The sequence below is a fragment of the Gossypium hirsutum genome, chromosome D13 (assembly GCF_007990345.1).
Source record: "Gossypium hirsutum isolate 1008001.06 chromosome D13, Gossypium_hirsutum_v2.1, whole genome shotgun sequence".
Classification (NCBI taxonomy): Eukaryota; Viridiplantae; Streptophyta; class Magnoliopsida; order Malvales; family Malvaceae; genus Gossypium; species Gossypium hirsutum.
In genome coordinates, this window is record NC_053449.1 from 56,808,526 (window position 1) to 56,952,704 (window position 144,179).

Genomic DNA, 144,179 nt, shown 5'->3' on the forward strand with positions numbered 1-144,179 from the left:
ACAGTTTAAAAAAATAAATGATGTATATAAAAATAATGCAAAATAAATAATATATATAGCAGTTTAAAAATAAATAATATATATAAATGGATAATAGTTTGAAATAGTTTAAAATACATGACATGTGGATTCTTGAAATAAATAATATATAAGAAAAAGGTTTAAAATAAATAAATGAATAACAAATTCAAAAATAAATTGAAATCAAACAGATTTGGGACTAAACCAAGACAAAAATGAAATCAAAGGTAAAAACTATAATAAAATAAACAAAGAAGGACCAAAATGAAAGGGAGCGAAAGGGCGAAGGGCCAAATGAGAAATTATTCCCAGTCCTTTGGAACACTCCGTTTCCGTCTAGACCGAAATGAAACAAAAATGAAATTACACTGCAAAATGTAAGAGAAAAAAAGAATTTCAGGACTAAATTATAAAGCCTCGCAAAAGCGGAAGGGCCACATGCACAAATAGCCCATTCACCGCAGAAACACGTGGATTCTGAGGACCAACGAGTCGGTTTTTGGGTCAGAGGCCAAAACGGCGTCGTTTTGGCATTTGAACCTAAAAATCAAACCGACGTCGTTTTATTTAGGCTATTTAAGCTAATTTTTTTAAAAAAAATTCCTTTCAACCTTTTTAAAAAAAAAAAAAAAGAACTCTGCTATCCCCTTTTATCTGAAATTTCCCAAAGTCTGGCCATGGTCACCGGCCATCGGTCACTGCGCCGACCGCCGGTCATCGGCGATGGCTCCGCAGTCCGCGATGGCCAAAAAATGCCAAAACTGTCCATTTCATTCTTCTTTTCGAGTAGAGCCTGGATTTGGGGCTAAAATAACCCAAAAGACCCTCAAAGTTCGAAAAAACAAAGAGAAAAATGAAAAAAAATCTAAGGGACCTTTCGGTTCTTCGTCGTCGTCGGCGAGGTTTTCAGCAAGCCGTTGGCTCAACCACCCCCAAGACCGAAGAAACCTTCGTCCACGGTGCTAAAGGTAAAAAAAAAAAGACCTCCCTTCTTATTTATTAATATTTCGAAAATGAAATAAAACAAAAAAATAACAAAATAAAATAGAATAAAGTATCACCTTGAAGTGTTGTTTTTTTTTTCGAATGTTCGTTGTTATTTTTTTTGAATCAGTTTCTATATTCCAAAAAAAAAAAGAACCCCATTTTACATTGGTTTGATCTGGCTTTTATGGCCGAAAATAAAATATTTGCTACTGTTCATTACTGTCTTCTTCCTCTTTTTGCGCTGATTCTGTTTCTTTTTCGTGTTGTTTGCAGGTCTTGGTAAGGTCAATCAGAGGAGGCTTGATGTTTTGGTGAAAGGCAGCAGACCTCGAGCGGTGGGCGTGCTGCGGAGGCACGTGGAGGCAACGGCGCAAGGGCTAGGGCTAGGGTTTTGTTTTACTGAAAATGTGTAAAGTTTTGGGCCATTTGGGCCTTGTTATTTTGGGTTTGTAATTAATGATGATTTTTGTTTGTAAATCAGACCCAGGCTAAATTGGGCCTCTACAGTACATATTTCATATATTATTATTAATTAGTTCCAAAGTAACATTTCATTATTTATTCTATGTTATTTCTAAACATAAAAGTATGTTCTAAATATGTGATTTTTGTACACATACACATGTGATAAAATTTCTAGTGTTATTTATATAAAAAGGTTTAAATATGTCGAAAGTCCATGTGCCCTTTCAATTTTAAAATTTAATCCCTATACTTGAATTTTTAGACATTGAGTCCCTATATTTTAAAAATAACATTTTTTCCCTAAACATTAATAGTTTTTTGCCAATTTGGTCATTACCCTTTAAAAACACAATTTTTAATTTTTTTCATATTTTCATTAAAAACATAAAAATTTTAAAAAATGAAAATTTATGAAAAATAAAAATCTTTAAAATTCAAAAAAATTAAAATTATTTTAGAAATATAAACATAAATTTCAAATTTCAATGTTATCTAAATTGGACCAGATTGGTCAATCACGCTAGGAACCGGTTGGGGTATCGGTTCAAAAATAAAAAACAAAAGATTTTCCACCATGAATTTTTTTTATTGTTATTTATAAATTCCAACTTAGCAAATTTGACGAAAAAATAAACAAAGTTAGTGATTGAACCAACATTTTTAAATATAAAAAAGTACAAGAACTTAATGTCTCAAAATTAAAATATAATGACTAAACTTTATGGTTTATTTGTTGGAAAATTAAACTGCGGCTGAAGAGATGAATAGATTTGTTAATGGATTGGGCTATTTGTTTAAGGATGAGTTTGGATGGGCGGTTGGGTACAATGCGGTGCTTTTTAGCATACTTTTTGTCTCATGCTACAATATTTAATCTCACTGTCATCGCTATTTTTACACTAATCACAAGTAAACACACTGCCCATCCAAACCCACCTTAAGTTCGAAAGTTCATCCAAAATATTAGGTTCAAAATATGAGTTGGGTAAAAAATTTAGATCCATTTAAAATACGGGATTTAACATTCAATACTCAAGCCCGACCCATTTTTTAAGTTTGTAATGTTTTATATTATGTAATTTATAACACATAAAAATTAAACCTATAATAATATATAATACTACTATAATGTAAACACTAAACAACTTAAGATGACTACATATAAAACTATAATACAATAAAAATTTAGAAATTTATTAAATATTAAAATAAATATAAATATATTTTTTAAAATTTTAAAAAATAAAGCAGGTTTTTTTAAAAATTTTAGGCCCATATTTCAAATTTAACCTAATTTAAATAAGCATAAAGTGTATATCATACTTAAGCCCAATTCAAATCCGATTCAACTCGACCCATTAGTCCTCTATTAGGTGGTGGCTCATGTGCAAAGACTTCTTGATATTGTAGTGTACACCACTAGGTTTTTCCAAGCCTAAAAAAATATGATCACAATCATTGTTTTAACAAATGGAAAATATAGAAAAACTATGTTAGAAGAAATGAAGAAGAGAGGAAAACAGATGGAGAAGCAAAAGAGAATGGAAAATAAAAAAAAATAAAGGAAAGTTAAAATAATATAAAAGAAAAAATTAAATTGCTCAACATAAAAAATATTGGGATTAATTGTAGAATTTAACCTAAAATTTTCATTTGAAATGATGATTTAATGTGGCACGTTAGCTTATTGTCACACTGTTAATGACAAGTAACGGCTTAGTGACTAAAATGTTACAACGCGATAACGTAAGTGACAAAAACGTAACATTTCAAACATAAGTGACTAAAATGTAACCTCAGGTAAACAAAAGTGACTATTTTTGTATCCTATTTTAACCTTTATACTACAAAAACATTTATTATTAATATATTTATTATTAAAATATTAATATTGAATATTTACAATTATATGTGAATAATGTTATTTAAAATTTATTATTAATATAAAATTATTAAATAAATTGTTAAAATAATAAATTATATTAATTATATCAATAATTTATTATATGATTAAATATAAATAATTAAATATAATGTTTAATAATATTAAAAATTATAATATTTTAATACTTTTAAAAATAAAAATTATTATCAATATAATAGATGAGCTTTTTTTCGAAAAATAACTTACGCTTTTCGAAATAGTAAGTCATTTTACAGGAAAAATAACTTATTTTTCATTGATCTATAAGTTATATTTTTTATTAACCAAGTTGTTTTTTTATTATGCAAACAGGAAAATGCAAAAAATATTTTTCGGGAGTTATTTTCCGTGAAATAAACGAATCCTAAGCTTTTAAGGAGAAGTATTAGTCGAAGAGTGATTTGAATTATGTATAGAAGTAATGTTATAACTTAATGAATAAATTGAACTTAAATCATGTCTCATACTTGTATTTATATCTTATTTTTACACCGTTAATAAATCCATTCGCAATTGAGACGTGTATTTAGATGAATTCTCAAATTTCAATTCCATTTTCCTTTTCTTGGAGTAAAATGGGCCATCAAAAGGGGCTTGTACGCCCATTATTTTCAACCAAGAAAATCAGGATCTACTTCATTTTCAGATACTGTTTGAGTCACTTTCAATCCAGAAAATGCCAGCATGACCCAATCCTGCCGGAGCCAAATTTAAAGAAAGAAAAAGATAAACATCTAATATCTGAAAAAAGAAAATAGAAGCCTCTTTCGTTTCAATATGTCCTAATTTGAGAAAAAGAAGATGAATTCATGCAGGCCTGCTGAAGAATGATACAAACAGTAACTAAAAAATGATTCTTTTGTTTCAATATGCATGTACTGTTGGATGTGGTACAAATTAAAGAAATGAAATAAAATAAGCCAAAATCATAGACTAATTCAATGACTTCAACCTATAAATGGCCATTCATTCATGCAGAGCCTCTCAAATAAATAGAATTAAGAATCTCAGTTATAACTCTACCACATACAAAAAATGGAAGCCCTTCAGATTTTCGTAGCCATTTTCATCTTGGCTCTTGCATCGCCTTTGACCTTTGCCTCTGATCCTAGCCCTCTTCAGGACTTTTGTGTAGCCATTAATGATCCCAAGGGCTCTGGTATGTCTTTTCTTCAAATACTTTTATTTTTCTTGAGCTACTTGTGTCTGTGTCTAATGTATATCCGGACATGAACGGGATATGAATCTCCTCTTACACTCGACACTTAAATTCAAGTTTTAGTAACATGAACTCATCGTTTCATCTTCTTCTGGTATTGACTAACATATCTTGCTTTCATGCAGTGTTTGTCAACGGAAAGTTCTGCAAAGACGCAAAGCTTGCCAAAGCAGATGACTTCTACTTTTCAGGTCTCCATATCCGCAAAAACACATCCAACACATTTGGATCTACTGTCACACCTCTTAATGTTGCACAAATGCCAGGACTTCACACTTTGGGGATATCTATGGTTCGAATTGACTATGCACCTAACGGTGGCCTGAACCCTCCTCACACTCACCCTCGTGCCTCAGAGATTCTATTTGTTCTGGAAGGCACACTCCATGTCGGTTTCGTTACATCGAATCCAGATAATCGTTTAATTTCTAAAGTCCTATATCCCGGAGATGTCTTTGTTTTTCCTGTGGGTCTCATTCACTTTCAGTACAACATAGGGAACACCTATGCTGTCGCCTTTGCTGGTCTTAGCAGTGAAAACCCAGGGGTGATCACTATTGCAAATGCAGTATTTGGCTCAAACCCTTCCATTAATGCTGATATTCTTGCCAAGGCTTTTAGTCTGGATAGGAAAATGGTGAAGAATCTTCAATCCAAATTCTGATGGGATAACATTCGAAGGAATGTTCGAATGCTGTTTGAATTTGTCATTTGTTATTTATAGTAAAATTAAATTTTATTTTATTTCTGAAATATAGAATAAAAGAGGTTGTTTATGGGCCTCATCTTATGTTTGTTTGAATTTTAGCATATTATAAAATTGAAAAGTGGTCTTTATTTGAATCCATAAGAAATATTTAAGTAACAAATTGCGAATTGAGTTTTAACTCGATTGATATGTGTATTGTTGTTAATGTACAAATTACAAATTGAGTTTTAACTCGATTAATATGTGTATTGTTGTTAATGTAAGAAGTTCTAGGTTCGAGTATGCTGCAACGAATTATCCTCATATTCATGGGTTGGGGAGAACTATGAGTAATTTTAGGCATTATCTCAAAAAGAACAAATATTATTAGGACTTATAATAAGATTATTAAAAAAATAACAAAATAGATCTTCAACTTTACTGGCCATTTTATTTTAGTTTTTCTTTTGCTACTTTTTTTTTATATATCCTTGAATTATTATTTTCATCTCAAGAAAAATAAGGATGTGGATGTCAATAGTTTCCGAGGTAAAATAAAACAAAAATAATAGTTAAGTAAAAAAATTAAATACTAAAATGAGAAAATTTTTATACTTTAAATTTCAAACTGTGATATCAATTCATATCTAAATTTGAGCCAAAAATATTAAACAAAACATGAAAACATGTTTTTATTTCAATTCAAGTTTAAATTTTATTCGCTTACGGCACGTTTGGTTCACTATATTAGAATAGGACTGTAATGGAATAGTCATTCTGTGAGAATAGAATAAGGTTGTAATGGAATTGAATAGGCATAATAGTGGTTTGGTTGGATGGAATTGAATGAGTGTTGTAGTATTCATGTATTTGGTTGAAAAGAATAAATATGTAATAGCAAAAAAGATACTCGAATGACTAAAATGCCCTTTAATAAATTAAATTAAATTTTTATTTTTGTAAAAATATTAAAAAACCAAAAATGTTAAATGCTAAAATGAAAAATATACACCTTAATTAAATTTATTGATCATTTTCTAATTTTTTTTAAATTGAATGCTCAAAATATAAACTTACTAATAGTTTAATGACATTGGGTGTAGTTTACCCACAAAAATCCACCAAATACCCAAGCCCACTTGCCCACCAAAATTCCAAAACCCACCAACCATCATCACTTTCTTCCCCATTTTTAGTTTACGATAACTCTTTTCCTTTCAACCAAATTTTCCACCAACAATTGTTCTTAAAATTGCTTCATTTCAACATTTTCATTTTATCTAAAATGATAAAATCTTTATCCTTCAATTCTTTCTTTTTTTGACATAAAATTTAAGATTTTTATTAATATTAACTCAAGCTTAGTAATCTCACACATCCTAAAAAATAAAATTAAAAAGAAACATAAATAGTCCAGATGGAAATCAACCAAATCCTAAAAACAAAAAATAAAGTTCCTAAAAAAAGCCTAATGGGAACTGGCCCAATCCTAAAAAACTGAAATTAAAACTTTCCTAAACTCTAAGGGTGAGTTCTTCATTGCTTTTGAAAAGTGTTTTTGAAAAGTGCTGTGGAAAAGTACTTTTGAAAAATTTGGTTTAAAATTTGAGTGTTTAGCATTATTGTCAAAAAGTACTTTTGAGAAATAAAATGTCTATTTTAGACATGTTATTATCAAGTAACAAATATGCATTTAAATAATATTTAAATTAGTTAATATTATTATATTTTAGTAAGAATATAAAAAAATTTATTATAACTTATTGTTAATATTTTAATATATGAAATATAAATTTTAAATATTTTTAAGCAATAAATATTAATTATTTATAAAATTTAATTAGAATATATAAACTATATTTTAAATATTTAAATATAACCATTAAATATTTGTAATTAGTATTTTAAAAAATATTTTTTTTTATTTTTAATTAATGATTTTAACACAATTGTAATTAAGCACCAAGAAAAAAAAATAAAAATATCATGTTATTGGAGGGTTGAAAAAGTAATTAAGCACCAAAAGTGATTTTGGGAGAGGAAAAGCTAAAATTTTTAGCTAAAAATAGCTTGTTCTTCACAGCTTTTCTTTCAAAAGTGCTTTTAGAGTCAGAAGTGCTTTTTTTAAGCAATGAAGAACTGGCCCTACCTTGACCTTTAACTCTGAAAACTTCTCCCAACCTTAGCAAAGACCAGTCGGCTCCTCCTTCTTCAGGCATTTCTTATTCTTGTTGACATTTCTTAGACTGCGTCTTTCCAACTCTCCTACCTACATTTCTAATCTATCTTAACCCTTTTTCTTTCTTAAGGTCCATTAAACATGCTTCTTTATTATATTTGTTCTGTATTTCCTGCATTAGTTTTTGTCTCTTTTAGCACTGATCTAGGTAGTCGGCTTTCCAGGTATGTGTTCTCGTTTATTTTTAAAGCTTCTTGTGCCACTACATGTGTGATTTTGTTCTTGTTTTTGCAAATCTGTCTAAACCAGCATCTGTGATAATTTTTGCATAATACTTTTATATCAGAGATATATTAACTTAAGACTGATTTGTCTTTATCGTTGCTTTTCACTTTCTTGATTATGTTGAGAGCTTCTTCTTCTACTACCACTCATCTGAACCTTAGGTTAAGGCCCGCTTTCACTGCTTGTAAGCACGCTAATGCCTCTACTGCAAATGGTATGGAGACTCTGTTATTTACCATTACTCTGTAATTTAAGATCTTTCCACTATAATCCCGGCATACTATTCATGTTCCCGATCTAGAATTTTGTTTTTCAAAAGCCTTGTCAAAATTTATTTTTATTTCTATTGAGTCTGGTGGTTTCCACCGTTCATCTTCCACTCTCTGTCTAAGTAGCCTTTTGTTCACCTATTCCCATTCATTTAAGTATTTTCTTATTAACATTACATTGTCTTCTACGGATTAGGCTTTTTTCTCATGCAGGATAATATTCATCCACATCCATATTGCCCAAATGTTACAAAATATAACTTTCCTTTGAGCACTGGTTGTTCTGGTGAGTATTTCACTTAGCCACTATTGAAGTCCTTCTCTTTCATCTCTTTGGTAATCAAGAATCCCTAACTCCTGCCATATGTTTTTAACTACTTGGCAATCTCTGAAGGCATGTTCCATGGATTCTGCCATTTCTTTATAGCATGGGCATATAGCATTGTTGCACATTCATTTGTAACTTTATCCTTCAATTCTTATCTACTTGTTATGCTTAGAAATTTTAGAATCTAAAACTCACAAAGAGCAACCAACCATGGTTTTCTTTTCTGCTTTAAAGACCAAACAATAACAAAGATGAAGAAGGATGTAAGGTACTTACTTCAAAATTTAAGTAGATTCGGTTCTTTTAAGTGTTCTTGTAGATGGATTCTTGTTTCTTTTCTTTGTATTTTGTTTGAGTGTTTGAGATGATCGAGTCTCTTTTTTAAAGATAAATGTTATAAAATTTTGTTATTTTTTTCTACCATGGTTTACAGAGAGCAACACCATATGGCGGTATCTAACAGAATTACCCTTTGTTCCCATCCTATCTTCATCTAGTCCCCCTGATAATTTCCCTTTTAGTATTCAATATGCAATGCACGTATTTTATAAATTAAACATCATGGGATCATGCCAACTGAACTAGAATGGCGGATACTAATATACCATACAAAAATCAGCAGAGATCATTGATCATTTCAGAAATGGAGTACGGGAACTCACATGATGCTTCTTCACCTTATCAGCTTAGCTTTTCCAAATGGCAAAGCTTCTATTTTCCTAGCAGTAGCTCCCCAGATTTCCTACTTTTTTCTCTAATGCCTCACCATCATCGCTCCATGCAAAGATTTTCACAACCATTGCCTACTCGGAGTAATCATAGAATAAGATGAAAAAGGGAAAAAACTGAAACAGAATCGAGAGGAATCCTCTCCTGAAAGTCATTTCCTCGGCTATTTATAACCCTTCTAGTACGGTTTTCAATCGTGTAATAACGATCCATTAACAATCATTTTGTCCCCCACTAAGGGATAGTCTGGTTCAAATCGAACCAAACCATAATTTGATTTCAACCATGTCCAATTTCGTTCCTAACTTATTTTGATTTTTTAGTGGAGACCACCAGCTTACATATTATTAAATTAAATCTCCAAAATTTTCCCACTTTTTGGGTTTAAAGGAAACGAGGTATGATAATTACAACGAAGTTAAGCAAAATTGATTTATCATATTTACAGACTAATTATTTTTCAATTGGTATTAGAGAAAATTTTAAGAATTGTTTGAAGAAGATCCTAAGCTACAGTTTGCAATAATGAAATCCAAGAAGAAAAGTTGTTCTATCCTTCGTCTATCTTTGGTGATTAAATGATCAAATTCAAATCATAACAATAATGTTCCTTTCAACAACAAGAGAAAATGTTTAGCCAAATGATAAGCTATAAAAGTAACATATTTTAATCATATTTTAATGCGTTTTTAGATGAATAATTATGCAAATTAGTGAATTTGATGCTCCTAATCCTTTAAATTCATGTTTTTATACTTAGGAGAGCATTTGGGAGCGAAAGGAACAGAAAACTAGCCAAAATCAGACAAATAGAGTTGTTTTCAAGAGCCACATGGCCTAGGCATTTCCACACGGACTTCGCACACACCTGTGTGAGCTACACAGCGTGGACACACGCCCATGTACCAGCCCGTGTCGATTTCGCATCCTATTTTCCAAATACGCAGAAAAACCCAATTTTTAGGCTTTCTGAGCATTCTAAAGTCTATAAATACCCATTAGAAGAAGACATAAGGAAGCAATCAGAGAGGATTGAAGAAAACACTCGAAGAGCACCATCAAAATCAACTCGGAAGTGAATCTCCATCAAGATTGAAGATCTCCTTTTAATTTCTTCCAAATTTTTATTGAGTTTCTTTATGTCTTGTGGTTTTTCTGACTTTGAGATGTTTTCATTCAGGATTATGAACTAATCCATTAGATACTTAAGGGAGATGAAACCTATGATGAATCCTATTATTTAATTTTTGTTTTACGCGATAAATATTTTATTCTTGTTCTCAATAATGTATACTTATTTATTGTTTTAATATTTTTGGGATATTAATTCATGTTTAATGTGCTTATTTCAGTGGAGCAAAAGTCCATGTTTAAGAGTAGATTTAGCATAAAATTCTAGAAATAAGACGACATAAATCTACCGGATTACATTCAAATATAATAGAGGAATCTATAGATCGAGTTAATGAGACGATAGGGGTTTTAATTAGAAAGAGGTTTCAATTAATCAACCTAGAGTCAGTTGTTCTTACTCTCGAAAGAGATATTAACATAATTTAGGGATTTCTACGGATCAAGACACAAGTGAATAAATCGTTTAATTCAGATTCATAATAATAGGTGAAGTCTAGGTGGATTCTTTCCTGAGAATTGTCTATCTCATTGGTTAATATTCGATTATTTCTTTGATTCATTCTCTGTTGCGTTCTGAGTTAAATTAGTTTAGTAATTTTAGATTAAAACACAATCACTCTAATTTGTCAACTAAATAACAAGAAAACGATAATTCTAGTACTTTTAGTCATTGTGGATACGATATTCTATACTCACCATAGCTATACTATTGTTCAATAGGTGCGCTTGTCTTTGTCGTATTTTTAGTTAGTTTAGTGACCATCAAGTTTTTTGGCGCCGTTGTCGGGGACTAAAATATTAGAAACCCTCAATTTTTATTAATTTAGCCATTTTTATTTTTATTATAATTTTTTGTTTTTAGTTTAATATTTACTTTCTATTTTTTCATTTATTTTCTTCTTGCAAGTTCCTTTAGTTTATGACTAGAAGAAACTTGTCGGAACCATTGTTATTTAACAGTGAAATTGAAAGTACAACTCGCAAAAACCTTAGAGAAGTGAGGCAGAGTCGAGATAATTTAGTAGCCGACTAAGAGAACTTTGTTATTACTGAGAAGATGAATGATAACTAGAATAATCAGCTACCTCCTACAGTTGTTGCGAATCCAGATCCTGTTCCTCATACTATGTACAATTCTGCCAAGCCCATTCTAACTTGGGCTAAATAGAGTATTGTGAGACCCATTATTGCTGCAAATTATTTCGAACTAAAGTCTAACACTATTCAAATGGTACAATAGTTTGTTCAATTCGAAGGTTTGCAAGACGGAGATCCAAATACTTATTTGGCTAATTTTCTAGAAATCTGTGGTACTTTCAAGATTAATGGCATCACTAACGACGCCATTCATTTACGGTTATTCCTTTTCTCGTTGAGGAACAAAGCTAAACAGTGGTTAAATTCTTTACCAAGAGGTTCCATTACTACATGGACTTAAATGACCGAAAAGTTCCTTCTGAAGTACTTTCCACTAGCTAAGACAACAAAGTTGAGAAATGATATCTCTTCCTTTGTTCAGATTAATTTAGAGACTCTTATGATGCATGTGAAAGGTACAAGGATTTATTGAGAATGTGCCTTTACCATGGGTTACTTTTATGGCTACAGTTTCAAACCTTCTACAATGATTTGAATCCTTCAAATAGATAGTTGATTGATGTAGCAGCTGGTGGAACACTTAACAATAAAACACCCGAAGCGACTTATGAGTTTATAAAAGAGGTGGCACTGAATAATTATCAATGGCAAGTCACGAGGACGAAGTCGATGAAAGCAACCGGTGTTTTTAACTTAGATACAATCACCATGTTATCAAATCAGGTAGAACTTCTAAATAAGAAAATTGATGGTTTATATGTTTTTATGTAGGTACATCCAGTGATGCAATGCGATACAAATGGAGGTGGAATGAACAATCCAGAATGCTTACCCTTCGCTCCTAGCATAGAGAATGAACAAATCAAAATTCTAGGCCTCAAAATAACTCTTATAGTGCAGGTTGGAGGAAATATCCTAATTTCTCTTAGGGTGATCAAGAAAATCAAATAGCACAACCCCCTCCAGGCTTCCAACAATAACCTTACCAGTAAGAAAAGAAGTCGAACCTTGAGGAGATGTTGACGAAGTTTATGTTGGTGTCAGAAACACATTTTGAAAACACTGAAGCAACACTTAAAAATCAACAAGCATTGATTCAAAGGCTTGAGAACCAAATCGGTCAACTTGCTAAATTAATCTCAGAACGACCACAAGGTAGCTTGCCTAGCAATACCAAAACTAACCCAATGGAGTAGCTTCATTCAATTACTGTGTAAGATGAAGAAGGGTTAGTTGAATCTGAACCAGAACCAAGGTAAAAAATTATGGTAAATAATGATAAGGTTGAGGTAAGCTAGAAAGAGCAAAAGCTAGTTGTTAAGGAATATAAACCTCGAGTACCATATCCTAATGTGACGAAGAGAGACCACACGAATGACCAATTTGGTAAATTTCTCAAACTCTTAAAGAAATTACATATTAACTTACCGTTTGTTGAAGCTTTTTCACAGATGCCCAATTATGTCAAATTTTTAAAGAAGCTTTTGGCAAATAAAAGGAAGTTAGATGATTCGTCAACTGTAGAGCTAAATGCAATTTGCTAGGCCATATTGCAAAATAAACTACCCAACAAATGGAAAGATCTAGGGAGTTTCACCGTTCCTTGCTTAATTAGTAGTTTGAATATTGATAATGCTTTGGCTGATTTAGGGGTTAATATTAATGTCATGCCCTACAAAATGTTTAAACAGTTAAGTCTTAGGAAACCCAAACACACTAAGATGAGTATTCAATTAGCAGATAGAACCATTAGATATCCTAAGGGTGTTATCAAAGATGTTCTTTTTAAAATAGATAAATTTATATTTCTCGTTGACTTTGTTGTATTAGACATGGATGAGGGTAGTGAGGTACCTTTAGTTTTAAGGCAACCCTTGTTAGCAACTACTAGAACTATAATTAATGTTGGTATGGGTGAGTTAGTACTTCGTGTAGGTAATGAGTCAATTACTCTTCAAGCTCGTGATTCAGTTAGAACATCTAGTGATCGAGATGATTTTAAATCTTCTGTTAATGTTAGTGACCATGTGGCTTAACCTTCTTTGCAAGAAACTCCTCAAAAAACCTAATGGAGCCATGTTCCAGTCAATACGACAGAAACATAATGATTTACGATAAACAAATGTTACAAATCAATGAACTAGATGAATGGTGGACACATGTCAAAGAGAAACTAAAAAAGCTTGATGAAGAGCCGAAACGACGCCGTGATCAGAACATGAATAGAATGAACCAATTTAAGGCTGGGAACAAGGTACTATTAGACAAAACGGATCCACGAATTGCCTTGTCGGAGCTTAATGCAAATGGATCAAACTTATTTACGATAATGAACGTCTTTCCATACGGTACAGTCGAGGTTACTCAATCTGAATTTGGTACATTTAAGGTAAACAATACTCGAATTAAACCTTATCTTGGTAGAAATTTTGATAGCGAGAAACAGAAGCTCGGCTCCGCGAACCACCATGACCACGCATGCATAAGGTAAGTCGAGTTTAAACTTTAAATAAGTGCTTCTCAAGAGGAAACCCGAGTGTTTAACTTTTGCTCATTCTTTTAATCTCATTGCTTGCTAATTTAATATCTTAAAAAAAAGTGTTTTTTAACCCACATGGCTTGGACACACGGGCATGTGGAACACACGACCTGGACACCTGGGCATGTCCCAGGCCGTGTACATAAATGAGCAATTGACAGTGAGTTACACGGCCTAGTAACATGCCCGTGTGACCCATACAGCTTGGAAAGACAGGCGTGTCCTTGGCCATGTGAGTCCTGGAACTTAATTTTTCAAAAATTTTAAGGTTATACGGCCTAAGATGACACACACGGCCTGGACACATGGACATGTCTTAGGCCATGGAGTTAATTTTTTTTTCAATTTTAAATCAAGTCAGAGAGTTACACGGGCAAGCCACACGAGCGTGTTCGAGGCCGTGTGAAAACTGGCTTAATTTTTAATTGCACACGGCTGAAAACACCTTACATGGCTGTGTGGCCCAAACCCTAAAATTTCTTCTTCAATTTGTCTTTTTCTTCTTCCCCGAACAAGCCACCCCCTTCCCCCCAACACCTACCTCCTCTCCCATCTCCCCATAGTTGACCAACCCCACCCCTTCCCACGTGCAACCCCCCATCGTAACTCCAACCACCGTCCTCCGTCAGTCTTACCCTTTTACCCTTTTCTTTATTTTATTTTATGTTATTTTATTTTTCTTTATTTATTTTATTATTATTTTTATATTTTTATATATATTATTTGATCTATTTTCTTATTTATTTTTATTTTTATTTGTGCTTAGATTTTAATTTTATTTTAATTATATTATTTTTAGTATTTTTTTACTATTATTCTTACTATTACCTTTAATTTTATTGGTATCATTGAGTTTATTTTTTCTTTTTCGTTTTCATTTTCATTTTCATTTTCTTTTTGTTTTTATTTTTGTTATTAGTTTCTTTATTTTTATTTTCTTAGACTTATTTCATTTATTATCTTTTGAACTATGTTTTTATTTTTATTTTTATGGTTGTTTCTAATTGAGTTGTACCCTCTTAATCTTCTTCACTATTTGTGTTTATTTTCTTATTAGTTTACTCGGAATCATGCACTACCTACAATTTCACTTTTCACCATTCTGGCAATTTCATCCAATATTCAGGGCAGTTTCAGTTTTCTCCCTCTCTTATGATATTCTGCTTATACTGTGATTATATCTGTTTGTACATTGAGGACAATATACATCTTAAGTGTGGGAAGGTTATTTATATCATTATTAGAAAATACTTGAATTATGTCTTTTATTTAAGTAATTTTCTCATAGTTCCATTAGAATGAATTTTTGTTGATTTGGAATTTTTGTTGATGTGTTTTAGATTAATTTGTAGATATTTGTGTATTGGTTGATTTAAACTTGAAGGTATGAGAGAATTAAGCATGATAAGTTATTTTTCAGAAATTAAAAAATTTTAGGTTGTTTTCTTAAATTGAAGTATTATCTTAAAGTTTGAGATTTGCGAAGATTGACATAAAAAAGCATGATTTTTTGTGAGATTTTGAGCCTTTAGAACATACACTTTTCTTGCTCATTTTATTATTGGTTATGAGTGAGTCAACCTGATTTGTTATTCTAGAACTTGCTTCGATTATACATGTCCAGACCACACACTTGATTTGATATACTGAGATGATAAAGGCACCTAGGTTTTAACCCATTTATCCTATAAAAAGCCTACCTTTGTAATTAACCCTTAGTGAACCCCATTGAGCCTAACACACGGTTTCTTGATTTACCCATTTATGTTAACCCATAACTCATTTTTTGTTCATTGAAACTTTTTCCCATTTTATTGACTCCTTTTTTGTCAAGATTTGATTTGGTTAGTTGCTTAACTATGCTCTTCTGTTTGATTTGCTGAACTATTTCTAATTGTTCTAGAAAAAAAAATAAAAAAAAATAAAAAAATTGATTATTATTTAGTTCTATGTTGATTGAGCTTGAACAGTTAAATTCATATTTTAAGAAGAAGCTAGTTTTTATTCTTAAATAATTCTTGATTCATACTTGTTTTTAATTCAGCATTTGTTTATTTTTTCTAGCTTGGTAATGTATCAATTCGATCTCGATTATAACCAAAATTTTTAGCCTTTCTCCACACCCTTAACCTAAGCCCCATTACAACCTCTTAAAGACCTTTTGATCAGTGTATTATCTTATTTTATAGTGGTGGAGATTTGATTTTCATGCAAGCTTATGGTAATAACCTTTCTTGTTTGACTATTGAGTGCTTATTCGTGAACTTCAAACACTTTGAGTGATTTGAGTGAATCTTTAGTGAGGATGTCGATTCTTGTCGATTTTGAATTAAAGGGGTGACACCTATGTTTCCATGTTTAAAAATGTTAGCTTGGACTGTTTGAGACTTTAGTGCTCTTTTAGTTGAATTGTCAATGCATGATTATTTGTGAATTATTCTGAGACATTATTGGTGGGAATTACGAGTTGAGAAATATTAATTTCAATGTGAGTTGAGGATTTTGCTTGAGGACAAGCAAATGCTTAAGTGTGGGGATATTTGATAAGCTATAAAAGTAACATATTTTAATCTCATTTTTAATGCATTTTTGGATAATTAATTATTAAAATTAGTGAATTTGATGCTCCTAATCCTTTAAATTCATGTTTCTATACTTAGGAGAGCATTTGAGAGCGAAAGGAGTGAAAAACAAACCAAAATCGGACAAATAGAGATGTTTTCAGGAGCTACACGACCTGAGCATTTCCACACGGGCTAGGCACATGCCCGTGTGAGCCACACGGGCTGGACACTCACCCGTGTGAGCCACACGGGCTGAACACACACCTATGTGCCAGCCCATGTCGATTTCGCATCCTACTTCCCAAATAGGAGGAAAAACCTAATTTTTAGGCTTTCTGAGAATTCTAAAGTCTATAAATACCTATTAGAAGAAGACATAAGGGAGCAATCAGAGAGGATCGAAGAGAACACTCGAAGAACACCATCAGAATCAACTCGGAAGCAGATCTCCATCAAGATTAAAAATCTCCTTTTAACTTCTCCCAAAGTTTTATTGAGTTTCTTTATGTCTTGTGGTTTTTCTGACTTTGGGTTGTTTTCATTCAGGATTATGAACTAATCCACTAGATACTTAGGGGAGATGAAACCTATGATGAATCCTATTATTTAATTTCTGTTTTACACAATAAATACTTTATTCTTGTTCTCAATTATGTAAGTTTATTTCTTGTTTTAATATTTTTGGGATATTAATTCATGTTTAATGTGCTTATTTCAGTGGAGCAAAAGTCATTGTTTAAGAGTAGATCTAGCATAATTGAGTGGAGTTGAATACAATCCTAAAAATAAGACGACATAAATCTACCGGATTAAATTCAAATATAATAGAGGAATTTATAGATCGAGTTAATGAGACGATAGGGGTTTTAATTAGAAAGAGGTTTCAATTAATCAACCTAGAGTCAGTTGTTCTTACTCTCGAAAAAGATATTAAGATAATTTAGGGATTTCTACGGATCATGACACAAGTGAATAAATCATTTAATTCAGATTCATAATAATAGGTGAAGTCTAGGTGGATTCTTTTCTAGGTATTGTCTATCTCATTGGTTAATATTCGATTATTTCTTTGATTCATTCTCTATCGCGTTCTTAGTTAAATTAGTTTAGTATTAAAGCACAATCACTCTAATTTGTCGGCTAAATAAGAAGAAGACGGTAATTCTAGTACTTTTAGTCCTCGTGGATACTATATTCTCTACTCACCATAGCTATACTATTGTTCGATAGGTGCGCTTGTCTTTGTCGTATTTTTAGTTAGTTTAGTGACCATCACCAGATGTTAAAAAAATGGAAACGTTGTGTCAATTAAACAAGTCCTTGATGGAAGAAGTTATCATTCTCAAAGGAGAAAAAAAAGCTTAAAATTGTGGTAAAAAAAAGATGATGTTATCGCTAATATTAATAAGGCTAACCCAGTGCTTGATGAAACTATCAAAGTAAATGATGAGTTGATTACCAAAATAGATGTAACTTTGAAAGAAAATGAGCAAGAGTTAAGTGATGCCAAAGCTATTATCAAAATTTATGAAAAGCAAAGTGAAAATATCTTAATTGTTAAGAGATCCAAACTTGGTCGTATTGGACTTGGTAAGAAACCTATAACTCCTACAATTTCTATTGAAATGTATTTTTCTTCTCTCAAGACAGATAAAAGGAAAAATCAAAAGCTTGTTTGTTATCATTACAGAAAGAGTAGACATATTAGCTTTTATTGTCACAAGTTAGTGAATGATCGAAGGAAATGCAAAGCACGTTGCAACAATTAATAGAACAATACTTAGATAGCAAAGCAAAGGTAACAAAGAAAGAAAAAACTTCGTATGCCATTATTGTGGGAAAGAAGGGCATATCAAACCCCACTGTTTTAAGATGATGCCAGATTACCAGGAGTTTAACTCGATTGCTAAAACAATGAATGGAACAAGGAGACCACAACATAGACAAACTCGGGTGAGGAAAAATTGAGCACATTTAAGTAAGGAAGATCAAGATTTGATTGATGCTCATGTGAAGCATGAAGTTGCAACAGATGGAGATCTTATTGAAGATATATCAAGTATTAAACAAACTTCTAGATTTCGTGGAAAAGTGTTTGTTGTTCCACAAATTACAACCCATCTTGTTGATAAAGTAGCATTCGATCACATCCCCTTTAAACAACATGATGGAAGTCGATAGGAGATGGACAAAGTAAGGGAAAGTAATGATGATGATTTGATAATTTTGTCTATTTTGATTTCGTTTATCATTAATTTCTTATGAATGCTACATTTCACTTTGTCAAAGGGAGAGATGATTGTTGGTTTTTTAAAACAATGATGTTTATATGTTATTGTTTATTTATGACCTTTGTGCACGTTTAATTGGTTATGTGATGAACAGTCGTATTGATAGGAGGAGTGTTTGATCAAGCATGGTTTTAACTGTTAAAGGGAGACATATTCTAATTTCCTAGCTATGTGCTTGTTTGGATGGTTGGCTAACTATTTGCTGCAAAGTTTTTTCAAAAATGCTAATGGGGAGATTGTTGGGAAAGCTGTTGTTGTTCCTTCCATGTCTTATTATAACAAAATTGTTTCCCTACTTAGGCCATTCACATGGGCCTTGGATAGGTTTTGTTTAGGCTGAGTTCAATCCACTTGAATTTAGCATGTTTGACAAAACATGAAACATGGTTTGATTACGATTGTAAATACTCCCAACCGAATTGCTTAAGGTGATTGGATAAGTATGAAAGTCTTATTGTCTCTTGAGAGAGTTTTGGAGCTATTAGAAGACGAATTTATGAATATTTTTATTTGATAAATATTCGGGGTAATTAATGGGATAATTTCAACTTTTAAATAGGAGTTTAAAGCTTATCAAAACTCTATTGGATGAACTCTTGTATCAACCTATAAATAGGCTACTTGTGGCGTCACTTGGAGAGCAGCTTTTGAAGTGTATTTGCCAACGATTTTGTTGTGCTTTCTTGTGGTTATTTTGTGACATTTTTTTAGGTATTCTTTGAAGAGTTTATTGATTGTATTGTGAAGCATTTGGGTGAGTAATTTATGACAATGGGGGTCAATATTAAGACTACAATTATGTCTTTGTGAAAGGTATATTGGACTTAAGCCAATAGGTAATCCATATAATGGTTGAATAAAATCATTCACTAGATGAGGCTCTGTAGACGTAAAATCATTGTGTTTGAACTATGTTAACAAAGATCAGTTGTGTCGATTCTTTTTTACTCTTATTTTTTTACATTACCTGTTTTCGTTCTAATTGTCATTAGAATGAACATTAAGCAAAGTTAATTTAACATATTTGTAGGCTAGTTGTTTTTTAAAATTTTTAACAATTCTCAATCAATCACTACACTAAAACAGGCTTTTAGCGGCTCTTTTTTAGGCCTTTAGCGGCGCTTAGAAGTGCCGGTAAAAGTATTTACGGCGCTTTGAGAAGCGCAGCTAAAAACGCCGCTAATGACAGTGTCGCTAACTTTAGCGGCGTTTTAAGAAAAAAACATCGCTAAAGGTCATGACCTTTAGCGGCGCTTCTCTAACAAACACCGCTAAAGGTCATTGTCTTTAGCGGCACTTTTCCTACAAATGCCGCTAAAGACCATGACTTTTAGTGGCGCTTTTATATCAAACGCCGCTAAAGACCATGACTTTTAGCGGCACTTTTATATCAAACGCCGCTAAAGACCATGACTTTTGGCGGCACTTTTATATCAAACGCCTCTAAAGACCATAGCCTTTAGCGGCGCTTCTACCACAAACGCCGCTAAAGACCACGACCTTTTAGCGGCGCTCTTTAGTGGCGCTTTTTCCCCCAAACGTCGCTAAAGACCATGACTTTTAGCGGCACTTTTCTTACAAATGCCGCTAAAGACCTTGACCTTTAGCGGCGCTTTTTTAAAAAAACGCCGCTAATTTTGACATATTTTTAAAAGAAAATTTTCTATATTTCGAGCCCTCCTCTAAAAACAAATCAGAAGAAACCAAATCTAAACCAACCGAAAGTAATAAATCAATATTTAAAATTAAACGAATAATATATAATAAATATCAATAAATAAAATAAAAATCGTATTGTTCTTACAAAAATGTTAAAAGTTAAAATGATAATTAAAAGTCAAAATGATAAAAATATTTACACGATAGTCTAATACGGCGGCCGTTGCGACTGCTGAAACATATTCATCATAGTCTGAAGCTGCTGTTGGAGTTCATCGTACTTTCTATGCTGGTCTGCTTCCCTTGCTGCAGCCTCTACTTCTCTCGCTGCCGCCTCTGCTTTAAGCTGCAGCTGGAGTTCTTCATACTTCCGTTGAACCTTAGCTTCTCTCGCAGCCGCATCTGCTTTAAGTTGTAGCTGTAGTTCTTCATATCTTTTTTGAACCTCAGCTTCTCTCGATGCTGCCTCCGCTTTAAGTTGTGTAATTTGCTCAACTGTTGTCGCTTGCATCTGAGCCATCTGGTCTCTTAACCTCTGGACTTCAGCTTGAGCCTGACTCCCCGAAGGCATGTATTGTTGCGAGCTGGATCCAAAATATTGAGATGGGCTAATAAAAGATCCTTGAAACCAAACCCGACCATACCTTTCAGGACCCAAAACTTCAGTGATAATCATGTTATCAATGTCGTCAACATTAACAGAACTATCACTGGAAGGCATCGCATCGCACTCCGCCTTTTTATCCTTTAATTTTTCCTAATAAATAAATCACATAGTTAGGAACGCAATCTATATTAAAAAATAAATGCAACATAACTTAACAATATTTTCATTACAAGAGATGAAATAAACCATTAGAAAATAAACACTAAAAATAATTAAAAACAAGTCAAATTGTATTAAGCAAACGAACCATAATTTCTGTAGTTTCAGGAGTCATAGGGTTTCCATCTTTCTTTCTATGTGTCATGTCAAAAAGTTGAAAGCGTCCAACTTTTTGACCGGACGACAGTTCCTACAATACAGTAGTAAAAATATTATCTGATAGAAAGTAATAAATATCTGTCAGTATTAAAAAATTCAAAATACCTCGGCCTAAAATACACAAGCAAAACTTCTCGAGCCAGCTGTGTGAGTGAATTTTTGTTTCTGCCTACCACTTTTTCCAACTCGTTCACGATCCTACATTATGAAATTATTAGTACGTTAATTAGTAAATACTATAAACAAAAATAATTACAAGATTTTTGTAGTAACACATACCTCTCCTTTCTTCGAAGTCCAAAATCTAACGACCTCTTCCCACTGGTACTTCAGCATTCCCGGCGGGACATTTTGTAATCTCTCGTCGAGTGTTGTTTTGATCTTAAAGTAGTCTCTCTTTAAAGTGCTCTTATGGTCTCTCTATCTTTTTCCCAATGCCTTCTTTACATAAGCATCAGAGACCTCTAGAGCAAATCTCGCCTACAAAAAATACAAGTTAAGAAAGTAAATATAAATGAAACTTAAACCCAAGTACTATAAATGACACTAACGTTTTGTTACCTTAATGTGATCGAAAGCTTGGTTCTTGTTACTCTCGGGCATTTTATGCCATGACTCGTAGTTAATTGGCAACATATTTGCATTCCGTGCTAGAATGCCCAAGTACCTTGTTATAAGGCGAACTTCTGATCCAACAGGCTGACCAAAGCTATTACTGCATACTTGGACACGCTCGACTGGATCTAGCTCGTATAAATCCCTCAGTAGCGTACGTCCTCGAACTCTTCGCGTCCCACCACCTTCAGCTGAAAAATATTATATTGTAATATAAGAATTTTAAAAATAAATAAACAAAAAGTCAGCGCGCATGTAAATTAAATGTTAAATTACTTTGAACTTCTACTGGTTCCTCAGGTGTAGTCGGGACATTCGAAGATCCAACAGCAGTCTGCTGTTCAGTGCTGTTTGTTCTCGCCGAGTTTGGAGTACCTTGAACAATGCTTAGCTCTCGCACTTTCCTTCTAGACATTTTATCTGCAATACAAATAAAATAGTTGAAAACTTAGTATACAATTACAACAATAATAGCACATACAAAATAGTCGAAATATATAATAAGACCAATATTTATATTATGATATTACATATAATTAAATAATTGTAAAAGCTTACTACATTATAATTCGTAAACATCTTCATCCGTATCTTGGCGGACCCATTGAAATTGTGTACTAGTACTAGGGATGTTTTCGTTTAAGTTTTGTTCTGGAAATGGCAAAGTTTGTGTTCTGTCATCAATGCCATCTCTACTTCTGCTGCCCATGTCAAACAAGTCTCTAGGGATGTTACGGAGTACAACGTACCAACCCTTATCAGTTGGATCTTTTGAGTAAAAAACTTGTTTGACTTGAGAAGAAAATACATACGGCTCATCAATCAATTGTTGTCCCGTGTGAATTAATCGAGCGAAGTTCACCATTTTGAAACCAAATTGATCTTGCTTAATTCCACGAGCAGTATTAACATCGGCCCAATCACCTCGAAATAAGACAACTTTCCATTTGCCGTAGTAATCCAACTCAATTATGTCAGTAAGAAGTCCGAAATATTTCACATTTCCCTCGACAGGATTATTGTCCCTAGCACTAGCATAACTTGTAATTGAGGAATTAACAACTATTCCACAATTTTGCGTTTTCCTCAATCTCTCACGATATTTTGTATGAAATCTGAATCCGTTGATGAGGAACGCACTATATCTTTTAACCATCCGATTTGAACCTTAGGAAAGTCATTTCACTTTGTCGGTGACGTTCTTCCCACTCCAAACCTATTTAATGGAAAGTAAATTGAGTAATTAAAAATGTTATGAGAGAACATTATTATTTCACAATGAAAGGTCCAATTGCATACCGTTTGGCTTAACCATTCATGAAAAGTTTCTGTGAACATCTTATTGATATCTCGATGTTGAGTTCTTCGGGAGCGTGAACGAAATCTCAATATTTGTTTGTACTCACTATGTTAAAAATATGTTCAGTTTGCTAGAATATAAAAAAATTTTAATTGATGAATATTTATCAAATTTTTAGAACTTACTTGTGTAAAGGTTCCATTGATTCGTGGTGAAACATAACATATCGATGTGCTTGTACCCATGATAAATCATCTAATTCTGTAATTTCCACTTTGCCGATTGGTTCTCCAAAACTTTGGAACAAATAAGTATCAGCGAAGTTATGATCAGTGAGTCCAGCAATTCTATTGGGTCTGCTCAACCTTGTTTCAACATCTTTCAAATATCTTGAACAGAAGGTCATACATTCCTCTGCCAAGTAGCCTTCAGCAATCGATCCTTCTGGATAACACTTGTTGCGACAGTAAGACTTTAATTTGGAAAGGAACCTAAACACGATATACAACATTATCAAAAGTTGTAACTAAAGGCATATAGGTGATCGAAGGAAAATTTTAAAAATTGTAATTAACACCTTTCTATTGGATACATCCATCGATAGAAAACGGGTCCACCAAGAATTGCTTCATGTGGGAGATGGATTATCAAGTGAACCATAATTGTGAAGAAGGAAAGTAGGAAGATTTTCTCCATGTTGCATAAAGTCAAAGCGGCTCGATCCTGTATCTTCTAAAGTTCTTGAACATCCAAAACTTTGCCACAAATGGCTTTCATTATATTGGATAGTTCAATTATACAAGACATCACCTTCTTCGACATACAACATTGTAGAGCAACTGGTAGTAAATCTTGCATCAAGATGTGATAGTCATGTGATTTTAGCGAATATAGTCTTCGATCTTTAACAATAACACATCAAGATATATTTGATGCATACGCATCTGGAACCTTTATATCCTTCAACACCATGCAAAACAGATGAAGATCAGGTCGAATTCCCATCTAAACTAATCAAGTCTACTCTGAAGATTGTCTTTTGATTTTCCGTCTACATTCAAAATTGTACCGACAATGTTCTCGCAGACATTTGTCTCAATATGCATAACATCAAGATTGTGTCGTAAAAGGTGGTGCTCCCAATAAGGCAACTCAAAAAAAATACTTCTTTTTTTCCACAAGTCTGCCTCATTAGGATCATCCTCTTCATCAGAGTCATCATCAGCTTCATCATTTGATCTTCTATTTCTTTGCGTGTTTGCCGGTTGGTTCATCTTCCCATAACTGAAATTCATATCTTCCAACATTAACAAGATTTCAGATCCACTTGTCTGCGAAGGAGCTTCTTTAAACTCTTCAGTACCGTCAAATGTTGAACCCTGAAATCTAAATCTATGATTTTCCGATAACCACCGACGGTGCCCCATGTAAGAGAACTTCTTCCCATTGTATAACCATTGCGAACATGTTTGTGCAACACAACAAAAACACGCATAACGACCCTTGGTACTCCAACCGGATAAATTGGCATAAGCGGGAAAGTAATTAATGGTCCACATTAAAGCTGCATGTAAATTAAAGTTCTCCTTTCTCAGCACATCGTATGTCTCGACACCAGCCCATAATTGTTTTAACTCTTCAATAAGTGACTATAAATAAATGTCGATATCATTCCCAAGCCCTTTCTCTCCAGGGATAATCATAGATAAGATAAGGGAAGATTGCTTCATGCAAATTCACGGAGGCAAATTGTAAGGAACAAGCACTACTGGCCAAGTACTGTACGCAATACTCATTATCTTGTAAGGATTAAATCCATCAGATGCTAGGCCAAGCCTCACACTCCTAGGATCGCTTGCAAAGCTTGGAAATTTATTGTCAAATGATTTCCAAGCTAAAGAATCTGTCGGATGCCTTAATAATCCATCGTCCGTTCGTCCATCATGGTGCCACGTCATAGACTCCGCTGTCTTCAACGACATGAAAAGCCTTTGAAGCTTTGGTATCAGCGAAAAATACCGCAAAATCTTGACCGGCTTCTTTCTTGGTTGTGCATCATTTTCATCGTCGTTCTCATCTTTTGTGTTTCTATTTATCCAACGTGACTGGCCACACACATGACAGCACTGTTGGTTTCTCCGATCACCCCAATACAACATGCAGTCATTCGGGCAACTATGGATTTTGGTGTACCCAAGACCTAAATCTTTTATCATTTTCTTCATATATTTGCATGATTGAGAGATTTTTGCAAACGGAAACATCTCTCTCAAAAACTCCAACAGCATTGTCAAAGAGTTCCCGGTCCACCATCCCAAACATTTTAACTGAAAAAAACGAATACAGAAAGACAATTTTGAGAATTTTGATCCTTCATACAGTTCTTCGTTCATGTCATTAAGTAGCTCGTAGAACTTCGCCGCTTCTCCATTCGGCTCTTCATGACGTACACTACTTTCCGGTTCAGTAAAAACATTTCCACCAATATTACAATCATCAGATGCCACAAAGTCCGCTGGGAACGACTGGACACCATAATTGTGCATATTAAATGCATCCCACAACATACCTTCCATGTCATCCCCTCTATCAGACTGATGGTAAGCAGTATCAGGATAAGTTACATCCATCCTTGAAGAGGAAGTACTAGGCGGGCATTCTCCATGAAATAACCATTGTTTATAACCCCGAACAAACCCATCAACAATTAGATGCTCGTATACAACCTCACGATAATGCCAGTTTATGTTGACACAATTCTTACAGAGGCAAAGAATCATGTTCTCTTGGCTTGCATATTGAAATGCAAAATTTAGAAACGTCTGTACTCCATTCCGATAACCGTTGCTTACCCTTGACAAGTTCATCCACGAACGGTCCATTTCTAAATTCTTGAAGTCTGATTTTCACCATAAAGTACAACGGTAAGTTGTTCAGTTATAAGTATATATGAGTTATGTAAGTTATGTAAGTAATGTAAGTTAAGTATTATGTAAGTTATGTAAGTCCGACAAGTTAATATATAATATTAATTATGTAACTTATGTATAATATTAATGTAAGTTATGTATTATATAAGTTTTTTAAGTTATATAAGTTGTGTATTATGTAAGTTATGTAAGTTGTGTAAGTTGTGTATTATGTAAGTTATGTAAGTCTGACAAGTTATGTTTAGTATTAATTAATTAAGTTATGTAAGTTATGTATAATATTAATGTAAGTTATGTATTATGTAAGTTATTTTAGTTATGTAAGTTGTGTATTATGTGAGTTATGCAATTTATGTAGGCTATATAGTATTACGTTATTATGTTATTATGTAAGTTATGCAAGTTGTTATATAAGTTCTATATAAGTTATGTAAGTTATTATGTAAGTTCTATATATAAGTTATGATATGATTGATAAATTTGAGTTATATAACTTATGATATGATTGATAAGTTTTGAAAAAATATATAAATTTCAGTTATGTAAGTATATCAGTTTTATGTATCTTATTTATAATTTGTAATATACAACAATGCAAATTTATTACCAATAAAATTTGAAATATATGTTACATATCCATACCATATATTAAAAATATAGATTGCATATATTAAAAATATATGTTACATATCCATACCGTATATTAAAAATATAGATTGCATATATTAAAAATATCTTATATTAAAAAATATAATTGATATTTCTAAAAAATATCCATTTTGCATATATTAAAAATAGAGGTTTTAATATATTATATATGTTATGTATTTTGAAAATAACATTTACAATTATTGGCAAAATTATAAAATTTATTATCAATAAAATTTAAGTATAGGTTATATATACATATATATACATGTTATATATATGTACAAGATATATTTTAATAGATAAGTTGTAATATTTATGTCCCCAATTAATTGGGTTTTTTTTTTCATGAAACATTTCGTGATTTTTTAAAAGTTTTGCCATAATTTCAGAGTAAAATGTTATATAGCAACCATTTAAGTTTTGAAAAAAACATTATAATCATCAAAAATAGGATTTTGTGAGGAATAAGATATTATGTTTCAAAAATATTAAGGTAAAACAGAACATATCTTCCAATATGTTATAAAGAAATATTACAAAAAAACAGAACAATTGATCAAATGGCTGTTAACAATTGGCATTTGATACTTTGATCAAATGGCGGTTAAAACAATTTGCATTCGATACTACTTGCATAAATTCATTCAGAAACTGTGAGATACCAACTTCTACAACAAATAAAATAGAAAAGTATTATGTGCATAACTAAATAAACAAAGTCCACTTGCTTAAAACCATTTCGGGATTTGCATAATACATGTCAAAAGCGCCAAAATGCAACGGGTATATAATTACCTCGAACAGCAAGATGATTAACTAAAGATGATTAACTAAAAAACCTTTTATTTGCAACATAAACTTTACCTTTACAAAATTTACCTCCACGCCAAAGAATATCCAAGTTCTGCAGCAATGAAACTAGCTCCAACCCAGCAAGCAAAGAAAGCAACACAGACAAAGACCCAGCTTTTTTATCCAATAGTACATAAAAGAATCATAGGAAAACAGAAAAACCAGATCCAGATTTCAGAACCAAAGCATAATTCAGAACATAACTGCTAATCAAAAACAAATTATTTCATCTCCGTTTCTATTTCATATGTATATTGAAAATCTATGTAAGTGGTTTCATAATCTAATTTTCATGCGTACGACAAACCAAATACAAATGATCTACACTTACCCACTAATTGGATAATTTCGACTCTTCAGTAATATAGCCTTTATTGGATTTGTACATTTCAAATGAGTATAACTTTAAGAACCTCCTTCAAATCAGTATTACATCAATCCGAAATATTCATGTATTTCAACATATTTGTAAGAACATAACATTATTTCATAACAGTTTCAAAATTTAGCACAGCACCTGACCAGATAACTTATCTTTGCATTGCTCTGTTCATTATTGAAGACAATATGGTTGAATGGTTGGTCCCATCTCAAACATGATTGAAGGAACACCTCCACTAACCCAAGAAATATGGTTTCAGTTTTCAGAGTTCATTTCTTTGTATGTTTCATTTTTAAGTGTCTTTGAATGCAGATTCATTGACAGCAATTATTGGAATTTTTTTTGGTATTTAAATAATTGTTGCTTCCTTTTGTTTTTCCAATAATGATTGTTTTCCTACTTTTCTTTTCCATATCAAACTTTTTAGTCATGGTTACGAATCCGTCAACAGTCCCCTCCCACACCACTGCTACTCCTACAACAATTCAAATTCTGAATTACATTTTAAGCTTCAAGGTAGCTCTAACTCTTCGAATTCACGATGCTGTTAGAGGGACATGATTCTAAGATCATCTCGATGGCACAAAACAATTATTTCCAGAAACATGTTGAAGGGAATAAGACGACTGAAACAAATTCTTCTTATTTCTATTTGGTTTTGCGAAGATTAACTCATTCAACATGGCTCTTTTTCTTTTTACCCAATTAGTTAACTCATTCAACATGGCTCTTTTTCTTTTTACCCAATTAGTCGATCTAACTATATTAATTCAATACATTGCTCAAGAAAAGACTGTTGAGAAATAAACGGCTATAAAAACATTGCTCAATACAACCGGATGATTTTTTAGCAAAATAGAAGAATCTTACAGATTTTTTCGATGGTAGAGGAGTGCGACGGTCCACGAGTGCGATGGTAGACGAGCGCCGGCAGAAGAGACGGTCGACGACAATGCAACAGATTTGGGAAAGGTTCGGGTCGTCGACGGCAGCAGGCTAGGGTTCTTGATTTGGGGGAATTTTGGGGAAAATAGGGAGGGGAATGGGATTGAATCAAGGTTTTCGCGTATGAGGAAATTTGGAAGCAGAAATAAATTTGCAAGTTACAAAAACGACGGCGTCTTAATTACAAGAGATTGAAGATTTGCGGCGATTTAGAATAGCGCCAGGAATGGCCTGAAAAAACGGTGTCGTTTTGTATAAATCAGAGGCCAAAAATTGCGGCGTTTTCATAAAGGCGCCGCTAATGCGCACATTAAGTGGTGTTTTCCGCCTATTGCCCCTAAAGCCATTAAAATCGCAGCTTGCAGCTACGCCGTTTTGGCTACAACATTAACAATTTTTGCGGCGTTTGGAACAGAAACGCCGCTAATGTCTCATTTTTAAAATGGCGCCGTTTTGATATTCCTTAGTTTTGTTAAGTAATATTTATAATATATAGTACTAATAATTATAAATTTTAGTGTTTTAACTAATATTTTTAAATTTTAGTGTTTTTATTTCATTTTTATTTTTTTATTTTCATTTAATTCCATTTGTTAATTTGGTACTCTCCTAAAAACTCAAATGTTATATATTAATTTTTTTAACTTATTTATTAGTTTCATTTTAAGTAATATTTATAATAAATTAGATAAAATTAACAGTTTTAGTGTTTTAATTTCATTTTTATTTTTCTATTTTAATCTTATTTATTAATTAATTAGATTAACTTTTTTATTATTTGTATTTAAGGTAAATAAAAAACAATTTCGAAGGATTGAAAACGACGGCGTATTAATTACAACAGATTCAAACTTTGCAGCGTTTTCAGCGTAGCGCCACGAATGCCTTGATAAAACGATGTCGTTTTGTTTAAACCAAAGGCCAAAATTTGCGGTGTTTTTATCAACGCGCCGCTAATGCGCACCCACCTTTAGTGGCGTTTCCATCTAGCGCCGCTAAAGCCATTAAAATCGCAAAAAGCTACGCCATTTTGTAAAAAAATTAAGAATTTTTTTCGGCGTTTGAAACAAAAATGCCGCCAATGACTCGTTTATTGCAGCGTTTTTAGTGAAAACGCCACTATTACATCAAATTTTCTACTGAAACGGCTCCGTTTTTCTATTCCATGGTTTTGTTAAGTAATACTTATAATATAGTACTAAAAATTATAATTTTTAGTATTTTAACTAAAATTTATAAATTTTACATAAAATTATAAATTTTAGCATTTTTATTTTTTATTTTATTTTAATTTAATTCCATTTGTTAATTCGGTCCTCTCCTAAAAACTCAAATGTTATATATTCATTTTTTGAACTTATTTATTAGTTTCCTTTGAATAATATTTATAATAAATTAGATAAAATTAATAGTTTTACGGGTTTTAATTATTTCATTTTTATTTTTCTATTTTATTTTTATTTATTAATTAATAAAATTAACTTATTTATTAACTCTATTTAAGCTAATAATTAAATATATCAAATGATTTAGATTCAATTTTTTTAAAAAAATATAAAAGCATTAATTAATTGTATAAAATTCAAAACCTAATATAAACCTTAATCTTATTAAACCCACCTAAATTAACCATTGAAGGGATATAAATATTTAAGTACTCTATCTATTATATATATATCTCAAGGCATAATTTAAACCCTAATTTATACATCTTTTACAATTACATAAGAACATATTTAAAATATAAATAAAAAAATTAATCTAAACCCAAAATTGTAACCCGACCCCTGAAACCCTAAGTCCTAAATCTCTAGTCTTAATCATTAACATCTAACCCCTAACCCCTAAACCTTAAATCCCGACCAACCCTTAATTAAGCATAATCCATAATCTATAATCCCTAAATCCATATATATATATAGTACTCCCTAAACATTAAAAAGCATTAATTAAATATTGTATAAAATTCAAAATCTCAGTTAAACCTTAATCTTATTAAACCCGCCTAAATTAACCATTGACGGGATATAAATATTTAAGTATTCTATCTATTATATATATCTCTCTCAAGGCATAATTTAAACCCTAATTTATACATCTTTTACAATTACATAAGAACATATTTAAAATATAAATAAAAAATTAATCTAAACCCAAAATCATAACTCGGCCCTTGAAACCCTAAACAAAAAATCCCTAAGTCTTAACAACTAATATCTAACCCCTAAACCTTAAATCCCGACCAACCCTTAATTAAGCATAATCCATAATCTATAATCCCTAAATCCATATATATATAGTACTCCCTAAACATTAAAAAGCATTAATTAATTGTATAAAATTCAAAATCTCAGTTAAACCTTAATCTTATTAAACCCGCCTAAATTAACCATTGAAGGGATATAAATATTTAAGTACTCTATCTATTATATATATCTCTCTCAAGGCATAATTAATTAAACCCTAAATTATACATATTTTACAATTACATAAGAACATATTTAAAATATAAATAAAAATTATTCTAAACCAAAACCGTAACCCGACCCCTAAAACCCTAAACACAAAATCCCTAAGTCTTAACCACTAATATCTAACCCCTAAACCACTAACCCCTAAACCTTAAATCCTGGCCAACCCTTAATTAAGCAAAACCCCTAATCTATAATCCATATATAAATCCATATATATAGTACTCCCTAAACCTTAAAATTATATGAACTCCTAAACCGGCCTTAATTCTTAAATTTCTCATATACCATAAAGTAATTAAAAACTGTAAACAATTTTATTATTATCTTTTACAACTACATAATAACATATTTAAAATATAAATAAAAATTAATAATCTAAACCCAAAACTACCCTAACCCAACCCCTGAATTCGTAAACCCGACCCCAAATCCCTAACTCATATTTAACCCCTAACTCATATTCTCTAAACTGAAAACCCTAAACTATAGTGATAATTAATTCAACATTTTAAAATTAAGAATATCTCTTTTACGATTATATAATAAACTTTTTAAATATAAATTAAAAAACTCTTACTAATCATGTACCCAAATAATTTTAAAATTATTTTAAATAATAGTCTTTTAATTTTTCCATGTGTTTTATTTCAAATTATTTGTACGTGTTATTTTTTTGGAAGATTTTAAATAATCAATTAGAAATAAGTTCAATTTTAAAAAATTATTATAAATAATAACCCAATTAAGGTAAAATGCCTTTAGCGGCGCTTATAAAAAACGCCACTAAAACCCTACCATTAGCGGCGCTTACTGATAAAACGCCGTTGAAAGCCATACCGCTAAAAACACAAACCATTAGCGGCGCTAAAACAAAAATGCCACTAAAACCAATACCATTAGCGGCGCAATACCAAAAACGCCACTAAAACCCCGACAATTACCGGCGCTTCCTACAAAACGCCGTTAAAAACACAGACCATTAGTGGCGCTTTAGCAGAAGCGCCACTAAAACCCATACCTTTAGCGGCGTTTTATCGAAAAACGCCGATAAAAATCGAGAATTAGCGGCGCTACACCAAAAACGCCACTAACGCCACTGAAGGCCACTAAACGACGCCGTTATATTTTATTTTTTGCGGCGTTTTTCCTGAAAATGCCGCTAATACTTATTTCTTGTGGCATTTTTTTAAAAATGCCACTAATGCTCAGTCTTTAGCGGCGATTTCCTTTAAGCGCCGCTAATTCTCTATTTTTACCGACGTTTTTTTGTAAAAACGCCGCTAAAAACCAGATTTGGTGTAGTGAATATGCTTATGTATTCAAGTTGATGTAAAAAATTGCTAAAAACATATGCTCATTGTCTTACACAGAAACCCAAATTCTTGTAAAAAAAATTGGAATCTTTCTAACTCGGATTTGGGTATATATCCACGATCATGCTTAATTTTCCCTAAGTTTTGTAAGTTTGGAATATCATACCATCGTACTAATTCAAATATTTATGAGATGTAAATATTTTAAGAAAATGAAAAGCTGAAAATGTTGGCACTGGCCCAATTTGATTTTGCATGTCTATATATATTATCACCAAGAACTAGTCTGCAATAACTTTGGACATAAGGATTACCAACAGTTAGGGTCTAATATGGTGGCTTAAGCTTAGTAGAAAAAGGGGGGGCTTTTCCAGTACATGCCATAGACTTGCCAAGCATTTGGGCTCAACTACCTATCCTAGTGGCTAGAATTCAAGTTGCTTCTTTAATTGGTGGTGTGGTTCAATTCAATTAAGGTTGAATTTGATATTTTTTAGACAAGGAAAGCAATAATATGAAAAGGGGATAATACAAATAGAACTTGTTAAAGTCTATGTAAAACGAAGTATTAAGAATACGTAATACCTTAAGTAGGGTTGTGACACAAGAAACTAATATAAACATGAGTTTAAGAATCTAGAAAGATTTAAATATCATTATGAAAGAAGGGGGGAAAAATAAAGTAGGTTTGGTAAGTAGCTCAGCCTAAACTTGCTGGCTAACAGAGTTGTTAGAGTATCAGGCCCATATTTCGGGCCGGGCCCGGGCTAGAAAGTGGGCTGAAATTTTTTGTGGGCCCGGCCCAAATCTGACCCGGCCCGGCCCATGGACACCTCTAGTTAAATTTTGCCCGAGGCCCGGCCCGGCCCGAAAATATATTAAATATATATATTTTATTTTTAAAATATACTAGTTTTAGTTTTATTTTAAGTTACAAAATGTTAGATTTTGTTACAACAATTAATACAATTAACAATTAATAATTTGATATAATTTGATAATTTTACTAACAATTAATACAATTAATAATTAATAATTTTACTAACAAAATGTTAGTAACAATTAATAATTAATAATTTGATACAATTTGATAATTTTAGTAACAATTAATACAATTAACAATTAATAATTTTACTAACAAAATGTTAGATTTTACAAAATGTTGACTAGTATAAAAAAATATAATTTGATACAATTTTAATAACAATTAGCTTTAATTTTAATAAAAATATAATTTTAATTTTAATTAAAAAATAGGCCGGGACAGGCCGGGTCGGACCGGGCTTGGGTTCCATATTTTTCCCCGGGTCGGGCTTGGGAAAAATATCATGCCCATATTTTGGGCCGAGCCCGGGCCTAGGTAGTGGGCTAAAATTTTTTGTGGGCCCGGCCCAAACCCAACCCGTCCCGGACCATGGACACCTCTAGTTAAAACAAGTTGCATAGGTATTTACTCTTGCTTAATAATAAATTAGAATTAACTTCTAGAATTATAAAAAAAAAAGGAAAATATAATTGAGGAATTTTTTTAAAAAACAAGGTTATTTGTCTTCCTTTTCATCTTTGATCCCTGTGACTTATCCCTCATTATTAGTGTAATAATATGGAAAAACAACTTATTTATTATACATGTATTACAATATTTAGATATAAAATACACAATGAATAACATTTGGTATACTCTTATTGAAATTTTTAGACTCCACGAGTTGACAAATATTTTATAAGGTATAATAAAATATTTAAAAAATATATATAAAAAAGACACATGATTATCTTTTAAAGTTGTTTGTGGAATGAAAAAAATCCACCCGAATGTACCAAATACTAATTAACAAAGAAAAGTTAGTACAAATTTAAACTTGAAATTAGAAAGATAATAATAATTATAATAAAATAAAATAAAACTTCTTCAAAATAAGAAAAAAATTTACTTCTCTTTGTTAAAAATAAATTATAAAGTAATTAAATATTACCAATTGAATTAATTTATTGATAACCTATATGCTAAAACATATCTAAAATTTAACACTCCTACCGATGTTAGCATTAAGTGTATTATAAGATTCGATTTTATGATTATTACCACCATAACCACGACGTAACTTAGAACGTAGTTGCAAATTATCATGGTGAATGCTAATCAAATCTGGTAGAAGACATCTTCCCTGTATCCGAATGCTGTTTTATGATCAAAAAGGACAAAAAAAAAAAAGAAGCTAAGACTATCATAAACTTATTGCATTTCTGCTTCATGAATAATGTTACTTGTATGTTAATTTGATTGAGTTCTACGTAAAATTTGATGGAGCCTTTGCAGCATAAATAGTAAAGAAATAAATGAACATTGATTATCTTCATTGAAATAAACCGAAAAAAAAGGGCCACCCACAGAAACAAAAAAGTCTTGTATTCTTAATTATTAGATCTTAATTATCAATGAATTGGCACTGATAAGATTGAAAGTTGAATGAAATATTAAGATAACATTCAACTTGGATGGTGAAAAGTAAGGGAGATGGTAGATAATTTAGAGGCATGCCATTATCTCACAGCTTCTGGAGGATTGCGTTGTTCCCATTTATTGAGTAAAAAAATTTTAGAGGCATATTATTGGATAAGAGGAAAGAACCCACATAGTTAGAGATTGGTCACACTACACCAAAACAGACTTTTAGCGGCATATTTTGTGGCGTTTGGACGGAAAACGCCGCTAAAAATCGAGCATTAGCGGCGCAAAAAATAAAACGCCACTAAATATCTGGCATTAGCGGCGTTTCCATCAAAACACCGTAAAAGAACATCACTAGTGGCGTTTTTGGTTTTGCGCCGCAAAATCTCAAGACCAAAACGCATCGTTTTTGTCTTGATGTATACAATAATTAGTGGCGATTATGATAACCGCTAAAGCAAGTATTAGCGGCGCATTGCGGGAAGCGCTGCAAAAATCTTAACGAAAACGCATCGTTTTGGTATCGATGTATATTAGAATTAGTGGCGTTTACAAAAAAAAGCCAGTAAAACAAGTCTTAGCGGCGCTTACGGAAAACGCCTCAAAATATGATAACCAAAACGCAGAGTTTTGATCTTGATGTATATTAGAATTAGTGGCGCTTTATAGAAGCGCCGCAAAAAATGTTAACCAAAATGCAGCGGTTTGGTCTCGATGTATAATACAATTAGTGGCGTTAGGGAAAAACGCCGTTAAAGCATAACATTAGCGGCGATTTTCTAGAATCGCCACAAGATATGCACACCAAAACGCAGAGTTTGGTCTTGAGGTATATTAGGATTAGTGGCGCTTACTGTAAAACGCCGCTAAAGCGTACTATTAGCGGCGCTTCTCCAGAAGCGCCGCTAAATTTCTTAACCAAAACTCAGCGTTTTGGTCTTGATGTATACTATAATTAGTGGCGCTTACGAGAAAATGCCGCTAAATAATAGTATTAGCGGCGATTGGAGTTAAGCGCCGCAAGATATGCACGCCAAAACGCAGAGTTTGGTCTTGAGGTATATTAGAATTAGTGGCGCTGATTGGAAAACGCCGCTAAAGTACACTATTAGCGGCGCGTTTTTAGATGCGCCGTGGAATATATTAACCGAAATGCTGCGTTTAAATCTTGATGTGTACTGGAATTAGTGGCGTTCACGATAAATCGCAGCTAAAGCATATTATTAGCGGCGCTTTTTGGTAAGCGCCGCAAAATATCTTAACCAAAACGCACAGTTTTGGTCTTAACCATGCATTAATATAATGTAGGTTATTATATATTTAGTTTTTCGTATTTGGGTTACGTTTAGGGTATTAGGGATCATTATATAATATTTATTATTTTGGATTATAGTTTAGGGTTTAGGGTTTACTATGTAGGTATGTTGTTTTTGGTTTAGGGTTTGAGAGTTTAGGGATTAAGGTTTAGTGATTATTATAAGTTAAAAAGTTTATCGTATATAGTTTAGGGTTTTAGGGTTAATCATTACATAATGTTTAATATTTTGTGAATATTAGAGTATTGAGTTTAGGGTTTATGATGAGGGTTATGGTGTTTTGGGTTTAGGGTTTAGTAGTTTAGGATTTAAGATTTAGGGTTTGGGGTTTAGGCTACTTTAGTCATGTTAAGAGGTTAATTACTATTTTAGGGGTTGATGCTTGTGGTTAACGGTTTGCAGTTTATAATTTAACATTTACAATGCATGGTTTTGGGGTTTGGGCGATTTAGGGTTTAATGACTTATTTGGTACCAATTTCAAAAAAATGACAAATATGTATTGTTTTTTAATTATTATTATGTTACTATAGTTCTAAGTGACACAAATGACTAGTTTACTAATTAATGACGAATGACATATTTATATGTTATATATGATGAAACAAATTATTTTAATATTGTGTTATTTACATATATATTAATCATTTATATATTCACTTAAAAATAGAGTATATATAATTTTAAAATTATAATACATTAATTTAATAACATAAATAATTAATAATTAATAATTTTAAATATTGATAATATTTAAATTTTAATGTATGAATTAAAAATAATGTCTACAACAATGTAAATAATTTATAAAAAGCTAAATATTAGCGGCGTTTGTTAATAAAACGCCGCAAAAATATATAAAAATGAAGTAGTACGACATCGTTTCGTTGACGAGTTGCAGGTTGGTGGCGTTTTTTGTGAAAACGCCGCAAAAGTTGTGAAAGTAGTGGCGTTTATTCGTAAGCGCCACAAACATTATAATATAAAACGATGTCGTTTTCATAGCAATGATTGATTAACTTTTCGGAATGCGGCGCCGTTTCAGTATTGGCAAAAATTTTATAGTGGCATTTTTGAAGGGAAACGCCATAATAATTAATTAAATTTCCGGATTCGGTGCCGTTTCTGTACTGGAAAATAATTTAATAGTGGCGTTTTGTTATAAAGCGCCGCAATTATATATAAACTTCGCCAATGCGGCGTCGTTTGTGAGCTTCAAAATTCCAATAGTGGCGTTTATTATAAAAACGCCGGAAAACGCAATGCAAAACGTTGTCGTTTCGCTTACTGAAAACAATTTTGGGGTATACCCCCGAAGCAGTCTTCCCCCAGCCCCAAATTTGTCGCCCCCAAATCCCTAAATCGCCTTCTCTCTGAAATTCTCGCGTCCTTCTTGCCCAATTTCTTGAATTCCCAAATCCGTAAATCGCCTCCTTCTTGCCGAATTTCTTGAAATCCCAAATCCCTAAATCGCCTCCTTCCTCCTTCCAGAGAAGACGAACGTCGCACAATAGGCCTTCAAAGGTTCGATTTTGTTCCGATTCTGCGTATGTAATCTTTGGGTTTTCTAGTGTTTATTAATTTTATTTTGTTTTTTATTCGTGAATTTTATTTTGATGTTCCTTACTTTAAAAAATTTCTCTTCTCTGATTTGTATAGGGTTTTCGTTCGTTTCAGTTCATCGTCCTACAGGTACTGTACTTGTTTGTTTTTACTTCTATTTGGGAATGGTTTCATTATTGGGTATGCAACTGATGTTATGTTGTTTCAGTGATAGTTTTTAGGTTTATTTCATTTCGCCGTTGAAAGTGGTTTTCCTCACCGTCCTGCAGGTACACTGTTTTTCTTTCTGTTTGAAATTGTTTTTCTCGAAATGGTTTCAGTGGGTGGCTTCATTTCATTTCATTTAACTGGTTTTAGGCAACGTTTCACAGACCATTGTTGTTGTCTTTCGATGTGTTACTGTTTTTCTGCATTTTTTAGGCAGACTGGTCTGTTAAAAAATTGGTCCATATAAACGCAACATTAAGTATAAATAATAAGATTCATTAACTCGACTCGAAATTTTTCGTCTCGATTCGAAAAAAATTTAAATTGAGTTCGATTGCTAAAATAGGATTTGTCAACTCGACTAACTCGAAATTTCTTTACTCAATTCGATTCAACTCGATCGAATGCTCACCCCTACCCAACACAAATCTTGCTTTCCTGTCATACCTTTAACCAAATCCAACTTAAATTTTCATACAAGAAAGCGAAGGTGCTATATATTGATTTAACTGCACACTATAACACCTATGCTGACACTTTACAAACAACAAAACAACAATTTGTCATCTTCCATTAAACCTTCTATTTTTTCACTTTCTTTATTTCATTTGCTTTGCTTTGCTTTCATCTCTGTCTTCCATAAATCATTTTCTGTTTGTCAAAGGTTAAAAAAGATTGATTTTTTTTTGAAACTGTTGTCAGTACGTATAATAATGTGATTATATACATGTTAATATAGTACAAAAGAGCTAGCCATATAATGGCCTTCATAGCAGGAGTTTTCGTTGCCTGGACTCCTATTCTTGTCTATTTACTTGTTTGCTTACATTTTGTATGATTGTGGCATCCACAAAAAGACCAACGGAAAAATACCAGGACTTAATAAAAAGCAAAAGTAGATGCTTGGATGGGAACCAATGGGTGTCTCAGAAGGGCATAATTGTTGATGAATAAGTCAATGAAAAATATTTGAATTTATACTGCTGTTTGTCGAAACCGTTTTTCAAAACAAAAATTTGGTTGTCGACTTTAAAAACAAAACTGGAGTCGCCACCGATCCTTTATTAAGGTGTGATCGGCCCACCTTAAAAATAATTTTGGTCTGCGAAATTTGAGAAAACAGGCTCGGGAGTCAGTTACGCACGAGGAAGGATTAGCACCCTCGTAACGCCCAAAATTGGTACCAAATTGATTTTTTTAATGCCTTGGTGTCAAAAATTTGAAAAGATTTTAAAATGAAACTTTTTATTTCATGAACGAATTAAAATAATAAGACATTCTTATTTCAAAGAAATAAAACACCGCACCCAGTGAGTTAGGGCACAATGTTTTTAAATCTTCAAAATACCCGAATATTGCCTTTTGCTTTTGAAAATTCTTATTTCGAGAAGAAAATGTCATGACCAGTAAGTTAGGACCCAACATTTTGAATTCCCGAGAATAAGCTTTTATTTAAAATTTGCGAATTTATTGCAAAACAAATACTTGGCTTTCTAAATTCATCGAAAAATAATCGCAATCCAGTAAGTTAGGACACAATCTTTTTCGAGAATCATGAATGCCAAATATTTTGGAAATTTGTAAAAATATGATGATTTTAATGCTTCGATAAAACCAAAATATATTTTCTTTAAAAAGTATAGTAAAAATGCTAATGTACCACATGAAAGCAATACTTTAATTTAAATTATATGTATACGTATTTTGAAAATCGTGAAAATAAAATAAAAGTATAAATGTATGGATATGTGTATATATTTACAAAATAAAAGAAATGTATAAGTATATATAAATATATAAAATATAATGTATATAAAAGCTAAAGAAAGATAAAATAATAAAAAAGAATATATATAAAAAAACGTATGTATATCTATAGGCATATATATATGAATGTAGAAATTATGAAAATAAAGTAAAATATAAAAAAGAAGCATGCGTATGGAAGTAATAATACTAATAATAATATATAATAAATAATAGATAATACAATAATACAATAATAATAATGCAATTTAATCAAAAAAACCTAAAATCACAGATTAAGGATTAAAATGAAGAAAAACGGAATTTAAGGGCCCAAATCCAAAGATAGAAAGCACTAAGAGGGACCAAATCAAAACACGCGCGACAGGAGGGGGACCCAAAGGGAGATTTTCCCAAACCTCTCAAACGCTGCGCTTTAAAAGGATCAAAATATAACAAAAATAAAACATGCGACCCAAATTTAAATGAAACAAAAAAAGATTTAGACACGCTTTTAAAAAGAGAGGGACCAAACGCGCAAATAGACCATTAGAAATAAAACACGCGGATCCTGAGAAAACAGGTCGGGTTGTCGGGTTTTCAGCCCATACGACGTCGTTTTGAGGCCATTGAAGTTAGCCCCAAACGGCGTCGTTTCATAGCCCATATAAAAGCCAAATTTCCCTTAAAAAAAATCCATTTTCCCTTTCTGTTTCAAAAGAACAAGGAAAAAAAATCTCCTTTTCCTCTTAAGTAGGCCCAAAATCCGGCTTAATTCCGGCGAGGATTTTGGTGAGAGCTCCGGCGCCGTCACCATCGTCGGCCACCGCGCGCGGTGGCGGAAAATCCTAAAGTGACCCTTTTTTAAACCGTCTTAACCCCGGGGACTCCGATCTATCCTTAAAACTCGCTAAAAGCCTTCAAAGATCAGAGGAAGACCGAAAAACCCCTCGGTTTCTTCTTCTCCGGCCGTCAGCAAGGTAAGTCTTTTCCTTTTTCTTTTTATTCTTTCACGTATATAGGAAGTAAAACGGAGAAAAACAATAAAAGAGAGAAAAAACCTAATCACCTTAAAAGAAACTGATCTTTTCTTTTATTTTTGTATCCTTTTACACTGAAAAAAAAACCCTTTTTACAGATTTTCCCCATCCCCATTTTACAAATTTTCTATGGCTTTAAATAGCTGAAAATAATAATGCAAATCCCCTCTTTTTCGTTATTCTGATATTGTCATCGATTGTTTGTTACTGTAGGTTCAACATGCGTGACGTGCGCGGGGCGGGGAGGAGCGACGCACGTGGAAGAGGCTTGCTCCGATCCTTGCGGCGGCTGGAAAGGGAGGTTCCTAGGGTTTCTGTTTTTTGGTTAAGCTTTGGGCTAGGTTTAGTTTGGGTCAGGTGTTGGGCCATTCTAGGTTTAGTTGGGTCTGTTTATTGGTTTGGGCCCTAGCATTATTGGGCTTGTACACTGTTCTTATCTATTTATTTATTTCTTTTTCTCATTTCTTCTATTCTTTATATTATTGTACTGACCTTCACTTAGAACATGTTTTACTATGATCTTCAATAAAGCATTTATGGAGTATGCATATTTATATCGCTAAAAGATTTGGCTGGAACATGAAAAAGGATAGTTTAGGGTAAACTATGATCATTGGGATTGTTGGCATGAACCTTCTTTTTGTTTGGCTTTGAAAAGATATGAAAGTTGTATGGCAAGTGAGGCACCAAGCTGGGCTGATCAATGGGGTTTTGAAGGGATTGGTTCCATTAAAGATGAGGATGCTGCTATTGCCACGAAAAAGATGGCAACAACAAATCCCAAGGACAATGTGGGTTTCCTAGAGCCAAGACAACGGCTTTCATGGGAGCCAAGAAACTCAAGCTTGGGGCATCCAAAGCCATAAAATGGGTCAAGAATAAATCCCAGAAAAAAAAAACTCCAAATGAATATACAAATAGAGGTGCTCATGGGCCGGACCGGGCCCAAAAAAAACTTTAACCCGTTTCATAGGCCTGAGCCCGGCCCAAAATATGGTCCTGAAATTTTGTCCAAGGCTCGGTCCAGGAAAAATACTAAGCCCGGCCCGATGGCCTGCCCCAAAAATGGGAGGATTCGAGTAAAAATATAGGCCCAAAATATAGGCTTGGGCAAAAAATGAGGCCCGTTTAAAAAACGGGCTAGGCCTTGGACAAAAAAATTTTGGCCCGGGCCCAGCCCGACCCTAATATATATTAAATATATAAATATATTTTATAGTTTTTAAAATATGCTACTTTTAAGTTTTAAGTTAAATGTTTTAAATTTTGTTTCACTTCGGTTTCCACCAATCTTCCAAAATCCCTAACCTATCGTGCCCTCCTCCCTTTTTTTCCCAATTCCAAAATACCGATCCACCTCCAATCCTCCACCCAATTTAAGGTAAATGGAGCTCTATTTTGAGAATAATTTTGTCAAAATAAACCATTCACAATCGTTGTATTTTGCTTAATTTTTGCGTCTGAATCTTTTAAGAAATCATTAACAATGGATCCCTTGATGATTCCGTTCTATTTTTTGTCTGTTTGTTTCTGGTTAATCTGGGTAACTTCATTTTCTGTTTGGCTGTTTGTTTCTAGTTAATCCAGGTAACTTCATTTTCTTCTTCTTCTTCTTCTTCCATTTTCTGTTTGTTTCTGTCTGTATTTTGCTTAATGTTTACTAATTAGTAATTACATTGATCTCTTTTACTGGAATTTGGTGCGAGTACCAGATGCGGATATTTTGCCAAATTCTTTTTTTAAGTTTCTGTTTCTGTCTGTATTAATGCGAGTACCATATTTCTGGTTAGTGCGAGTACCATATTTCTGCTTAATGTTTGTTTCCGACTTTCTGTGTGTTTCTTTTTTTAACATAGACTTCAATAATTAATGGATTTGGCAACATGTGGTAGTGTTTTTCTTATGATGTTGATTTGGTATTTCATTTCCTATATATATAAAATCATTCATTAAGTAAAGAAAATAATTGATAGAAATATGTAGGAAATTCTTATCTAATATTGTTGAAAAAGTAACTTAGTTAATTTCAGAATAAATTGAATAGTTTAATTCTTATACTATTAAAAAATAAGCAGACAAGAGCGATTGGTGATAATGTTAACTATTTGCATTATATGTTAACTATAGCACTATTTAGTTGTTAGAGACTTGTTTGAAAAGTCGTTCCTTTCACACTTTGCATTAATTAATATATAAAATGTGTTGGCCAAAAATTATATACAAAAAATTGTTCTTAATTTTTTTTTTTAAGTAAACAAACAATACAGACTATTTTTTTTAGCGATACACTTAACAACTAGATTTATTTAAGAGTTAATTGGTATAACTTGTTAATCCGGGTAACTACATTTTCTTCTTCTTCTTCTTCTTCTTCTTCCATTTTCTGTTTGTTTCTGTATGTATTTTGCTTAATGTTTATTAATTACATTGATCTCTTTTACTGGAATTTTGTGCGAGTACCAGATACGGATATTTTGCCGAATTCTTTTTTTAAGTTTCTGTCTGTATTTTGCTTAATGTTTGTTTCTGTCTGTTTCTTTTTTTAACATAGACTTCAATAGTGACATTAAGCTAGATCGTTTTAGATGATCTGTTACGTATGTTACTTGCAGTTTATAGTTATTTTTAATTGAAAAGAGTTTAGTTGAGGAGTAAGAAGTAGGCAGCACTTATTTGATGAGGGGTGTTATAAAATACTTGAGTCATATTATGACAGATTACTTGTGCAAGCTCCAATATAGTGGCTGGAGTTGATATTGTCATATCACAATGAAGTTCTCAGAATTTTGAAATTGCATGGGATTCGAGTTTAATGAATGTATTATAATGTTTACTGAGATCACAAGCTTAGTTTCTTCATTTAATCTCATCTTTTTTTTTTGTTTTTGCTTTGTTTTATTGCAGAAACAAGCAACATTGAAATCGATTTGGCTTACCTTAGCTTTCTTTCCCGTAAGCTTTCATTTACATTTTCCTTTTAGAATTTAATTTAATTTGATTTTCTTTTATTTTACTTTGTACAACATTTTGCAATTAAATGCAGGATTAGCAGATTTTCTAGATGATAATTTGTGTCATTATCTCAAAAGATTGTTATGATTATTGATTCCTCTGAAAAAGAAGTGAACTTCCAAAATATTAGAGGAAAAGAAAAACTTAAATTTTGATTAAATTATGGTAATGTTATGCTAAAATTGTTTATCTACTAGTAGGAAAATAATGGGATTGAGAAATAGAGATGCTTCTATTTATGAATTTGGATTGGATTTATGCAGTTTGGATTGGAAAATAATTGTTCTTAGCAGATGAATGATCATAGAAATATTTGTTTTTTGATTAAAATTGATTTATTTTTTATAGAGCATGTACTTTGCATTTAATTGAAGTCTAGATGAAATTGATTTATTTTTTTATGTACCACCTTTTATTAAAAAATGTCCATAATATATTTTTATATTATTTCTCAAATTTAATATTTAACGCGATTGAATTTTAGATATTCTTTTATTATACAATATTACCATTTGATATTAATATGATAATATCTAATTTTTCAAGTAAACTTTGACAAAATGGTATTTTTTTTAAATTCGTTAAGTTGGTTTATTAATAAGATATTTAGCTTTAATGGGTATTTAGCTTTAATGGATAAAACCAACTTCTTTTCTTAGAAAATGTTACTTTCAAGCATTGAACTTTGCTTTCTCAATCTGGATTATGTTTAATAGTTGTATCCGACTGTTAAACTATGCAGGCAATTTTATGGAGCTATTTGTTTTGTGTTATTTGGTTTTTTTTTTCTTCTTTAATTGTTCTGTTTCTATGGTTGGAGATACTAAGATTTGAAATCCAAACGTATGAAATGCCACCTCAACAAGTTTCTTTTCTCGTACATGTCCCTAGCTCTAGCCATGAAATTTTGGAACTCTTCTTAGAACAGGATTTGAATGAACATGCAGAAAACTGGTGCATTAAATGGGGATTAGTTTCATATTTAGAAACTTAATATCAGTACCAAACTTGGTTAAACAATCGCTTTATGACCATTTCAAACAGAGGCACTTTGGGGAATGGGCTTCGATGTAGCCAAAAGTCTTTCGTTTCTTGCCAGTTGCCACGTAAAAAAGACTAGCTAGCCAAAACTTGGGATCATTAGGCATAATTTTCTCAAAGCTTTTAATTAAAGTGTGAACGTCAATCTTGGACGTTTTCAATCCCTTTGTCAGGATATTTTATCCGTTGTTTAATGTCATTTTCGACTACCAATCTTTTAACAACTCATATTTTTTTATTTGATAAATTTGTGCAAAAAATTTATGTATTTTCTTTGATCAACGTTGATGGGTTATGAATGAAGCTACAAAGTAATTTACGAGAAATTTTGCTTCAATTAGTTTCATATTTCATCCACATAATGAATGCTATAAAAAAATAACTTTTTATAATAAGGAATGAATGTAATAATCTTTTATGATAGCGTAAATTACACATTCAGTTCATGGTTCAATTTTGTATATCAAACAAGTTTCTAATGTGAAATGATTTTAAGAAATGCCATTTTCTGATGCTCAATATACCATTTTTATGCATTTCTCTTTGGTGTTAGCGAAATGTAGCTCAAATTTTTTTTTCCCTAGAGGGCTAGGTCTAAAGAAGCAACAACTGCAAAACGTAGGACTCATAGAAGTGAGCTTAATATGTTTATATGTTAATGTATGCTAAGAGTGAGTTTCTTTGCCATTGATTTTAGTCATCTTGTCTTGTTTCCTTTTCGATGTGGTACATGTGATTGGTATTTTCTGTTTATTCCTTGTTACAGTACGGAAGTTCTTTGAAATTGCAGCATATTATTCCTCTGTTGCTTCTGTCAATTAACGAGTATCGAGGTGGAAATGGAGGTTACTGGACTGTAACTTCTACTGCAAATGCTCCGGTCTGCACAGCTGCTCCACAAATATGGAAATAGATCACAGAACATTCTCTGTTCCTTTAGGACCCTAACCTCAGCAAATTCTCTCCAAGGTACTTCTGTTTCCATCACTTCTGTTTCGAAAGATGATTATTTTGCAGCTATCCACCACATTTCCAACATCGTTCGTCGTGAAGTTCATCCAGAGCGCACTCTCAACCGCATGAACCTTTCTGTGAACTCTGAACTTGTATTCCGCATACTTCGTTCCTGCTCAAACTCCCCTACAGAGTCTCTTCGCTTCTTCTCATGGGCCCGTTCCCACTACACCCCCACCTCCGTCGAATTTGAGGAGCTAGTCAAGATCCTCATTCTCCATAGGAAGTATGAATCCATGTGGAAAACCATTCAACAAATGCAAAAGCAGCAGCTTAGCCTTTCTTGTGATACCCTTTCTTTTATGATTGAAGAGTACGGGAAGAACGGCCTCATAGACCAGGCTGTGGAAGTTTTCAACAAAAGCACTAATTTAGGTTGCAAACAGACTGTTAGCGTTTACAATTCATTGCTCTTTGCACTTTGTGAGGTGAAGATGTTCCATGGAGCATATGCATTAATCCGGAGGATGATTAGAAAAGGTGAGGTACCAGACAAGAGGACATACACAGTTCTGGTGAATGGATGGTGTTCCTCCGGGAAGAGGAAGGAAGCGCAAGACTTCTTGGAGGACATGAGCAAGAAGGGGTTTAATCCTCCGGTTCGAGGTCGAGATTTGTTGATAGAAGGTTTGTTGAATGCAGGTTATCTTGAATCAGCCAAGAAAATGGTAAGAAGAATGACCAAGGAAGGGTTTGTGCCTGACATTGCTACATTTAATTCTTTGGCGGAAACAATCTGTAAAACTGAGGAGATTGATTTCTGCATCGATATGTATCATAGTGTTTGTAAATTGGGGCTTTGTCCGGATATTAATACTTACAAAATATTGATACCTGCAGCTTCAAAAGTCGGTAGGATCGACGAGGCTTTTAGACTTTTAAATAATTCAATTGAACAAGGTTATAAGCCATTCCCTAGTTTGTATGCACCTATAATCAAAGGCTTGTGTAGGAAAGGGCAGTTTGATGATGCATTTAGCTTTTTCGGTGAGATGAAGATCAAGGGTCATGCTCCAAACAGACCGGTCTATACAATGTTGATAACAGTGTGTGGACGTGGAGGCAGATTTGTAGAGGCAGCAAATTATTTGGTGGAGATGACTGAGCTGGGATTAGCACCAATTTCAAGGTGCTTTGATATGGTTACCGATGGTTTAAAGAATTGTGGGAAGCATGATCTGGCTAAGAGGATAGAGCAGTTGGAGGTTTCCCTTCGACATGTTTGATACTGCAATTCAGAATTGAAGATTATAGCAAATCCCATTGTCACAATACTTGACAGCTTAATGTAGTTATTAACTTCTGAAAGGTCAGTTCCTGTTTCGGGATTTGTTTACTTCTAATTTAGTTTTGATTCATTTTATTTCTGACCTTGTTCGATACTAGTTATACATTTTAAGTTCTACCCCACAAAAGTCTCATTGAGAATTCCTTGGTTACTTCTGTCTCTCGTATTTCTGCATTTAAGCTTCAACCATTTTTTACTTAATGAGGCTTGATGCAGGCCTTTCAAGAACAATTGTGTCAAGTCGTTCTTGCCTAGCAAATCAGAATAGGAGCTTAGAGTAACATCTAACAGACGGACCGCTCCAGCATTAACTGTTTGGTGAAAATGTTAATGGTAGTGCAATGTCGAAGTATTTTCATGGAAGGTGTTAAGAATTAATGCTATTGGGATTATTATCATTGCAATGCTCATGAAATTAAACTATCAATCTGAGTATATATCTTTATATTGTTGGGAATGTAACAGTCTGCAATCACTAAACTTTAGACAAACACTTTAGCCAAAATAGTTTTGCAAAGATTAAACACAATTTCATTAGTGCTTCAAGGCAAAGCTCTCCTGTGTGCTAGTGTTCATATTGGCATTTGCAATAACTATAACACTCCAACCATCTCATAGCACCCATCATGTGCTTTGATCTTGATTTCAATGGCTATGTTCCAAGGCAAATCCTTACTGTATGTTTTGCAGATTTTACTAAGGGATAGGCAATAAGCTACATGGCTCTCATTCTTCATTTCTTTTTGGAGTACTTGTGTCGAACGTATGTTTGCAAAAATACATTTGAAAAGAAATCGGATATTAGTAGTATTCCGATTTGCCTGTTTCTCGTAATATCGACTTCAATATTAAGTGATCCAAGGAATTATAAGCCCAGTGGAAGGTAACAATAGCAGTATCCTTCATTGGAAGACTACTAGATGGAGCCTGAGTTTGATACAAACCCTGCAAGATCGGTGAAAAGTTACACTGTTGTTCAACCGCTGAAAAATATTTTTTATTTATTTTAGGCACTCCCATTAATAATTATTTTCATTCTGTTAAAAATTATTTTCATTTTGGTCACTTGTCATTAATTCAAAATCGACAAGAATCGACATCCTCACTAAAGATTCACTCAAATCACTCAAAGAGTTTAAAGTTCACAAATAAGCACTCAATAGTCAAACAAGAAAGGTTATTACCATAGGCTTACATGAAAATTAAATCTCCACCACTATAAAATAAGATGATACACTAATCAAAAGTTCTTTAAGAGGTTGTAATGGGGCTTAGGTTAAGGGTGTGGAGAAAGGCCAGAAAATTTGGTTATAATCGAGATTGAATTGATACATTACCAAACTAGAAAAAAATAAACAAATGTTGAATTAAAAAAAGTATGAATCAAGAATTATTTAAGAATAAAAACTAGCTTCTCCTTAAAATATGAATTTAACTGTTCAAGCTCAATCAACATAGAACTAAATAATAATCAATTTTTTTCTTTTTTTTTATTTTTTTTCTAGAACAATTAGAAATAGTTCAGCAAATCAAACAGAAGAGCATAGTTAAGCAACTAACCAAATCAAATCTTGACAAAAAAGGAGTCAATAAAATGGGAAAAAGTTTCAATGAACAAAAAATGAGTTATCGGTTAACATAAATGGGTAAATCAAGAGACGGTGTGTTAGGCTCAACGGGGTTCACTAAGGGTTAATTACGAAGGTAGGATTTTTATGGGATAAATGGGTTAAAACCTAGGTGCCTTTATCATCTCTGTATATCAAATCAAATGTGTGGTCTCGACATGTATAGTTAAAGCAAGTTCTAGAATAACAAATCAAGTTGACTCACTCATAACCAATAATAAAATGAGCAAGAAAAATGTATGCTCTAAAGGCTCAAAATCTCACAAAAATCATGGTTTTTGATGTCAATCTTCGTAAATCTCAAACGTCAAGATAATACTTTAATTTAGGGAAACAACCTAAAAATTTTTAATTTTTGAAAAATAACTTATCATACTTGATTCTCCCACACCTTCAAGTTTAAATCAACCAATACACAAATATCTACAAATTAATCTAAAACACATCAACAAAAATTCCAAATCAACAAAAATTCATTCTAATGGAAGTATGAGAAAATTACTTAAATAAAAGACATAATTCAAGTATTTTCTAATAATGATATAAATAACCTTCCCACACTTAAGATGTATATTGTCCTCAATGTACAAATAGATATAATCACAGTATAAGCATAATATCATAAGAGCGGGAGAAAAGTGAAACTGCCCTGAATATTGGATGAAATTGCTAGAATGGTGAAAAGCAAAATTGTAGGTAATGCTTGATTTCGAGTAAACTAATAAGAAAATAAACACAAATAGTGAAGAAGATTATGGTTACCTCTCGAGAAGCACTTATTTAAAGTTTAAACTTGACTTACCTTATACATGCGTGGTCACGGTGGTTCGCGGAGTCGAGCTTCTCTTTCTCGTTATCAATAATTCTACCAAGATAAGGTTTAAGTCGAGTATTGTTTACCTTAAATGTGTCAAATTCAGAAAGAGTAACCTCGACTGTACCGAATGGGAAGACGTTCATTACCGTAAATGAGTTTGATCCATTTGCATTAAGCTCCGAAAGGGTATTTCGTGGATCCATTTTGTCTAATTGTACATTGTTCCCAGCCTTAAATTGGTTCGTTCCATCCATGTTCTCATCATGGCATTGTTTCGACTCTTCATCAAGCTTTTTCGGTTTCTCCTTGACATGTGTCTGCCATTCATCTAGTTCATCAATTTGTAACATTTGTTTATCATAAATCATTCTGTTTCTATCGTATTTGTAACACCCCTTACCCGATACCGTTTCCGGAATCGAGCACGAGGCATTACTTAGCTTATCTTACTAATTCGGAGCATAAAAACTTAGTTTGAAAATTTATTTCACTATTTATAGCAAATCTATCTAATCGCGCAGTAGTTACAAAATTAAGTATAACTCGGGCTATGGAACTCGAAACTTAATTCCGTAAATTTTCCCCGAAACTAGACTCATATTTCTAGTTACCATAATTTTTTTATAATTTTTGCTTTAGCCAATTAGTACAGTTTATTAGTTAAAGTCTCCCCTGTTTCACCACCTGCCTGTCCTGACCTCTTGTCACCAAAAATAAGTTTTCTCACTGTAGGATTATCATATGAAGTTCTTACTTGTTTTTACAGAAAATAGACTCAATAAGGAATCTATACATATAAACTAAAACTTATAACTATTTTTTTACAATTTTTAATGATTTTCTAAACTCAAAACAGGGGACACCAAAAACTGTTCTGACTCTGTCTCACCAAAATTCACATATCTTAAAATATAAAATTCCTTTTGCTACACCGTTATTTTTCCATGAAAATAGACTCAACAAGATTTATTTCCATATATCATTCACCCTCTAATTCATTTTATATCATCCTAGGTGATTTTTCAAAGTCACGTCACTGTGCTGCCTGAATTCTGTTTCTTTGCAAAATTTTACCCCTTTCATGATTTCCATGCATAATATATCACTTAGACTCTTATAACCACAAACACTTTCATACTTAACCATTTTAATAACTATTCATCATAAAATACTTACACCTCATTCTTTAGCAAAATCATAATTACAAGCATACAAAATAACTAAATCCCTATACATGCCATAACTCAAACATGTTTCATCATAAAATACCGAGTAGTTTTTCTTGATAGTGTGGACGATCTCCGACTTCTTTAGGATCCTTGAAGTAGCCTTGCAATACTATAAGAGAAAGAGAAATAAAAGACGTAAGCATAAATCTTAGTAAGTTTACTAGCAAATAAATAACAATATTTAACACAAATAATTAAACTCAAGTGTCTATATCTCTATTTTACTCTTTAGTTAATCTCATACTAGTTCTCTTGCTTGATTACTTAATATACTTGTGTTCATAACTTACTCTTCCCTTGCTGCATCGTTGAATATCAAATGTTAATATAATAAATTCTTAACTCCTATAACTCACCTGAGCTTGCCATTTCTTATCTTTAACTGAACTTTCATGTACCTGATTCGTTTACTAGCCCGTTGAACCACATTGGAATAATAAGGATACTCGGGTATCTTCTGATCATAACATGCCAAAGCCATGTCCCAGACATGGTCTTACATGGGATGTACTCATGTCAGTGCCCATGCCATGTCCCAGACATGGTCTTACGGGGGACCTCTCATCTCGGTGTCAACGCCATGTCCCAGACATGGTCTTATATGGGACCTCTCATCTCGGTGCCCATGCCATGTCCCAGACATGGTCTTACAAGGGACCTATCATCTCGATGCCAATGCCATGTCCCAGACATGGTCTTACATGGGACCTCTTTACCCAAATGTCATGACATTCGTATCCAGTATCATCCTTATGTATCAACGGAACTTTTAAATTTTAATTTTCTATCATTTCATGCTTGGGTCATCATCAAATAAATTCATGAAATAAATATATAATTGCTGGAAAATAACCACATTAACAATAATTATTAAAATATTGTATTTATTTACCGTAAACTTACCTCGGTACCAATATAGCCCAATTCACCAACTTAGTCTTCAACTTTATTCTTTCCTTTGTCTAACCTTGAGTTTCATTCTTCTTGATCTAAAATAGCAAATTTAACTCATTTAAAACTCACATTTATCAAAACAGCCCTCGACTCTAACTTTTTCAAAATTACAATTTTGCCCCTAAACTTTTGCATAATTACATTTTTCCCCAAGGCTCGGAAATTAAACTTCATCCCTTATTCTTATGTTTTATGACATGCTAAACATTTTTCCCTTCTATGGAAACATCAAATTCCCACTCTAACATGTACTTAAGAACATTAGGTATTTTTACCGATTATGTCGTTTTACTCGTTTTCACTTAAAATCGCTTAGCAAAAGTTGTTTAACATAATTTCTAGCTTCATATTCTATCATAAAACATCAAAATAAACACTTTTCACCTATGGGTATTTTTCCAAATATAAACCCTAGGTTAAATTATTGCTAGAATAAGCTAAATTAAGCTACCGGGATCTCAAAAACGTAAAGAACATTAAAAACAAGGCTTGGGATCACTTACTATGGAGCTTGGAAGCTTGAAAACCCTAACTATGTCTCCCCCCCTTGCTGATTTCGTCCTAATGAAGAAGATGATGATTTTTGCCATCTTTTTCCCTTTTAATTCTTTTTATTACTAGATTACCAAATTGCCCCTAACTTAAAAATTTTCTATTTCACTTATTTCATGTCCATTTTTGTCTACCAAGTTACCAATGGTCTAATTACCATATAAGGACCTTCAATTTAAAGTTTCATAACAATTGGACACCTCTAACATGTAGAACTCAACTTTTGCACTTTTTACAATTTAGTCCTTTTAACTAAATTGAGTGCCCAAACGTCGAAATTTTCGAACGAAATTTTCACAAAATAATTTTGTGAAATCATAGACCATAAAAATATAAGAAAAATAAAATTTTCCTCATCGGATTTGTGGTCCCGAAACCACTGTTCCGATAATATTAAATTTGGGCCATTACAGTATTAACTGGAACATGGCTCCATTATGTTTTTTGAGGGGTTTCTTGTAAAGAATGTTGAGCCACATGGTCACTAACATTAATATAAGATTTAAAATCATCTCGATCACTAGATGTTCTAACTGAATCACGAGCTTGAAGAGTAATTGACTCATCACCTACACGAAGTACTAACTCACCTGTACTAACATTAATTATAGTTCTAGCAGTTGCTAAAAATGGTCGCCCTAAAATTAAAGGTACCTCACTACCCTCATCCATGTCTAATACAACAAAGTCAACGGGAAATATAAATTTATCGATTTTAACAAGCACATCTTCAATAACACCCCTAGGATATCTAATGATTCTATCTGCTAATTAAATACTCATCCTAGTTTGTTTGGGTTTCCCAAGACTTAACTGTTTAAACATTTTATAGGGTATCACATTAATACTAACCTCTAAATCAGTCAAAGTATTATCAATATTCAAACTACTAATTAAGCAAGGAATGGTGAAACTCCCTGGATCTTTCTATTTGTTAAGTAGTTTATTTTGCAATATGGCCAAGTAAACTACATTTAGCTCTACAGTTGACGAATCATCTAACTTCCTCTTATTTGCCAAAAACTCCTTTAAAAATTTGACATAATTGGGCATCTGCGAGGTAAGTTAATATGTAATTTCTTTAAGAGTTTAAGAAATTTACCAAATTGTTCATTCGCGTGGTCTCTCTTCATCACATTAGGATATGTACTCGAGGTTTATATTCCTTAATAACTAGTTTTTGCTCTTTCTGGCTTACCTCAACCTTATCATTATTTACCACAATTTCTTGTCTTGGTTCTGGTTCAGATTCAACTAACCCTTCTTCATCTTACACAGTAATTGCATGAAGCTACTCCATTAGGTTAGTTTTGGTATTGCTAGGAAAGCTACCTTGTGGTCGTTCTAAGATTAATTTTGCAAGTTGACCGATTTGGTTCTCGAGCCCTTGAATTAATGCTTGTTGATTTTTAAGTGCTACTTCAGTGTTTTGAAAATGCGTTTCTGACACCGAGATAAACTTCGTCAACATCTCCTCAAGGTTAAACTTCGTCAACATCTCCTCAAGGTTCGGCTTCTTCTCTTACTAGTAAGGTTGTTGTTGGAAGCCTGGAGGGGGTTGTGCTCTTTGATTTCTTTGACCACCCTAAGAGAAATTGGGATAGTTCCTCCAACCTGCATTATAGTAATTACTATAAGGGTTATTTTGAGGCCTAGAATTATTATTCATATAACTTGATTTGTTCGTTCTCTATGCTAGGAGCGAAAGGTAAGCATTCTGGATTGTTCATTCCACCTCCATTTGTATCGCATTGCATCACTGGATGTACTTGCGTAAAAACATATAAACCATCAATTTTCTTATTTAGAAGTTCTACCTGATTTGGTAACATGATGACTGCATCTAGGTTGAAAACACCGGCTGCTTTCATCAGCTTTATCCTCATGACTTGCCACTGATAATTACTCAGTGTCATCCTTTTTATAAACTCATAAGTTACTTCGGGTGTTTTATTGTTAAATGTTCCACCAGCTACTGCATCAATCAATTATCTTTTTGAGGAATTGAAACCATTGTAGAAGGTTTGAACCTGTAGCCATAAAGGTAACCCATAGTGAGGGCACATTCTCAATAAATCCTTGTACCTCTCCCATGCATCATATAGAGTCTCTAAATTGATCTAACAAAGGAAGAGATATAGTTCCTCAACTTTGCTGTCTTAGTCAGTGGAAAGTACTTCAGAAGGAACTTTTTGGTCATTTGAGCCCATCTAGTAATGGAACCTCTTGGTAAAGAATTTAACCACTGTTCAGCTTTGTTCCTCAACGAGAAAAGGAATAACCGTAAATGAATGGCATCGTTAGTGACGCCATTAATCTTGAAAGTATCGCAAATTTCTAGAAAATTAGCCAAATAAGTATTTGAATCTCTGTCTTGCAAACCTTAGAATCGAACAAACTATTGTACCATCTAAATAGTGTTCAGCTTTAGTTCAAAATAATTTGCATCAATAATGGGTCTCACAATACTCGATTTAGCCCCAGTCAGAGTGGACTTGGCATAATTGTACATAGTACGAGGAACATGATCTGGATTCGTAACAACTGTAGGAGGTAGCTGATTATTCTGAATACCACTCATCTTCTCGATAATAACAAAGTACTTTTGTTCGTCTACTAAATTCTCTCGACTCTGCCTTGTTTCTCTACGGTTTTTACGAGCTGTACTTTTAATTTCACTGTCAAATTACAATGGTTTCGACAGGTTTCTTCTAGATATAAACTAAAGGAACTTGCCAGAAGCAAATAAAAGAAAAAATAGAAAGTAAAAATTAAACTAAAAACAAAAATTATAATAAAAATAAAAATGGCTAAATTAATAAAATCGAGTGTTCCTAATATTTTAGTTCCCGACAAATGCGCCAAAAAACTTGATGGTCACTAAACTAACTAAAAATAAGACAGAGGGAGCGCACCTATCGAACAATAGTATAACTATGGTGAGTAGAGAATATTGTATCCACGAGGACTAAAAGTACTAAAATTACCGTCTTCTTGTTATTTAGCCTAAAAATTGGAATGATTATGTTTTAATCTAAAATGACTAAACTAATTTAACTCAGAACGCAACAAAGAATGAAAGAAATAATCAAATATTAACCAATGAGATAGACAATACTCAGGAAAGAATCCACCTAGACTTCACCTATTATTATGAATTTAAATTAAACGATTTATTCACTTGTGTCTTGATCCGTAGAAATCCCTAACAACTGACTCTAGGTTGATTAATTGAAATCTCTTTCTAATTAAAACCCCTATCGTCACATTAACTCGATCTATGAATTCTCTTATTATATTTGACTCTAATCCGATAGATTTATGTCGTCCTATTTCTAGGATTGCATGCAACTCCACTCAATTATGCTAAATCTACTCTTAAACAGGGACTTTTGCTTCACTGAAATAAGTACATTAAACATGAATTAATATCCCAAAAATATTAAAATAAGAAATAAGCATACATAATTAAAAACATGCCTTCAGAGATTGCCAAGTAGTTAAAAACATATGGCAGGAGTTAGGGATTCTTGATTACCAAATAGATGAAAGAGAAGGACTTCAACAGTGGCTAGGTGAAATACTCACCAGAACGACCAGTGCTTAAAGAAAAGTTATTGATGCGATCTGCCTCGGTAAAGTGAGTCGAGTCATCTTAGTTGTCCGATCGTCGACGAGAAAGTATTGTTCCAAACTAGTAATAGGCTTGTAATCGGCTAAATAATAGGATAGTGGGTGTAAATAAGTTCAAAGTAGGTTAAGTATGGTTTGAATAGGTTGGGCTACCAAAGATATAAACATAAGTAATTTGATAAGTAGGTGGAATGGAAATTGAACTCAAGCGTCAAGAACGAACCAACACTATAAAGAGTGTGACTCGAGACTTATATAGCTTAAGGTGGTTTGGTGAATGAAAGAAGGGGACCTTGACCCATTACCTAACAAGATAGGAACCAAAGGTATAAAGGATAGGGTGAACGCTACACCAAAATGGTGATAAGTTCAAAAAGAGAATCAAATTGACACCACTGACAAACAGATAAGTCAAGTGAGACTCGGATGAAATTTGGAGAGGAAGAAACCTCACAAAGAACTCATATTTCATTCAAATTGATAAAAGTCTTGACAAAAGTCCTTACAAATTGAAAATAGCTAAGTACTTATAGCTACGACAGAGGCTAACCGAATAGACAAATTACATAGCTTAATGACTAAATATTCAGCTTTAAATGAGCTGAAATAATCTTGGATAAATCCATAAGCCTTCATTGTCCATGTTCAGTCTTTGGGGACGCCACAAGTTAGCTTAATGAGGAAAGAGTTCAGCTGAATGAATTTGGAAGCATTGGGAGCTGATTGGGCATGTCTAGGTTCGGCCATGAGCTTAAATGAGCTCAATTAATTTACCTTGTTCAGCCGAATGTTGAAGGCATTGATTGGGCAGCTTGAATAGTCATTAGAAGTGTGAACACCAAGTTGAAGAGCCATTTGAATATGAATGGTTATAACCGAATGGACTTCATGTATGAATGGGATATTCAGCAAGTGTGAACACCTTCAAGGCTGCCTTGGGAAGATGTTCGGCCAACTTGGAAAATTGATCGTGCATTGTAGCCGGCCATGCATGAATCTCTCCATTCATTGTAACCAGTTGTTTATGCACCTAGCATTAATCATCCTTCATGATTTTGGCTGCACCAAAATACAATGAACACATTTATGGAGTTAAGGCAAGCTTAAATTCGGCTGGAACAAAATAAATTCATACCTTAGACACATTAATAAAATATAATGAAGCTAAGACAAATTAAATATTGACTTATCAAGACACATTAATTTGGCTAGCTCAAATTATACTAAAAAAACATGTAATAAGCTGTAATGAGCTAATAAACTAATCAATGAGCTGAAACAAAATAAATTAATTAAAGTAATCACTTTGTTTATTCTAGCAATAAAGTAAATGAGCTGGAAATAAATTAAATTGAGCTGAAACGAGCTGAAAGAAGCTGAACGGAGTTCGGGAAAACTGAACTTGAGTTAATATTAATAAAAATCTCAGATTTCATGTCAAAAAAAATGAAGGATAAAGATTTATCATTTTAGATAAAATAAAAATGTTGAAATGAAGCAATTTTAAGAACAATTGTTGGTGGAAAATTTGGTCGAAAGGAAAAGAATTATCGTGAACTAAAAATGGGGAAGAAAGTGATGATGGTTGGTGGGTTTTGGAATTTTGGTGGGCAAGTGGGCTTGGGTATTTGGTGGATTTTTATGAGTAAACTAAACTCAATGTCATTAAACTATTAGTAAGTTTACATTTTGGGCATTTAATTTTAAAAAATTAGAAAATGATCAATAAATTTAATTATTTGTCATTTTAGCATTTAACGTTTTTGGTTTTTTAATATTTTTAAAAAAATAAAAATTTAATTTAATTTATTAAAGGGCATATTCATCATTCGAGTATCTTTTTTGCTGTTACATATCTATTCCTCTCAACCAAACACATGAATACTACTACAATACTCATTTCATTCCATCTAACAAAACTACTATTATGTCTATTCAATTCCATTACAACCTTATTCTATTCTCACAGAATGACTATTCCATTATAGTCCTATTCTATTCCAGTGAACCAAACATGCCGTAAGCGAATAACATTTAAACTTGAATTGAAATAAAAACAAGTTTTCATGTTTTGTTTAATATTTTTGGCTCAAATTTAGATATGACTTTATATCACAGTTTGAAATTTAAAGTATAAAAATTTTCTCATTTTAGTATTTAATTTTTTACTTAACTATTACTTTTGTTTTATTTTACCTCAAAAACTATTGTCATCCACATCCTTATTTTTCTTGAGATGAAAATAATAATTCAAGTATAAAAAATAAAGTAGCAAAAGAAAAACTAAAATAAAATAACGAGTAAAGTTGAAGATCTAATTTGTTATTTTTTTAATAATTTCATTATAAGTCCTAATTATATTTGCTCTTTTTGGGATAATGCATAAAATTACTCATAGCCTCTCCCAACCCATGAATAGGGGGATAATTCGTTTCAACACACTCGAACCTAGAACTTCTTACATTGACAAAAATACTCATACCAATCGAGTTAAAACTCAATTCGTAATTTGTTACTTAAATATTTCTTATGGATTCAAATAAAGACCACTTTTCAATTTTATAATATGCTAAAATTCAAACAAACATAAGATGAGGCCCATAAACAACCTCTTTTATTCTATATTTCAGAAATAAAATAAAATTTAATTTTACTATAAATAACAAATGACAAATTCAAACAGCATTCGAACATTCCTTCGAATGTTATCCCATCAGAATTTGGATTGAAGATTCTTCACCATTTTCCTATCCAGATTAAAAGCCTTGGCAAAAATATCAGCATTAATGGAAGGGTTTGAGCCAAATACTGCATTTGCAATAGTGATCACCCCTGGGTTTTCACTGCTAAGACCAGCAAAGGCGACAGCATAGGTGTTCCCTATGTTGTACTGAAAGTGAATGAGACCCACAGGAAAAACAAAGACATCTCCGGGATATAGGACTTTAGAAATCAAACGATTATCTGGATTCGATGTAACGAAACCGACATGGAGTGTGCCTTCCAGAACAACTAGAATCTCTGAGGCACGAGGGTGAGTGTGAGGAGGGTTCAGGCCACCGTTAGGTGCATAGTCAATTCGAACCATAGATATCCCCAATGTGTGAAGTCCTGGCATCTGTGCAACATTAAGAGGTGTGACAGTAGATCCAAATGTGTTGGATGTGTTTTTGCGGATATGGAGACCTGAAAAGTAGAAGTCATCTGCTTTGGCAAGCTTTGCGTCTTTGCAGAATTTTCCGTTGACAAACACTGCATGAAAGCAAGAAATGTTAGTCAATACCAGAAGAAGAAGAAAAGATGAGTTTATGTTACTGAAACTTGAATTTAAGTGTCGAATATATGGATGTGATAGATACGAGTGTAAAAGGAGATTCATATCCTGTTCATGTCCGGATATACATTAGACACAGACATAAGTAGCTCAAGAAAAATGAAAGTATTTGAAGAGAAGACATACCAGAGCCCTTGGGATCATTAATGGCTACACAAAAGTCCTGAAGAGGGCTAGGATCAGAGGCAAAGGTCAAAGGCGATGCAAGAGCCAAGATGAAAATGGCTACGAAAATCTGAAGGGCTTCCATTTTTTGTACGTGGTAGAGTTATAACTGAGATTCTTAATTCTATTTATTTGAGAGGCTCTGCATGAATGAATGGCCATTTATAGGTTGAAGTCATTGAATTAGTCTATGATTTTGGCTTATTTTATTTCATTTCTTTAATTTGTACCACATCCAACAGTACATGCATATTGAAACAAAAGAATCATTTTTTAGATACTGTTTGTATCATTGCATGAATTCATCTTCTTTTTCTCAAATTAGGACATATTGAAACAAAAGAGTTCTATTTTCTTTTTTCAGATATTAGATGTTTATCTTTTTCTTTCTTTAAATTTGGCTCCGGCAGGATTGGGTCATGCTGGCATTTTCTGGATTGAAAGTGACTCAAACAGTATCTGAAAATGAAGTAGATCCTGATTTTCTTGGTTGAAAATAATGGGCGTACAAGCCCCTTTTGATGGCCCATTTTACTCCAAGAAAAGGAAAATGGAATTGAAATTTGAGAATTCATCTAAATACACATCTCAATTGCGAACGGATTTATTAACGGTGTAAAAATAAGATCTAAATACAAGTTTTATATTGCAGTTAGGAAATTTTTTATGTTTCTAGATATTATCTAAAGAGTACCGTGGACGTGATTTAAGTTCAATTTATTCATTAAACTATAACATTACTTCTATACATAATTCAAATCACTCTTCGATTAATATTTCTTCTTAAAAGCTTAGGATTCGTTTGTTTCACGGAAAATAACTTCCGAAAAATATTTTCTGTATCTTCTTATTTGCTTAACATAAAACAACTTGGTCAATAAAAAATACCTTATAGATCAACGAAAAATAAGTTACTTTTCCTGTAAAATGACTTACTCTCTCGAAAAGCGTAAGTTATTTTCCGAAAAAAAGTTCCTCTATTATATTGATAATAAATTTTATTTTTATTTTTAAAATTATTAAAATATTATAATTTTTAATATTATTAAACATTTATTTTTAATCATATAATAAATTATTGATATAATTAATATAATTTATTGATATAATTAATATAATTTATTATTTTAACAAATTATTTAATAATTTTATATTAATAATAAATTTTAAATAATATTATTCACATATAATTGTAAATATTCAATATTAATATTTTAATAATAAATATATTAATAACAAATGTTTTATAGTATAAAGGTTAAAATAGGATAAACTACCAAAATAGTCATTTTTTTTTACCTCAGGTTACATTCTAGTCATTTATGTTTGAAATGTTACGTTTTAATGACTTACGTTATCGCGTTGTAACATTTTAGTCACTAAGCCGTTACTTGTCATTAACGGTGTAATGGTAAGCTAACGTAGCACATTAAATCATCATTTCAAACGAAAATTTTAAGTTAAATTCTACAATTGATCCCTATATTTTTTCATGTTGAGCAATTTAATTTTTTCTTTTATATTCTTTTAACTTTCCTTTATTTTTTATTCATTTTCCATTCTCTTTTGCTTTCCCTCTGTTTTCCTCTCTTCTTCATTTCTTTTAACGTAGTTTTTCTATATTTTCCATTTGTTAAAACAATGATTGTGATTGTATTTGTTTAGGCTTGGAAAAACCTAGTGGTGTACACTACAATATCAAGAAGTCTTTGCACATGAGCCACCACCTGGTAGAGGGCTAATGGGTTGGGTCGAATCGGATTTGGTTTGGGCTTAAGTATGATATATACTTTATGCTTATTTAAATTAGGTTAAATTTGAAATATGAGCCTAAAATTTTATCAAAACCTGCTCATATTATTTTTTAAAATTTTAAAAAATATATTTATATTTATTTTAATATTTAATAAATTCCTAAATTTTTATTGTATTATAGTTTTACATGTAGTCATCTTAAGTTGTTTAATGTTTACATTATAGTAGTATTATATATTATTTTAGGTTTATTTTTATGTGTTATAAATTACATAATATAAAACATTACAAACTTAAAAAACAGGTCGAGCTTGAGTCTTGAATGTTAAAGCCCGTATTTTAAACGGATCTAAAATTTTTTTCCCAACTCATATTTTGAGCCTAATATTTTGGATGAACTTTCGAACATAGGGTGGGTTTAATGGCAGTATGTTTACTTGCGGTTAGTGTAAAAATAGTAGTGATAGTGAGATTAGATACTGTAGCAATACTGTAGCATGAGATAAAAAGTAAGCTAAATGCACCGCAGTTTAATTTTCAGCCGCAGTTTAATTTTCCAACAAATAAACCATAAAATTTAGTCATTATATTTTAATTTTGAGACATTAAGTTCTTGTACTTTTTTATATTTAAAAATGTTGGTTCAATCACTAACTCTGTTTATTTTTCCGTCAATTTTGCTAAGTTGGAATTTATAAAGAACAATAAAAAAATTTCATGGTGGAAAATCTTTTGTTTTTTTATTTTTAAACCGATAACCCAACCAGTTCCTGGCCTGATTGACCAATCTGGTCCAATTTAGATAACATAGAAATTTGAAATTTATGTTTATATTTTTAAAATCATTTCAATTTTTTTTAATTTTAAATATTTTTATTTATCATAATTTTTCATTTTTAAATTTTTTATGTTTTTAATGAAAATATGAAAAAAAATTTTAAAAAGAGTGTTTTTAAAGGGTAATGACCAAATTAGCAGAAAGCTGTCAATGTTTAGGGTAGAAAATGTTATTTTACCTTTAACATTATTAACTTTAACAACAAAATTAAAAGGAGGGATCAAGATTTTTAAATAAAAAAATATAGGGACTCAATGTCTTAAAATTCAAATATAGGGATTAAATTTTAAAATAGAAAGGGCACATGGACTTTTGACATATTTAAACCTTTTTATATAAATAACACTAGAAATTTTATCGCACATGTATGTGTATGAAAATCACATATTTAGAACATAGATTTATGTTTAGAAATAACATAGAATAAATAATGAAATGTTACTTTAGAACTAATTAATAATAACACATGAAATATGTGCAATATTAAAATGTAAAAAATTAGATTAAATTATGAGTAAAACTAAATTTAAACACTACATTAGATTAATAAATTAGATTCTTCACCATTTTTCTATCCAGATTAATAAATAACAAATGTGTTTATTTTTTTGGAGTCATCCGCTTCAATGCTTAAAACAAAATATCTTTCTAATTGGACTTGATAGACGACATATTAGTCTTTCAATCGGTTCATTTTCAATTAGACTAATGTAATATTTAGGTTCGTCTACTAATACAAATTATGTTTCCGTATTACGATCCGACCACGTAATACCGCTTATTATCAATTTAAACATTAGACAACCAATTAACAAAATTTACTTCTTTTTTGCTATGCATGCAAAAACTACGTGAGGACAATATATACGTATTAATGTAATTCATGAATAATTTTTTAAACCAATCTGTTCAAAAAAATTACAAATGTACATAGATGAAAATATTACACTTAGGGCACCGAATCAAATATAAATTACGTCGCAACGAAGAACCCCTTTACATTGCAACGTTAAACTGAAATTTGAAACTTCTATAAATTGGTCCTCGCTCAATCTCGGGTTAACCTTAGAGCATTCTTACGCTCATATATAAGACTCGGGAAGGGTTGTACATCATATATCTAATGTTTGTAATGTTGTTGTTGTTGTTGCTGCTGCTGCTACTACTACTGCATATATGATGATTTGAACTGATTGTTTTATTGTGAACTTAATGGTAATTGTTCTGACAACAAATGTGACATCTTGTAACTTAGATTCGACGATTGAGTCGAACGAGGGGTGTTACATTTTGAAACTTAAAATTTCAATATTAAAGAAAAGAAATTTAAAATGTTCGACAATGGGGTAAATAAGTACAATACAATAATTTTTAATGATTATTTTAGTTTCTACCTTTTTTTACGTTAATCTTTAATTATTTTTTACCCGAATCAAGATTTAAAAAAAATTATTTTTGGTGACCAAAATAAAAGTGTAAACATGATATGAACATGACTTAGTGACAGTTAAATACCGTTAATAATTTAATGCTTAAGTGACAAACATTCTAAAAAAAGTGATAAAATTATAAGTATTTTTTATAACCAAAATGAAAACAACTTAAAAACCAAATCACCAATGACACAGATAAATAGATTAAAATTTTAAGATTTTAGAATTCAAATAATTTTCATAATTGGATGAAAAATATTGAAATTGAATATTAAAACTAAAAGGCCAACCGCTTTCGGCCTTTTTGGATATGCCCCTATTATAGCAAATATTAGAGAACTTATATTTTTCTCAAAAACTAAAAAGCTAACCGATATCCGCCTTTTTGGGTTTGCTTATTTACAATGTGAGCAGTATGCAATGGTTTTTCCTTTTATTTTTTTAACGCAACTGAACCAGAAGAATATAATTATTTATGAAAATATTTAAATTCAAAATTTATGAATTTAAATAACTCGTTTTTTTTGTAGTGATAGTCGCTGTCGCCTGATACACCCGTGGCAAGTTTCCTCTTCATTAGTCAATTATTGACTTTTTAAAAAGTTAATTTTTTTAGGTGTCACCATTGTGCCAGGCAAAACCAACATTTATTTTTCAAAATACCTATTAAAAATACGAGTATTCAGGAAGGAAAAAAAGAAAAAAATATTTTTTAACAGGTATTTTAAATAATACATAGTGGTGCCGCTTGACATAGTAGTGACACTCAAAAATATTATTTTTTAAAAAGGGTAATGATTGGCTAATGATGAGAGGGCGGTGTTACTAGTGTGTTAGGTGGTACCGACAGTCATTGTGAAGAATGAACCATTTACGTATATAAATTTTGACTTGAATCATTTTCATAAAAAATTAATTTTTTTGAGTCAGTTGTGTAAAAAAGTCGAACCCCTCTTATATCCTAATTTTTGCCTTTGAATCAGTTGCGCAAAAAATCCAGACCCCTAAACCCCTTCGAAAGCTAACTAATCTCCGCCTTTTTGGATTTGCTTATTTACAACGTAAGCCGTATGCAATGGGTTTTTTTACGCAATTGACTCAAAAGTATTTAATTGTTTACGAAAATAATTAAAGTCAAAATTTATGAACGTAAATGACTCTTCTTTACCGTGATCATTAGTGTCACCTAATACACCGGCAGCACGTGCCCTCATCACTAGTCAATTATCAATTTTTTTAAAAAAGAAAATAATTTTTTGGGTGCCGCCACCTTGTTAGGCGACACTAATATCTATTTTTCAAAATACTTGTTAAAAATATGAATATTCAAGAAGGAAAAAAAATTTTAATAGGTATTTTTGTTAGTAGTAAATAAAACGATGGATTCTCAAAAATAATTCACTCTAATATACTTCATGTCTCTATCGTTGAAAATTAAGGATTTCGAAGGGGTTCAGTCTTTTTACGTAACTGACTCAAAAATTTAATTATTTATGAAAATGATTTAAGTCAAAATTGATATATGTATATTATACATTCTTCACAATGATCTTTGTTACCGCCTGTCACACTAGCGGTATCGCCCCCTCCTCATTAGTCAATAATCACTTTTTTTAAAAAATAATCTTTTTGGAGGGCCGTCACTCTATTAGGCGCCACTACATTTGACTCTTTCAAGTTGATCATTAGTAGTAGTAAATTTTTCTTTCCAATGTTCTATAAGTGTTTTATAGGACTGGAAACCATATTCTTTTTGTTTATCAACTTTTTTACGTTTTTTATGTTTTTTATAATTTTTTATCATAGATGGTGACTCATCAGATGAAGTGTTTTCTTCATCAGATAAAACAAAAATATGATCTTGACCATTACCATAATATAAAGGACCTAAATCTACATCGGACTCTATATCATAATAAACCACTTCATCTGAAGAAGAAAATATAGATGTTCCAGAACCCATGGATACTGAACCACCAGATCCATATAGGAAAAGAAAAATAGAGTCAGATAGTCAAACAGATGATTATTTGATTAATAATAAAGTTCAAGGTATAATCAGTATGTTAAATAGTAATATAAAAAATCTGACTATTGATGAGAAAAACTCTAAAAATATAAGAAATTACACTAATAAAAATTCACTAACATGGTTAGGAGTAAAACCTAATACTCATCATAGACATAAAAAGAAAAATTATAATAAACAAGTTAAAAAGAAACTAGAAAATAAAAAAATTTCTGGTCATATTACGAATCAGTTTTCTAGAAGAAAAACTTCTAAAAAACTTAGAGATATTTTAAATAACAAGATAAGTTATATGGTCAAAAACTTTTCTAACAAAAGAAAAGAAGTTAAAAAAAGAATTTTAAGTCTTGAAAAACAAGATTTACAAATAGGTCATAAAAAGGAAATAAATTCTTATAAAATTAAATCTGATAAAAATGAAAAAATATTTTTATTAGAAAATTCCATAAATACTAAAAAAGTACAGACTATTATTCAACAGATGAAAATTGGAAAAAATGATATTATTACTTTTTCAAATTTTCAACCTAAAAAATATTATACTTATATTGAAATTAATTTTCAATTTAGAGAATATAAAAAGTATTCTTTACATGCTTTATTAGATACTGGAGCTACAACCAGTAGTTGCAGAAAAAATGCGATTCCTATAGAAAAATGGGAAGTTATGAATAATCCTATAAGAGCAATAGGAATAGATGGTAACGAAACCATAATTCAATATAAGGCTAGAAATATACCGATCTACATAAACAATGTTAGATTTGTTATTCCTAAGATTTTATGTTTTCCTGAAATGCATGGAGACATATTATTAGGTAATAATTTTATATATCAACACTTACCTTTTTCTATAGATAGAAATTTTGTTATTTTATCTGTGGAAAATTTCTCAGTGGAAATACCACTTGTAGAAAACCATAAATTTGTGTGTGATCAAAATTTTATTCCAACAAGGAATGAACAAATTAAACAACTAGAAACAAATCATTGGTTGTTTAAAATTCTTGATAATAATTTTAGTGAAGAACCATTAAAATTATGGAAAAACAGTCCAAGATACTGTGAAATAAAATTAATTAATCCTAATAAAATCATTAGGGTTAAACCTATAATCTATACTAAACAAGATATAGATGAATTTGATGTTCAAATAAATGAACTTCTAGAAAAAGAATTAATAGAAAAAACTAGTAGTCCTCATTCCAGTCCAGCTTTTATGGTAAGAAATTATGCTGAAATTAAAAGAGAAAAAGCTAGAATGGTTATTAATTATAAGAGATTAAATTAGAATACTATTTTTGATGGATATTTTATTCCACGAAAAGAAGTATTAATTAATTAGGCTAAACATGCTAAATACTTTAGTAAATTTGATTGTAAATCAGGATTCTGGCAAATCATGCTAACTGATGAATCAAAACCTTTGACAGCCTTTAGCGTTCCTAATGGTCATTATCAATGGAAGGTAATGCCATTTGGTCTATGTAATGCCCCACAAGTTTTTCAAAGATGGATGGATTCTATTTTAATAAATATAAAAAATTTTGTGTGGTATATATAGATGATATCTTAGTCTTTTCAAAAACACTTGAAGAGCATAGAAAACATCTAAATATTATTTCTCAAGAATTCCTAAAACATGGAATTATATTAAGCCCTAAAAAAATAGAGCTCGAGAAGACAGAAATTGAATTTTTAGGATTAAAATTATCAGCTCATGGTCTTCAACTCCAAGATCATATTATTGTAAAAATAAAAGAATTTCCTGAAAAAATAGAAGATAAAAAACATCTTTCACAATTTTTAGGAATAGTTAATTATGGAAGAACTTTTTTTCCAAAATTAGCTGAAAAAATAGGAGGATTATATGATAAATTAAAAAAGAATATTTGTTTTTGTTGGACTAAACAAGACGAAGAAGTTATAAAAAATATAAAAACAGAAATTACTTATAATCCAAAGGTTTATTTACCTAAAAAAGGAGATAAACTAATTTTAGAAACTGATGCATCACAATATTATTGGGGATGTATTCTGAAAGCCAAAATAGCTAATAATAATGAAGAACTAATATGTGGATATAGCTCAGGGAAATTTAAACCTAATGAGATTAATTATATTAATTATGAAAAAGAATTGCTAGCTATTAAAAAAGGGATAAAAACTTTCCTTATTTATTTAGCACCTGAAAAGTTCATTATAAGAACTGATAATCAGGCAGTAAAACAATTTCTAACTAACAATAGTTTAGAAACTATTCCTAGAAGAATTAGGTGGTATAATGATTTATGTACTTTTAATTTTGAAGTTTTTTATATTAAAAGTGATGAAAATCTACTTGCTGATTTTTTGAGCAGGCCTTATGGATAGAGGTAAACAACCTCTAATAGTTGGTGAATGGATAACCGTTCACAAAAAACCCATCAAAGGGAAAGCAGAATCAACATCCAAAAAAGGATTTGTACCTGCACAACAAACACCATTTTATCCTAACTAAGGATATTATGTGTCTTATCCAATGGTAAACCAACCACTTGGATCAAATGTTTTAAATTACCCAATGGTAAATCAACCAATGGGAAATACTTTTTCATTGACCCCAAACACGGTGAGTCAATTACAATGGTCCCAAAATCCGAATTCAGTATCACAAACAAGTTATGCTGAAGTCATTAAGGGAGCAGAAAATTTGTTGAATCAACAACAAATTCAAGAATTAAAAGATCTTTCAAAAATTAAAGATTTTTATAATCCTGGTTTATCACCAGAAATTTATGATTTTATAAATGAAATATGAAAAACCCATGTTTCACAACAAAGAGCCAATTTCCGTAGAGCTCTTACCAGATTTTCATTATTTTTAGTTGAAAAAACAACTAAAGAGAATGAAGCTGAAGATTTATTATTAAAATCTATTTATATAGAGAATGGGATGAATTCCAGTTAGAATTCATTGATATTAAGGAGATAAACAATCTTCTTGATATTTTCCAATCTTTTATTCATAAAGGAAAAAACAGTCCTATTATGAACAAGGTATTCAGAATTTGTTTATATAACAAATCTAGACAAATTCTGCCTGTGGAAATATTCAACAAAATTAATGGAATTATCTGTAATCAACAGATTCAATTCCAAAAAGCTTTTTCTGAATATTTTCTACAATCTTATGTTTTTACAAATTTTATTGGAAATAATTGTCCAACTATAAAATATAGATTGGATCACGAGCCATTTGATATAACCAATATTGAATGGGGTTTTGTTAGAGAAATAATAGTACACAATTTCTCTTTTCATCTTCTATTAGATTTTCCAGCAATAGTAAAATCCTTTTTACAAACCATCATAAGCAATGATGATTTCTTTTTCTATTTTTATATTCAAATTAGTACCTTTATAGGTATTTCTGAAAAAGAAAAAAATTTTCAGCCATACCAAATATGGTTTATTCATACTATGCTTGATAGTCCTCGATTATCAGCTTTAAATGAAGACAAAGAACACCTGGCAAAAACAATTGACAAGTGTCAAAAAGATCCAAGCTATTATCAAATCCAAATCGGAATTGATTTAATGGCTAAAGCCAGATATCTTCTTCAAGAAAGAAACTACTACATCAGAACTGATGGAAGAATAATAATGGCATATTATTCTAGAATTGGTAATAAAGACGAAGAATCCATTCAACTATTAAAAAAGATAGCAGAAATGGATATTAATGATTTCCCGCCTCATATTCTGCAACAAATCAGAAGCGCATGGGAAAATTGCCATCAAGATATATCTAAAGTTCATTATGATGGTTAAAACATCCAGATGAAGACAAAAAGTCATACATCGGGAAAATTATCAAGAAGGTTGAAGTCAACAAAGATGGCAACCTGATGAACAATCCACATACCAACAAAAAAGATTGGAAACGTGGAAATCATGATGATGTAAGCCATGATGGAAGAAACCATGAAGGCTAATCAAAGACATCCAGATGCGACAACAAAGTCCTGTAACGTGGAGACTGTCATCAAACCAATGATGATGTAAGCAATGATGGAAGCAACCATGACACAAGCAAGTGATGGAAGAGGCCATTAATACAAGCATGCAAAGTGGAAACAACCAGAGCCATGCAATTAAAGTTACAAAAAGACAAATGCGACGTGGAAGCAGCCACATCCATTTGAAGTCGAATCCTTATCAGAAACACTGTTCGGGATTCAAACAACAATTGTATAGGATTTTTAATCTCCTCTATAAATAAAGAGGAAAGTTCAATTGTATAGCATCTTGAAAATTACGAACTACAAATTATCTTGTAATTTTCGCATAATCTTTCTCTTAGAATTCGATCTTGTAAATTACCAACGACTTTTCTTTATAATAAAAGAGTCTATATGCGGAATTTACAAGATAATTTGTAGTTCGTAATTTTCAAGATGCTATACAATTGAACTTTCCTCTCTATTTATAGAGGAGATTAAAAATCCTATACAATTGTTGTTTGAATCCCGAACAGTGTTTCTGATAAGGATTCGGCTTCAAATGGATGTGGCTGTTTCCACGTCGCATTTGTCTTTTTGTAACTTTAATTGCATGGCTCTGGTTGTTTCCACTTTGCATGCTTGTATTAATGGCCGCTTCCATCACTTGCTTGTGTCATGGTTGCTTCCATCATTGCTTACATCATTATTAGTTTGATGACAGTCTCTACGTTACAGGACTTTGTTGTCGCATCTGGATGTCTTTGATTAGCCTTCATGGTTTCTTCCATCATGGCTTACATCATCATGATTTCCACGTTTCCAATCTTTTTTGTTGGTATGTGGATTGTTCATCAGGTTGCCATCTTTGTTGACTTCAACCTTCTTGATAATTTTCCCGATGTATGACTTTTTGTCTTCATCTGGATGTTTTAACCATCATAATGAACTTTAGATATATCTTGATGGCAATTTTCCCATGTGCTTCTGATTTGTTGCAGAATATGAGGCGGGAAATCATTAATATCCATTTCTGCTATTTTTTTTAATAGTTGAATGGATTCTTCGTCTTTATTACCAATTCTAGAATAATATGCCATTATTATTCTTCCATCAGTTCTGATGTAGTAGTTTCTTTCTTGAAGAAGATATCTGGCTTTAGCTATTAAATCAATTCCGATTTGGATTTGATAATAGCTTGGATTTTTTTGACACTTGTCAGTTGTTTTTGCCAGGTGTTCTTTGTCTTTATTTAAAGCTGATAATCGAGGACTATCAAGCATAGTATGAATAAACCATATTTGGTATGGCTGAAAAAAATTTTCTTATTCAGAAATACCTATAAAGGTACTAATTTGAATATAAAAATAGAAAAAGAAATCATCATTGCTTATGATGGTTTGTAAAAAGGATTTTACTATTGCTGGAAAATCTAATAGAAGATGAAAAGAGAAATTGTGTACTATTATTTCTCTAACAAAACCCCATTCAATATTGGTTATATCAAATGGCTCGTGATCCAATCTATATTTTATAGTTGGACAATTATTTTCAATAAAATTTGTAAAAACATAAGATTGTAGAAAATATTCAGAAAAAGCTTTTTGGAATTGAATCTGTTGATTACAGATAATTCCATTAATTTTGTTGAATATTTCCACAGGCAGAATTTGTCTAGATTTGTTATATAAACAAATTCTGAATACCTTATTCATAATAGGACTGTTTTTTCCTTTATGAATAAAATATTGGAAAATATCAAGAAGATTGTTTATCTCCTTAATATCAATAAATTCTAACTGGAATTCATCCAATTCTCTATATAAATAGATTTTAATAATAAATCTTCAGCTTCATTCTCTTTAGTTGTTTTTTCAACTAAAAATAATGAAAATCTGGTAAGAGCTCTACGGAAATTGGCTCTTTGTTGTGAAACATGGGTTTTCCATATTTCATTTATAAAATCATAAATTTCTGGTGATAAACCAGGATTATAAAAATCTTTAATTTTTGAAAGATCTTTTAATTCTTGAATTTGTTGTTGATTCAACAAATTCTCTGCTCCCTTAATGACTTCAGCATAACTTGTTTGTGATACTGAATTCGGATTTTGGGACCATTGTAATTGACTCACCGTGTTTGGGGTCAATGAAAAAGTATTTCCCATTGGTTGATTTACTATTGGGTAATTTAAAACATTTGATCCAAGTGGTTGGTTTACCATTGGATAAGACACATAATATCCTTGGTTAGGATAAAATGGTGTTTTTCTTATATTCAAGAAGCTTTTATTAATATTGGATATTAATAAGTATCACAAATAAAACATTTACATATTTGTTTCTTTTGGTTGGAAGACTTTTTCCTTACCACTTTTTGACTTTGACCAGAAATTTTTTTATTACCTTGTTTCCATTTTCTAAATTTATATTTTTTTTACGTTTTTTATAGGTTTTAGGATATATTTGTTTACACCCAAATTCCCATTCATTTTCTAATATTTTAGAACAATATTTATAACCTAATTTATTTTTGACTTGTTTAGCCGCTTTAGTTTGCAAGCAGTGCAAAGTTATTCTTTCTCTTGCAAAATAAATTCTATTTCCTATAGAATCTAAATTTTCATAGGAAAGCCCAGATGTTTTACTGTGCTTTTCTAAATAAGATACATATTTGTTTATACATATCTCATCCCAAGGTGGGGGTAATTTATGAAAGTATTGGTTTTTCCAAAACTCTATATTTTCATTTTTTTAATTTCTGATATTCGTGAAGAAATTTTTTAGAAAATTCATCCAAATATCTAATATCACATAATTTAATTTTTGAAAGGATATAGCTAGCAACACTATCTTGATCTTTTTTATCAAAATAGCCATAAAATTCTGTTTTTAGAATTGAGGTTAATCCCTTCAAAAGATCTTTAGGGGTTCCTATTTGACTTAATAATAACTCTTTTGTTCTTTTCCTTTCTCAGACTCTTCCCATCGTCTAAGAAATTGAAGAACATCCCTTTGAAAAGTTCCTACAAAATAATTTAAGAACTTTTCTTTTGACCATGTGTTGTTGTTTACAACAATCGTCATTGACTGTGCCCAATTTTCTATGGTTTTTTCATAGTCTGGAATAGAAATATTAGTCAAATCTAAATATATTCCTCCTTGAGCAACATTTCTTTTATTTAAGTCATCTATTCTTTGTTGAACAGGTTGACTAGATGTTTCTCCTAAATATTCAGGTTTAACATCATTAGTAGCTATATCTTCGGATTTGTTACCAAAGATTCTAAATTTTCCATTATCAAATTCAAAATCTTTGTTAGAAAATCTAAGATAGTCATCTGTTAGACCATCAGATTCTAACTTCCTTTTTCCACGAGGATCTGGTGGTTCAGTATCCATGGGTTCAGGAATGTTTTCTACAAACTTATGTTTTTACTGATTATCTAGATAACGAATTTCCTACTTTAAAATACAGACTAGATCATGAACCATTTAATATAACCAATATTGAATGGGGTTTTACTAAAGAAATAGTTGTGCAAAATCTTTCTTTTCATCTTTTAAAAGATTTTCCAGCTATTGTAAAGTCTGTTTTACAAAATATCATAAACAATGATGATTTTTATTACTATTTTCATATTGATATTAGTAGTCTAATTGGTATAGCTGAACAAGAAAAATTCTATCAGCCGTATACATCAAGAAAAGAATTTCCACGTATACTGATCATTGATATTAATGATTTAGAACAAATTAATAGCTAATGATTAATACTTATAATAACTAATAGTAATTTAATTTATTATAAATTGCTTTATAACGATGCAAAAATTTTTACGGTTCACAATATTAACATGTGACGCTAGTCATAGGCAACAAAAGGTCGTTATAGCCACAGTCCTAACTTCCTTTTTCTTCGTTGAACCGATTAAACTTTCCATTATTGGATATCTCCATTTAATTTTTTTGATGGCATATATTAATAAGAAAATTACTTCGAATTATCAATGTTAATTTAGAGTTGTTTATTTATTTATTTATTCAAATTAACCACGAAAATTACTGCATGAAATTACACAAAATGAGTTACAAAGAATCAGTCAAAAGAAATCTCAATCAGTAAGTTGCAAGTAACACCTTCAAATTATTGTTTATATAAATATTATAAAACTCCTAGTGAATCAAGACAACATTTTTTTGAAGTGTACATGCCTATACAACAAGTTTACATCTTTGGCTTAATTAATCAAGTATTAAGATAATGTTAGATTTTGTACCTATATTTTTTATAAAATATTTAATGTGGTATCATATTACTAATATGTATTTTATTATGGTAGTTAGTGTTAATATCATTAGTGAATTTACTAAACCAGCCAATAAAAATTCGGCACACTAAGTAAAATAAAAAAATTTAAATTAAAGACAAATAACCAAAGATATGATTAATAAAATATAGTTAAATACCAACTTACATGAAAGTACCTGTACATAAAAAAATATTACTTAAAAATTAATTTAAGATAAAAAAAACTCTTTGGAAAAGATGATCATTTACTTAAATGGAGAAGATGGCGTTTTTGCTTATGTAAGTTTAATATTTACTTCTTTTTTATTAACTATATGTTTAGTTTTTTAAATTAAATTAAATTTTATTTTATTTAATTTTTCACGTAATGTTAGATTTGAAAAAAAAGATCTACATGTCGAATTTTCATTGGCTGGTTTAGCAATCCACTAACAGTGTTAATACCAAGTACCATACTAAAACACACATTGATAGTTCATGTAACATTGACAATGAGTATCATATTGGGCATTTTATAATAAAAAAAGTACATAATAAAACACATATTGATAATTCAAGTATCACATTAGACATTTTCAAAATACATAATTACATTGAATATTTTATAAGAATACATATATTAAATGTGACATTATTCCTTAAATATTTTAAGTTAAAGTAATCAATTTCGATTTTTTTTCTAATTTATTGAAAACCTTTTTCAAATTCAATTGTATTGGATCAAACTATTTGACTGGATCAATTATATCGAGAATTAATCGATAAAAAAACAAGTAAAACTGATTTTTTTTATGATTTTGGTCTAAATTTCCGATCCAAACCGGAAAAAAACAATCCTACAAACAAAACAAATTAGGCCAAACCCAAAACATGAATAAAAAAAAAGTGTTCTTCTTAGCCCTAAGTCAGGCAGAGCCCGAGCAGAGAAACAAGCTAAATAAATAGCATATGTTTATTTTTAAAAAAGTATTTGCGGAATTAGGCTGATTTTCACCATATTTATTGGAATAGACCGAGTCTAAAGAGAGAGGGGAAAAAGGCAGAACACAAACAGAAATAGAAGCAGAGGACAAAACGAAAGGGATAAAAACGAAAGAGAAAATACAAAGGAAAAAAAGGGAGAGGAAAACTCAGAAATCATCAGAAACGAAGCAACGGTTGAGTCATTCTTGACAGGATACTATCAAAGCTGCGGAATTTGTGGTTAAAAGGTAAGCTTTTTTTCTTTCGAAACACTGTATCTTGATTTAGGGTTTTGGTTCAGTGTAATTTAGGAATTTGGGGTTTAGAGTCCAAGTTCAATCACCAAGCTTGTACCAGTTTGTTTGGGAATTTGGGGAATTTGGGAATTTTAGCGTGTTTAGGGTTTGGGAAGAGGTACAGATCTTCTGTGTTTGTTTTCTAGTTTGTTCTTCTAATTGTTGAAGGGCCCCCAAAAATAACACTTGTTCTTACGTTCATGTTTTGTTCCCCAGAAGTAACACTGCATTTGCCCAACTGTTAAAGAAAGGAGAACTCAAAATTGTGGATTAACCATTTGTTACTGCCTTATTGATCAGCTTGTATTTAGGTAAGTTTGCTGATATTATTTTTATCAAATTGTCCTTACTTTTATTCCTTCTGATTTCAGAGTTGAATTTATTTAGTTATTAGTAAAAAGGGGTAAACAACTGAACTAAAACTACAAAAGTTTACTCTTCGACAATCTCTAATTTTAGTTGACTTCACTGTGAATTTCCTCAAATAAGCATCACAGTTTTTGCTTTAAGTGTTATTTAAACTTTTAACTTGGTAAAAACATTTGAATGGCTTGGAAATTTTTGTGCATTTTAAAATCTCTTTTAAGAAAAACTTATTGGGTGGGGTTGGACCAAGCCTAATTTATTCATATACTGTTGAGGCTTTGGAGTAATTTAGTATAAAACTGCATCTACAGGTAAATGCTTTAGCTGCTTTTCCATCTTTATATATTTTTAAAATTTTCTCCATGTTGCAGTAAAAATTGTTGAAAGTAATTTTCTTAGAACGTAATCGACTTTCCAGCACTTTGTAATTAGCTCTGTAGTTGGTAAACAATGTTAAACAATGTTACACGATTTCTTCATTCTCCGGTTGTTCCTAAAGTATCAGTCTGACAGCTATATCTAGATTCCCGACACATATTCAAACATTGATATAGAACACATGGAGAACAAAAAGTTCCTTTCACACCAAGTTCCTACATGTCTGTTCTGCTTTGTTCAATGAGTTTATTATTTCTCTGTTGTTTGTTTCTTACACACGAGATTTGGATATTGTATATACATTGTAAAAATGGGCTGCCCGATTTAACAGAATGTTAAATACATGACTTACTAAAATTTAAGTATATATTACATTACTTACATTACTTACTAAAATATATTACATTACTTAAATATATTACTTACTAAAATTTATAACTTACATTACATAAACATATTACATTACTTAAAATTTATATATATATTTTAAATTTTTATATATGGTATGGATATATAACCTATATTTCAATTTTATTGTCAATAAATTTTATAATTTTAAAAATAATTGTAAATGTTATTTTTTAAATATTAAAACCTATTTTTTTAAAATATCATCCCATATATGGTATGGATATATAACCTACATTTCAAATTTATTAGTAATAAATTTTATAATTTTAAAAATAATTATAAATAAGATACATAAAAGTGATATACTTACATTACTTACAAAACTATGCACCTTATGGTCATTCTTCTTACCATTTTCTTGGCTGGTTCAAGATAACCTAAATTAAAAAATATACTATTTTTAAATTTATTTAAAAAAATATACTAAATTAATAAATTTCAAATATAATGTACTAAAATAATGTAAAATAAAAAAAATAGTATATTTTTTAAAATTATTAAAATTCGAGAAAAAAATACGAACATAAGGCTGAAATAAGGGTTTTTTTAATTTAAAACACACGCTAAATTAATACATTTCAAATATAATGTACTAAAATAGTGTAAAATAAAAAAATTAAAAATAGTATATTTTATAAAAGTAATAAAATCTAGGAAAAAAATATGAACATAGGGCCGAAATAAGGGTTTTTTTAAAATTTATTTAAAAACACACACTAAATTAATACAGTTCAAATATAATGTACTAAAATAATGTAAAATAAAAAAATTAAAAATAGTATATTTTTTAAAAGTAATAAAATTTGAAAAAAAATACGAACAAAGGGCCAAAATACGAACAATTGGTGCCGCCTGTGCCACAGGCACCAAAGGTGCTGCCTGTGGCAGGCCCTCCTTCAGTAAGTTTTTTTTAAACTTTTTTTTGTATTATTTTGGTAAATAAAAATAAGTTGTAATATTTTAGTATTTTTTTTATTTTTTTTGTAATATTTTGGTAAAAATCCCTATGGATATATAACCTATATTTCAATTTTATTGTCAATAAAATTTATAATTTTAAAAATAATTGTATATGTTATTTTTTTTAAATATTAAAACCTATTTTTTTAATATATCACCCCATATATGGTATGGATATATAACCTACATTTCAAATTTATTAGTAATAAATTTTATAGTTATAAAAATAATTATAAATAAGATACATAAAAGTGATATACTTACATAACTTATATATAAACTTATATATAAACTTGCATAACTTACATAATAACATAATAACTTACATAATACACAACTTACATAAATTAAATAACTTACATAATACATAACTTTGATAACTAACATTATACACAACTTACATAATACATTTCTTACATAACTTACATTATACACAACTTAATTAATATTATACATAACATACATAATACATAATACACAACTTAATTAATAATATACATAATAGATATAATACATAATACATAATACACAACTTAATTAATATTATACATAACATACATAATACATAATACATAACTTACATAATACACAACTTAATTAATATTATACATAACTTACATAAATTACATACATATCGATGCAGAAATCAATCTCAATTTTACAGATTGTTTCCACCAAAGAATTAAATGTAGCAATGTCAGGCACAAACCCTTCCTTGGTCATTCTTCTTACCATTTTCTTGGCTGATTCAAGATAACCTGCATTCAACAAACCTTCTATCAACAAATCTCGACCTCGAACCAGAGGATTAAACTCCTTGCTCATGTCCTCCAAGAAGTCTTGCGCTTCCTTCATCTTCTCAGAGGAACACCATCGATTCACCAGAACTGTGTATGTCCTATTGTCTGGTACCTCACCTTTCCTAATCATCTTCCGGATTAATGCATATGCTCCATGGAACATCTTCACCTCACAAAGTGCAAAGAACAATGAATTGTTAACGCTAACGGTCTGTTTGCAACCTAAATTAGTGCTTTTGTTGAAAACTTCCACAGTCTGGTTATGAGGCCGTTCTTCTCGTACTCTTCAATGATAAAAGAAAGAGTATCACAAGAAAGGATAAGCTGCTGCTTTTCCATTTGTTGAATGGTTTTCCACATGGATTCATACTTTCTATGGAGAATGAGAATCTTGACTAGCTCTTTAAATTCGACGGAGGTGGGGGTGTAGTGGGAACGTGCCCATGAGAATAAGCGAAGAGATTCTGAGAGTTTGAGCAGGAACGAAGTATGCGAAATACAAGTTCAGAGTTCACAGAAAGGTTCACGCGGTTGAGAATGCGCTCTGGATGAACTTCACGACGAACGATGTTGGAAATGTGGTGGATAGCTGCAAAATAGTCACCTTCCGAAACAGAAGTGATGGAAACAGAAGTATCTTGGAGAGAATTTGCTGAGGTTAGGGTCCTAAAGGAACAGAGAATGTTCTGTGATCTATTTCCATATTTGTGGAGCAGCTGTGCAGACCGGAGCATTTGCAGTAGAAGTTACAGTCCAGTAACCTGCATTTCCACCTCGATACTCGTTAATTGACAGAAGCAACAGAGTAATAATATGATGCAATTTCAAAGAACTTCCGTACTGTAACAAGGAATAAACAGAAAATACCAATCACATGTACCACATCGAAAGGAAACAAGACAAGATGACTAAAATCAATGGTAAAAAAACTCACTCTTATCATACATTAACATATAAACATATTAAGCTCACTTCTATGAGTCCTACGTTTTGCAGTTGTTGCTTCTTTAGACCTAGCCATCTAGGGCAAAAGGAATTTGAGCTACATTTTGCTAACACCAAAGAGAAATGCATAAAAATGGTATATTGAGCATCAGAAAATGGCATTTCTTAAAATCATTTCACATTAGCAACTTGTTTGATATACAAAATTGAACGATGAACTGAATGTGTACATTTCTTATTCCACTCTCATGTTCATTCAAATTGAGCATGTTTTCATGCTTTCAACAACAAGGCATCGTAGGTAACCCATAGAAACAGAATAATTAAAGAAGAAAAAAAACCAAATAACACAAAACAAATAACTCCATAAAATTGCTTGTATAGTTTAACAGTCGGATACAACCATTAAACATAACCCAGTTTGAGAAAGCAAAGTTCAATACTTGAAAGTAACATTTTCTAAGAAAAGAAGTTTGTTTTATCCATTAAAGCTAAATACCCATTAATAAATTTATCACTTTTAACCCATGTATATAACTTCCTATATCAAAGAAGAGATTGGCAATCTTAAAGAAAATCGAACAGAAGCTTAAAGTAGAGACTTTGAATAACTCAATTAAATCTACAAGTTTGAGATTTGGAGTTGGAATTATAATGGAAAAGAAGGAAAGTACATGCGAAAAAAATAAAAATAAAGAACACACCTTTCTCAGTGGCTGCTAGAGATGGATATTCAAAGAGTTGGAGCGTGAAGACTTCAAAGACACATAAAAACCAGTGAAAAATATGAAGTTTGGGTATTGGGCCTTGAACTGAGTTCAACCCATTGGATTAAATAGTGTACTTGTGAGAGGTTGATTTGGATTAAATCCAACACTTAGGGCACGTTTGGTTCGCTGTATTGGATTAGAGGCGTATTGGATTAGAGGTGTATTGGGATTAGAGGTGTATTGGATTAGAGGTGTAATAGCTAATCCACTGTTTGGTTGAATGTAATGGAATAGAGGCGTAATAGTAATCTTGTGTTTGGTTGAATGGAATAGAGGTGTAATAGCATAATAGAAAAAACTAAAATGACTAGAATACCCTTAGCATAAATTTGTTTTGGTAAATGATTATTGTTATTGTTATTTAAATTATAATAAGATTTTTATTATCAATAATAAATAATTTAATCATATTTAAACATAATTATTATTAAATATATTTTAATTAAAATATATAATTTAATAAAATTCTTAATAATTAATATTCTTATATTAATTTACTGAAATCATAATATATGATACTGTAAAATATAAATTAACATAATTATTATTAAATATATTTTAATTAAAATATATAATTTAATGAAATTTTTAATAATTAATATTCTTATATTAATTTACTCAAATCATAATATATGATACTGTAAAATATAAATTAACATAATTATTATTAAATATATTTTAATTAAAATATATAATTTAATAAAATTCTTAATAATTAATATTCTTATATTAATTTACTGAAATCATAATATATGATACTGTAAAATATAAATTAACATAATTATTATTAAATATATTTTAATTAAAATATATAATTTAATGAAATTCTTAATAATTAATATTCTTATATTAATTTACTCAAATCATAATATATGATACTGTAAAATATAAATTAACATAATTATTATTAAATATATAACTTGAAAATTATATTCTGCATAAACATAATTAACTTATACTAAGAAAAAGTTAGATGAAAATGAAATTGTACATCATAATCAATATGTTCAAAAGTTTTACAACATCAAAAAGTTTGAACATTGATATTTAATGGTGAGAAAGAAATCTTCTGACCCATTCCAATCGGGCAACAGAAGGTAAACTGAAGAAAACTGAAGAAAATTTAAACTTTAAACTATATACTTTTAAGGATAAAAAATATTAAATTAAAATTTCTATTAAAATTTTAACTTTAAAGCTAAATATAAAAATTAATGAATTTAAATTAAGAAAATTAAAACAAGTTACATTCTATATTAGAATTACATAAGAAAATTGTTTACATTCTATATTAGAATTACATTAGAATTACATAAGTTCTGTTTACAAGTTACATTCTCTCATGACCAACTCTCAAAATCAACTCTTTAAGGGATCTTTTTTCCCTTTACTCGGTGTAACTGAGTTGCAACAGGTGGTTTATCCATACTTTTCTTGCCATCCCACATGTAAACATCATTTATAGCAGTAGCAGTTGCAGCCCAGTACTTACCAGCAGAAATGCTTACGATTGTTTTCTCAGAAAGGGAATATAGCTGTACAAATTCATCCAAATGAAGTAAATAAAAGCTTCACTCCAGGGGAAGTTAAAATCAACAAAGACAATGGAATAGAACCTGTTGGCATCTAAGATGAGGATATGAGGAAACCCAATAAAATAATGCTCCATCTTCAGTAATAACCATGCTATGTACCATCCCGGCAACTATTACAAAATAAGAAAGATCCATCTTCAGTAATACTCATTATGCATAAAATAATTAAAATTAGATTCTAGGAATTTAAAGATATAAAAACATGAATATCAAAATAAGAAAGATCCATAGGAATTTCAAATTCATCACTTATACGGGCATCCCACAATCCATAAATTTCAAAAACAGTCATGGATGTTAAATTTACAAGTTTCTTTATCACACAACTTACACCATATTGAAATTCAAATCCATTTTCTGAAACTCAGATTCCTAAGTATAACCTAAGTGAACATTTCACAGCTATCAATTATTTTATGCCTTCTATGTTATATCATGACAGGCAGCTCCAGTCCATATCTCTTTAATCAATTGCTTAGTCCCAATTTTGTTTAGCATTCAGTACCTTTTACATATAAACTCAACATACAACAATAAAATCCATGTCTCAACATGTAAGCATTTGCAATAAAAAATTGAAAATGAAGGTTATGCAATAAAAACTCACTTTCGCAGGCTGTCTGTGATTAGCATCTAATTTAGAAAGGAAAAATGATATTTCATTTTTCAACTTGGGCAATAATATAGATGAATTAAATTAAATGATTCCTTTCAATATTAGCTTTAAATCTGATCAAAAAGGGAAAATGGATAAATAATGAGTACCTATTCTCAAGTGGAATATATGGATACCAAGTTGTGAAAGTATACCAAGTTGGGATTGCACTCCTATTGAACTTGTACTGCACCTAAAGTTTCCCCTCCGTTGAAAAGGGAAAAATCAGATGTTCGACTATAAAACCATAAAACATTATATGGAAAACAAATTAAAAAAAACTCTAGGTTTTGCGGAAGACAAACAGATCAGTAATTTTTATAAAATTTTCCAAATCTATTTAAATATCATTTTAGTGTTTCAAATTCTTAGCTAATTAATCTTCAAAGCTAAAAACAACATGAAAAAAAAATGATAAAAGAAGGCAAAATTTAGTAATGTCTAGTTCAGGGAAGCAAAGCACCCATACTGCAACTTCATATGATTTATCCATTATTATGCCTTACATGATCGATTTAAGGGAATTACAATATTCATACAATGATGAAAATCAGGCCTTCTTCAAGAAGCAGAACAAGGCGAAACATGTCAATCTAAGGGAGCAGAACAAGGCGAAACATGTCAATCTAAGGGCCTTGGAGCTAAGATTACATTCTATCTACTAAATGATATCGTTGCAACTTTAATTTCATTTCTTTATCAATCACCCAAACAATAAAGAAATTATAAAGCATGTATAATTGACCTAAAATTAATTGTTGGTGTATGTATAATTGACCTAAAATTAATTGTTGGTATATGTATAATTCAAGTTTTAAAACTTTTATAACATTTTGTTAAGTATAAATATATTGATTAGTTCATTAAAGCATGTTCAAAGTTTTAGCATTGATTAGTTTAATAAAGCATGTTCAAAGTTTGAACATTGATTAATAAATATTTATTTATGATTAGTTTAATCAAAGATTTTCTAAGCAACATTTTTTTTTTGACTTTCATTCATTTAGGTCTTATTTTAATTTAGTTTTATTATATATGATTTATTTTGATCTAGATTTAGATATATATATATATCAGTCAATTAGCTTACTTTGGTCGGTGAAATGTCATATAAAGAAAAATATAATGATAATTTAGCTTTAGAAATAGATTACAAACTCTTTCACCCTAAAACATCATGAAGGGCATGAAAATTAATTAAAGGAAAGGTATTTTAATGAAATTAATTACTTGCTTTTACAAGTTTTCTCGAATGCTTTTACAATTTTTTTGAAAGCCAATTTGAATGCTTTTTTTGAATGCTCTTTGATGAAATTAATTACTTGTTTGATCTTAATGGCTGACTTTTTCCTTTGTATTATCATGGCCTTTGTTCAAAACACATGCTCTTGAAATCATACTCTTATCCCAATCTATATGATATAATGATTTAAGTAGTTGCAACGAGGAATTATTACTTCTTTTAGGAAAATCAAATCATACTAAGCCTATGATATAAGGGGTTTCTACAATTGTCGGCTTATCATATTTTTGTTAAGAAACTTGCATGTTTATTTTTATTTTTTAAAATTAGATTCTAGGTTTACATAGTATAATTGCAATTAGGCTAATTGCCATTTTGGGACTTTAAAAACACCACAATAATTGCCATTTTGTTAAGAAGTCTATATAACCACCACAGAATAAGTGCATAGAGGCACAAAGCATAAGCTTAAATTTCAACTTCCTTTATCACTTAGGAGTTAGTGCAGATCAAATAGTGTAATTTTAAAACTGACTCAACATCCCCTAATTCAGAAATAGCAAATAACAATTTATGCAAGCAGCAAGAATCCCATTAGCTAAAACAGAGAACAAGCCAAGTTCCAAAAATCAGCAAATAAAATGTTTAACACCGAACTTCAACATGCTTATACCTAGTTCAATTTATTCTAGCTGTCCCTTTAATGGTAAATCCACCCAATTACTTGACTGAAATAAATAAAAGTTCAATGCTAGATTCCCACTTTGGAAAAATCAGTCACCAATTACACTTGATAAATCTTGGAAACCTCGGTTCCAACTTGACAGAACAAAATCATTTTTGCAATGGGTTTACTTGTTTAGTTGGGGGCCATGGCCTATGTCCGTAAGGCAACAATTATCTTAGGTAAAAATTTCGAATGCAAAAAGAGAAAGGGCAAGTGTTTGTTCAATGCATAAAGCTAACAAACATGGCTATGCTCAAGTCAACCAAGATAAATAAGTAAATACAACTAGATAATTATTTCGCAGGCATTGAGCAATACTAAATTTATTGGACTAATGAACCAAAGGTGGGTTCCATAAACAGAATATTTTCGGCATAAGACAGTATGGTACAGACAACCTATGTTGTTCTGACTTTTCGTTTTTCTTGAACCACTCGTGTCCAGCACATTTTTGGACAAGGGTACAAGGATATACCCCCCTCCAAGGACCCTCCAAATATATGGAAAAACTAAGAAAGAATTGAACATATCTGTGTTAGATACATACCCAAATCTGCCACTCACACCGAAGTCCGAGTAACATAGTAGACAACCAAACATTAGAGTATTACCATGCTTTTTTCCCCTTCTATGGAACTACCATGCTATTAATGCAAGATAATTTAATAAAATTTCTTACCAATGTACAAAACAGTCAAAAAGTTGCACCGACTTCCAATAACAGCAGCAACCCACAAGCTTACGGCAACCTGTAAAGTTTTTGATCATTAATAATCCACTCCAGCAAATCTAGTGTGTCGGAGGAAACTAGTTAGAAATGCAGATTCAATATAATGGTCTTTACCCACACACTGTGACCGTAGCAAAGTTGACAATATTCTTTAAAAGTCTAAAACAAAGCTAATCTGTTTAGTATGCTTCTTTGAAAATTATAAAAGTTTCATTCAAAGAATTTGTATAATAGGTAGCTATATGATCAAAACTATTTTTCTACATTGGTTATATTGCAAATTTCGCCCAGTTTCCCTTTTATCTTGTCCATGAGTTGCCAACTTGTTAAAGGAAACAGACAAAAATGAAACCAGAACTTATAATAGAATAACCAGGCCTAGGAGGACAAAGCTTCAACCCTCCATTGTATATTTTCTTGAACTAAAGTTTTCTGGGTCACTAATCAATTATTGAGGATTAGAACTTAGACAATCCCATATGCTCCATCCAAAAAAAAAACTGTGGATTTACCAGACCTCAGTCAAAGGGTCAAGTTTTCAAACATACAAAGCAGGTCATATTTACATATGAAGATAATGGGATGACAATAAAGCAAACTCAAGGCAAAAGACCAAATTGTTCCATCAAGAGCATAATGCAATTGCAAAATGGATATCAAAGAAAATATCTCATCAGAAATGTAAACATGAAATCTAGAATAAGGGGAATACATAGTCTAATTGCTCAACATCAAACCAAATGAACTCAGAAAAAGAAGCAGGTCTGTAGCAAGATAAACCTTGGAGGAAAACACGAAGCAATTCTATATCATAAATATCTCCAAGCTCTTCTCCAAGCTAATTAACAAAAAAAAAATCACACGTATCAAACACAAAAGCAATTTTATCTAAAGAAAAGGTCAGAACTAAAAAAAATAAAAAATAAAAAATGCTACAAGCAAAAATAGCAATCAAACTTGAGAAACGGATATTATTCTATCGGGTTAGGAAAACTAACCGATGACGCAAATCGACAGAAACTGAGCAAATCGGCCGAAAAAGAAAAGAAAAGAAACGGGGGGAGCAAATCGGCAGAAAAGAAAAGAAAAGAAAATCGGATGAAAAGAAACTGGGAGGGTAAATCGGCAGAAATGAAAAGCAAAGAAACAAGGAAGCAAATCGGATGAAGCTAGAAGGAACAGAAGAGAAACAAAGGGGATCGGGGAGGGTAAAACAGGGAGGCTTTGCTGAAGCGTCACCTAATCTGGGGAAAAGAGGGGGAATAGAAATCGGTGGTTTTCACCGATTAGGAAAGTAACGGATTAGAGGGGGATTAGCAATACATTGAACCAAACGGCGGATTAAAGGGGGATTAGGTGGGGCCCACCGATTAGGGGTGTATTGGCATAGCCAATACACCAAACCAAACATGGCGTTAGAGATAAGATGAGGAAGAAAATTTAGGGCAAACTGTCTAGCTGGTCACCAAACTTTTTAGAAGCTTTCATTTTGATCATCTAAATAAAAATACTTACAATTTAACATTTGTCATTGGGGAAATTTTCATTTTAATGACCCAACCTAACATTAAATCCTGTTAAAAAAGAGTCAATTTTACATTTTTTTGGGGTCAAAATTTCCCTCTAAACCATAGTCAAATCTTTTCGTCCACTATCAAAATCCTTTTTCACCATCTTCATTCGTGTTTATTGCACATACTTTCTTCCCCAGCTGTATCATTCAATTACTCTTTGCCCAGACGCCCTATCATATTAGGGGTAAGTAAAATTTGATTCGACTCGACAAAATTGAAAAAAATTCAAATTTCCAAATATTTGAATCGAATTAATCAAGTTAATTGAATTAACTCCAATTTTTTTTTTTGAATTTCGAGGTCGAATAAAGTTAATTTTCGAATTCGAATAACTCGAATAATTTAAATAAACTAAATATCAAATCTTCTTATTTCCCTTTTACTTTCTCTAAAAAATTTTATTTCGTCTCAAACCCCAAAATTTTTTTCCTTTTTAGTTTCTCCCTAAAATTTTTACTTCGCCTAAAAAATTGTACTTCCCCCAAGTCCCCCAAATTTTTTTCTTTTATATTAAAATTTTTTATTGATATCAATTTCATATTTTATCTTTAAAATAACTTTTAGTTATATTTAATATATTTTTTAATTTCAAAATAAATAATGACAAGAATTAGATGATAATTGAAGCAACTAAGCCCCTATATAAAATATTAATAAGTAAATTTTGAGAGGATGGAAGTTAATAGGCTTAAAACTGGACTCTGGCCTTAGAAGGCAACCCCAACTGTCGGAGAAGGGGAATCGCCTATAAGATAAGGGCAAAAAACTCAAACTTATATATGGGCAGAGACACAAATTTAATTATGGTGGGTGGCAATGATTACAAGAATTTAAAATTATTTTTTTAATTTAACTCGAAAAAATATATTTGATTCGATTCAATTTGAATTTTATCGAACAATTAAATTTTCAATCCTCTTAGCATCACCCCGTCCAGGCCCATCGTTACAGGCCTCCATCACTATTATTTTCTAATAAGAGAAAACTATGTTCCGGTATATATTTGTATATTCATTTGGAGTTTTTTTTTTTCTGGGATTTATTCTTGACCCATTTTATGGCTTTGGATACCCCACGCTCGAGTTTCTTGGCTCCCATGAAAGCCATTGTCTTGGCTTTAGGAAACCCACATTGTCCTTGGGATTTGTTGCTGCCATCTTTTTCGTGGCAATAGCAGCATCCTCATCTTTAATGGAACCAATCCCTTCAAAACCCCATTGATCAGCCCAGCTTGGTGCCTCACTTGCCATACAACTTTCGTATCTTTTCAAAGCCAAACTAAAAGAAGGTTCATGCCAACAATCCCAATGATCATAGTTTACCCTAAACTACCCCTTTTCATGTTCCAGCCAAATCTTTTAGCGGTATAAATATGCATACTCCATAAATGCTTTATTGAAGATCATAGTAAAACATGTTCCAAGTGAAGGTCAGTACAATAATATAAAGAGTAGAAGAAATGAGAAAAAGAAATAAATAAATAGATAAGAACAGCAGCATAAATTCAAATATTTTTCATTGACTTATTCATCAACAATTATGCCCTTCTGAGACACCCATTGGTTCCCATCCAAGCATCTACTTTGGCTTTTTATTAAGTCCTGGTATTTTTTTCCATTGGTCTTTTTGTGGATGCCACAATCATACAAAATGTAAGCACTTGAAACAAGTAAATAGAGAAGAATATGAGTTCAGGCAACGAAAACTCCTGCTATGAAGGCCATTATATGGCTAGCTCTTTTGTACTATATTAACATGTATATAATCACATTATTATATGTACTGAGAACAGTTTCAAAAAAAAAAATCAATCCTTTTTAACCTTTGACAAACAGAAAATGATTTATGGAAGACAGAGATCAAAGCAAAGCAAAGCAAATGAAATGAAGAAAGTGAAAAAATAGAAGGTTTAATGGAAGATGACAAATTGTTGTTTTGTTGTTTGTAAAGTGTCAGCATAGGTGTTATAGTGTGCAGTTAAATCAATATATAGCACCTTCGCTTTCTTGTATGAAAATTTAAGTTGGATTTGGTTAAAGGGATGAGAGGAAAACAAGATCTGTGTTGGGTAGGGGTGAGTATTCGATCGAGTTGAATCGAATTGAGTAAAGAAATTTCGAGTTAGTCGAGTTAGCGAATCCTATTTTAGCAATCGAACTCAATTTAAAATTTTTTCGAATCGAGACAAAAAATTTTGAGTCGAGTTAACGAATCTTATTATTTATACCCAATGTTGCGTTTATATGGACCAATTCTTTAACTAGTAGACGAAGTACAAAATTATTTAACTACATAAACAACATAATTTATTTAATAATTACATGTAAAGAACTATTTTAGGCATGCAAAGTAACTCTACATAACTCTACAAGATGATCATTGTGGTCATAATTCGAGTCAGCTATATAAGCTATGACACAACACGCATAATTATATTTACCACGATCGTGGGACTAAACAAGAAGCCAAAGAGAAAGTGGGGGTGTGGGGGAAGGAATCAAAGTTAAAAATCAAAGCTTTTAGGTTAATATTGAGTAAAGGAAAAAGGGAAAGCAGAGGAATTCGAGAAAGAAAGGAACTGTGTAGGCAAAGTAAGGTTGATGGGTTAATGGTTTTGATTATTAATTTTAAAAAAATGTAAACATTTATCAAAATGAGATAACTTCTATCCTTTCTTAGAAATAGATACGAGGTCAATTAGAAATAGATAAAAATATTTTCTTTTACAAAACATCTTATCGTTAAACCTAATCATTTGTTGATGTTATCCGGATGAGTTTAATAAAAATAAAACTCTCTTACATCCATCTTCTCCTACTTAAAACTCCTACTATTCCACAAGGCCACAAGGTTAAAGGCAGCGCCCATCTGGTTAAAACTCTTGCATATCTAATGCATTCACTTGTATTTATTTCTTTAATTTTATATACTTGAATTGAGTTTGATATATTATTTTAAATACAGATGAATTTGGATTGCTTTAAAAAAAATTCCCAAGGAGTAAATTTCAAGCCATTTCTTAAAATCGATTTGTTGTTTCATCGTAATCGAATTTGAAGAGATTTTGTAACATTCTTATCAAGTTTACCTTAACATATGTACATAGGTGTTCAAGTAGTACGGAACATAAGCAAGGGAGATTACTTGTTAAGGCTACTATGATCCAAATACAATGCTACATGTATATGTATTAGTGGCTGATCGTATTTAAATCCCAGAGCATTACATATTCTGCTTTTATATCCCAAATCAGGAGACTGGATAGGTACATAATAGACCAGGTTGTTTATTGCATGATACTTAGTAGAATACTATGACTTCAATAAGAAATTGCATGGAATCATTATTTCAAACAAGCAGTCAAATTTCTGGGGTTTTGATTCGGTTCTTAAAGGAGTGGTTAATCCGACCAGAACCGGGACTGGAGATATTGACCACATTCTTGTCCAACTGGAAGGCCTTGGTCAGAACATCTGGGTTGATCGGTGGGTTTGAGCCAAACACTGCATTAGCAATGGTGATAACCCCAGCATTTTGGCTGCTCAGACCTGCAAATGCAACAGCCTCAGTTTTCCCTATGTTGAACTGAAAATGAATCAAACCGATAGGGAAGACAAAAACATCTCCAGGGTTTAGGATTTTAGTGAAGAGAAGGTTGTCTGGGTTTGATGTAACGAAGCCCACATAAAGTGTGCCTTTAATAACGACTAGTATTTCGGTTCCACGAGGGTGAGTGCGAGGAGGGTTAAGACCGTAAGGGGCATAGTCGATCCGAACAAGAGATATGCCGAGAGTGTTAAGTCCTGGTATTTGATCAACATTGACGGTGGTGACATTTGATCCAACTAGATTTGATGTGTTCCCTGGCTTGTTTAGGCCTGAGAAGAAGAAATCTTCTGCCACAGCAAGCTTTGGGTCTTCGCAAAATTTGCCATTCACAAACACTGCAATGAAGAAATGTTGAAAGTTATATTAAAGCATGGAAGCTAAACTGAATGTTCTTCATCTTAGGCAGTATGAACATAAAGTCTTGAATGCCTACCTCCATTCTTGATGTCCTTGATAGCCGCACAAAAGTCCTGGAGAGGACTGGGATCGAAGGCCGAGGCCAATGAGCAAGCGAAAGCCAAGAGGGTAAAAGCAATAACAGTGAAGTGAGTTCCTTTCATTATGATATATTGACTTAGCCGGTTGTTTGCTATTGCTTTGGAGAAGATTGAGAAACTTTGCATGGCAGACATGGCTATTTATAGGTGGAAACCAAAGATCTGGTCATTGTTTTCGTTAAGTAGCAGGTAAGGACTCTGACAAGCAACCGGCCACGTAATCTTATATAAGACCTGAGGAGGTGCATGAAGACTTTTCAAGAAGAATATATATATATACCAATAAAATGTAACACCTCTAACACTTATCCGTCGTCAGATTAGGGTTACGATGTATTACTAAATAAGATACAACTTTCAAACAATCCCGAATTGCATAAAATCGTAATTATATTTAAACAAACATGTCACAAAGCCATACAAGAAAATGTACATTAAAATCTTAAGTAAGAATTATGAATTATCACATCGATTCAATAAAAATTCCTGAGTAACTAAATTCCTTATGTTCAGCTGTTCACATCAATTTATATTCACACCTTGCCAGTTACCATGTACTCTATTCGACTAACCTATTTAAACTCATTTAAAAGACAAATATACATCATTATAAAAGAACAAAGCTTACGCCTGAACTCCTAATGAGCCATTTCCAAATAACCATATTTCAATATCATCACCAGGCTAAGAAATATATGTTCGGTCATTATAACACATTACCTATAACATATTTATACTTTATTGACATTCATCAATTCGCATACTTATCAATTTAAATATGAACATCAAGCCGAATCATATAATCACTTATATTTTCAAACCAAACATATTTTAAAAGCACCACATGAATTTACGATATTTCTAAATACCTAATTATTACATAGCATAATTAAAATTCAACTAACATGTCAAAACTCATAATTAAATATCACCTTAATAATTCATTCGATTGCAAGCTCAATTCATGCTCCGATATAATCAATTTCAAATATAAAAATTATACACATCAAATATCCATTCAAAATCACATAAACTCAACTTAAACAAAATGATCATGGATAACTCATTTTTATTTTCTTAAAAAAAAAAAACAAACCGAACATGTATAACCAAGATACACCCAAACATATTATCAATACAACCCGAATCAAGTTATCCTACATTTCCAAAATTTATAAACATGCAACTCAATTAATTACCAATTCCATACATTCCACTCATATTATATATATCATCTCATTCACCATATTATCAACAAAACATAGCAACCGTATATTACATATAAATAAGCCATAGCCAAAATTATAAAATTAAACACTTAATCAAGAACCCATAAGACAAAAACCAAAACAAATACTAATGATTAAAGACAAGCCATTTTTCGCATGGCTATATACATACAAGTTCCAAAATCAATTATTTTATCTAGACTATACATGCCATAAGCTCAAAATTTAACTTAGTAAAATACCGAAGAAAACAGTCGATAGTGTGATAGGCTTGCCGATGATCCCCGAGCTCGTAACACGATTCCAAAATCTATAAAACCTAGGTAAACAAAAACACACATAATAAGCTATTAAAGCTTAGTAAGTCATAAGCAGAAATTCATATATATATTTTTATATTAATACTTATTCCATCATTAAGTTAAAATAAACCAAAGATCCTAATATTTTGTATCATATAACGCTTTAAATAAAATCACATTAAATTTTCATATAAACAAACCATATGACCAAATACACATAAATATTATATGTATTCAAAATTTTAATCATTTAATCTTGTTTCATTTTACTAATTCCTTGGATCTGTATGCATAAGTGACCAATCTCTGACTATGTGGGTTCTTTCCTCTTATCCAATAGTATGCCTCTAAAATTTTTTTACTCAATAAATGGGAACAACGCAATCCTCCAGAAGCTGTGAGATAATGGCATGCCTCTAAATTATCTACCATCTCCCTTACTTTTCACCATCTAAGTTGAATGTTTATCGTAATATTTCATTCAACTTTCAATCTTATCAGTGCCAATTCCTTGATTAAGAACTAATAATTAAGAATACAAGACTTTTTTTTGTTTCTGTGGGTGGCCCTTTTTTCGGTTTATTTCAATGAAGATAATCAATGGTCAGAGTCCAGTTTTAAGGCATTAACTTCCATCTTCCCATAATTTATTTATTAATCTTTTATATAGTGGCTTAGTTGCTTCAATTATCATCTGATTCTTGTCATCATTTATTTTGAAATTAAAAAATATATTAAATATAATTAAAAGTTATTTTAAAGATAAAATATGAAATTAATATCAATAAAAAATTTTAATATAAAAGAAAAAAATTTGGGGGGCTTGGGGGAAGTACAATTTTTTAGGGGAAGTAAAAATTTTAGGGACAAAGTAAAAAGGAAAAAATTTTTGGGGTTTGAGAGGAAATAAAATTTTTTAGAGAAAGTAAAAGGGAAATAAGAAGGTTTGATATTTAGTTTATTTGAATTATTCGAGTTATTCGAATTCGAAAATTAACTCTATTCGAACTCGAAAATAAAAAAAAATTGGAGTTAATTCAATTAACTTGATTAATTCGATTCAAATATTTGAAAATTTGAATCTTTTTCAATTTTATCAAGTCGAATCAAATTTTCCTCACCGCTAATATGATAGGGCGTCTGGGCAAAGAGTAATTGGATGATACATCTGGGGAAGAAAGTATGTGCAATAAACACGAATGAAGATGGTGAAAAAGGATTTTGATAGTGGACGAAAAGGTTTGACTTTGGTTTAGAGGGAAATTTTGACCAAAAAAAAATGTAAAATTGACTCTCTTTTTTAACGGGATTTAACGTTGGGTTGGGTCACTAAAATGAAAATTTCCCCAATGGCAATGGTTAAATTGTAAGTATTTTTATTTAGATGATCAAAATGAAAACTTTTAAAAAGTTTGATGACCAGCTAGACAGTTTGCCTTAAATTTTCTTCCTCATCTTATCTCTAAGTGTTGGATTTAATCCAAATCAGCCCCTCATAAGTACACTATTTAATCTAATGGGTTGGACTCAGTTCAAGGCCCAATACTCAAACTTCATATTTTTCTCTGGTTTTTATGTCTTTGAAGTCTTCACGCTCTCCAACAGCCACAGAGAAAGGAGGTGTGTTCTTTATTTTTATTTTTTTTCTCATGTATTTCCTTCTTTTCCATTTTAATTCCAACTCCAACTCTCAAGCTTGTGGATTTAATTGAGTTATTCAAAGTCTCTACCTTTAAGCTTCTGTTCGATTTTCTTTAAGATTGCCAATCTCTTCTTTGATATAGGAAATATACATGGGTTAAAAGTGATAAATTTATTAATGGATATTTAGCTTTAATGGATAAAACCAACTTCTTTTATTAGAAAATGTTACTTTCAAGTATTGAACTTTGCTTTCTCAAACTGGGTTATGTTTAATAGTTGTATCCGATTGTTAAACTATGCAAGCAATTTTATGATGCTATTTGTTTTGTGTTATTTGGTTTTTTTTCTTCTTCTTTAATTGTTCTGTTTCTATGGGTTACCTACGATGCCTTGATGTTGAAAGCATGAAGACATGCTCAATTTGAATGAACATGAGAGTGGGATAAGAAATGTACACATTCAGTTCATCGTTCAATTTTGTATATCAAACAAGTTGCTAGTGTGAAATTATTATAAGAAATGTCATTTTCTGATGCTCAATATACCATTTTTATGCATTTCTCTTTGGTGTTAGCGAAATGTAGCTCAAATTCTTTTTGCCCTAGAGGGCTAGGTCTAAAGAAGCAATAACTGCAACACGTAGGACTCATAGAAGTGAGCTTAATATGTTTATATGTTAATGTATGATAAGAGTGAGTTTCTTTACCATTGATTTTAGTCATCTTGTCTTGTTTCCTTTTCGATGTGGTACATGTGATTGGTATTTTTTGTTTATTCCTTGTTACAGTACGGAAGTTCTTTGAAATTGCAACATATTATTCCTCTGTTGCTTCTGTCAATTAACGAGTATCGAGGTGGAAATGAAGGTTACTGGACTGTAACTTCTACTACAAATGCTCCGGTCTGCACAGCTGCTCCACAAATATGGAAATAAATCACATAAACTTTCTCTGTTCCTTTAGGACCCTAACCTTAGCAAATTCTCTCCAAGGTACTTCTGTTTCCATCACTTCTGTTTCGAAAGATGACTATTTTGCAGCTATCCACCACATTTCCAACATCGTTCGTCGTGAAGTTCATCCAGAGCGCACTCTCAACCGCATGAACCTTTCTGTGAACTCTGAACTTGTATTCCGCATACTTCGTTCCTGCTCAAACTCCCCTACAGAATCTCTTCGCTTCTTCTCATGGGCTCGTTCCCACTACGCCCCCACCTCCGTCGAATTTGAGGAGCTAGTCAAGATCCTCATTCTCCATAGGAAGTATGAATCCATGTGGAAAACCATTCAACAAATGCAAAAGCAGCAGCTTAGCCTTTCTTGTGATACCCTGTCTTTTATCATTGAAGAGTATGGGAAGAACGGCCTCATAGACCAGGCTGTGGAAGTTTTCAACAAAAGCACTAATTTAGGTTGCAAACAGACCGTTAGCGTTTACAATTCATTGCTCTTTGCACTTTGTGAGGTGAAGATGTTCCATGGAGCATATGCATTAATCCGGAGGATGATTAGGAAAGGTGAGTTACCAGACAAGAGGACATACACAGTTCTGGTGAATGGATGGTGTTCCTCCGGGAAGATGAAGGAAGCACAAGACTTCTTGGAGGACATGAGCAAGAAGGGGTTTAATCCTTCGGTTCGAGGTCGAGATTTGTTGGTAGAAGGTTTGCTGAATGCAGGTTATCTTGAATCAGCCAAGAAAATGGTAAGAAGAATGACCAAGGAAGGGTTTGTGCCTGACATTGCTGCATTTAATTCTTTGGTGGAAACAATCTGTAAAACTGAGGAGATTGATTTCTGCATCGATATGTATCATAGTGTTTGTAAATTGGGGCTTTGTCCGGATATGAATACTTACAAAATATTGATACCTGCAGCTTCAAAAGTCAGTAGGATCGACGAGGCTTTTAGACTTTTAAATAATTCAATTGAACAAGGTTATAAGCCATTCCCTAGTTTGTATGCACCTATAATCAAAGGCTTGTGTAGGAAAGGGCAGTTTGATGATGCATTTAGCTTTTTCGGTGAGATGAAGATCAAGGGTCATGCTCCAAACAGACCGGTCTATACAATGTTGATAACAATGTGTGGACGTGGAGGCAGATTTGTAGAGGCAGCAAATTATTTGGTGGAGATGACTGAGCTGGGATTAGCACCAATTTCAAGGTGCTTTGATATGGTTACTGATGGTTTAAAGAATTGTGGGAAGCATGATCTGGCTAAGAGGATAGAGCAGTTGGAGGTTTCCCTTCGACATGTTTGATGCTGCAATTCAGAATTGAAGATTATAGCAAATCCCATTGTCACAATACTTGACAGCTCGATGTAGTTATTAACTTCTGAAAGGTCAGTTCCTGTTTCGGGATTTGTTTACTTCTAATTTAGTTTTGATTCATTTTATTTCTGACCTTGTTCGATACTAGTTATACATTTTAAGTTCTACCACACAAAAGTCTCATTGAGAATTACCTGGTTACTTCTGTCTCTCGTATTTCTGCATTTAAGCTTCAACCATTTTTTACTTAATGAGGCTTGATGCAGGCCTTTCAAGAACAATTGTGTCAAGTCGTTCTTGCCTAGCAAATCAGAATAGGAGCTTAGAGTAACATCTAACAGACGGACCGCTCCAGCATTAACTGTTTGGTGAAAATGTTAATGGTAGTGCAATGTCGAAGTCTTTTCATGGAAGGTGTTAAGAATTGATGTTATTGGGATTATTATCATTGCAATGCTCATGAAACTAAACTGTCAATCTGAGTATATAGCTTTATATTGTTGGGGATGTTACAGTCTGCAATCACTAAACTTTAGACAAACACTTTAGGCAAAATAGTTTTGCAAAGATTAAACATAATTTCATTAGTGCTTCAAGGCAAAGCTCTCCTGTGTGCTAGTGTTCATATTGGCATTTGCAATAACTATAACACTCCAACCATCTCATGGCACCCATCATGTGCTTTGATCTTGATTTCAATGGCTATGTTCCAAGGCAAATCCTTACTGTATGTTTTGCAGATTTTACTAAGGGATAGGCAATAAGCTACATGGCTCTCATTCTTCATTTCTTTTTGGAGTACTTGTGTCGAACGTATGTTTGCAAAAATACATTTGAAAGGAAATCGGATATTAGTAGTATTCTGATTTGCCTGTTTTTCGTAATATCGACTTCAATATTAAGTGATCCAAGGAATTATAAGCCCAGTGGAAGATGACAATAGCAGTATCCTTCATTGGAAGACTACTAGATGGAGCCTGAGTTTGTTACAAACTCTGCAAGATCGGTGAAAAGTTACACTGTTGTTCATCCGCTGAAAAATATTTCTTTATTTATTTTAGGCACTCCCATTAATAATCATTTTTTCATTCCGTTAAAAATTATTTTCATTTTGGTCACTTGTCTTTAATTCAGTGTTCATTTTAGTTATCCAATTTTAGTAAGTTTTCATTTTTGTCATTTATTTTATCCTTTTTATTTTATTTTAGAACTAATTTTAATTTTTCTTGGTAAAAGGGAAAAACTTAGGTGTATAAGGTAAAACATAGGTTTTTACTTGGAAAAATCATTTATTTATTTTTAAAATTAGTTAACAAAATTACTTGGAAAAAACATAATAAATAATAAAATATATGCTTTGAAATTAATTAACAATAACACATTAAATATATATGATATTATAATGAAAAACTAAATTAAATTATAAGTAAAATTTAATTTAAACACATAAATACATCATATTAAGAATACTAAATGAGTACAATTATTTATCATGACGTTATCATCAATGTTGATTTAATGTCGAGTTAACTTATGACACCAACTCAATTAATAACATTATTAGTTTACACAATTGATGGAGATAATAAATTGCGTATATTAAAATAAAATTATATAAAAACTACTAAAATGAACTTTGATTGAATGGTGAATTTAAAGTTTTACTAATTCAATTAGTATAGATTTAAATCTCACCAGATATATATTTTTAATTAATATTAACTTAGTTTAATTACGAAATGACATTTTTATAATTGGCTTATTAAAATCAATTAAGCCCTCAACAAAACTTAACACCCAATTAAGCCTTTAAAAGAAGAAAAATTAATCAATCAAGTACCTCTACTCACATTGACCAAATTTGACTGATATGTTTCACTGATGTGACTGGCTAACCAATTGTACGACGACACATGGCAACCACGTGTACATCATGTTGAGAAATGTGTTCATATTATAGTAAATATGTAATTATTTTCTATGTATTTGAACAATAAATAAATAAAGTTAATTTCACTGTTATATCTTTTATGTTTTTGTCTTTCATGTTTTGCATACATAGCAAAATTGTGACAAGTAAATATTAGCTCATTCATTGTCTAAATTCAAATTGATGATAAGTGAAATTGTAAGAACATTTATATTATGAGAAAGACAACTTACTTCACTAGATAATCTAAACAAGTTCGTAATTCCATAAAAGAATCAAAGTGAGCATTTAATTCAAATACTTAGAAGGATTATTATGTCATTTACAATTCCAATTGGAGAGATGGCTAGTCTTAGCTATTAGAGTAGTTGACTCCACAGGTAGAGATATAGATGTATTCATTGGAAGAATGATACAATGGATTGAACCCAAGTTGAATTAATTTTGAACCCGTTTGTGAATTGATTCACTTGTAATATTCATGGTGTGATTTACCTAAATCCTGAGTTAATCACTAGCCATGTGCATGTAATTCATGTTCTTTGATATAAGTGGAGGCTTATACTCTAAAGATGATCAAGCCTATAGTCTGTATATCGGGTACATGACTTGTTTATGTCATGACTTTACTTGCAACAATGAAATTAAGAGCTCGATTAAAAAGTTAAACAATATTCTCTCATTGACATTGTATGGATTAATAAATATGCAACGTGGCCACAAGTTGTTTGTTCTTGAACAAGCAATTTATTACAATCATTTGTTGCAAGTGATCTCATTAAGAAGACAAAATGATGACAATAAGATAAAATAGAATTGTTTTGGGTGATCGGATTTAACTTAAAAGAATCAAGGATATCATATGACGGTAACATACATGATGAGGTCATTGGACAAAGTAGTTGGATAAATTGCTTTTGTAAAGAGTATATACTATTAGAAGTTTCCAATCATGGTACTTATTGTGGACTGACTCTATGGTTAAGTAAATTGCGAATTATCAGAATGATGCTTCTGAATATAATTGTAATTACTCGAGCCAAATCGTATATATCTAATTGGTCCCTCCACTAGCTCAACAAAAGCTCAATCGAATTGCATTTGAATTAGAAAAAATTCTATGATTTTGGAAATAGTTTAATTGAGTTGGTTTATTCGATATGAAATTAAATTAGGTAGTCGTGAGAATTGTTCAACTAGATAATTTGATTAAGAAATTTTCTTGAAAAATTAATTTTGAATATCTAAGTGATTTTTGGGAAAATTAATTTTGATCAAGTAAAATTAAATTAATCAAATTAATTAAATAAATATAATATTTTTAAAAATTAATTTTGAAGTCAGACAATTGGCACAATAAGTAATTGAACTTGAAAATTAGACCTGAGATCGAAAATTAGACTAGAGACCCAAAACTGAGGTCGAGACCCAAAACTGATTGAACCAAACCTAGTGTATGAAACTGAACTGATGATCCAACAGGTGGTAGAACTAGACCACTCGGGTCATCACTGACCCAGACCGAACCGAAGATAGTCGAACTTGCGATGGCACTACCGGGCATTATGGTACCGGTAACTAGGGGTGTTCAGTCGGTTAACCGACCCGAAATAACATTAATTGAATTAATCGACCTTTTAAAACTTTTAACCGTTAGCCGAACCGAAATTTTTTCGGTTAATTCGGTCGGTTAACCGAATTAACCGAAAATTATATATTTTTTTATTTTTGGTTAAAAATTAACCAAATTACCCAAATTAACCGAATTAACTAAATTACCCGAATTAACCGAATAGAATCACTACATAATGAAAAATATTACATAAGTCTTTGAATTTTATTTTTATTTATTAAATTATTTGTTTAGACTTTTAGACTTTAGTTTTAGTTTTAGTTTTAGTTTTAGAATTTTATTTTTATTTATTAAATTATTTGTAATTTTTATGATTGGGTTGGGTTGGGTTAGATACTTGGGTTTGGATTGGGTTTAGGTGAATAGTGGGCCTATTTATATATTATAATTTTATTTATTAATTTTTCGGTTAAACCGAAAAAATTCGATTAACCGACCGGTTTCAAACCGAATTAACCGTTAACCGAAAAATTAAAAAATAATTAACTGACCCCCAACTGAAAAAATTCAGTTAACCGACCGATTAATCGAATTCGGTCGGTTAACTGATTTTTTTTTGTTTTACCCGAATTTTGCACACCCTTACCGGTGACAACGATAACATTTCGGTAGCCACGGGTGGTCCTTCAACAATTGAGCAGTAGAAGAACTACACTCCTACTGAGACTCTACCGTATAATTTAATTTCAGATTAACTATTCTAAAAATAATATAATTTAATAGTTTAAATGTAACACCCCAAACCCAGCCTAGACGTTACGGCCGAATCTGAGAGTGTTACGAAGAAGAGTTTTGAAACTATTTTTATTTTGACAAAAACCTTATATAAAGTTACTTGTTAGAAAGTGTCCAAATTTTACAAAAAAATATTCATTTACTTGTTTATTACCGAAACCGTCGTGAGTTTATTCATTCGTCAAAACATAATTTGTAGCAAAAATCTCAAAAGTCATTATATTTTAGAAACCCAGTTCGTGTTTCCAGAAAAACCTTTGTTTGTGTAAAACTGTCGTTTTCATAAATCATTTCGACAAACAGCGCAAGATAAAAAACAATCAACACCAAAACCAATAGTTAAAACCATACAGTCCAAAAAGTCCCAAAAATTACAAACTCTCAAATAAATCCAGAATTTTAAAAATATCAAAAACTCAAAGGCAGTTTTAGCTAGTGGTCACCGTTGAGCCTCCGTCGTACTGACCCGCCTATGTACGAGGGTTACTTGTACAGAACAGACAAACATATGTGAGTTTTCGTAAACTCAGTGTGTAACCCAACAGAGATAGACATACAAATATACATAGTATTCTTATATGTAGAATAGATACAAATATGGACCTAAGTCCTTAGCAAATACATATATCAAAATCAAATAATCCAGTCAGATATACAGAATCCTACCCCCATCCTTTACACACCATCTCTGTCCATCTCATCACACCATGTAGAGTCAAAAACACTCACCTATCCCTACACACAATATAGTGTCGATGCGACACATAACAAATAATATGTAGTCAAGCTGCCAGAATATAGGCGAAAGGTCGTCGAACAGATCACTTCCTTTGCATATTCAAATCTCACCCCAAACACAAGTACAGAATACAGATACAGAAATAACATATTTAACATGCTTAACATGCTCTTATACAGATAACATACATACTTAAACGGTACAGTCAGACATACATATAAGTTTCCTACTCAAATCAAACTAACAGAACATTAGATCACATGAAAAAGGGTTTGATTAGCCCTTACCGACCTTACAAAAGGCCCACAGTCGATCGGAACGACCCGTGCGACCCTAGGGAAAATTTCATAATCTTAGGCTCACATGCCCGTGTGGGCCCACATGCCCAGATTGGCCTTGCTCGTGTGGCCCACACAGTCTGGCCCAAAACCCACACGCACGTGTGGCATGCTTGTATGGGCCCACATGCTCAACCTGGCTTAGCCCGTGTGGCCCACACGGCCATACATTCGCTATCACACTGTCGTGTCTCGCACACAGCCACACCCTCGACAGTCACATGGCTGTGTGTCACACACAACCAGCCACACTATCGACCACACGCCCATGTGACATCGACAGTCCCAGTTTTCGGCTTTCACCAAACTTCATTTTTTCGTGTTTTAGGTACACACCTAGTTCATTTTTTATGCTACAGCAATCCCAAACCCTTCGAAACCTAAGAAAAAGCATCCCATTGACCAATTAGAAACCAATCTATGAATCGACAACATAACCCGAAATAATGCACATAACTTACCGTCGACAAGAACAGATACTAACGCGGTTTAGACCGTCGGAGCAAAACCCCCTTCTTTCCAGCCTTCTCCTACACAAAATTTCGCAGAAATCAAATCCCCTATCTACATCACTACGCTGCTACAAAAAAGAATAAACCAACAGCTTACCCAAATCACACAAAAAATGCCAAGCTCCATAGTGCAACGTGAAGAACAAAATATGTAAACAGATTTGAAGGGGAAAGAAAACAAGAGAAAGAATCAAAGATGTAGAGAAGGAGAACAAGAAGGAAGTGTCAAAAAGAATGGAGAAACTAACATCAGAATTTTTCCTTGTGAAGAGAGAGAAAAGAAAAAAAATAAAAATAAAACAAAAATCCCTCAGATTAAGGCATGATCTCCTATCAACCCAATCTAACTACCCATCCTCTCATCCACTTAAACTTCCAAACTCATCCAAACTCTCTCAGACAACTGAGACAAAAATTATTACCCACGCTCACCAGGAATTCAAACACAAGACCACCAACAAGCTAACTCCTTACCGCTTGAACCAACAAACTCATTCTAATACGAGTTTATAAGAAAAATTACATAAGCCCACCCAATAGGGAAAATGCTAGAATCATAAATAACAGATTTTACAAATGTGAGACTTGAACCCAAAACCTCATACACACACCCAGAATACTTAATCATTAAAGTAGACAAATATTTGTATTAAAATTCACAAAAATAGGATTAAGTTAATCAGGGTGTTACATCTAATATTAAATTTAATTTAATACTTATCTTGTAGATAAATATTCTATTAATCTAATAAATTTGATATTAAATTTAATCTAATATTTATCTTGATAAGTATCATATTAATTTAATATTAAAGTGATTAAGTTTAATATAGTTGAACTCTCCCTATATAAAGAGAGTCATGTGTCATTATTTTTCACACTTCAATTCAAGAGAAAGTTATAGAGAGAAATTTCTAAAGAAATTATTTTAGAAAATTTCTAAAGATATTTTTTTTTATTTACAACTTATCACAGAAGTTTAAAGAAATTACAAAATTACCCCACTGGTAATTTTGTGAAAAACTTTCTTATTTAAAGCGAGCCCACACTCGACAAATATGAGTTCGAGGATAGCGGAGAAGACTACTTGATCAAAACATTCATTTTAAACCAATCGAAAAGGTACAATTTTGATTAAGTGTTTATTACTTTAGACATCACAACCAAGTTCTAGTTTTGAAAAAGAATTTAAAACTCTGTTTTTTCTTTAATTTTTTTTTGTTGCATTTTCCAAATTCGGTCTTCCAACACATCATGTTGCCATGACATTTTGCCACGTCAACAAATGTTGTAAAGAATAAAAATCATAAAAAGTACTTTTTAAAAATCGCATCTATAATAAACCTGGACAAACAATTGTCCAGATTCTTAATTGTTATTTTTTTAATAATTACTATAAAATTATAATATATAAATTATGGGAATTTAAAATAAATATAATTATAAAATTTATTAAAGTTAATAAAAGTGTTTAACAATTATTAAAAATCACACTTGGAATGAACTTGAACAAGTGATTGTTCAGATGTATTTGAACTCAGATAAATGGTTGTCAAAGTTTGTTCCACGCGTGATTTTTAATAATTTTAAAATATTTTTTTCATTTTTTTAATAAAATTTTATATTATTAATAATATTTAAATAATTTTGTACCAAAATAATTTTTCCATAATTTTTTAATGATTATTTAGAAAATCACATCTAAGATAGACCTAGAAAAATTATTGTCCAAGTTATCGTAAATGTAATTTTTAAAATAATTATTTTTCAAAAAAAACTTTATTGTTTTAATTTTTTTATTTTTTAAAAAAACATTTACTGAGAGTGACATCTAGAGGTGACCATGGGCCGGGCCGGGCCAGACCCAGAAAAAAATTTTGGCCCGCTTCTTAGGTCCCGCCCAACCCGAAATATGAGCCTAAAATTTTGTCCAAGCCCGGCCCGGGGAGTAAATCCTAAGCTCGAGCCTGGCCCATTTTTTTTCTAGTAAACACCACAATTTTATAAAAAAATATGCAAAATATAAACAACCAACTATAGTATCCATACGTTAACCAATCAACATATTTAATTTTATAACAAAATTACATATGTACCAAAAAAGAAATTAATGAAATTTAAACTGCATAAATCCAATCCAAAGTCATAAATAGAAGCATTTCTATTTCTCAATCCCATTATTTTCCTATTAGTAGATAAACAATTTTAGCATAACATTACCATAATTTAATCAAAATTTAAGTTTTTCTTTCCCCCTAATATTTTGGAAGTTCCCTTCTTTTTTGAGATAAGGACACAAATTATCATCTAGAAAATCTGCTATTCTACAAAATATTGTACAAAGTAAAATAAAAGAAAATCAAATCAAATTAAAATCTCAAAAGAAAATGTAAATGAAAGCTTACGGGAAAGGAAGCTAAGATAAGCCAACTCGATTTCAATGTCGATTGTTTCTGCAATAAAACAAAGCAAAAACAAAAAAATATGAGATTAAATTAAGAAACTAAGCTTGTGATCTCAGTAAACATTATAATAAATTCATTCAACTTGAATCCCATGCAATTTCAAAATTCTGAGAACTTCATTTCCAGATATAGCATGAATTAAGCAATTGTAAGTAACCGTTTTTGGTCTAATGCCCTTAACCGTCACATGAGAGGAGAGATCAAGAGCCTCATTTAGTCATCCCTTCTTACAAACTACAAAGACAGTCAATGATAGTGTTATATGCTACAATATTGGGTTCAAAACTTAATTCAATGACAATGAAATATATTATTTATATTGGTAATTTAATGGTATAGTTTTTAAGTAAATAAAAATGTTGCAAAGAATAATATATATACAACATACCGAATGTGTTAAAGTATAGTTTGTAAAAATGTATCAAACTTTCGACACTAGTTCGATATGAGCATATAACTCTTCCATAATGCAAAAATAATATTTAAAGTATATGAAGATTGTAGAATATAATTTGCGATTCATAAGCAACATCCACAGTAATTGTATAAATATCAAGACGCCCTTCAATTACCAAAATTAATTATTTTAATTCGATAAAAATTTTAGAGTATCAAAAAAAATAAGAGAATAAACAAGTTAATTTCAAGCCAATAGATTTATCTCATACACCATATCCTATGCATACCATCCTTATTAGAGCGAGCAAAAATATTTGCATCAAAAATAGGTGTCAAAACATTTAAAATAGACTCAAACTCATGATAGGGTACATAAGATAAGGCCATCAATACTAAAGGATGAACAATCTTATAATCATCCCTCTTCATCTAAAAAAAAGGACAAATCAATAAAAAATGACCGAATATAAAAATAATTTTGAACTAGTAACTGTCGATAATATTTCTTTCTAAAGCATTAACCGCAAGCAAGTAGTCCAAGTCAACAATCAAAGCATCCAAGCTCTTTCCTAAGAGTAATTCTTTATTTCAATTTTTCAAGATTGTTGTTCAAAACTTCAACTTACGTAATTCTAAGTCTGATAAAAAAAATTATTACAGTTTTTTATTGGTACAAGTTGATGAAAGGAAGGTAGGCTTTGACAGAGAAATGTTTTAATTATTTTACTACAACTTATTTAACATTTAGCCTTTAATTTAATACCCTAAGGTAAAGGTAGTAGGTACTTTTTGGGGATTTATTACTCTTTTGCTTATTAAACATACAATTAAAAAGGGGTGAAACAAAGCCGTATAGGTACTGGATCCCTTTTCCTTAAGTTAAATAAAAGTCGTGAATTAAATCAAATAATACTTATATAGGAGTGTTGAACAACAACAATAGGAAAAACACAATAAAGTAACATTTATAGACTGATACAAGAGCTCTTTACCAACATTTAGATCAGTTTGAAAAATTCATATAATATCTAAATTTATCTCTTGGATTATTTCCATTGATGATCTTATACATTTATTCATAAGTAAAGTTTTCCACGAGTGTCAAACACACTTAAAAGATAAGGATGACATCTTCAACACTACTAAACTCTCTACTTCTTTCTCCAAGTTCCACGAGCAGATGATTATGCAGAAATGATTCTTCATTTTATGCATAACAAGATTAAAACACGCGACATTTAAAGGTTAAATATGTCAACACAATCTTTGATTGCTTTAAACCTATCAGTCTAATTGTACGAACAGGAAATAGGGTTAACAATAAAAATTTTCAAATAGGGAAAAAAAAGGTGGAATGGTGGATCGTGGAGGTGGATTTTTAAATTGGGGAAAAAAAAGGGAGAAAGGAAGGGTATAAGAATTTTTATCAGATGTACGGGGAAATGGAAAATGGGGAGGGAAAATGAAAAATGTATTTTAAAAATAAAAAATATATTTATTATATTCGGGCCGGGCCTGGGCTAAAAAAGTTGTCCGAGACCCGGCCTATTTTTTAAACAGGCCTCGTGTTTTGCCCAAACTCATACTTCGAGCCTATATTTTTACCCGAACCCTCTCATATTTTGGACGGGTCAACGGGCCAAGCCGCCCGGCCTATGATCGTTATAAAATAAACTTGAAAAAATCGGTGCAGTAAAGTGTTAATAGATCGAGGTATTACTCAAAGTTTGAACATTAATCTGGTATGCAATTTTTAACAAACTACAAAGAACGTTGAACATAACTCCTTTTCTCTTTTCCTTTTGAAAATGGGAGGTCTAGGGTGGTTTTAACATTTGATCCAAATGCACTTTACTAATTATATATGTATTTTTAAAAATTATATCAATCTTCTTTTAATGTGTATTAATGATGGTTTTCTTAAGTAACTAAAGCTGGACCAGTACTACTAAGCAATTACAGAACTCAAAGATACCTTAATCTAAACCTAACCCGAATCCGAACCATATCTAATAAAAATCTTCATGTTTTTAGGCAAGAGTATCCCATCCAGATATCTTCAATGTCTTCATGAGATTAACCTGTAGGCATTGCCCCTCATTCATTCAATGAATTGAACCAACATGCCGGGATATGCTGGGATGGCAATTTTCTGCTACAGTCATTTGTCGGCCGCCATCAACAAAATTCAACCAGGCAAATAAAAGCAGGAAACTTCATTTCATCTTAACCCAAACTCCAGTCTTAGCCACTTGTTTTAAACATATTTTTAAGGCACTGCAAAGATTTTGTTGCATCTGAGCATAAAAATATCGGGAATATATATCTCAACGAATAATAGTAGGACTCTAAAACGATTCCTTCCTCCCTAAGGTCGGAATATCTTTTCTTCTATATTCTTCTTGATTCTTATCTACAATCCCTCTTGCTTCCTATCTATCTATCATAAGGGAAATCAAAGTCATTTTCAGTGACTTTGAAGTGCTGTGGCTGCTGCCCTGAGCAATACAGATTCCACATTTTCAGGTATGCTCTCTCCAGATTTCGTACCTGCCAGTTTTTATATGCGTACATTTTCTTTAGGCATTTCTTCTGGGAGTTATTGCAAAAATAAATAGCAGGAGTGTCTGTTAAATATTTACCCAGCGTGCTGTGTCAAAAAGCGGGCAAGTTAAACGAGCTTCCTTGAGTTTTTTGGTCAGAGCCTGGAGTTTTGGTCTGTTTAATGCCAATGTGACCGCCTGTTCTTCATATTCCTTCATACTGTGAAGCATGAATAAATTATAAATGTGAATTTACATAAACGCATAAGAACCCAACTCAACCAAGAAACTAAAATGATTGATCATGATATGTCCGCATACCAGTATGACGTTTCTCCAAGAAAATGTTAAAATCCTACCTGTTTACAATCATCTCCTCCCCCAATCCAGTGGCTAAACAAAGTGATCCAGCAACCCTTGTCGCCATTTTCTCAAGGGGTAGAGTCACTATTGGTAAACCAGCCCATAACACATCCGTGCCAGTAGTATGTGCATTGCATAAAGGCCTATACAGAGGAATGAGGCAACCATTATTACTAAACTATTGAGCAAGACAATGCTGTTAAAGAAAGAAAGCAGGAAGAATAGTTACGTGTCAAGACAGAGATCAGCTAAAGCACTGCGTCTGATGTGCTCATGTTTCATGGCCACATCTGTGAAAATAATTTGCTCTGGCTGTACCCCTTGTGCGGCAGCATCTGAAAATTAAGACCATCATCACCAATAAAAACCATGATATACAAAGAAGGTTGCGTTCTTATAAAAAAAAGGAAACAATTAGGAATGTACATGCTCTCAGCCTCATTTCTCCAGCAGCTGGAAATTTGAGGAGCCAAAGTGCACTATTAGGTACACGCTTAAGAATATTACACCTGAAATTTAGAAGTATGAAGGGTGAAGTGTGATGACAAAATATTGGAATTTATGTCCATTTTGAAGATCATCCTCGTATTACCAAGTGTTAAAGATTTCAGGATCCATTTTATACAATTGGTTGAAGCATGCAAAAATAAATTTATCTTCTGGAAGACCATAATCAGATCGCTTGTGCTGACATGTTGGATCCAACACATCACGATTTTTCTGCAAACATTTAGAGTTATAGAATCAGGTCTTGAGCATCTAAATGACAATTCAAGCACATCAAAGGAGTTCACTGACATTGTACAGATTTCTATTTTATTCCACAGTTTAAAAAACCGACCTGCTTATAATCATTCACAAAGTAGCAATGTGGGAGATGGACAAGCTTCTCTGAATAAATATGTGAATAGCGCAAAGGGGAAACAAACTGAAAGCAAACAAAAACGAAGTTAGACAAAGCACAAAAGAATCAATGAAGGTTTTTGTAAAGCATCCATTCCTACCTCATCAGTGACCAAGTAATCAATATAATCTGCCCCAGTAGTCCCAGGAAATCCCATATATGAAACCTGTACAGGTGCAGGCTGCATGGCAAAAATTTCATTCCTTGCACCCTGTATCATCGAGCAGGACAATGATTTCATATTAGAATTTTAAATTGTAAACTTAGAAATTCAGAAATGTAAAACTAGAAGACATTTCAGCATCATACACTACATAAATAGGTACCAGAGAAAACAAAATTCAAAGAAAGAAACTCAGATTGATTTTTCATTACCATATTATAAATGTCAAAGTAGCAAGACACCAAAAAAAAAAATAGGTTACTCAAAGGAAGAGAAATTTGAATATCATATACCTTGGTATAACCATTCAGGTTGATAAGTATTTGTATTCCATCCTCATTAATCATTTTGGCAATCACATCTGATGACATGGCAGAGACATCGATAAAATGCTCGGCTTCAGACTGGATACGCTGTCTCCATTCAGTGCCATCATTTTGGCTCAAGGCATAGCAAAATACCTGCAAATACCATGTTTTATGTTTAATCACGTCCCAAGAGTTATACATGGTCTGATAAATAAAAAAAGGATAAAGAAAACCTCAACATTCTCTCTGTTGTGCATTCCAAATACTGATCCCATGAGGTGTGACAAGGGGTGATTGCCAAAGTCACTGCTGACATAACCAACCTTTAGTCTCTCATTTCCGCCATTACCCTTGATTCGATTCGGTGCAGGATGATTGAATGGAGGAAGAGCAAAACGAGATGCAACCATGGAGCAATGGGCAGCATATTTACGGCTGCAAGAAAGAGAGGAAATGTTAATGAAAAAGCTTTAGCTCCCCAGAGTAAACTAAAATATATTAGTATGGAAAGAATTTTATACCTTATATCTAGGGCAAGCATGGGATCAATAGGATATGCTATAGCATGGAAAGGTTGCACACTAGGAAGAACTGACATCTGAGACAAAGGAATTATTGCAGTTAAGCGTAATGAAAAAGGAACCACTATGGATTATGAACCAGTCTAAAAAGAGATCGATAAAAAATAACATAAAGTACAAGGTAAAGTTACAAGCATATCAATACTCACATTAATCTGCCTTCGGATAATGCCTTCAACTTCGGTAAACATTTTATCACGATCCTCCCAGCTGCACACACACTGGAAATATAAAATTAAAAACAATTAGTTGATTCAAATCGAATATGATTCTCTACAAAAGGTCATCTTAACCATTGAGTTACTTTGAAGTAATATCAAGTTCCAAGGAAGTACTCTCACAAAAAAAACCAATGAAGAAAGCAATTAAAATCTTATTCATGGTTCGATAATTACTTTTAGAATTGATAGAAGTAATAATCACATAGAAAAGATTAATGCCTTGAAAGAAACAGGCATGTTCAACAAATGATTCCTACTACAACATAAAAGATATATATCTAATGCATGGAAATGTAGCTTTTGCCTAGATTTAATTCCATAGTGATACCTGTAACGTATGTAGGAGATTACAAGTAGCTTCAGGAAAATCTGGTCGAAGATGCAATGCCTGCTTATAGCTTTTGATAGCAGCCTCGACATGTCCACTGTATTACATGTAAACCCAACTGAAAATCAGATAGCAAAAAAGGCTTTTTCCCCATCCCAATAGAACAAATCTTAATAAAAAAAAATACACTGAAAAGAGCCAGATGCATCAAATTTGTTTTTCCTTATTATGGATAAAATATCAACCTCCCCCCCCCCCAAGTTTTTTCTTCTTCTTCTTTTCTTCTATGAGCAATAAAAGTTGGGTCAGAAAAAGACTAAACAAAGCAGCCAATCTTAGAATTTGACCCTTAGTTCAACTATAAAAGAGCGATGACTTATATGAAGCAAATCACACTGCAATTTGACCCTTAAGTCAGGGAATGCAAAAGCTAAAATGACAATTTACAAAGCAAAGAATAAGATCTTAACCAATAAGAAGTCTAAGCTCAAAGAGGAATGTCAATTAATTTAGGAAAAATTAAGTCCGTCTTCTCTAAGTTCTCCATAAAGATATGCTAGTGACCCTAACCTACCATCTTAACAAAAATTTAACCTCTTATCAAGGAATTTGAACAGTAAAAATAATGAAAAACTGATCTATCATGAATTACACTATTATTTACATCTTTTTTACATATAACTTCAGCTTGTTTAATAGTTAAATCAAAGCATCTTAATATATATTTAGGGTTTCATGTTTAAATAGTAGTTTATGCTTTTTAGTAGTTTTTATTACATTTTATATCTCTAAATAAAGTTACATGGTCTTGTAGGACAAATCTGGAGCTAAAGATGCATATTCGGGCCGAAACTAATGCCTATGTCGCGAAACCAAAACATCGATGTCACAACATCGAAGACAAGCAAAAACAAGCCTTGGAGCAAAATTGCTTGCTATGTCGCAACACGCCCCCTATGTTGCAACACCGCTGCTGCGCAGCCCAAAAAATCCCTACACGTGATAGTTGCATTTTTAAGGGAAATTAGGAGTGTATGTCCTAGTCGAACTCTAAAGACTTTAAGGATAGTTTAGGCACTCTAATATTCCGAGTTTAGCCTCTATAAAGGCCATTGTAATCAGTTTAAACACAAAATTTTTAGGGTTTGATTCTTAGGCTTTTATTCTATTCTTAGTTTTTTCTTAGTTTATTTTATGTTCTTGTAATCGAAATTTATTCTATTCTTTATATTTCTTTCTTTAACATTGTTAATTGAATGTTTGTGTAAATATTAGAATCATTTATATTTTATATATATTTTGCATGTTTCAATGGAATTAACCCGAAATTGATATTGCCTACCAAGCATCACTTAACAGACTAGTGGTTAGGGAAGGAAGAATTTAAACCCTAGGATTATTGACGACCCTAGGAAGTCTAGGTGGAAATTAACCCAAATTTGGTATTACCTATTCGTGAAAACCTTATCCTACTCCGCTCTGAACTACGTCATTGAGAGGGGGTAGTTCTTGCCGTCTAGTTAGGTTACTAGAAGGTTGAGAAACCCTACTAGGTTAATTATTAACCAACTAATTAAAACCCCATATCAATAATTAATTAGTTAAAACAATTGAATCTAGGCGAAAGCAACTCGCACAGTCGAAACAAAGAATAGGAGAACATGAAGTTAGAAGTAGATTTAGGTTTAGTTCAATTTATTCAACTTATTTAGTTAATATTATTATCATCCTGCTTTTAGATTAACACTACTAATTCGTGACTCAAGTATATTAGTAGTTATTTTTGGTAATTGGCTTAATAACAATTTTCCACAAACTATAATACCTTGGGTATGATCCTCAGAATACTTACCAAATGTTTCGTTGTAAACAAACTATATTATAACCTGACCCGTATAATTGCAAACACTACCTCAAATTTCATATCTTTAGTTGCAATATTCACTCTGTGGGCGTTAGTACGTCCGGAGACGATCAAAAACTAAGAAAATTACCTATCCTTATAAGCAGAAGCCAGATTTGCATGAGCTTCAGCCATATTTGGGCGGATATTAATAGCACGAATATAATCTTGAATTGCTTCAGTCACTCTACCAATCTCCTTGTAAGTGTTACCCCTATTTACGAGCCCATCAGCTGCCAAGGGATCAATCCGCAATACCTCATTGTAACATGATATAGCTTCCACGTAATTTCCCTACAAATTAAATTTTATACTCATTAGATACAAGAGGCAAGGAAAAAAGGCACTAGCTAACATAATTTATTATCAAAGGTAATAACAGAATCAAATCCCAATGAACCACCTGTTGCTTATAGATTACGGCAAGGTTGTTGAATGGAGCAGACAAGCCAGTTGTAACAGACAACGTAGCCTTATAATAAGAAGCAGCAGCAGCAACCATGTTCCTGCAAGGTTAAACTTGTAAAAATCCCATACACTAAAAAATTCAACGCAACGTATCAAGAATTTGAGGATAGTGTACCATTCCATATATATGTTCCCGAGGTTGGTAAGTGCTTGCGGATGATTAGGTTGCAAAGTGAGACATTTCTGCACCCAGCAATGAAAAATTGTAACTTAAAAAGATCAACAACAGTAATTAGAGAAAATAAAACCTAAATGAGCAGGAAAAAAAAAGCCTACATTATAACATTGTATTGCCTCATCAACACGACCAACATCTTTCAAAGCATTTCCCTTCAAGAAAATGATTGAAGCAAATTGAAGTTAGCATATTTATAAAGAAAAAGCATACAAGCAAACTATAATGTTTACGATCTGACAGAAATTGAGGAAACCAACCAAATTATTGTAAGCCTCCAAAAATCTTTGATCACAAGCAATAGCTTGCTTATAATGGAGGATTGCCAGATCCAGTTGACCTCGCTCATAGTATGTACTAGCCAGGTTCCCTGAATCATTGAGTCAAATAACTTGTACTTCAATAACATTATTAAACTTGACTATCTTTAACGTAAAATAAAAATCCAAATAGCTTTCAAAAATAAGCAACAAAATAACAGGTACAATAAATTAAAAAGAAGAAAAACTACAGCACAAAACAAATAATAGTGTCATACAAAATTTTCATCCTTGATCAAAGTGAAAATATAGTAAATCCATGTGATGTAGTAGGCACTTACCCAAAGCTATTGCATTGTTTGGCCGAGTCTGAACAGCACGCTGATAACAGACAATAGCTTCCTGAGGCATTCCCAAAGCCTGGAAAAGACAAAAGATATATCTTGTTTTCCACCAACACAAGAAGAACTGCCCAGGCACTTGTAGAACAAAACATTAAGAGCACAAGGCAAGATGGCTTACCTTATAAATATTCCCAAGATTTAAATAGGCATCAGGGAATGTGGGTTTGAGTTTAACTGCTTCCTGCAATTTCAAATTTTGCAAATTAAATCAGTATTGCTGCTCATAAAATAATTCTTAGCACTAAAATTGAGTGGGGGGTGGGACAGTATGGTAGATTATAATCTCATAGAAAATTATTAAAAAAGAAGCAGCACTGAAAAGTTGGTCATGTGATCTATGGCAATCAGTAAGATGTAAATTACAGAATTTGGACAAGATAAAAACAAGATAAAAAACAAGATTCTGCATACCTTGTAATACTCAAGGGCTCGATTTAAGTCACCCGAATCCATGAAAAGACCCGCAAGATTTGACCATGCAATAGCAAAAGTTGGCTGTATGCGTAGAGCCTCAAGATAGCAACTGTATGCCTGCACAAAACGTTAGTTCTGACAATTTCGATCTCTGCAGATGAAGTTATAACAAGACCAACCATCATCTGAGCCCTGGCCTGTAGATAACAAGTTGATATCTGTATTGAACTGTGATATCGAGACACAGTTCCACACATGAATTACCTCCATCAGTAACTTACCAGATAAAGACATACACAACAAAGATCTATAGACAAGGGAAGGATGTTTCCCCTCACTTTCTGATTGGGCAGGATGATAAGAGTCAAGGCCAGGTTAATTCAGCAATGAGAATACACACTCAAAGCAAGCAAAAGATTAGACCACTTCCACCAAACGATGGAACGGAATGAGGTCCAACCAAATCCTAGTTGAAGACTTCAACATGGTAATGCCAAAGGCGTGAATTATATCAGTTAACAATTTAACATAATTCAACCCAAGGATTTCACATCCCTGGCAGCCAGTTATGAGGCTAGGCTACCAAACAGTATAAACATTTCATTTGTGGACACTTACTTCTTGCAACAGCCCCTGTGCCTTCATTAGATTTCCAAGATTACTATGAGCATCAACCTGCAAGGCAATTAAAACAATGTAGGTCAGATGTCTTGCACATAGGTCAGAAACTCTTATTGAAATCTTAAATTCGGAGTCACAGTTGCTAAGCAAACAAAGAAACAAAAAACAATAGAAATTGTAATGTTGAACATCGTACTGAATTATAAGTTTAGAACATTTAACTGGATTATAATAAGACATAACCAGATTAAAATATACCAGAAGAGGATTTAGTTGCAGTGCTTGACGGCAACATTGTGCAGCCTCATTAAATCTTCCTTTTCGCATGTAAGCACTTGCTAGATTCGACCATGCATCAGCAAAGTTAGGTCGAAGCTGCAGCAATGCAAATTCAAGCAAAGATTAACAATCTAACAACAGATTTGGCAAGCAAAACAGAAAGACAAAAAGCTAACAAAACAAGGTTTTATAACCATATACAAACCTCAATTGCAATCATATAGTACCGGATGGCAACATCAATATCGCCTTTTTCCTACATGTTAGGGAAAAAATACACCTCCATCAGTTCTTCAACAACTTTCTCTTCTTTTCTTTTTTTTTTATTTTATTCAACTTCAAAAAATTGACATAAAGATTAACATGTACCTTCCAAGCATTTGCCATGTTTCCATAGCACTCTGCAAAACGAGGCTCGATTTGAAGGGCTTCTTCATTTTTGGCGATGCACATATCATAATTATGTAACTGCAAACATATTCAAAGGCATTAATATAAAATTACAAAACAATTTCCTTGTTAAAGGAAGACAAAAAAAAGGAAATATTTTACCTGATAATAAATAGCACCCAAAAGAAGCAGATTATCAGTACGAAGTGGGTTTTGATTGTAAACAGCACTGCTATGATCCAATGCTTGTTTGTAGTTTCCAGATTTGTACATCTGATGAGCTAGAGCCAAGTGCATATCTTCATCAACTGCATCAAAAGCAAATCATTGGTGACATCAGCGATTAAAATAAGATGTTACACAGATAAAATATTCTATGGATTTAGAATTTTACAGTAAAGCATATATAATAAATTCTTCAGACAGGCATAAAGTAATTAAATTATTCCAATTTTGAAAGCTAAAAACGAATAATAGTGATACACAAAAAAAACCCTAAAAGTCTAAAATTTATGTATCAACACGATTTTTCCAAAACAAAAAGACAGATCTAACTCAAAATTATAGCTTTAAAGAAATCAAATAAGAAATATTATAATCAAACTTCATGTTTTAAAAAATAAAAAGGAACTGCTATAATCTAATATTTTGCGCGTTTATTGTAATTTTTATGAAAGATAAATATTTAAGCTCCAAAATTAAGAAACAACAATAATTTAAACTATTGATATAAAAAAATGAAGATGTGAACCTTCATGTGAATCATGTCCATTATGAGGCACAATACTGAACGAAGAAGCCGGCTCCTGCTTCACCGCATAAACGGCGGATTTTCCAGCAGCTACCGCCTCAGCATCGGAGGTTTCATCAGCTCGATCGAAAATTCCAACGCCGTACGGAGCGGCCCTAGAGATCCCAACTCCGTTTTGCAACGACAACATTTTCGATCTCCCTCAATAAAGAAGAATCATCAAAAAGATGGGGGAAAAAGGTTTTGAAATCTATCAGATCAAAGGCCTAGAAATGAAACGCGACGGAGAAGAAGTGCACTCGATCAAACGCCACCGTTCAGTAATCGAGCTTTCTTCTTCTTTTCTCTGTTTCCTTTTTTTTTTTCTCAGCCAATTTCCGCTATTTTCTTAAGACCTGTCGTCGGATACTTTATATACTAAATAGAAGATAAATGTGAGTCGTTGATCTGAACGTGTACGGAGGAGATGAAGCCGTTTGGTGAGTACGGTGAAAACAAAAAAGAAGATTCTGTTCATTACTGACACGTATCTAGTTTGAATGTTTGATGACCTGTTTGGGTGATTAAACTGGTAAAGTTTTACGTTATTTGACCAATAAAAGAGAACATAAACTTTTACCCCTAACAATAAATATTAATTCTTGAAAATTCTTAACCCCAAAAAGTACGTTGAATCGCAAATAATATGAAAACAGAGGAAAATCATGGCAATTAGAAAGAAATATTATTTGCCCAATTTCTTGTTTCCTTTCTAAGTTGTTAGATTGTGGTTTCTATCTTGAACAATTTTGATGAACTTGAAGATTTTTTAGACAACCTGAAAAAGTTAGGACAAGACTACGCCCTGCCTTTGATTTGTCGAGGATAATGTTGATCCACTTACAATCTTTAATAGCAAGCTTGTAAGAAAAGATATTGTTGAGGATAATCCAAGTTTTGAAGTTACTACATCACATTTTGATTAGTTTCAGTATTCGATCAAATTGAGCGAAAATTTTTTAAGTTGACGAGTCTCATTTTATCATTTTAATTTAATTTAAAATTTTTTAGAATCGACTCTAGTGAAATGGAATTCGAGTAAAGTCGAACCGAGCGAAATATTCAAGTTAAATTAAAAAATTAAACATGTTAAATTCAAATCTTGTTACAGTATAACTAATTTCATATTAAAGTACATAAATCTGAAATCATATATATTTGAAAATTTTTTCAAAGTAAAATAATAAAAAAATACTTTAGTATGATAAACTTGAATCATTAATTAACTTATTTAGGTTTCCAAAATTATTATTCTAGAATTTTTTCTAACTTTCTTTATATATATTTTTTGAAATTTTTATAATTTTTTAAAAATATAAATTTTGGAATTTTTATAAATATTTTGAATTTTGAAAATTATTTTGATTTTTTTTTGTAATTTTTGTTAAGAGAGACCGATTTGCTCATTTTCAAACTTGACAAAGGTATTTACACAAATATGTTATTTGAATTATTCGAGTTATTCAAATTGTAAAATTCAACTCGATTTGAACTAGAAACTTGAATTACTTATTCAAGTTGATTCGAATAACTCAAATAACTCGATTTGATTAACTCAAAATTTGAATTTTTTTTATTTTTTTGAATTGAATCGAGTTTTGCTCACTCCTACTTTTGACAGAGACAAAAGACATGTCATTGTCATTCTAGATAATAATCGTGCCTCCTATGAAATTATTGTTTGGGCTTTTACATATGTGGAGGCATAGAGTCCACTTGGTGACATTATTTCTTGTTTCCTAAGTTCTCATTGGAGGGGACATCATGTTTCTTCTAAGAGATGTGTCCTCAAAGGAAGAGAGTCAAAAACTTGATACGTCCGAAACTAACTAAAAAATTGACTAAGGCAAATGCACCTATCAATTAATAGTATAACTACGGTGAGTATAGATATCGTTCCCACGAAGACTAAAAGTATTAGTAATTACCATCTTTCTATTATTTAGCCGAATAAATCGAGTGATTGATTAAAAACTAAAATTAACTAAATTAATTAACTAGTGAACACAGCAAAGAATAAATCAGGAAATAAATGATTAACAACCAAGAAGCAAATAATATATAGGAAAGAATTCACCTAGATTTCATCTGTTACTATCAATCTAAATTACGCAATTTCTTTACTTAGTAACTTGATCCGCAGAAATCTCTAATTTATGCTAATATCTCTTTCGAGAGTAAGAGCAACTGACTCTAGGTTGATTAAATGAAATTTCTTTCTAATTAAAACCATTATTATCACATTAACTGGTGCTATGGATTCCTCTATTAGATTTGGCTCTGATCCGATAGATTTATTTTATTCTATTTCTAGGATTGCATGCAACTCCACTTAATTACGCAATATCTACTCTTAAACAGGGTCTACTCCTCCTCTAATTTAAACACATCAAACATGGATCAATAATCTAGAAATATCAAACCAAGAATTAAGCACACATAATTGAGAATAAGAAACTAAGTATTTATTGTGTAAAATAAAAATCAAAAGACATAATTCATCATAGAGTTCATCTCCCTACATATTTAGAAAATTAGTTCATACTTGCAAAGAAAAACACCAAAATACAGTATAACCACAAGAAACAAAGAAACTCATGATGACTTCCTAAGAAATTAAATGTGAATCTTTAATCTTGACGGAAATATGCTTCAAAATCGGATTCAATGGTGTTTTTCGAGTTGTTTTCTTGAATATTCTATGACGACTCACCCCCATCTTCTTATTTTTGTCATATATACGTCTTAGAATGCCCGAAAAAACTAAAAATCGTGATTTTTTGCTGTTTAGAGTGCAAATCCACACAATCGACACGGCCTATCATATGGTCATGTAGTAGCCCGTGTCGATCACACGGCCGTGTGGAATGAGTCAGCCTATATGGCTCCTGTAGCTTGCTCTAATTTTTCAGTTTTCGCTCATTTTTTGCTCCTTTTGCTTTCAAATGCTCTATTAAGCATAAAAACATGAATTTAAAAGATTACAAGCATAGAATTCAAAATTAACATCGAATAATCACCCAAACCGAATTAAGAATGAGGTTAAAATATATTACCTTTAGCACTTATCAGATAGAGAGATAAGTCATTGAGCCTGATTATGGCAGCTGGTGGATTAGGAGGGATTTTGTTGAAGATGAGTTTGTTCCTTAACTTTCATATTGCCCAAAGCAAGCAAGTGAAGATCGCGTAAAGATTCATTGCTTCTTAAAAAGTTATATAATAGACTTGGAGCCACTAAAAATCCATGAGGAAATAGAAATGAGCTTAAACGAGTCAATTCTGAGAGAGGTGATCCAAACCAGATAGCTTGAGCAAAATCAAATTGGACGGAAAAGATGCTCTATGGTTTTAGCTTAATTTTGACAAATAGGACAAGCACCATCAATGACATACTTAACATTTTGGTGTTGGTAACAATATAATTATGAGGACTGATAGTAAAGTCTAAAATGAATAGTAAACTTTAAAATATTAATGTCATAGATTAAGTGCCTTGAAATTGTATTATTAAAGATAGAATTCAGGGACTTAATTGTCATTAAACTAGACTTTAATTGAATAAGGTTGAAGAACTTGATAGGATATTGCACCATCAAAATTTGGAATCACCATTTGATTTTAGCCTTAATTTTATGAATGAATATTGATGAGGGACATTATATTAACAAATTTAGTATTGTGGAAGGTTTGATATGAGCAATTCGTTTGGTATTAAAATTATAAGAATTAATTTAGACCCTTGGTTGTGGTCAGTGGGAAATTATGAGAACGCATTAAAAAGAAATGAAGAAGAATGACGAACATTCTTCTAGGTTCTCTCATCTTTTTCATTCAACTGAGCTTACAAACAAAGGAAAGCATAGCAAAATTGTCCTCTTTCTCATATCAACCCTTACTATTTATTGAAACTTTAATGCTTTGTTTAGGAACATGGATTTGATAACTTGGATTTAGATTTCATTAGTATGTAAATAATCAGAATAAAATGCATATATTGTGGTCAAATTAATTGTAATTCAATATTATATATATTTGAAAGGTATAAACATAGATTTTTCAAATCCAAAAATATTTTAAGACTTTCAATTTCTCTACTAAATAAGTATCTAATAAATCCATATATTTGAGAAGTTATCATTAATGTTTACATTTCTATATATTTTAATACTTAGTTTATACTATTTTTGAAATCCAAATCCAAAATTTAAAATCCAAATTCTCAAATACTACCTAGAGATATTTCACCACCTAGATCGTTGAATGACCATTACCCTTCCAAGAAAGTGCTAAATCGAAAGATTTGGTAGAAGGGAAGCTAGGTTCTTACTTGTTGAAATAGTAAGTAAAATAGGTGAGAAACTTGGTTAAATTTCTCATTTCATGTTTATTTGAAGTAGAGTTACGTCCTATCTACCTTGTAGTTAAGTTTGATTGTGCTTTTTGTATGCGTTTATTGAAGAGAAAATGGTTGAGAAAGGTGGAAGTAGCAAAGGAAAATAGAAAGTCCTTGATTGGAAAGAAGAAAGTTTGGCCTCGTTCTAAAAGCTTAGAGAATTTGTAAGTGTTCATTGTATTATTACCTTGTATATATGTTAATTGATTAAAATATGAATAATTAATAGTTATGGTAAATGGTATGTGAACTAAAACTTGGATAGACACTTAGTTAATGAAAGGTAAGGCAATGGAATTGGCTAAAATGCATAATGAGCTAACAATAAGCTAGTTGGCAAAATTGATATATGACCTTAATGTATGTTTTGAATATGTTTAAAATTTATTGATTGTATAACATTTTGCTTATGAGAAAAGTGTGAAAAGAGCTAAGTTAAAAGGTAAGCTATGTTATGGTTAAATATAACTTGAAATGCAATGTTGTGATCTTGATGTGAATTAGGAAATATACACTAAATGCAAAGAACACACACTTGAATTATGGGATAAAGTATTGTAAGTTGTGTATGGGATTGTGATGAGATTTTTTATGCTTGGAAAGAAAGAATTGTATATGTTCTCACAATGTGAATAACTATGTGAACATTGTATAATTCCCTAGTAAACTTAGTGTAAATTGAGTTGGATATTGTCGACATGCCAATAGGAATCATTAATGGTACCATGTATATTATGTATGGGATATAAGTTGCTACAATATTAATTCTTTACACTATGTGCACTATGGTGTGCTAGAGGTTACATTATATATATCGCATTTTGTGCTACTATGGTGTAGTGGTGGATACTTTTTATATGTGATGCACTATAAGTGCTTATTGTGTGGTGGTTGGATATATTCGTTCTATCTATTTTCTTATTCCTTTTATGTTTACTATAGGCTAAAAACAAATACATAAATGGTATAATTGTACTAGAAAATTTGTACGCAAAAATGAATTGATTAGAAAGTGTGTAATTATGGTAAATGTGATATGATTGTGAAATTGGTAATGTAAGAAGAAGAAGAAGAAGAAGAAGAAGAAGAATAAAAAGATGATGATGATGATGATGATGATGATGATGATGATGATGATGATGATGGTGATGGTGATGATGATGATGATGATGATGGTGATGCAATAAGCATGTTGTATGGTAAGTATGGATATTGATTTGATAAGTAAGCTAATTAAGGAATTTACATGTGTAAAAGAATGTGAACTTAGCATAAAAACAAAGAAACTTGGCATGAACATTGGTAAGTGAAGCATAAAAACAAAGAAACTTGGCATGAACATTGGTAAGTGAAGATAAAGAACTTAAGTAAGCTAATGAAAGTTAGAAGATTGAAAGTGTGTTTATTAACTAATAAGTGACTAAAGTCATAAGCTGAACACTTAATGGTAAGCCTTGTAAATGAATCTATGTGGTAAATAAGTATGGGCTAGTAGTTAATGTCATGAAACATGCTCTAATGACTTCAAACTTGTTAATAAAAAAGGGTAAATGGAATTCATTATGAGAACCATTAAGAGCTTGTTTGGTTTGGTGTATTGGCTAAGCCAATACACCCCTAATCGGTGGGCCCCACGTAATATCTATCTAAGACGCCATTTGGTTGAGCGTATTGCTAATACGCGTGTATCCCCTTACTTCCCTAATCGGTGAAAAGTACCGATTTCTATTCCCCCCTCTTTTACCCCTAATCAATCCCCTCTGTTTCTCTTTCGTTTCCCACCTTCATCCGAATTGCTTCCTTGTTTCATTGCTTTTTCCCAGTATTATTTTCTTGCCTTTTCTGCCGATTTGCCCCCCTGATTATTTTCTTTTCTATTTCGACCGATTTGCTCACAGTTTCTGCCGATTTGCGTCATCGGTTAGTCTATGTTTCCCGATAGATTAATATCCTTTTCTATTGTAGATGAAAACCAATACTTCCGAGGTAAATATGATCTATTGTTTTTATCTAATCGGTTTCCCCTTTTGCTTTTTTCAGGTTCTTCTTCATTGTGCCCCGATTTGCTAATAGGTTAGTTTTAGCCAATTTTATTCTGTTTGTATTGCATGTGCGATTGAAATGTGTTTTCTGTTGTTGGTTAGGCTTAAGAAATGCATGCCGTTCGAAGTTGTTCTCTCTTCTCTGCTAATCTTCGATTTCTGTTTGTTCTGTTGTAATTTTCGAGTCCTTTTTTATCTCCAAAATCGAATGAGATTTCTTCCAATGTTTGTTTGTTTAAGTGCCTGAACTGAGTAGCAAAAATAGGTAAGATCATTGAGTTCTTTTGGTCCTCTGAAAGTAGCAAAAATAGGTAAGATTTCTGCTGTTCGAGTTCTTTTGTTTGTTTGTTCTGTTGTAGTTTGATCCTCTGAAAGTAGCAAAAATAGGTAAGATGAAAATGTTAGATGATAACGAATGTTCAAAACAATTTATAATGTTAAGAATATTGAATTTCATGCTGAGTGCAGATCATAGAAACTAGAAGTTGTTAGATGCAATTTGTGTAGTCTGGCTTTGGATATATGTGTGAAGATACTGATACTGGTACTTCAATGTCTTTCATGTTTTCCATTTTTTCTAAATAGTTAATTAGGATGAACAGAAATATGATTTTTTTAAGATATTAAACATTTTGGAACTTGAGGTTCTTGTTATTGATTGAATAGGATGTTTGATATGAGTAAGAATTTCTATTTTCTTTTTGTGTTTTAATCTATGAATTTGGGCAAGATATGAATTTGAGTTATATGTATATAACTAATTTGTTGTAAATTAAGAATAAAATTTGATATTTTCAGACTTTGATAAACAGAAAAGCAATGATGAGTTGGATTTTCCAATCAGTGTAATATGATTTTTTTCTTCTAACCAAGCTATCTATATGTTTATGTTTAATTGTAGGTCCAAAGTTCTGAATTCTATAGTCAAACTTATAATGTTTCATCGGAACTTTTTAAAAAGCAATAATATTATTGCAAAATTCCCTACAACTACATTTTATCAACTTGTTACAGTCATTAAGTTCTATTGTTGGTTTTTGAACTTATCAAAGTACATTGTGTTTGGATCATTTATTAAACATAATTATGTATTTTCTGCTAGTAATATCACAAGATAGATAATATCGAGATAGAACAGTTTTAACATCTGAGGTGGGTTAGCTTTGATACACATGGTCAGTTTTATTATGATTTCAATCTTGTAGGTAAGTTAAAGTACTTGTACATTACAAATTCATGTTTGAAGAGGTTATAGGCGATAAAGATTTTGTTGGTTTGTTCTGGACATTGTTGTACCTGTCTGCTGGAAAATGTTATTTTAGTTTGTTAGTGAGTAGAAGATGAAACTGTTGTGGAAGATGAAATGTTATTTTAGTCTGCTGGACCTTGTTCTTGATTTGGTAGTCAATAGAATTTGTTATTTTAGTTCTTTTGGACCTTGTCTGCTGGAAAATTTTGATTTGTTCTTGATTGGGACGAGTATAGGATTTGAAGAGCATGTGTTTTGAACATAGGCCATGATAATACAAAGGAAAAAGTCAGCCATTAAAATAAGCAAGTAATTACTTTCAGGTTCAATTAGCATTCAAAATAAGTTTTCCTCATTTGCTTTCAAAAAAATGCTGATCAATATTGCTAAAACTTGTAGAAGCAAGTAATTAATTTCATTAAAATACCTTTCCTTTTAATTACTTTTCATGCCCTTCATGATGTTTTAGGGTGAAAGTTTGTAATCTATTTACCAAAGCTAAATTATAATTATATCTTTCTTTATATGACATTTCACCGACCAAAGTAAGCTAATTTAATGTGATTAATTGCTCTCTTTTTATTATGGTTTACGTCACTATCTCTCAAACCATATTCATTTAGTTTACTTTTGTCTCTAATTTTTTTACATTGGTATTTAAATTATTTATCGATTACTATTTTTAGTCAAATAATTTAACGAGTTTAAAAAATAAATACTCCATCCGATTATTATTTTTATTCATATTTAACAATCTTATTTGCTTATCTAGTTTATGACTTGTATAATATTTGTCATGAGAGCAATTTTAAGTTAAAATTGTCACTTAATCCAATTTAACAAAGTAAAAGGATTAAATTTTTAAAATTATAAATAAATAAATTAAATTTTAAATGTGTAAAAAATATAGAGACGAAAGAATAATTAAACCAAAAATGGGGCTTGTGACCTAATCTATCAAAAAAAAATCTTCATGCGACAAAGGTTGTTATTATTTAAAATAGTATAGGTAATTTATTATAAATTCGATGTTTAATTAAATTATAAATATTATGATACTAATAATGAGAACATTATTAATAACATAAATATAATTGTAATTATTATAACTTTTATCTTTAATATTAATAATTTGAAATTAATAATAAACATGAAACTTGTTTGTTAAGTATTAATGTTGATATAATTTTATGTGGAGAGAATTATATTTTTATATTAATTAATAAAAATTATCATATATATTTAAAATATACGTAAAATTAAAAGATTATACATACACCAACAATGTTTTTTAGGGTAAATAACATTAAACCAACAATTATACATACACCAACAATGTTTTTTAGGGACAATAACATTAAACCAACAAGTAATTTTAGGTCAATTATACATACACCAACAATCAATTTTAGGTCAATTATACATGCTTTATAATTTCTTTATTGTTTGGGTGATTCATAAAGAAATGAAATTAAAGTTGCAACGATATCATTTAGTATCAACTATTTTGCTTCGTGTGTTCTAAATTTGTATTGTTTATTTTTATTTTATAATGTGTAATTGCAACTTCAATTCATTGATAGTGTGTTATAATTTTAATATGTTGCAGTAATGGCTCGTCTGCCTTTAATTGCACAAAGTGTGAGGCGTAAAAGAATTGGTCTTGCTTTGACATTATGGTTGGAAATTTGTAGAATTGCGATTTAGTTCTTGTTTAGAATGGGTGCCAGCCTTAGCCTACAGACTTATCAACCAAGGATTAGGTCCTACACCTTAGATTTTTATGCAAAATGGGATTATGTGAAGAGGCTTGTATATGCTAGTGACAAGACTTGTATTGAACAAGTTAGGATGAATAGAACTGCCTTTTGTAAACTATGTGAGATGTTAGAATCGATAGGGGGATTGAAGTCGTCAAGGTTCATGCTTGTTGATGAGCAAGTAGCAATGTTTTTACATATCATCTCCCATCACCTGAAAAATCGAGTTATCAAGCATCACTTTAGAAGGTCCGGGGAAACTATAAGCAGAGCATTTCATAGTGTTTTAAATGCTGTCATACACTTACAAGATGTCTTATTTAAAAAGCCGGAGCCAATTACAGCCGACTCTTCTGACACAAGGTGGAAATGGTTTAAGGTAGTAGACTGAGTTTTAGATATAGCTTGTACAACATTTAGTTGACTTAGATTTAAATTATTATTCTAACACAAGGTTTTATATCATGTGATATAGAATTGCTTAGGTGCTCTTGATGGAACCCACATAAAGATTAGGGTGCCAACAGCTGATAAACCTAGATATCGAACCCGAAAAGGTGACATAGCAACAAATATGCTAGGTGTTTGTACACCTGAGATGCAATTTGTTTATGTTCTTCCTGGTTGGGAAGGTTCAGTTACCGATGGACGGGTGCTCCGAGATGCCATCAGTAGAAGACATGGACTTAAAGTTCCTCATGGTACAGTGTATACTTAGAGGAATTTGAATTATTCATTAAGATCAAACTTTGTTTGCTGAATTAATCATTTTTTAGCCAATTTATTTTATAGGTTGTTATTATCTAGTTGATGCTGGATACACAAATTGTGAGGGATTTCTTGCACCATTTAGAGGATAGCGATATCATCTGAACGAGTGGCGTCAGGGTTATCAGCCAAGTTCTCCGCAAGAGTTTTTTAATATGAAACATGCCTCAGCACGTAATGTCATTGAAAGATGCTTTGGCTTATTAAAACTTAGATGGGGAATACTTAGGAGTCCATCGTTTTATCCTGTAAGGGTGCACAATAGAATTATTATTGCATGTTGTTTGCTCCATAATTTTATTCGAACCCATATGAGTATTGATCCCATTGAAGCGGAGGTGGGAGAAGGATTACCTACTAATGTGGTGGATGACGATGAACCGAATAGCACAAATATTCATCCATCGGATGCTTGGGCAACTTGGAGGATGGAACTAGCCAACCAAATGTTCGATGAATGGCAAGCATCTAGAAATTAGTTAGGTTTAGGGACAAATTCAGTTTGAATTGATTTGTTGATGTTTTTTTATGTATCTACTTTGTGAAACTTTAGTGGTCTTTATGAAACTTTATGAAACTTTGTTGAATTATAATGTAATTATCTTTTCATTAAGCATGTGTTATAAATTTAAATTTAGAATTGAACTACCGATATAATATTATAAACTGTTCACCCAACAATTAAATGATATTCAAAATAGTAAATAATGTTAATTTGTTTTTTTTTTAAGAACAATATGTCAGGTGTTCCACCAACGGGTGCTTCTTCTCAAGCTTCTCGAGGAAGCAAAAGAAAATGGGTTCCAGAGGAGGATGCAGCCTTGGTTTCTTGCATGGTGGATTTGCACAATGTAGGAACATTTAATGCTGATACCGGGTTCAAAGTCGGTTATTTGAACGAGCTAGAGAAAATGCTAGAAAAGGCTTTACCAAGAGCAATGTTGAAGGCGAAACCAAATATTGAATCTCGATTAGGTGCCTAAAAGGAATGGTCATTCGTCTACGACATGCTTAATGGCCAAAACAACAGTGGTTTTGGTTGGGACGAGCATAGGCAGCTCGTTGTTGCTGAAGATGCAGTTTGGAAATCCTATGTAAAGGTAAAATGCATTCCAAGTATTTATTTGTTTTTTACAAAACTTATAACTAATATGATTTCCTCATTTTTTTAGAGTCACAAAGAAGCCTCTCAGTTCAGACATCGTTCTTTCCCTTACTACAACCAGCTTACTGCGATATACACAAGAGATCGGGCGACTGGGAAAGACGCTCAAACAGCTGCTGATGTTCTTGAAGAAATACATGCTGAGGATGAACGTACTACAGATATGAATGAAGAGAGAAACACATTCTATGACTGCGAAGCTGACGTCTCTTTAGACGACATGGATGTTTCTGGTACAGATCCGCGTGGAGATAGAGACCAAGGGGGTTCCTCATATTCAAACAAGAGAAAGAAGAAATCTGATGCTCGTGATAATGTGTATTCTTCATTTGAGGAGGCTGCCACTTTGTTGGGGGAAAAAATCCAGGCCGTTGGCGATCAAATCAGTAGGACTATGGCCTCCGAGGTGGTAGTTCAGCAAAAGTCAAAGGAAAAGATGGAAGAGAAAGCTTCAAATTTATATTCAGCCTTATGGTCAATTGAAGGTTTAACCAACGATCAGCGGTATGATGCTTTGAGTAAAATTCCCGATCATCCAACTCAAATGATCGTTTTCTTTAGTTTACCTTCTGTTGCCCGATTGGAATGGGTCAGAAGATTTCTTTCTCACCATTAAATATCAATGTTCAAACTTTTTGATGTTGTAAAACTAAATAACATATGGATTATGATGTACAATTTCATTTTCATCTAACTTTTTCTTAGTATAAGTTAATTTTGTTTATGCAGAAAATAATTCTCAAGTTATATTTTGATTTTGGTAAATTCATAAGAACATTTTATGAAATTATATTTAATAATAATTATTTTAAATTGTATTAAATCATATATTTTAATTAAAATATATTTAATATTAATTATTTCAAATTTTCATTTAGTATCATATATTATGATTTGAGTAAATTCATATAAGAATATGAATTATTAAGAATTTTATTAAATTATATACCAAAATTATAATGTATTTAATAATAATTATGTTTAAATACGATTAAATTATTTATTATTGATATTAATTATCTTATTAAAATTTAAATAACAATAACAAATTTCTGCTAATTATAAGAATTTTATTAAATTATATATTTTAATTAAAATATATTTAATAATAATTATGTTTAAATATGATTAAAATATTTATTACTGATAATAATAATCTTATTAAAATTTAAATAACATTAACAATAATCATTTACCAAAATAATTTTCTGCTAATTATAAGAATTTTATTAAATTATATATTTTAATTAAAATATATTTAATTATAATTATGTTTAAATATGATTAAAATATTTATTACTGATAATAATAATCTTATTAAAATTTAAATAACAATAACAATAATCATTTACCAAAACAATTTTATGCTAAGGGTATTCTAGTCATTTTAGTTTTTTCCATTATGCTATTACACCTCTATTCCATTCAACCAAACACAAGATTACTATTACGCCTCTATTCCATTACATTCAACCAAACAGTGGATTAGCTATTACACCTCTAATCCAATACACCTCTAATCCAATACACATCTAATTCAATACACCTCTAATCCAATACAGCGAACCAAACGCACCCTAAGTATAATGGTATGCTTACGCTTAGACTTGTTTTCTTTGTGTAGGTTAAGGATTGACACGAGAAGACTACTATTAAGCTCTTCATCAATTAAAGTCACATTCAAGCCGCGTATGTACTTATATTTTGATCTATTTTTCACTTTGAACCCTTAATAACTAGTTAGTATGTACATAGGATATTTATATGTCCTTTTTTTAGTACTTGTATAAAGGTAATAAGTTGGTATGTATGTATGGTTAGCATGTGCTTAGAGAATTTAGTTATGCTTTAAGATGGAATGAAACATGTTCTAGCATGATATATGAGTAAATGGTTAAGATATGGCATTTGTAGCTTAAAGTGCATGTTTGGTTGATTGTTGTGTGAAGTGGTGGTTAAAGATATGGTATTAATTATGGCAATACATGTTATTTCATAACTTCAGAGTGTTTCGGAATGTTTAAGGTTGATTTGATAGTGTTTGGAATGCTTGAGAGGTGTTTTGGGGTTACCCTACAACTAGGTAGCAATACCTATAATACAGATATCAGTACCTGCAAAGCCAATATTTAAATGGACTCTAAAGAGGTAAGTTTGTAATTTCTCAATATTTTCCACGGAATGATTCAAAGTGAAATTCCTAATATTTATAGATTTACATTCAAGATTATAAGTGAATCATGAGATTTTGAATTGATGATTTCCTATTAATGTAAATAAATTAAGCTTTGAGACAAAAAGGGGAAGCATAGCAATTTTGCTATAATAGCATTTTAGTCATTTCTTGATAATTAAATATTGGAAATATTATTTTAATGAGATATTTGATATTTGGAGTTGATTTAGACCATTTGAATCATGTGTAGGAAGAGTGGGCCACAATTTGTTAAACCATGGATTTAAAATTGGTTGGCTAGGGTTTTTTAGCCCAATTTTTAAGAGAGCTCTTTTCCCTTTTCATTTCTTCTTTCATTTTCCTCCAAAAAAATTAAAAAATTTCACCCCCTTATTTTGAGATTTTACCAAAAACTCTTAGAAAACTACTTCCTACTTTTATTTCCATCATTAGCCCTTCAAATTTCAACCTTCATTTTCCACGAGTTTTAGTGTGAGAAATTGAGGCTAAGAGAGAAAAGTTCAACAAGGTAAGAATGATATTTTTCTAACCTTCCTAGCACAATATTTGAACTTGATTATTATGAGAAAGCTTAGAAAGTTTTGATATTAATTTTGAGTATATTTTCATGTGTATGGAAAATGAGGAAATGTGGAAATTGGGATTTCCAAGCTTAGTTGATGATGGAATCAAGTTTTTGGAGGCTTGAATATGTGTGTAGTAGCATCCAAAGGTAAGTACCATTGGAAACTCCTACTTTTTCTTGTACCAAAATGTTTAGGAAAATGATAAAAAATATTATATGGTAATTATGAAATTTATTATGAGATAAGTACATATAAATTTCATGACTTAATTACGTGAGGATAAGTAATTGATATGTTGTGGTAAAAATACATAGTTATGAGGTGCCAAGTTTATTAATGTTGTATTATGACAACTTTGGATGGCCATGAAAAGATTAATAAATAAATTTGGATATTTAAGAAAAATATGAATATGACATTAATGTGAAAAGAGTGTAAATATACTATGATATGGTATAGTGATTAAATAACGAACGTGAATCTGAACGAAAACTAAATTATGAAGTCAGTCGATAAAGTGATCAATAGTGACTTGGTCACCTAAAAAGTATTTGATTATGTGGATGAGAAAATGTGCAATATTTTGGCAGCTAAATGCTTAATGGCTAATTGGGTATCCTTGGCACAAAAAAAAAAACATGTATATGTGTTAAGCATTTGAGGTGCTTATATGTGTACTAAACATTGAGTTGCTTAGCAAATTTCTGAATATGTCTTTGTTTATTTAATGAATGTGTTATTGTTCCCAATTTTAAAATATGCTATTGTGACTTTAAGTACCCTATTAAACTTGGAGAAATAGTTAGGATACAATTGGTGTAACAACCCGTTTTTCAGTGGTGCCGAAAACAACGATTTTGGAACCCCATTTCTAATATTCAAGTTCGTAAATATTATTATTTAATATTCACGAGCCAAATTTAGTAATATATTGAATTATTGATTAGTAATTTTATTGAATTGATAGTTAATTAAAGTATAATGACTAAATTGTAAAAGTTGTAAAAGTACATCGCTATAAATTTCTAATTACTAAAAGACTAAAATAGTAAGTAAACCAAGGTTTGAAATGAAAATTATACCATTAGAGAACTTAGTGGAAGGTTAGGTGGCTTTTGTTTGTGTAAAAATTATTAAATTATAATATAATTATAACTAAATGAAATAAAACATATATTATATCATAAAATTAAAAGAAAAGAAAGTCATATCTTCTCCCACTCATCTTTATTTTGGCCGAAACTTAAGATAAGGAGGAGAGCTTGGAGTTCAATTTTTATATCCCTGCATGGTAAGCTTAATTTAGTCCGTTTTTCGTAAACTTTATATTTTTGTGATCGTGAAAGCTCTCTTAGTTAACCCGTGTGTTATTTTTCAAAACTGTTAAAGTTTTCAAAAGTTTCCATTGTTTAATACTTGATGAATTGGAGTTAAATTTTTAAGAGTTTAAGCTTAAAAGTAAAAAAGGACTAGTGTGTAAAGTTTAATTACTAGTTTTTGAACACAATGACTAAAGTGCATAAATTTCGAAATTGATGTTGAATTTCTATAATTATGGATAATAGAAGGCTGTAGATGGGTGATATTGAGATCGGTTTCGAAATTGAGGCTCAAATTTGAAAGTTATGGTAATTTCAATTTTAGGGACTAAATTGAATTAAATACAAAACTTTAGGAAGCATTCAAAAAGTGAAATTGAAGTGACTTATTTTTAAAATAGGTTGTTATAAGATGTTTAGAATTAATAATCAAACTGAATTATTGTATAGATCGAGTTTTGAACGAAATTGAAGATAATTGAGGAAAAAGTAAAATTACTTATTAGCCCTTATAGACTTGTTCGGTTGTTGTTTTTCTAGGCAAGTTCATAAAAAGTTTACAATTTTAGTTAATTGATATATTGAATTGTGTTTATTTTGTTTGTGAATAAATTGCTATGTACTGGATAAATTTGGCATCAAAAGGACTGAATTGTAAATCATGGATATTGTGATTATTATTGATTGTTTCAAAGTATTGAGATGAATATCGAAATGTACATGGAATATATAAATATGTATATGGATACAAGGTGTAAAATGATACTAATTTGGTCCCAAAAAGGAAAATGGGTGTTTGGTCAAGGATTAATATGACGGCTTGAGATCCAACATATGTTATAGATTCTCTGAAGCTCGTGTGAGCAGCATTGAACTAATCTCGCGTGAGCAACCCTGGTCTAAAGCTTGTGTGAGCAGCCCAAAAATGTCAACTTGTATGAGCAACTCAATTATCTCAGCTCTTGTGAGCACACAAGTCCAGTATCCGAGTTCAATTTACTTTAGTTCTCTAGGCAAAAATAGAAACGAAAATGGTAATTAAACAGTAATGAAATGGTTTAGATGATTGAACATGAATTGGATTATTATGTTTGCAAATCGAGTATAGTTTCAATAGTATATGAATTAAGTTTGAATGATTGTAAATTGATATGTTTGGAGCATTATGATCTTGTTATGCTTATGAACTAATTTATAGGTTGTTTTGTTGAATTGTATATGGAAGTATAAGGATACCAAATGAATATAATGATTCTGCCAATGTGTTTCAATTACTTAAATTATTGTTAAAATCAAGGTAAGTTAAGTAAAAGTCATTTAAACATACTAAGCATTTGTTTCTTTTCCTTGTAGTTGTCAACTTACAGAATGTGTCAATCGGATCACCTTGAAGCTTAGACTCTCCTATCATCAACTCGATAGAATTTTGCTCGTTCTAATCTTGATTATGTGTAGGTGTTAATATTTGTGTTTACTTTGAATGATAGTTGGTTTGGACTTGATCAATGGTTGATTTAGGAAATGTTGTGGTTCATATGTGTATATGTGTATGTTTGGTTATATGGTAAACTATGAATGTGGTATATGAGAAGCAAACTTGAAAGTGGAATGGTATTTGGTGAAATTGAATGGATGAGCATTAATATGGCATGACTAAATGTTGGATTGAATGGTTTAAAGGCATGTGAAGTAAGTTGAATTGGAATAGCTTGTTTTTGTTTGACTTGGGGCCAAATTGTGACATATTGGATTGGTTGATTTTAGAAATGATAGAATGGATGTTTTGGTATGTGTTTTGGCTAGTTTTGTACAAGTTTGAATGTGCATTTATGCACTATTTGATTAAAGAGTTAGTTTGGCATGAAAAAGGTACCAAAATGCAAGTTTTTTATACTTTTGGCACAGAAGTATCGATACATTGACAACGGTAACGGTACATAAATGATTTTTCTTTAATTTTCAAATATCAAACCTAAAAATTGTATCGATACGAAGATAAGGTATAGATCGGAGATCAGGGTATTAGTAATTTATTCCTGGTATCGATACCTTTGTTTTTAATCCAATTTTTCTAAAACATCGAAGCTTAAAATGGTATCGGTACCTATATGGGGTATCGATACCTATTATGGAAACTTTGAAAACATTGCAATTTGGTCATATTTCATGCTTGGGTAAACAAAAGAGTTTTCGTAAGCTTGATTAAGGCTTAGTTTTAATTTTATATCACAATGTGAATGTGCTAATGCATGTTGGTATGTTTTGAATGATTTATTTATGATATACTTAATCTAAAATTTTATAAATGTTGCAAAAAGGTCCCTGTTCGGTCTCGAGCTGACTTTAAAGCATTTGTATGCTTATATAAGACTCAAGAAAGAATGTTCATGGTATTCAATGTAGCATTGCTATTGATTGCATGAATGATGATGCGAAATGATGACTTTAATGTGAATTTGACGATGGTTACTCCGGTAACTTGTGTAGCATCCCGTAACTCGAATCCGGCGACCAAGTCTAGCAAGGGGTGTTACAATTGGCATCCCAATAGAGATAGATGTGTACCTAGAGTTCTATACTTAGAGTTTTATATATGGTGTAATGGCCTAAATTCAAGGTTATCGGAACAGTGGTTTCGGGACCACAAATATGATGAGAAAAAAATTATTTTTCTTATATTTTTGTGGTCTACGATTTAACAAAATGATTTCGTGAAAATTTCGTTCGAAAATTTCGACGTTTGGGCACTCAATTTAGTCAAAAGGACTAAATTGTAAAAAGTGCAAAAGTTGAGTTCTACATGTTAGAGGTGTCCAATTGTTATGAAACTTTAAATTGGAGGTTCTTATATGGTAATTAGACCATTGGTTAAGTTGGTAGACAAAAATGGACATGAGATAAGTGAAATAGGAAATTTTTAAGTTAGGGGCAATTTGGTAATCTAGTAATAAAAAGAATTAAAAAGGGAAAAAGATGGCCAAATATATAATCTTCTTCATAGTGAACGAAATCAGCAAGAGGGAAGCCATATTTAGGGTTTTTCAAGGTTCCAATCTTCATAGTAGGTGATTCTAAGCCTCGTTTTTAATGTTCTTTACGTTTTTGAGATCCCGGTAGCTTAATTTAGCTTATTCTAGCAATAATTTAACCTAGGGTTTATATTTGGAAAAATACCCATAGGTGAAAAGTGTTTTTTTTTTATGTTTTATGATAGAATATGAAGCTAGAAATTATGTTAAACAACTTTTGCTAGTCAATTTTAAGCGAAAACGAGTAAAACCCCATAATCGGTAAAATACCTAATGTTCAAAAATACATGTTAGAGTGGGAATTTGATGTTGTCATAGAATAGAAAAATGTTCAGCATGTTATAAAACATAAGAATAAGAGATGAAGTTTAATTTCCGAGCCTTGGGGCAAAAATGTAATTATGTAAAAGTTTAGGTGAAAAATTGTAATTTTGACAAAGTTAGAGTCGAGGGCTGTTTTGATGAATGTGAGTATTAAATAAGTTAAATTTTCTATTTTAGATCAAGAAGAACGAAACTCGAGGTTAGACAAAGGGAAGAATAAGGTTAGACTAAGTTGGTGAATTGGGCTATATTTGATACCGAGGTAAGTTTACGGTAAATAAATGCAATATTTCAATAATTATTACTAATGCTGCTATTTTCCAGCAACTATGAATTTATTCCATGAATTTATTTGATGTTGATTCAAGTATAAAATGATAAAGAATTTAATATTAAAAAGTCCCGTTGATACATAAGGAAAGTACTGGATATGAATGTCATGACATTTGGGTAAAGAGATCTCATGTAAGACCATGTCTAGGAAATGGCATTGGCATCCTTGAGATCATGAGAGGTCCCATGTAAGACCATGTCTGGGATATGGCGTTGGCACCGAGATGAGAGGTCCCATGTAAGACCATGTCTGGGACATGGCGTTGGCACCGAGATGAGAGGTCCCCCGTAAGACCATGTCTAGGACATGGCACGGGCACTGATATGAGAACATCCCATGTAAGACCATGTCTGGGACATGGCTTTGGCATGTTATGATCAGAAGAGACCCAAGTATCCTTATTATTCCAATGTGTCTCAACGGGCTAGTAAACGAATCATATACATGAAAGTTCAGTTAAAAGAAAAAATGGCAAACTTAGGTGAGTTATAAGAGTTAAGTATTTATTAATTTAACAATTGATATTCAATGATGCAGCAAGAGAAGAGTAAGTTATGCACACAAGTATACTAAGTAAACAAGCAAGAGAACTAGAATGAGATTAACTAAAGAGTAAACTAGAGATATAGACACTTGAGTTTAATTATTTGTGTTTAATATTGTTATTTATTTGCTAGTAAACTTACTAAGCTTTATGTTTACTTCTCTTATTTCTCTTTCTCTTATAGTATTGCAAAGCTACTTCAAGGATCCTAAAGAAGTCGGAGATCATCCACACTATCAACCACAACTGCTCGGTATTTTATGATGAAACATGTTTGAGTTATGGCATGTATAGGGATTTAGTTATTTTGCATGTTTGTAATTATGGTTTTGCTAAAGAATGGTGTGTAAGTATTTGATGATGAATGGTTATTAAAATGGTTAAGTATGAAGGTGTTTGTTGTTATAAGAGTCTAGGTGATAAATTATGCATGGAAATCATGAAAGGGGTAAAATTTTGCAAAGAAACAAAATTCAGGCAGCACAGTAACGTGACTTTGAAAAATCACCTAGGATAGTATATAATGAGTTAGAAGGTGAATGATATATATATTGAAATCTTATTGAGTCTATTTTCATGGAAAATTAACGGTTTAAGAAAAGGAATTTTATATTTTGAGATATGTGAATTTTAGTGAGACAGGGTCAGATCTGTTTTTGGAGTCCCCTGTTCTGAGTTTAGAAAATTATTAAAAATTATAAAAAAAAAATGGTTATGAGTTATAGTTTATATGTCTAGATTCCTTATTGAGTCTATTTTCTGTAGAAACAAGTTAGAACTTCATATGAAAACCCTACAGTGAGAAAACTTATTTTTAGTGGCAAGAGGTCAGGACAGTTAAGTGGTGAAACATGAGAGACTTTAACTAATAAACTGTACTAATTGGCTGAACCAAAAATTCTAAAAATTTTATGGTAGGAAGATATATGAATCTAGTTTCAGGGAAAATTTACAGAATTATATTTCGAGTCTCGTAGCTCGATTTATAATCAATTTAGTAACTACTGCACGATTGGACAGATTTGCTGTAAGTAGTGAAATTAATTTTCAAAACAAGTTTTTATGCTCCGAATTAGTAAGATAAGCCAAGTAATGCCTCGTGCTCGACTCCGGAAATGGTCTCAAGTAAGGGGTGTTACATGTGGAGTTCTGTCCCTTCGGGCGATGCACATATTACATGCACTTTTTGTTGACCTTTGGGCACTACATTCACATGCAAATTTTGATGTCTTCGGCTTAGCACTTCAATGCTCTCTGGCTGTGTGGGATGGATGCACTTATATGCAATCTGGTATGTTTGGGAGGGATATGATTGGTACATAGTGCTATGTGCTCTTTCATGTTTTCTGGAGGGAGTCTCGTATATTCGAGTCATTTCCTTAATGTTTACTATGGGTTAAATTAACAAAAATCTTGATAATAATATTCACTTATAGTTATAGATTGAAAATTGTTTTCTAAAGGAAAATGTGTTAAAAGTTCAATAAAATTAAAAGGACAAGTGTTTAATAAGGAAAATGTTTAAGAGTAAAATGTTTAATAATAAAATTAAAAAACTTGAATTTAAGAGTAAAATGTTTCGCTTGCATGTCATTAATAAGGAAATTAAATAAGGAGTAGTAGTTGCATAAGGACAAACAACCATAAGTGAATTCATATGTGAATAAGTTATAAGCCATGATAAAACAAGATAAGCCTTAGAATGGAGGTTAATTAGTACTCACAATGGAATCTTGAACATGAATTACTAAGGTGAAGATTTAATGAATCCTTAAGGGGGTAAGTTAAGCCCTTACAATTTGGTAATTAAAAATGAATTTGTCTTTAATCCTTAAGTGTTCCATAAATAAATTTGTGATAAAAATGACTAAAAGGGCTCAAACATTAATAATGGAATAGAATAAATTAGATTATCCTTGTGTACTTACTAAGCTTTTTGAACTTAACGCATTAGTGGTTTTAAAATGTGTAAGTATAAGACTTGCCAAGGAGCTTGGTTTTCGACTTGGGAGCATCGCGTCACTAATTGAATATTTAAAATTGGTAATTCAGTAATTGATTGGTTTTGGCATTAAGATTATGGCATCTACACTAAGTCTTAATTTGGACTTGAAATTGTAAAACTTTGATATGGAATTCAAGTCATTTAAGCGTTTTTATTCAAGCTTTAGTTATGAATTACTTTGAATGTGTTATGGCTTGAATAATGAGTTTAAATGGGTTTTGAAATTTGATTTTTATGTTTTGGATAATAGGGAAATTATATAGACATGATTATGTATGATTGCAAGTGTTTTTGGACTGGTTTTAAACTTCAAGGCCCCAAGGTCTTATACCCTTGCCCTAAGTGTCAAACCAGAACAATTCAGTAGCTAAAATGCTACAATACATGGACTACATATCGATACCTAGCCCTTTTGACAAGGCCATTACACTGTTTTCATCATTTTGAGCCCTCCAAGGCTCGTACTTGATCCCGGACACTTCCAATCACCCAAAAATATTTCTAAATGGTTTAAAGTTAATTTTAAAGCCTTTGGAATATTTCTATATTACTTTTATGATTTTATTTGAATTGTTTAAAATTTTAAATTAAGATAAAAATCCCATTTTCTCAACCTGAGTGACATTGTTTTAAGTCGATCAACTCTGAACACTTGCTTTACGAATTGGTAATGTTCATATATGTATTCAATGACCCAAAATGGTAATTATATTTGATTCTTTCTTAATGTAGGGATTTGTTTTGAGAAATTTTATAAAGTTCTCAGATCGTGTTTTATTAAAAGAAAAGTGTTGATTTAAGTTCATAAGTGCTTTAGAAGCACTTCCCATTTGTATCGTATGTTGGGACGGGTAAGGAGCTTTATAGGTGCATCCATAACTTTACGATGAGCAACTTCGATCCCTTTATAGCTAAATTTCATGCTACTCGCGAGGCCTTTTCATGGATTAGATCTTAGCATGCGAATAGTATTATTTTGGAAACCGATAGTCAACACGTTTGGTATGCTCTCTCTTGTGGCAATTTGGATGTTTCGGACTCGGGTTTGTTGCTTCATGGTTGTTTTCACATTAGTTCTCCTTTTCAATATGTTTCCCTCATTAGACTCGTAGATACGCTAATAAAGCATCTCACTCTTTGGCGAGGGCAGTTTTATCTTATGCGAACTACTCTAAATCTCTACTTGCCCTTATTCTATTTTTGATATTTTAATCTCTGATTGTTCTTTGGTTTTTGGTGAGAATCGGGGGAGTTAGGCAAACTTTTCAGTTGGGGTACTCTTCCCTTTTTCCCCTTAATCTTGATTTCTTTTTGGCTTAATGCGCAATTTGGTCCCTGAATTATACTTATTTTCCTATTTTGGTACATAAACTTTTTTTTCATCTCAGTTTGATACTTAAACTATCTTCTATTACCCAATTGGCCCACAACGTTAAAAAAATCAAGACTATCACATGGTTCTATTAGGACACTCCACGTCAACCTTCTTTTTATTTTTTAATATTATATAAGGTTAAATATAAAATTGGTACCCGAACTTGTCCACTTCTCTCAAATTGGTGTTTAAGGTTTTTTCCCAGATTAGTACCGGAACTTTCTTTTCGTTATTTTAGTACTTGAACCTAACGACGTTAAATTTTTGCTGACATGGCAACATTGACCACTTACGTGCTGCCATGTGTCACTCTTTTTAGCCTGAAAAGCTGTCCCCCTTTAATTATTTTCCATTTCATTTTTATATTTTTAAAAAAACCCTTTCATTTATCTTTTCTTTATTTTGTTCCTTTGAAATTTCCTTTCCCCGTCGTCTTCTTCTACCTCTTTGGCTCCTACAATTTTTTTCGTTTCTTTTTTTTCTCTTTGAAGATGTTAAATGTTTCAAGTAAGGAACTGGATTGTCTACGGTTATTGATCCATTTCCCGTCTGATTTTAATTTCATTTTTGTTCCATTTTTCATGGATTTGAATACAAATTGAATTCCTGACTTAGAACACCGGTTAGAAAAAAAAATCCAGACTTAAAACATCCATCAATCCATTAAAAAAATTCAGAAAATTAACATCACAAACAAAATCAAACAAAAATGAAAATGATGAAGCAAATTAAAACCAATACTCATTTCGACTTCTTGGGTTCTTGAAATTAATAAGCAAAGGCAAAAACCTAATTTTGTAGTGCTGGAACTGACTGAACAAAGGGAGTTGCTCTATCACCAAACAAATGTAATTATTGGAGCAGCAGTGGCCGGTGAAATCTAATAACCAAATAAAAGCACCCCTTAAACCAACCTAAAGAAGTTTCAAATTCGTAGATCCAATAAACAGAAGCAAAACCAGAGCGAGTCTCTTGTCTCTGCTATCGATTTGCGACACTGCCCAACAAAGGAGACTGTTGAGAACTAATGGGTATGTTGAAATTCTTGATGGGATTTTGGTTTTTAGGTTCTTTTGTTAAAATCCCAACATTGTTAATCAAAATCCCCACATCCAGTCCTTCAATAGTTTCTTTTATCTCCTCACGCCTTCATCAAGATCGCCAGTGAAGTCCACGACAACTGTCTTGATTTGAATTATAACAATTCGTTTTTCAATGGTATTGAAAATGGTGGTTTCGGGACCATAAATTCGACGAGTGAGTTCGTATAATTAGTATTTAAATTATACGAGTCAATAATAATTTTTGTATTAAATTTTGATTTGAGAAATTTTAACTAACTGAATTAAAAGTTAGTATAAGTGGTTCGATTCAAAAGTCAAGTGGTTATTGAAAACGAGGTATTAGGACCTCATTTCCATAATTTAAGGCCGTAAATATTTTAGATATTTACAGAGTCGTATTATATGTGAATTGAAGTTTGGTTTGATAATTTTGATGATTTATTGCTTAATTACGGTAAAAAGATTAAATTGTAAAAGATATAAAATTTAATTGATATAGATTTAAAATAGTAAAGGGACCAAAATGGTAATTAAACCATGGTAAAAAATTCCAATCAATGGTGGCTATGATTAATCCACTAAATTTTGGGTTATTTTTCATTTAGTCCTAATTAGTTTAGGATTAAATTGAAATAAAGTTTAATTAATTAATAATTAAAAATAATTGAAGGACCAATTGTGGATTTAAACCCTCATTAGATGGTTATTATACCATAATCTCATTTGATGGACAAATATGGACATGATTTAATAATTTCATAAGTTATATTTAAGGGTTAATTTAGTAAATAGTTAAAAAGGTAAGTTAATTAAAGAAATTAAAAGTTAAAATTTAGCAATTTCCTTTCTTCTTCACGAGGAGGGAACCGAAACACCATAGCTAGGGCATGGAAGCTTCGGCCAAGCTTGAGTTCTTTGATTGGGTGATTAAACCTCGCTCGTTTTTAGTAATTTTTATGTTTTTAAGCTCATATTAACTTGATTTAGCTAACTTGAGGAATAATTTATAAAAATTTCAAATGTTTTGGATTATTCCATTGATGAGTTTAGTGTGTTCTTGAATTTTTATGAAAGATTATTAATTTTGGTTGTTAAATAAGACTATTTTGGAAAATAATATTTGGTAACTTTAATGTTTAAGGACTAAAATGAGAAAGTAGTAAAGATACAAGGATTTTTTGTGAAATAATAGCAAGTATAGGCTGTAATGAGGTCCTATATGATTCGGCTAGGCTAGATTTTAATTAATATTGGTTAAATTGCTTGTTTGGGGCCTAAAGACTAAATTGCATAAAAGTAAAAGATTGGGGAAATTTCGTAAAAATGTTTAAAAGGACTAAATTTTATAAAATGAGTTACTTTTGATGTGGAATTAGTGAATTAAATGAAATTATTATTTTATATCAAGAACGAATGGAAAATCGAGGAAGAGAAAATTGCTAAGTAGTCACCGTACCTTGATTGTTGCTGTCGAATTAGTTCGATAAGTTCGTTTGGTTTAATTTTAGTACATTTTTAAATGTAATATATGAACCTAATTGCATAACTTTAGATTATATTGATGTGTGTAATTGAAAATGAAAATAATGAATTGATATTATGTAGATCACTGATTGAGATACTTTGAGCCATTACTGCAAATTAGTCCTGTAAGTTCATTTAATATGAACTCAATTATATTTATTTTTTATGAATGTTAGAGCTTAAATGATATAAAATTATTAATAATTAAATTGATTTATTAATAGAACTGGAATTGTAAAAAGTTACGAAAATGATAATTCCTGATATCAATGAAGACAGGCTGCATTTGTACTTTAAACCATAGCAAGGCTATAGCAACTATTTAGACGTAAGTCCATGGTTGGACCATGGCATTGTATATATGTAATAGCATTTGGGCTATGAAATTATAAGACCATAGTTAGGCTATGGCATTCTGATGATAAGACCATAACCGGGTTATGGCATAATGGACATAAGACCATGGTTAGACCATGGCAGTGTATACATGTAAGACCATAGCTAGGTTATGGCATTCTAATGATAAGACTATAATTATGTTATGGCACTATGAACGTAAGACCATGGCAGGGCCATGGCAATGCGCATGTAAGACCATAGTTGGACTATGACACAATATGAAACGTGTACCGGGGTTTCAATCTTCTTTACAGTATTCATAAGATGGAAACAAATGAGGATCTAAATGTGATGTGTGAAACGATAAGCGGTTCGTAATATTATTTATGTGTAAAAGTGGTAAATGATGTATTTTTATATGCTAAAGAGATTATGCATTGTGATAGTAAGAAATGTGAATGTTATTAAAACATGGAAAATTGATTTGAACTAATGTTTGAGTATTACTCACCTATTGGGAGCTGTGATTGACAGGAATTCTGATAATAACTTCGTTGATAAGAAATTTGTTCATTAATCTTTTAGTTGAATTATTATTATGTTTGATTCGGTAAGTTTTACCGTTCAATCAACGAACTTACTAAGCTTTACGAAAGATTACTCGTGTTATTTGTTTTATTTCTTATAGATGTGTTTTGCGGATCGGGAGATTGGATTAGCTTGAAGAATCACACTATCCAGGGATCATTTGGTAGCTTTTTAATACATCTTGGCTTATATGGCATGTAATAGGAGATTTTGATTATGTTTGTAAAGGTTTATAAGTACCTATTGGTGTTGTTGTTAATGTGCATATGATGATGTGGTATAAGTAGCTAAGTGAGATGTGCATACTTGATTTTATGGTATAGCATTTTGAGATAGAAAATAAGTTAATTGAATGTGCTTGTAGCTTGTATACTTAGTTAAGGAAATGAATTGTGTAAGTACTTGAAATGTGGTGTCGTTGATGACACATTTGTTAGGCCTTAGGATGATTGTTTTGGCATGTTTTGGGTGTCATTGAAATGCATTTTGAAGTCTTATAATATTGTGTTGAGGATTGGTTTAGGTACCTAAGCATTTTGATGTGAATTAAGTATGTTTTGAGTCATTTTTGGGAACACATGGCTTGGGACACGGGCTGTTAGACAATGGTGTGTCACTCACAGACAACCCACTCGGGCATGTACATACACGTGTTAGGTGCAGTTTTCACATGGCCTGGCACATGGTCTACTACACGATCGTGTGACCCAACATTGAATTGAACACTGTCTAGAACACGGCCTGCGACATAGCCGTGTGAAATTATTTCGAAGGGTACACGGCTTGGACATACAGCTATGTGACCCCTGTTTTGAAAATTTTTAGTTTTTTCCTTAACATTCTGATTTACTATGAATAGGTCTCTGATTGTTCCTAAACTAATTTTAAGGCCTCGTAGACTCGTTTTAAGGCCCATAAATGTATGTAATACTCCGATCTGAATTATTATGAAATTTTGTTAATTAAATTGGCAACTTGATGCTATCTATTATTGATTGTTCTGGATTGTACAGTAATACGCCATAACCTTAATCCGACGACGGGTACAGATTATGGGTGTTACATGAATCTTAGCATACTAACATATTTTTTGAGATTTTTAACAAATCTAAGAAAATTGATCTAGATCCATCTTAGAAAAGCAAATAAAAAGGGGGATTTTGGTGGTGATTGGATAGTAAGAAAGTGAGGGAAATTTGGGGAGAGGGTTGAAAGAAAAAGAAAAAAGAAAAATTGAAACAGATAGAAGAGAAAAAATGAAGAGGTCAGGTAAAGATGTTGAAAGAAAAAGTTGAAAAGAAAAAGAAAGAAAAAAAAGTTGCAGCAGGTAAAAGAAGACGATAGGAAAAGGAAATTTCAAAGGAACAAAAGAAAGAAAAAAAATAAATGAAAGAATTTTTAAAAATAGAAAATGAAATAGAAAATAATTAAAGGGGAACAAATTTTCATGTCAAAAATAGTGACATGTGGCAACGTGTGAATGGTCAGTGTTGCCACGTCAGCAAAAATTTAACGCCGTTAGGCTCAGGTACCAAACTAGTGGACGGAAAAAAATTTAGGTACCAATCTGGGACAAAAAAAATTGTAAGTAC

General features: G+C 31.6%; 9 protein-coding genes, 1 long non-coding RNA gene, 2 other non-coding genes and 1 pseudogene across 19 annotated transcripts; 4 read left to right on the plus strand and 9 right to left on the minus strand.

The window, feature by feature from the left end:
• Nucleotides 1-4,403: 4,403 nt before the first annotated feature.
• On the plus strand, nt 4,404-5,440 carry LOC107940018 (germin-like protein subfamily 1 member 11). The gene is made up of 2 exons (XM_016873426.2): nt 4,404-4,556; nt 4,742-5,440. The coding sequence occupies exons 1-2, from the start codon at nt 4,433-4,435 to the stop codon at nt 5,278-5,280; spliced, it is 663 nt and encodes a 220-aa protein (XP_016728915.1). The 5' UTR covers nt 4,404-4,432; the 3' UTR covers nt 5,281-5,440.
• Nucleotides 5,441-11,714: 6,274 nt separating this feature from the next.
• LOC121225885 (small nucleolar RNA R71) lies at nt 11,715-11,820 on the minus strand. Its single transcript, XR_005923789.1, has one exon. It is a non-coding gene; the product is annotated as a small nucleolar RNA R71 (small nucleolar RNA).
• An 8,659-nt stretch (nt 11,821-20,479) lies between these two features.
• On the minus strand, nt 20,480-21,705 carry LOC107936981 (uncharacterized). Its single transcript, XM_041109227.1, has 4 exons — nt 21,644-21,705; nt 21,470-21,562; nt 21,294-21,395; nt 20,480-21,136 (listed from the first exon to the last, which is right to left on the minus strand). Exons 3-4 carry the CDS (start codon nt 21,348-21,350, stop codon nt 20,588-20,590), a joined length of 606 nt encoding a protein of 201 aa, XP_040965161.1. The 5' UTR covers nt 21,351-21,395; nt 21,470-21,562; nt 21,644-21,705; the 3' UTR covers nt 20,480-20,587.
• A 38-nt stretch (nt 21,706-21,743) lies between these two features.
• Nucleotides 21,744-23,764, minus strand: LOC107936965 (uncharacterized). The gene is made up of 6 exons (XM_041109228.1): nt 23,465-23,764; nt 23,279-23,384; nt 22,541-23,195; nt 22,256-22,399; nt 21,926-22,170; nt 21,744-21,844 (listed from the first exon to the last, which is right to left on the minus strand). The coding sequence occupies exons 4-6, from the start codon at nt 22,392-22,394 to the stop codon at nt 21,785-21,787; spliced, it is 444 nt and encodes a 147-aa protein (XP_040965162.1). The 5' UTR covers nt 22,395-22,399; nt 22,541-23,195; nt 23,279-23,384; nt 23,465-23,764; the 3' UTR covers nt 21,744-21,784.
• A 263-nt stretch (nt 23,765-24,027) lies between these two features.
• On the minus strand, nt 24,028-29,456 carry LOC121225153 (uncharacterized). The gene is made up of 3 exons (XM_041109226.1): nt 28,965-29,456; nt 27,725-27,826; nt 24,028-26,178 (listed from the first exon to the last, which is right to left on the minus strand). Exon 3 carries the CDS (start codon nt 26,159-26,161, stop codon nt 25,016-25,018), a length of 1,146 nt encoding a protein of 381 aa, XP_040965160.1. The 5' UTR covers nt 26,162-26,178; nt 27,725-27,826; nt 28,965-29,456; the 3' UTR covers nt 24,028-25,015.
• A 12,910-nt stretch (nt 29,457-42,366) lies between these two features.
• LOC107936919 (pentatricopeptide repeat-containing protein At5g18390, mitochondrial) lies at nt 42,367-48,050 on the plus strand. 6 transcript variants are annotated; one of them, XR_005923070.1, is made up of 5 exons: nt 42,404-42,530; nt 42,728-42,736; nt 44,054-44,101; nt 45,969-47,525; nt 47,721-48,050. XR_005923070.1 is itself a non-coding variant. In XM_016869706.2 (3 exons), the coding sequence occupies exon 3, from the start codon at nt 46,075-46,077 to the stop codon at nt 47,440-47,442; it is 1,368 nt and encodes a 455-aa protein (XP_016725195.2). In that variant the 5' UTR covers nt 42,381-42,530; nt 44,054-44,101; nt 45,969-46,074; the 3' UTR covers nt 47,443-47,927. The 6 variants fall into 6 exon arrangements, 2 of the variants coding, with proteins under 2 accessions (XP_016725195.2, XP_016725206.2); XR_005923072.1 differs by having other exon boundaries at nt 45,993-47,525; XR_005923071.1 differs by lacking the exon at nt 42,728-42,736 and having other exon boundaries at nt 42,367-42,530; nt 45,993-47,525.
• A 6,680-nt stretch (nt 48,051-54,730) lies between these two features.
• On the plus strand, nt 54,731-54,836 carry LOC121225945 (small nucleolar RNA R71). The gene has a single exon (XR_005923848.1). It is a non-coding gene; the product is annotated as a small nucleolar RNA R71 (small nucleolar RNA).
• Nucleotides 54,837-58,847: 4,011 nt separating this feature from the next.
• On the minus strand, nt 58,848-59,950 carry LOC107922373 (germin-like protein subfamily 1 member 11). The gene is made up of 2 exons (XM_016852378.2): nt 59,778-59,950; nt 58,848-59,569 (listed from the first exon to the last, which is right to left on the minus strand). Exons 1-2 carry the CDS (start codon nt 59,899-59,901, stop codon nt 59,031-59,033), a joined length of 663 nt encoding a protein of 220 aa, XP_016707867.2. The 5' UTR covers nt 59,902-59,950; the 3' UTR covers nt 58,848-59,030.
• Nucleotides 59,951-78,142: 18,192 nt separating this feature from the next.
• Nucleotides 78,143-79,992, minus strand: LOC107922366 (pentatricopeptide repeat-containing protein At5g18390, mitochondrial-like; annotated as a pseudogene).
• Nucleotides 79,993-81,288: 1,296 nt separating this feature from the next.
• Nucleotides 81,289-82,982, minus strand: LOC121225154 (uncharacterized). Its single transcript, XR_005923073.1, has 3 exons — nt 82,415-82,982; nt 81,671-81,759; nt 81,289-81,589 (listed from the first exon to the last, which is right to left on the minus strand). It is a non-coding gene; the product is annotated as an uncharacterized lncRNA (long non-coding RNA).
• Nucleotides 82,983-87,222: 4,240 nt separating this feature from the next.
• LOC107922358 (germin-like protein subfamily 1 member 13) lies at nt 87,223-91,004 on the minus strand. The gene is made up of 2 exons (XM_041109229.1): nt 90,621-91,004; nt 87,223-90,522 (listed from the first exon to the last, which is right to left on the minus strand). Exons 1-2 carry the CDS (start codon nt 90,817-90,819, stop codon nt 89,939-89,941), a joined length of 783 nt encoding a protein of 260 aa, XP_040965163.1. The 5' UTR covers nt 90,820-91,004; the 3' UTR covers nt 87,223-89,938.
• Nucleotides 91,005-93,741: 2,737 nt separating this feature from the next.
• Nucleotides 93,742-97,312, plus strand: LOC107936951 (pentatricopeptide repeat-containing protein At5g18390, mitochondrial). Of its 3 annotated transcripts, none has more exons than XR_001694538.2 (3): nt 93,758-93,835; nt 94,647-96,204; nt 96,874-97,312. XR_001694538.2 is itself a non-coding variant. In XM_016869747.2 (2 exons), the coding sequence occupies exon 2, from the start codon at nt 94,784-94,786 to the stop codon at nt 96,119-96,121; it is 1,338 nt and encodes a 445-aa protein (XP_016725236.2). In that variant the 5' UTR covers nt 93,742-93,835; nt 94,647-94,783; the 3' UTR covers nt 96,122-96,603. The 3 variants fall into 3 exon arrangements, 1 of the variants encoding a protein (XP_016725236.2); XR_001694537.2 differs by lacking the exon at nt 96,874-97,312 and adding an exon at nt 96,400-96,603; XM_016869747.2 differs by lacking the exon at nt 96,874-97,312 and having other exon boundaries at nt 93,742-93,835; nt 94,647-96,603.
• Nucleotides 97,313-107,085: 9,773 nt separating this feature from the next.
• On the minus strand, nt 107,086-116,457 carry LOC107936910 (probable UDP-N-acetylglucosamine--peptide N-acetylglucosaminyltransferase SEC). The gene is made up of 27 exons (XM_016869701.2): nt 115,961-116,457; nt 115,372-115,517; nt 115,189-115,287; nt 115,025-115,075; nt 114,799-114,915; nt 114,538-114,594; nt 113,917-114,036; nt 113,624-113,686; nt 113,443-113,521; nt 113,102-113,211; nt 112,943-112,996; nt 112,782-112,849; nt 112,602-112,704; nt 112,290-112,492; nt 110,296-110,392; nt 109,896-109,967; nt 109,687-109,763; nt 109,399-109,600; nt 109,151-109,318; nt 108,795-108,905; nt 108,632-108,718; nt 108,383-108,510; nt 108,217-108,299; nt 108,020-108,125; nt 107,787-107,933; nt 107,527-107,647; nt 107,086-107,434 (listed from the first exon to the last, which is right to left on the minus strand). The coding sequence occupies exons 1-27, from the start codon at nt 116,148-116,150 to the stop codon at nt 107,321-107,323; spliced, it is 2,973 nt and encodes a 990-aa protein (XP_016725190.1). The 5' UTR covers nt 116,151-116,457; the 3' UTR covers nt 107,086-107,320.
• Between the last annotated feature and the right edge of the window lie 27,722 nt (nt 116,458-144,179).

What these genes read in the sequence shown, in the direction of transcription:
- LOC107936951 (XM_016869747.2), top strand. Translation starts at nt 94,784, where the DNA reads ATGGAAATAAATCACATAAACTTTCTCTGTTCCTTTAGGACCCTAACC.
- LOC107922373 (XM_016852378.2), bottom strand. Translation starts at nt 59,901, where the DNA reads ATGGAAGCCCTTCAGATTTTCGTAGCCATTTTCATCTTGGCTCTTGCA. An exon ending in TAATGATCCCAAGGGCTCTG is followed by an intron (nt 59,570 to 59,777) that starts GTATGTCTTCTC and finishes GCTTTCATGCAG; the next exon opens with TGTTTGTCAACGGAAAATTC.
- LOC107936919 (XM_016869706.2), top strand. Translation starts at nt 46,075, where the DNA reads ATGCTCCGGTCTGCACAGCTGCTCCACAAATATGGAAATAGATCACAG.
- LOC107936981 (XM_041109227.1), bottom strand. Translation starts at nt 21,350, where the DNA reads ATGACACATAGAAAGAAAGATGGAAACCCTATGACTCCTGAAACTACA. An exon ending in CTGAAACTACAGAAATTATG is followed by an intron (nt 21,137 to 21,293) that starts GTTCGTTTGCTT and finishes TTTATTTATTAG; the next exon opens with GAAAAATTAAAGGATAAAAA.
- LOC107940018 (XM_016873426.2), top strand. Translation starts at nt 4,433, where the DNA reads ATGGAAGCCCTTCAGATTTTCGTAGCCATTTTCATCTTGGCTCTTGCA. An exon ending in TAATGATCCCAAGGGCTCTG is followed by an intron (nt 4,557 to 4,741) that starts GTATGTCTTTTC and finishes GCTTTCATGCAG; the next exon opens with TGTTTGTCAACGGAAAGTTC.
- LOC107936910 (XM_016869701.2), bottom strand. Translation starts at nt 116,150, where the DNA reads ATGTTGTCGTTGCAAAACGGAGTTGGGATCTCTAGGGCCGCTCCGTAC. An exon ending in TGGACATGATTCACATGAAG is followed by an intron (nt 115,518 to 115,960) that starts GTTCACATCTTC and finishes CTTTTGATGCAG; the next exon opens with TTGATGAAGATATGCACTTG. An exon ending in CACAGGGGCTGTTGCAAGAA is followed by an intron (nt 114,037 to 114,537) that starts GTAAGTGTCCAC and finishes CGTTTTGTGCAG; the next exon opens with GCATACAGTTGCTATCTTGA.
- LOC107922358 (XM_041109229.1), bottom strand. Translation starts at nt 90,819, where the DNA reads ATGTCTGCCATGCAAAGTTTCTCAATCTTCTCCAAAGCAATAGCAAAC. An exon ending in CAAGGACATCAAGAATGGAG is followed by an intron (nt 90,523 to 90,620) that starts GTAGGCATTCAA and finishes TCTTCATTGCAG; the next exon opens with TGTTTGTGAATGGCAAATTT.
- LOC107936965 (XM_041109228.1), bottom strand. Translation starts at nt 22,394, where the DNA reads ATGTCTAGAAGGAAAGTGCGAGAGCTAAGCATTGTTCAAGGTACTCCA. An exon ending in GGAACCAGTAGAAGTTCAAA is followed by an intron (nt 22,171 to 22,255) that starts GTAATTTAACAT and finishes AATATTTTTCAG; the next exon opens with CTGAAGGTGGTGGGACGCGA. An exon ending in AAGCTTTCGATCACATTAAG is followed by an intron (nt 21,845 to 21,925) that starts GTAACAAAACGT and finishes TATTTTTTGTAG; the next exon opens with GCGAGATTTGCTCTAGAGGT.
- LOC121225153 (XM_041109226.1), bottom strand. Translation starts at nt 26,161, where the DNA reads ATGGACCGTTCGTGGATGAACTTGTCAAGGGTAAGCAACGGTTATCGG.